At 39.0% G+C, this 139177-nt stretch overlaps 1 protein-coding gene across 1 annotated transcript; it reads right to left on the bottom strand.

The window, feature by feature from the left end:
- Positions 1–17642: 17642 nt before the first annotated feature.
- gli2a (GLI family zinc finger 2a) lies at positions 17643–127924 on the bottom strand. The gene is made up of 14 exons (XM_052142561.1): positions 127498–127924; positions 100791–100912; positions 68709–68811; positions 57580–57782; positions 52617–52793; positions 40846–41047; positions 40511–40712; positions 32098–32208; positions 30442–30570; positions 27214–27363; positions 26312–26476; positions 25904–26185; positions 24313–24649; positions 17643–22986 (listed from the first exon to the last, which is right to left on the bottom strand). Exons 2-14 carry the CDS (start codon positions 100903–100905, stop codon positions 20819–20821), a joined length of 4344 nt encoding a protein of 1447 aa, XP_051998521.1. The 5' UTR covers positions 100906–100912; positions 127498–127924; the 3' UTR covers positions 17643–20818.
- Positions 127925–139177: the final 11253 nt, after the last annotated feature.

The raw sequence follows: 139177 nt of genomic DNA, 5'->3' as shown, positions 1-139177 counted from the left end.
GGTCAGGTGGGGTTTATTCGGGCCATAGCTCTTCAGATAGCAGTAGACGTTTCATCAATATCATGTGGTCAGTATCGAATGATCAGTCTCCGGTCGCTGCCATCTCACTTGACGCTGATAAGGTGTTTGATATGGTAGAATGGGATTATCTTTTTAAGATTTTGAAAATATATGGGTTCAGTAGTAGATTTATTGGTTGGATTGGTTACTTTATAGAAACCCTTTATCAGCAGAAACTATTTGATTAATTTCAGATTATTTTACTCTGAAAAGGGGCACTAGGCAGGGTTGCCCTCTTTCCCCATGATGGTTCTATCTTGCCCTGGAACCATTAGCAGACGCAATAAGAAAGGAGGATGATTTTCCAGGGGTGTGGCGCATAAGCTTCTGCTTTACGCAGATGATGTCTTATTATTTTTCTCTGACCCTACTTGAGGGTCTTGCCTTGCCTCCACAGAATTATTAATTCCTGTTCCAAGTTCTCAGGATACAAAGTCAATTTGTCTAAATCCGAAGCTTTGGCTCTGACAGCGTACTGCCTAGTAATGGCTTTTCAGCTGGGTGTCTTCCAGTGGCCCAAACAGGGCATTTGGGTATTTTATTCCCAGCAAATTTGTCTGATTTAGTTAGAGTTAATTTTGACCCTTTAATAAAAAGGTTTTCGAGCGATGTGGACAGGTGGGCTTCATAACATTTATCGCTGATGGGGAAGGTTAATATTATTAAACTGTATTCCAAAATTCAACTACCTGCTACAGTTACTCCCTATAGATGTCCCCCTCTCTTATTTCAAGCGATTTGATTGCACAGCGAAGTCCTTCATTTGGAATGGTAAACATCCCAGACTACAAATTACATAGGCCGATTGCCAAAGGTGTGCAAGGCCTTCCTAAGGTTTTGTTTTATTATTATGTATTTGGTCACAGGTATTTGGCTCATTGGTCGCTTCCACCTGAAAAAGCCCCTCCCTGGTTTTCTATTGAAAAGGAAGTCCTTGCCCTATTTCACCATTGCAAAGCCTTTCTATCAAACCAGAGAAGTTAAGTCACACCCCGTTATTTCACATTTGCACATGATTTGGAAAAGAGTGGCTAGAGTATTTAATTCGGACCTTTATTTAAATGTTGCCTCAAGCATATGGCTGAACCCCAAATTATGTATCAACAAGTCCCCTTTCTGTTGGTCAGAATGGATTGGGAGGTGGGTTACTGCACTCTGCGACCTGTATGAGAGTGAAGTGTTGAGATCTTTCGAGAATCTGAGATCTGAGAATTTTGAGATCCCAGATCTCAGTTTTATTGGTATTTACAGCTGCACCACATGGTCTGTACTGTTTTTGGGAGTAGCGCACACCCCCCTAAGGCAGCAGGCGCATTGGGATAGTTGATTGCTACTTTTGGAAAAGTTCATAAGGCATCAGTGTATTACTCTCTGCTAACTCAGAGTCTGGGGGTTGGAGCTTTAACGTCTATCAAGGGATTATGGGAGACAGATTTGAATTTGGTATTGGAAGAAGGTGTGTGGACTAGAATTCTAAAAAAAATGTCAAGTCTGCATCTAGAGATGCAAGAGTTGGCCTCATGCAATTTAAGATTTTACATTGATTTTAATGGACCCCCTCTAAATTATATAGGCTTGGTTTAAAGACACACCCACCTACTGACGATGCCAATCAGAAGTTGGAGACACAATCCATGTCTTTTTGGGGTGTGTTGAGATCCAAGATTTTTGGTCCCAGACTCTGTAATTTGGGTGATAGGGTGGTCATAATTTTGGGGGATAATCACATACAAATTTGGGTTCTGACCAGTCTCATGATCGGCAAGCAAATATTTTTAAGGGTTTGTAAATCGAATGGAGCACCCTCTTTTTTGGAGTGGTGTGTGGAAATGGGGAGGGTAGATGCATTTGAGCAAGTGGTAAGTAGAAGGCTGGGGTTTAGTGATTTATTTGTAAAAAAATTGGGTAATTATTTAGTCTTTTAGGGGGACTCCCGGGGAGGACATTTGGAGAGTGTAGCTTGGTTCAGTGATGTATATATATAAAATGTATTGATTTTTGGGGTTGTGTGTGTTATTATGTGGGACCACAAGGGTGTTTGTTGGGGGACAGGGTGGGATTGTATTAGTGGGGTTTGAATGTTAAATGTTGATCCCTGGTATATGTGTTTGGTTTTTCTTTGTCATGTACATATGAATATCAATAAAAAAATATATAAAAAAATTAAAAAAAGGAGTTTGTGTTTGTTTATTTGAATTCTCAGGCTGTCAAATGCACAATATATGCATGTAAAGTGTAGTAAATAGGTGTCTTGTCATCGTCTCTTGACTCTCATCGTCAAATAAGGATGCAAATTAAGTTTGTTTCTACCCTAACGCGAGTGGGTGCTTGAGTTTAGATGTCATCGGTATTAGATTTGGAAAAACAAGTGAATTTCATGCTTTTAGCAGCCAGACAAACAAAATAGATCAACTAAAAATTATGTAGTACAATGTAATGATATTTTTGTGATTAAAATGTTTAATCAGAATACGTGGTTGTTTTTGAATGGCCGTCAATTGGGAGCACCGGAGGGTGTACTTCCTCCATCTACCAATAGGTGCTAACAGGGATCTGCTGACAGCTAATTCCCTAAACCCTTGTTTAATCCATATATAGATTAAACCTTATGATTACTTTTATGCTGCCTTTATGTGCTTTTTTATAGCTTGTATAGACATACAGAGCTGAGATATAAAAAAAATCTTTGTTTGTGTTCCGATGAATAAAGTCATACACATCTAGGATGGCATGAGGGTGAGTAAATGATGAGAGGATTTAAATTTTTTGTTGAACTATTCCTTGAATGTGGCCCTGTTCATTTTACTCCAATCAGATAACCAAAGTTGCCAACCCGAACCCTGAATGAGTTAATTGTCGTTACGGTGTTCAAGCTCAAGGTTAAAAATAAAATCATAACATTTGTCCATAAAACTCAGTCTATATTTCAAGTCTTCTAAAGCCATATAATATAATTGTGTGGGGAACAGAAATCTTCAGTCATTGATTTATAATCTTTGCTTCCACCAAAGCTCTAACATAGGCTAGAAATGAATTTTTGCAAGGAATATCTCTATATAATTATTTTTAGAAGTCACCATCCAGTAATTATGAACAACTCAATGAAGAAGCAATTATTGGGTCAAAATGTCTGGGAACCCTAAACTTTCTGTACATTAAGCTGGTATAGGAGATAGAATTTAAACATTGAAAAAAAAAATCTACAGGACAGGTCTGGTGTGTTTTTTCCATTCCACCACTAGAGAGCGTCCTGAGTATTTTCATTAAACTGGGCTCTCTGACAGAGCTCTAAAGTACTAGTTTAACTACAGTTTTGAAAGAGACAAAAGCAACTTTCCATGGTTTTGTGTTTTACTGATGTCACATTTAATGTTTTCAATATAAAAGCCTTGAAGGTAAGGTAGACTGATATTTACTTTTAAATGTTTTGAATCAATAATTTGCAACAGTACTAGAAACTTCAAAAAGCTGTGAAATTTATGTCAAATTAAAATTTTCTCCTAAAGAAAAATTACTTTAGTTTATTAATTTAAACATTACCTCCTTTCAACATTAATCCTGTTGAATTGTATTTATGTATTCTGATCAGGCCACTGAAAGTGACAAAAAAATGCCCAAATAAGTGTATATAACACATATATATATATATATATATATATATATATATATATATATATATATATATATATATATATTCCGTTTAAACTGTCATCAAACATTTGATATACTTTAAAATATTCTATTAGGCCTATCAAGTTATGGGTTTAGTGTCTGTCAGACACTGACAGCAATAGACTGCTGGGACTTATAGCTGTCAGATATCAGTATTTGCTGTGTCAAAAGTGGGTGGTGTTGAATGTAAATTTATATAAATTGTTTTTTCATAAAACAATAATAATTAAAAACAAAAATACTAAAAAACAAATCAGCTCTGAAAACACTCACTGTGAGGAAAACACTCAAAATGTGAAACAGCAATAACATCAAACAAAAGACAGTTTAAAATAGAGTGCTGTATAACCTAACAGTGCCCAGAACATTATTTTACAATATATTCTGGCATTTTGTTCAGGATTTTATACTATCATGACTACATTTGAAATTGAAATATATTGTATAAATAATAATTTTTATGATTAATAATATTAATAATTTCCATTAATTGAAATTAATTTGAAGTTTTTGTCACAAATTGATGACATACTGTGCCCTTATAAATAAATTAACAAATATATATAAAAATAATATTTTAAATATTTATACTATATATATATTTTTTTTAAATAACATTTAATATATATATATATATATATATACACCAGTATTTCTTGTCTTTTTCTCTTTAAAAACTGACATGGTGTAGAGGGAGTGTAATGTGGTACCTAGTCATTACATTTTCATTAGTAAATCAGAACTTGTTGCCTCCTCTTCCTTTTCATTAACATACTCTTGAATGCAATCTTTCATCACTGGCATACAATGTGCTTATTGTGATTGTTTTAATTCAAAAGATGAGTTCTGTGACCAAAGCAGATTTATTGAGCTTGTTCTGGCTGCTTGCCTCATGCTTGCTCTGATCTGCTTTTATATCTTCTCAGCCGTTGACCTCCGGTGTCAATAAAGACCTCAAAATGGCCACGCTGACCAGCAGCCCATCTCCTACTGTTTATTTGTCAATTAAATGACTGTATTTAACGAGATCAGGATCCTGACAAATTTGAAAAGTAAAATTCCAATTCTGTCTCCAATTCCAATTGTTACAACACAAAATGCAATTTAAAGGGATGGATCCACCCAAAAATGAACATTCTTGTAATTTATCCAACCTCATTTTGCAAATAATAACCTTCCTGATTCACATACCATTTAATATATAGATAAAACACCAGGGTCATAAAGATTTTCTTTGATCTGGGCATTCCTCAGATTTCAAAATTTCTGTTGGATCACATTTGAAGAGTGAGCCTCATTTCTTCTGACCCCCATTCCTTGTTTTACAAAGCTCTTTGCTGGCTCTACACTAGAGAATATCGTGTCCCCCAGAGATCATGTTCAAACACCAAAAAATAAAAAAAATACATAAATGTTTTCCATGATTCCAGCACACTAATGAATATTTTCCCTCCTCAGCCCGTGGATTGAGTCAAGGGTGAATAGTGAGGAATGAGTTGGCTTTGGAATGATGGATATCAGATGGAATAGGTTAATAGCATCTGGAACTTTAACCCTAAAACAGGCAAGATACAAACACAACAAGATACATACTCTTTATTTTCTTATGGGGGTATGAGAAAGAGCTGCTCACGCACTGTTTTCATTTATCATGGTTGCGTCCGTTCAGTGTATGTGGGTCACATGACTTGGTTCAAATGTTTTCGTTAAGTCAGCCTGACCTAAAACCACCATGGTGCAGGACATGCTGACTTTGTGATAATGAATTATATATTAATCTTACTTTTCTTCAGACAAAACCAAACAAAACAAAAAAACAATAAAACTGCTAATATGAATTGTGAACATTGCCTTAAGATGTGGAAGAAGAAAATTAAGTCATATGTGGTTCATGCTGTTATTTAACACATTTTGAAGTGTGCGTATCCCCTGAGATATGTTGCCGGATGAAGTGAAGAAAAATGGTTAATCCAAAATATTACACATTTATTACACTATATATTATAAACAAGTTACATGCAATTACACACACACACTCTCTCTCTCACACGCAAAAACACATTCTCTCTCTCTCTCCCTCTCTCTCTCTCACTCTCTCACTCTCTCTCACACACACACACAAACACACAAACACTCTCACTCACAATCTCACACAAACTCTCTCTCTCTCACACACACACGCACACACACACACAAACACTCACTCACAATCTCACACAAAGTCTCTCTCTCTCTCTCTCCCTCTCTCACACACACACACACATACACACACACACACTATCTCTCTCTATCTATCTCTCTCTCTCTCACACACACACACACACACACACACAGTTTGATCAGAATCAGAATCAGCTTTATTGCCAAGTATGCTTACACATACAAGGAATTTGTCTAGGTGACAGGAGCTTCCAGTCTACAACAATACAAACAATACCAAAAACAGCAGCAAGACATAGGTAATTAAAAACAAAAAAGAACACAAAATAAATAATTATACATATACGTACATACACTCACCTTCATACATACCCACATACACACACGTAGTGCAAATCTAATACAATAAAGAACAAAAAACAATATATTATGTACAGAGCAATGTAAGTAATGGCAGAAGTGGATATGTTGGATAATATAAATTCAAATTCAAATTAAACTGTGTATTGCACATCATTATTGCTCAATGGGGCAATTTAAATGTTCATTAGATGGCCTGAGGGAAAAAACTGTTCCTGTGTCTGACGGTTCTGGTGTTCAGAGCTCTGAAGCGCCGGCCAGAAGGCAACAGTTCAAAAAGGTAGTGGGCTGGGTGAGTGGTGTCCAGAGTGATTTACCAGCCTTTTTCCTCACTCTGGAAGTGTATAGTTCTTGAAGGGGGGGGCAGGGGGCAACCAATAATCCTCTCAGCAGACCGAACTGTCCTTTGTAGTCTTCTGATGTCTGATTTCGTAGCTGCACCAAACCAGACAGTTATTGAAGTGCAGAGGACAGACTCAATGACTGCTGAGTAGAACTGTTTCAGCAGCACTGGTGGCAGGTTGAACTTCCACAACTGGCGAAGGAAGTACAACCTCTGCTGGGCCTTTTTCACAATGGAGTCGATGTGTATCTCCCACTTCAGGTCCTGTGAGATGGTAGTGCCCAGGAACCTGAATGACTCCACTGCTGCCACAGTGCTGTTTAGAATGGTGAGGTGTGTTCCTCCTAAAGTCCACAATCATCTCCACCGTTCTGAGCGTGTTCAGCTCCAGGTTGTTTTGACTGCACCAGACAGCCAGCCGTTCAACCTCCTTTCTATATGCAGACTCATCATCATCTCGGATAACGCCGATGACAGTGGTGTCATCTGCAAACTTCAGGAGCTTGACAGAGGGGTCCTTGGTGGTGCAGTCATTGGTGTACAGGGAGAAGAGTAGTGGGGAGAGCACACATCCCTGGGGGGCACCAGTGCTGATGGTACAGGTGGTGGAAGTTAATTTTCCCTGCCTCACAAGCTGCTGCCTGTCCGTCAGAAAGCTGGTAATCCACTGACAGGTAGAGGTGGGAACAGGGAGTTGGTTTAACTTAGTCCGGAGTATATCTAGTATGATTGTGTTGAAAGCCGAGCTGAAGTCCACAAAAAGGATCCTTACGTATGTCCCCGGTCTGTCCAGATGTTGCAGGACGTGGTGCAAACCCATGTTGACTGCATCATCCACAGACCTGTTTGCTCGATAAGCAAATTGAAGGGGGTCCAGAAAGGGTCCAGTGATGTCCTTCAGGTGGGCCAACACCAGTCTCTCAAATGACTTCATGACCACAGATGTCAGGGCGACAGGTCTGTAGTCATTAAGTCCTGTGATTTTAGGTTTCTTAGGGATGGGGATAATAACGGAGAGTTTGAAGCAGCATGGGACTTCACACTGCTCCAGTGATCTATGATTGCATCAAATAAAGCAGAAATATTGATGACTGACTGATTGTTTTCACAATAGGGCAACGTATCTTGGGAGATACAACTTAGATTTGATAAAATCCCAAATATATCAAACATATTACAAATACCTTTGAAGATGTTTTACTTAAGTTATAAAAAATTATATAAAAAGTGACATGAAACAATATTTGCTAATCATTTTCCATTCTTGCCTGTTTAAGGGTTAAGAGTGCGCTTCCTGATGATCAGAAAATGAAATGATCTAATTTTACAGTGAATTTTCACATTTCAAATGAAAAAGTTGAGTTCATTAATTGTGACCTTTATATGATTTGGGCATATTCTGGACATAACAACAGGGTAGCTACACTATCCTAATCACTTGCAAGTCTGTACAGCCTGTTACACAAAGACACAAAAGGAGATGTTAGGCAGAATGTTGGCATCAGTCCTCATTCACTTTTTTTTCATTCAATGAAAGTGAATGGTGACAGACTAAATTGCTAAACACATTTCTTCACCCATTTTCTCACAACTCTAACCAAATCTTCAAACTACTTTCAAAAAACCCATGACTCTTCTGGCAAAATCAAACAATTGCTTTAAAACTATTTAATCTGTGCTCAAAATGTGTACAGCCAGTAAATATATAAACACTACAAAGCATTCATTAGACACTACATCAGAAAATGGAGAACACAGTGTCCAGGGCATCTAGTTAGACTTACAGTGACACCTAGTGGCCTGGATGCAGCATCATTCAAAGGCAATAGTTATCGGTTAAAGATGCCAATGCAAAAATTCACAATTCACAGCCAGCCATTATTAATTTAATCCATGAGTGAAAGCGTCTAATAACAGGGTGGTTACTGAGATTAAGCGAGTAGTATTCTGCTGGTCATGTGATTCTAACATGGCAAGCCCCATGAAGGAACCCTCTCCATGTAGACTAAAACAGCTTTTTATTAGGTTACTGATGTGCCTGGAGTCTTCATCTCATGTGAGCGGTCATGATTTTATACAGGTTTCAAAATTACAATTAATTTCTTATGGAGTTCAGCTTTTTTTAATGAGGAAAAAAAAAAAAGAGTGCCCCTTTAAAGGTATAGTCATCATGTACTCACTCTCATGTGTATGACTTTCTACTTCATCAAAAATCTGAAGAAAAACATTCATATATCTTAGCTCAGTAGATCCTTAAAATGCAAGTGTATGGTGATACAACTTTGAATCTCCAAAAAGAAAAGACAGTCAGCATAAACATCATCCATATGACTCCACTGGTTAAACTAATGTCTTCTAAAGCGAAACTAGATTAATATTAATATTTAAGATTAATATTTAAGTACTTTATAACTCTAAATCATTGCTTAAGTTCAGCAGCACTATGTGCGTGACGCAATCGCATTGGCATGTTCACGCCAGTACAGACGCACATGCGACACACCCGGAAGAGCAGCACTGTTTACAACTGAGAAACGCTGTTCAGAAGCTTCATTGGTTTTATCTGTTTGTTTATTCACAACGGGGCATTTGTGTGCTCGTTCTGGATGTCTCAACTGATAGAAAAACGTGAGATAAGATCCTTAACATGCCAATGTGAATGCATCACATGAGACCGTGTGAACTCAGCCCTCTCGTGAATGCACATACGCTGCTGAACAGAAGCGATGGTTTATAGATTAGAAAGTACTTAAATATGGATCTTTTTCGCAGCAAAAGCAATCGTTTCACTTTAGAAGACATTAATATAACCAGTGTAGTTGTATAGATTATGTTTATGCTGACTGTCTGTACTTTTTGGAGCTTCAAAGGTCGTATCACCATACACTTGCATATTAAGGACCTACTGAGCTAAGCCATTTTTTTTAAAAATGTTCCTCAAATGTGTTCTTAAAAGTCATAAGGTAATTAAATGAGAGAGAAAAAATGTGCTATAGGAATGATCCTAATTCCCACTTCTGAACTGGTATTACGAGTATGTTGTGTTCAAATGCTTTGTTATCCGAAAGAACAGGAAACATGGATGACGCCAGATACAGTCATACATATTTCTTGAGGAACTTTTATTTTGACATCACAATACATATTATTCATCTTGCTGACAAGAACTGAATTTTGGTCAAATATAAGCTATTTTCACAGTGTAAAAATGTACAAAATGCATCAAATGGTTGTTGATATACATCAATGAATATGACCGAAAAGGGAAGTGCTAACAATATAAAAATTTATAAAATCAGTAATTTACTACAGAAACCGTACTCTTTTCTGCCATGTTGAAACCACTCCTCCCAACTTAGAAACTCTGGAATTAAAATCATCTCAGAGTTTCAGTTTTCTAGTTGTAATTATGACTTGAGAGGTCGTTCATGTGCAACTTGAAAAACTCATATTTACGCTAATTCTGATAGCACGTAAAGACAGCATAACACACAATTAAATCCAGTGAAATGATTAGGCCTACGCCTGAATCAAATCTTCAAATATGCCTTCTCTCTGAACTAGTACAAAAGACAATACGTCTAGCCCTCACACCAACTATTATTTAGTATTTCAGAAAACGGATGTTTTGTTCCTTCTTTTTTTATTTGTTTCCGAGCTGCTTTTTTATTTCTGTCTCAGAGGCTCTCTGAATACATGATGACTGTGAGATGCACGATGACCTTTACTCAACAATGTGAATAACTTTTTTAAATTCGTGATAAATGAAGGGATTTTTTGTTTAATTTGCTGTTGTTTTCTTTCACTGTGAAATAGCTTATTTTAAATAAGTTAATTAGTTAGTAATAAGTTACTAGTGGGCCTAAAATGGACAACAAATCTCTCTTGCCTGGTGTATTGCTGGGTGCTTAAAGTCACAGATCAAAGTGAGGGCTCTCATTGTTCATCACACACTATGACCACAATGTCACCATTCATGCATGGCTGTCTTTTAAGCCAAAAGCCTCTCATAACCCAAAGCATATCCGCATAAGGAGAGGAGGTTGTGCCTGCGACTCAAACCCTGACCTTAGTCAGATCACTTTGATCTAGAGCCTGTGTTATTTGCCAGCATCCTTTGATGGAAAGTCTTAACTTGCTCAAAGGAGAGTCTGTAGTATAGTGATATAATCTAATGTGATGACCTGCTTCTGTAAGTCATAGGTCAAAATTTGAAACACATTTTAATACACTTAAATAACATTTAAAGCCTTTGATTGTTAAGATGTGACACAATGTCATATAGACATATCATAAAGAGCATTTCTCAGTGATGAGTAATATACACTGATGAGCCAAAACATTATGAACACCTGCCTAAACTGCTGTTGGTGCTCTGCGTGCTGTCAAAACAGCGCCGACCTGCCAAGACATGGACTCTACAATACCCCTGAAGGTGTCCTGTGGTATCTGGCACCAATACATTAGCAGCAGATCCTTCAAGTCCTGTAAGTTGAGAGGTGCAGCCACCAGGGATCGGACTTGTTGGTCCAAACCCATTTGAATTTTACATGAGAATTTGCTATTTTAATGTACCATGGAGCAGTTCAACCATCATGTGAAACTTCTTGACAACGCCGACATTCTGAACAGCACTAATAAGGGAAAGAGAAATCCCCTCCTGCCCAGCTCCAGCATCAGTTATATGACTTTACACATCTACATCAACACCCTTAATAATATTTATCATAGTTAACTGTAACAGAATTTTCATTACAACTGTGGAAGTTGATAGCATGGATAGTTGGAAACAAGTCATGGGTAGCCTATATAAGAACTTTGAATTGGATTAAACTGAAAAATTATCTGTAATCAAATGATTGATGATCACTTGTGTGTTATGTTATTTTTTATATTAACCTGTATATATTTTTATTTCAACATCTGAAGTACCTTATTTTGTTGTGGATGTCCCAATATGGATACAAATTTTCACATTTCAGAGAGCTCAATAAAATATACAAAGTATATTTTGGTTGCATTTGAGGGAAACATTTTTTTTAATTGATTGTGAAAAATGTGCACATCATATCAGAATATCGAGCGCAGGCCCTGAATCTAATCAAATCGAAATCGTATCACGGCACACTTTGAAGTATCGCAAATATCAGATCGCAGACCAAGAGAATCGATATATGATCATATCGTGATGAAACGTCCAATTTACACCCATACATTATGGTAAGAGTGTGTAAGGACTGATTTCAAAATAAAAGCCACCTTCCGGTGAACGTGATTTCACATTCATTCAGCCAGTCTGTCAATAACGAATGAACGAATGAATAAATAAATAAATAAAAATACATAAATAACTACATAAAACAGAATTAATAAATATAATATTTTTATAATAATAAAAAAATGCCTGCAAACTTAACTTAATTAAAAAATAATACATTTCCAAAGACCATCTGACTTTTAAGCACCAAAATGACTGTCATTGAGAAACCTCCTGTTTCCACAGACCAATTTCCCTTCAGAATGATGATACACCACCTCAGAGTGTCACAATATCACACAATATCAGAACATTCTCATGTTGAATTTCAAAATTAAAGACCTATAAAATCTGTAATGCATTGTCATTTACAGTTAGATTATTTTCATACCTAGCCCCATATTGTTTGTTATACTCTAACAATGTTCTTTATTATTACAGGGACACAGATAGGAGGCGGAGTATGTCAATGTGATGCGTTACATGTGTCATATGTTGGAGTGATAGAAATCACTATAGAGTAGGAAAAATTAGGAAACCAGCAATGTCCAATTGGCAATAAAGAGTGATTATTTTTGGACTGCTGTCTTGCACTCTTGAAATTTCCGGATTCATTAGCAGTGTTTTCAGCAGTCCCTATTGAATCACACTGAACTAGGTGCTGAGTGCATTTTTATTAAGTTATATTTATAATAAATAATAACCAATTTCTATTTACATAGCTATTTTCAAAAGAGATGTTACAATAAGTTTTACAAGACAATTAAAACAAGATAAATAATTTTTTTTAATAACTATTAAAACTGAGCATCCCCAAAAAATTATATAAATCAATGGCAATATGGTAGTAAAATAGTAAAAAATAAAGGTAGGTGATAAAATCAAATACATACAGGTGAAACTCGAAAAATTAGAATATCGTGCAAAAGTTCATTAATTTCAGTAATTCAACTTAAAAGGTGAAACTAATATTTTATATAGACTCATTACAAGCAAAGTAAGATATTTCAAGCCTTTATTTGATATAATTTTGATGATTATGGCTTACAGCTTATGAAAACCCCAAATTCAGAATCTCAGAAAATTAGAATATTGTGAAAAGGTTCAGTATTGTAGGCTCAAAGTGTCACACTCTAATCAGCTAAACACCTGCAAAGGGTTCCTGAGCCTTTAAATTGTCTCTCAGTCTGGTTCAGTTGAATTCACAATCATGGGGAAGACTGCTGACCTGACAGTTGTGCAGAAAACCATCATTGACACCCTCCACAAGGAGGGAAAGCCTCAAAAGGTAATTGCAAAAGAAGTTGGATGTTCTCAAAGTGCTGTATCAAAGCACATTAATAGAAAGTTAAGTGGAAGGGAAAAGTGTGGAAGAAAAAGGTGCACAAGCAGCAGGGATGACCGTAGCCTGGAGAGGATTGTCAGGAAAAGGCCATTCAAATGTGTGGGGAGCGTCACAAGGAGTGGACTGAGGCTGGAGTTACTGCATCAAGAGCCACCACACACAGACGGGTCCTGGACATGGGCTTCAAATGTCAAACGTCTTACCTGGGCTAAAGAAAAAAAAGAACTGGTCTGTTGCTCAGTGGTCCAAAGTCCTCTTTTCTGATGAGAGCAAATTTTGCATCTCATTTGGAAACCAAGGTCCCAGAGTCTGGAGGAAGAATGGAGAGGCACACAATCCAAGATGCTTGAAGTCCAGTGTGAAGTTTCCACAGTCTGTGTTGGTTTGGGGAGCCATGTCATCGGCTGGTGTTGGTCCACTATGCTTTATTAAGTCCAGAGTCAACGCAGCCGTCTACCGGGACATTTTAGAGCACTTCATGCTTCCTTCAGCAGACAAGCTTTATGGAGATGCTGACTTCATTTTCCAGCAGGACTTGGCACCTGCCCACACTGCCAAAAGTACCAAAAGGTTCAATGACCATGGTATTACTGTGCTTGATTGGCCAGCAAACTCGCCTGACCTGAACCACATAGAGAATCTATGGGGCATTGCCAAGAGAAAGATGAGAGACATGAGACCAAACAATGCAGAAGAGCCGAAGGCCGCTATTGAAGCATCTTGGTCTTCCATAACACCTCAGCAGTGCAACAGGCTGATAGCATCCATGCCACGCCGCATTGAGGCAGTAATTAATGCAAAAGGGGCCCAAACCAAGTACTGAGTACATATGCATGATTATACTTTTCAGAGGGCCGACATTTCTGTATTTAAAATCCTTTTTTTTATTGATTTCATGTAATATTCTAATTTTCTGAGATTCTGAATTTGGGATTTTCATAAGCTGTAAGCCATAATCATCAAAATTATATCAAATAAAGGCTTGAAATATCTTACTTTGCTTGTAATGAGTCTATATAATATATTAGTTTCACCTTTAAGTTGAATTACTGAAATTAATGAACTTTTGCACGATATTCTAATTTTTCGAGTTTCACCTGTATGTATATACATAAAGGCACATAAATATATATATAACCATGCTTCAACACAGAGGGATTTAAGGGCACAAGCTACAATCCCAGCTGTCTGCCCTGGCCTGTTCCAGGTCCTCGGCGTACGTGCCCAGGCACTGTTCAAGGAACCACATCTTATGTCATACTGGACCTATAAAATTAAAAGGTATCAGGGTACTCTCACAAATTTAGACCTGTCAGTATTTTTTAACAAATGTTGCCCACTATGTAACTACATTACCTGTCTTTATATACATTTGAATGACTATTAACAATGAAGAAAATTGGTTTACTGTCAATATGTTGGTGTATCTAAATACTCAGCGTCACAGTTAAATTTTTTTTACTGGTTTTCATCACCAAATTCTGCTTCACAACACCAGCATAATCTACAACAAATGCTACTATCTCATTGCCCCCATCCCCGTCAGATGATATAACATTCGAGCACAACTTCCAGTCGGACGGAATTTTGGTGCCACACAGAATGATCACGGTACCCTGCCTGCCCCCCGAGAAAAAAATCCTGTCACAGCCCCTGTGAGGGGCATAAGAATAACAGTCTCTTATGGGACTACTTAACAACGGAGTCGATATAAGTCTCCCACTTCAGGTCATGAGAGATAGTTCTTCCAGGTACGTACTCTGTCATCTCCACTGTCTTCAGCGTGTTCAGCTCCAAGTTATTGTGACAGCACAAGACTACTAGCTGCTTAGCCTCTATATCATTTTGAAGTTAAATTGGTCAGTGGAAACAGGGGATTTCCTTTTAATATCCATCAGAATTTAATATCCATCAGAATATCCATCAGAGTTCCCAGAGGGAACACAAGATATATATGACATTTTAGAGGACTTTAATTTAGAAATTCAACATCAGCGAAATTGTGTGACACTCTGAGGTGGTGTACTATCATTCTGAAGTGAAATAATTCTGTGGAAACAGAGAGAGTTTCCTTTTAATATCTATCTGAATTTATAGAGAGAAAAAACAAAGTGTATATTTGACATTTTAGAGGGCTTTAATTTTGAAATTCAACAGGAGACTATCCTGATATTGTGTGATTGACACACTGAGGTGGTGCACGATCATTCTGAAGTGAAATTGGTCTGTGGAAGTTTCTCAATGACAGTCATTTTGGTGCTTAAAAGTCAGCTGGCCTTTGGAAATGTATTCTTTATTAGTAAGTTTGCAGGCATTATTTGTTTAGTATTTTGTTTTATGTAGTTATTTATGTATATTTTTTTTTCCATTCATTCATTATTGACAGATTGACTGACTGACTGAATGAATGAATGAATGAATGTGAAATCATGTTCAACAGAAGGTCGCTTTTATTTATAAATCAGTTCTCACACACTCGTACCATAATGCAAATAATGCACCATGTTTGTCTAAGTGGAGTCTGGCTTGACCGCAGTTGAGAACGGCTACTGCCACCAGTAAATTGCACGTGTCAAATTGACGTCCACATCAATGGCCAGACCTAGGGTTTCTCCAGTAGGACACATACACAGCCGGCCACGTGATGTAAAAGAAAACAGGACTCATCGGACCAGGTGACCTTCTTCCACTGCTCCAAAGTCCAGTTCCGACGCTTGCGAGCCCATTGTTGTGACGCAATCCTCCCGTAACCAAAAATGGTCTGTGACTTGTACCACAGTAGATCTTCTCTCAGTTCGCGCATCGACGAGCCTTGGGGCGGCAAACACCCTGTCGCCGGTTTGTGGTTTGTCCCTCCTTGGACCAATGTCGTTAATTACTCACCACTGCTGACCGGGAGCACCACAAGCCTTGCCGTTTCAGAGAAGTTCTGACCATAACAGTTTTGGCCCTCGTCAAAGTCCCTCAGGTCTTTGCTCCAACCCATTTCTCCTAGACTATGATAACTGATTGTTTGCTTGACATGTGGCCTTGTTAGGAGATGATCAACGTTATTCGATTCACCTGTGAGTGGTCATAATGTTTTGGCGCGTCGGTGTATGTTAACTTGACACTAAAACAGGATAGCCTACGTATGTGAATAACTTAGATAGTCAGAAAGGTGTATCCATCTTCTAGTTTGTGTAAAATCTGCATGTGCAATGCCACAATTATTCGGCCTTATTGTCATACTGTCTAACAAAATAATTTCTGTATGGACCCAGAATCTCGTGGTTTATATTCTTATTACCAGCAACATTTCTAGACTCGTCAAGAGTGGTGCCTCATCAGCTGCTCGTCAAATCCACTTTCATGCTGTCCTCTTGTTCTTTGCACTTCTGAAATTTGCCCCGGGGCTATTTTTACTCCATTTCTCTGAGAGAATAAAGAATTACTCAAGCAAGAGAAATAATTTGGATGTGGATCAAATAAATCTTCAACAAGATGTGCTGTAAGGCTGGCATCGTTTGCTCCCTTTGCAAATCAGCCAGTCCCCTGAATCTCTTCTTTAAACTGAGAGTATTACGATGTTCCTGCTGAAATTCTCAAAGGGCAATTCTGTAGTTGTTAACTATAAGAGAACTTGCTCAGAAAGTATATGCATTTTTGTGGGTTTAAATGCCACACTTTCTTTTCTCTATAGAACAGCTTTTGAATAAATATTTAGAAATAATTAATGCAATCACAAAATTTGGGTAGTTAACCGATTATGTCCTCTCATATAATGCACATTATCTGCTTTTGATCCAAAATTTGGTAACACTTTGTGATAAGGTTGTAAACATTAACAATAGTTCATATTAACTATTGCAATTAACGATGAACATTACATTTACAGCATTTATTATTCTAGGTCAATTTCAATTTCTACATATAATATGCATATAATATTAATATTGTCAAACATATACAAATATGTATCATTGAAAGTTAAATATGCTACAATTAATAACTAGCCTACATTATAAACTAACAATGAACAGTTTTTAATACTAGTTAGTTTTTATAAATTAAAATATTGCAAAATATTGTTCATATATAATGTTTAATTTATTTGTTAGTTTATAACTAATTAATTAACTAATGCGATACAACCTTATTGTAACTTCTCGATAAGCCTATGTAAAATAATAAAGTGTCTAGCTGTATTATCACTGTGCTCATGCTGATATGTATTATTATAATTATTTATTTTTTAACTTGAATCAATGAAAGCGTTTATGCTATATATGAGAAATCCAATTTTTTATGAATATGCTTACATTTGCACTTTTTAAATTCTAAAATTCAAAAGGGTGCGCTAGAGAGCTTTCGTGCTAATACCTGTTTTAATGTGCTCTACAGGGAGCAGATCATGTGATTTCCACAAGACAACATAAACCCAGTGTTAAAACAGAGAAAAAGGAAGATACTGTATTTAAAAATGTACAAAAGCTATACATACGTCAAGTTCAGAAAATGGCATCATGAAACACCAACCCTTTCTTCCCCTTGTATAATTCAGACCTTAAGAAAACTGTTATCGCTCTGTCATTGGTAGGAATTTCTTGTTATGTTTCCGAATCAAAGGCAGAAGTCATTTTAGCAGTGTTGGGTAACGCTACTTTTAAAAGTAACTCATTAGAATATCATGTTACTCCTTAAAAAAGTAACTTAATTAAAAAGTTATTTTTATGGAAAGTAAAGCTTTACTTTTTTCTCACAGCCACTTTCTCTTCTGCAATGCCATGCATTCCATACAAGAGACATTACAGGTCATGCTAGCTACTTTACAACACTCATGTCAAAACAACATAGTAAACAAACTATAAAAGATAAATAAAAGATATTTAGAATGTAGGTCTTCACGTCATATTTATAACAAAGAATCAGTAACATGAATATGCATGATTTGTTTTTCCATCAACATGGCAGCCAATATGATGAATGAAGAATGACCACTGTCTTCCTAAAGCAGCAAAGTCCAACACTTGAACCTGCATCATATATGTATGTCATTATGTGCTGTGCCCATCGACAATACCAGAAACTTGAGATTTTCTTCAGAAGTCAGGATAAAATTCAGTGGGGGATGCCAGTCTAACACATTCAAGGAATAAGTCTAATGACTCTAACTTGTCATCTCAGTGCACGCTTGTTTTGAGTTGATCACCGGTGCGTACAGACGCAACACCTTCAAAAGCGCATGTTAATACAACTTGAATGGAATCGTTTTTATTTCTACCAAAATGTCATAAAAACAGTTTGTTTCAAGAATCAAACTTCTTATTTATTATAAAACAAAAATGTAGAATATTTTTAGAAACTAAGACATTTCCTTTGCACACACAAACCATGTAGAACGTTGCTCGCAGACGCTGATCCAGAGTCAGCTTTTCTCATTCCATTCCCGCATTTAAAGGAGCTCTAACACGGAGCAGTTCAGCTGCATAAGTTAGTGAATTTAGCGGATTTCACCCAGTGTTGTGGCCAGTGGAAGACTAGTCTTATAATATCTCTGTCTAAAAGCGTTTACTGATTTTTTCAAACAGTGTGTATCAACACATGAATAAACCGCATTTCACTCAACGAATGTTGTTGACACAAAATGTGCAAGTGTGTTAGCGAGTTCATTGATGGGCACTGTCTGTATCTAAAAGGCGACTGGCTCTTTTACCTGCACGGCGGGACTTCCAGTCTACAGCCATGATTGTTGGGTGCTAGAGCTTCTTGGTTGGGCGTTCCAATTTCTCCCATACATTTAAATAGAAGTGAATCATCACTCTCTGCTAAATGGTCTCTGGCCTCACACTCTATAGAAATACAATGCCATTCATGTCTCCTCCACGAAGTTTCACAATTTTACTCCTGATTTCTCACAATACAGGGAGAGTAGAGTTGTACAAAAGCAACGTGTTACTTTAAAAAAAAGTAACAGATACTATGGTCTTGTATATGTTTTGAATACTATTCTGATGCAAGTGAAACTTTGTAGTATGGCACTTTTGTACCACTGTCTTCTTAAGATGATTCACTTATGTTTTCCTTTTTGTAAGTCGCTTTGGATAAAAGCATCTGCCAAATGAATAAATGCAAATGGTCTAAAATAAAAAATATTGTTACTTTACTCGTTAATTGAAAAAGTAATCTGATAACGTAACACACATTACTTTTATTGCATTACCCCCAACACTGCATTTTAGTATGCACCTGTGGTTTATCACAAGCTCGAGAGGGTGATGAACCTGTAAATTGGGATGCAATCTCAGCTGAGAGCATACATAGTACTTGCATATTCCTTTAAAGATATCTCAAAAGAACGTCAGGGATGACAAGCCTCTGCAGACTGAAGTGTAGTGATGAAATGCTGTCCTTCACCCATACATAAGAATATGAGATGACAGATGTGGAACAGATGTGTATGGGGCTTTGTGTATGAGGGAATCTGACAATATAGATGAAACTGACCATCTCCTTGGAACTGGGCGAATATTTTTTCCCACAATTGTCTATAAAATTTTTTTTATAATTTACTCACCCTCATGTTGTTTCAAACCTGTATGACTTTCTTATTTGAAAAAAAAAAAAAAAAACAGTATATATATATATACTGTATCTATTTCGCTCCACCTTATTAATACAATGGCAGTTGATAGGGGCTCACTTTAAAGCTTTAAAAAGGATTCAAAAGTATCATAAAAGTAGTTCATGCTTCATATTCGAAATCTTCTAAATAATCTAAAGGCATACGATTTAAATTAAGAAATTTTTCAGTGAAAAACTACCGTTGCACATTCATGAGAGAAGCTTGTTCACAGTGGCTCGTGTGTTATGTGTGAACACTGAACACACAAGGCACAGTAAAATTTTCTAGTTTTTCTTTTTGTGTTCCGTATAGAAAAGAAAGTCATATGAGTTTGCAACGACACAAGGGTGACTACAATATGATTTTCGAATGAACTATTCCTTAAATTTGCCTTATATGTTACAAGGGGGTATCTGAGCATTGTACATTATGAACAAATTAAGCTTGTGCAGTTCATATGAATTACACATAATTTAAAGCATGAAGGTAATGAATAACTATAAACAAAATGGAGCAAAATGCAACACAAATACCCATAACTATCAGTATAGCTACATACCAGATTACAAAGCATTATATGAGTTTAAAAGCTTACTTGTATTCTTTCAAGTGAGGCACTTAGTGCATTTTAGTGCACTGCTGAGAAAGGGAGACTCAGACTTACAGTAGCCCAATAATAATTACCCTGATGTACACTTATTTGCATTAACAAACAAACTTGCGTACAACATATGGCTTCGTGATACAGATACGTCATCTTGAGGTCTTTGCCAATTATACTGTAGGTACAATCTAGTTGCATACAACAGCAAATGTCTGATTATGCATTTTCATGCAAACCTTTGACACCTGAAATGCTGCACCTGAAAAGATTCTAATATAATATATTGTATATCAGTGCCTTTGCTCATGACATAATGCATAAACAAGTTTTTTCTCCCTTTAGAGTACAATTTAGTGTTCTTTGACATTTTATTAGTCATAGCTTTATTCAATATCTCTTTTTTTCTATAATACTCAAGCCATCATGTTTAAGAATTTGCTTTCCTCTGCAAGGGCAGTTAGCATTGAGCTCATGTCACCAATGGCCATGTTGCCAATACCTGCTGGTACTGAGGCCAGTGTAACAGAGTTACGTGGGGTGGTAAGTCGTGAGGAATTCTGCGAAAGACTCTGCAGAATTCCAGGGCTTAATGTGCCAGACATTAGGCTTGAATGGTCTCCATCATCTAAAATGGCATCAAAGTCTATTTGAGTGTGCTCGAGTGTTTGAGAAGAGTCCACTGTGCTGGTGACCTGGTTAACCCCAGGAGATGCTATCATAGTAGGCACTGAAGCAACAGGGGCTTGATTTGTGCATGGAGACAAAGGAGAACTGTAATCCATTCTGGTGTCCAACATATGGATCTCACCCGAATAGTACATAGCACTGCCGTTCCCATTTTTGTGTTGACCAATGTCACCTTGTCTCTTTGGGCACGCTTCTGAAGTGTCTAACCCCGACAAAGAACATCCATTTTGCTGGACTATAACTGGCCCTGAGTGTTGCCTATTCAGAGTTTTGGGTCCAGATGGAGGTCTGGGCTGTATCAGTCCTCTGCCTACATTTTGAATGCCAGTCTGAGAGAATGGGACATAATGCTGCTGATTAACATTATTGATGTGTGCAAAGTTTGATCGGTAATTTTGCACGTCTTGATTTTGCAATGTTACCGTTCTCCCATTGGGCATACCCATGCCAGTACATGTTATGCGGTGACTGGCGTTTACTGATGAAGAGTTGTAATTGAGGTCCTGTCTGTATCCCTGTTGAGGATTAATTTGTTCACTGAGATTTTGACATGGATTGGGAACTGCTTGCTGATACTGCTGGACAGAGTTCATTCTTTGGGCAGTTCTCTGTGGATAACCTTGTTGCAGACTCGCCAGATTCTGGCTCATTGGTACAATTTGCTGATTAGGACCAACACCTTGGTAAGCTGCAAAGTTCTGCTTCTGCTGTACCACTGCCAGGTTCCCTCGGACTTGTTGTTGCTTTGGAAGCCTTGTAGTTGTATCCACAGAACCAGAACTGACCTCGTTCCATTGTACAGGCATGCTGTTCTTGTTCATGCCACCTTGCGGGTCTGCCATTTTATCTGGGCTTGAGCAAAGAGGCACTCTGTACATAGGCTGTACATGGCTTAGATTGTTGCTTACCATAGCCATTCGCCGTTGTCCATAGAACTGGTTTTGTATAGAGGACATATTACCATGGAAGTCTTGTGTATGACCACCGTTGTCCTGATTTGAGCTACCATTCTGGGACTTGAGGTACTGTACCATATCATCTGGAAGTACCATATCATCCTCGGGCTGATCACCTCCATCAGTGGCCATATTTTCCATTAAAACATTCTCTGAAATACTGGGTGGTCTTTGAATGAAGGGATGATTGTGCAAGCTTCCATCAGACCAAGTGTTGTTCTGCATGTTGAGAACACGGCAATCCATTACAGGCAGATGTGATAGATTCATATTGCTGATGCTGTTGAACCGTTGAACCCTCTGCACGGAGAATTGGTCGAGAGTTGTTCGACGAACAGGATCACTGGCACGTCGTGGAATATTGGCTGGGACTTCATGAGGCATCATGCCAGGGGCGCCATAGCTGGTGTCACTACAGCGTCTTGAGTTGCCTACAGCTGGGGCATGGTGCAAATGAGAACTTTCCTGTGAGTCATTGTACAATGCCATTCTAGTTCTAAGACTCATGCGTTCCATGTTGGGCAAAGGTGTGGGTGGAGCGCCCCCTGTGGCAGCAGCATATTTTGCCTTAAGACGGTAGTGTTGAGCCGGGGTGAGATTTAGTAAACTTGGAAGTCCACCTGCACCACCACACTGGCTGGCTTCGCTGGAACGGCGAGACAGATCAGTTGAGATGGGGTCGTAAGAGTCAGCTGAGCTGACATTGTAGTTGCGGACTCCGAATTGTGAAGCCTCACTAGAACGACGACTGGAGTAGCAGTGCGAGATACCGGAGGACCTACGGCTGAGCGTATATGCTGAGCTCATCGTGCTTGTCGAACTGTCTCTGCGCTCATGAAGCTGACTTAGCATTGTCATCTCACACGAGGACAGGTCCCCTAAACAGGTAGGTGGCCCAAGCATTTGAGTGCCCATATTTGGAGTCTCCAGCAATGAGTCTACAACAACAGATAAAAGAATGTTACTGAAGGGAAGTTTCTTTACTTCTGTGTTATCATTATGAATTAAAGCTTAAAGGGATAATTCACCCAAAAATGAATATTATCTTATCATTTACTCATCCTCATGCTATCCCAGATGTATATGACTTCCTTTCTATACATTTGAAGAAAAATCCTTATAAATGAAGTGGATGGTAACACAATGAAGATAATCAGCATTAATGACATCCATATGACTCCAGTGGTTAAATGGATGTCTTATAAAGCGATATGATCGCTTTTGGTGTGAAAAAGATAAATATTTAAGTACTATTTATACATCATTGCATCCAGTAAGCAGCCGTATGCATGTTCACGAGAGGGCTGAGGTCACGAGGTCTTTGCAGTGATGGCATGGCAATGTTCCATTAGCAGATGCACTCTACCTCTGTTGGCATTGCCTACATGTGAACCACCACATCTCCTGAGCTCTCTGTCTCTATGAGGCTTGTTGGTCCAGTCTCATCCATCTCCCTGTGCTCCTGGTCAGAGTACTCTTTGTTTAAATTGGCTACAATTTGTTACAATTTCTGTACAGCATTCCTCTAACTCAGTTGTAAAAAGCACTGCACTTCCAGGTGTGTCAGGCATGCGTCAGGCAACATTTCAACTTCTCATGCCAATACACCAATACGTCACACGAGAGACCACGTGACCACAATCGTCTCGTGTATGCGCATACCGCTGCCTAACTGAAACGATTATTTATAGTTAAAATGTACTTAAATATTGACTGTATTTATTGCTTTATAAGACATTCATTTAACCACTGGAGTTGTATGGATGAATTTAAAGCTGATTGTCTGTGTTTTTTGTAGCATCAAAAATTGTGTTACTATCCACATCCATTATAAGGACCTACTGAGTTTAGATATTTTTCTTCAAATGTGTTCTTTGGAAGAAAGGATGTCATATACATCTGGGATGGCATGAGGGTGAGTAAATTATGAAAGAATTTTCCTTTTTGGGTGAACTATCCCATTAAGTATACTTTGGTTTTCTGTGTGCTGCTATATTTCATCGTTTGCAAAATCCTTGTGAACTGTTGTGTACAGTCCAATTTTTCTGGCCTCAGATACCTGAACGCTTCATCAGCACATATGCCTATAGTTCACCGTACTAAAGAGCATCACAAAGCAGTCATAGTGCCTATGCATCAAATGCATCCATAAGGGGCTCATGGTCAAAAGAGTACAATTTAAAAAGCTAGAATGCCAGATCGTGCACAAGATGAAAAGGCACGCCCTAGCCTGTACTGTTCTTTTTTGCTGTTGTAGTACTCACCGATGGACTGTATTGGAGGCAGCTTGGTACTTCGGACTTGAGGCATTGTATTCGCCCAGGGGCAGGCATCTCTTACAGTTTTCAGCTTTTCTTTCTTAATGTGCTCAAACTGTAGGAGACCTCCCCTGTTTTTACGCAGCTGGAGACCCACTCCTGCAGAAGTATTCGGAGAACCGGTAGAATCAACAACAGGGATGTCATCTAAAGCACTCAGGTCCCCCAAACTGCCTCCACTGTGCATGGCCATCTCTACTCCACTGTCATTGTTGGCAGCTCTACCAAGTGGTGATGGCTCACTGCTACATGACGACTGACCACCAGGGCTGGACTGATACATCTACAGAGGAACAGTAATGAACAAAGAAGCTCAATTTCACTGACAATTTATCATAGAATTTCAGTCATTCTTGTGCAATTAAGAAAAAAGGATCATGCGAAACTTGAAATATGAATAAATGAAAAACAACACAAGAAGTATCCATCCATCCATCCATCCATAAGTTGTGTGTGTATATACACTCACCTAAAGGATTATTAGGAACACCTGTTCAATTTCTCATTAATGCAATTATCTAATCAACCAATCTCGATTTGAGTCTCGATTTCTGTTGAGACATTCAGATGGTAGAGTCAGAATTTGGCGTAAACAGAATGAGAACATGGATCCATCATGCCTTGTTACCACTGTGCAGGCTGGTGGTGGTGGTGTAATAGTGTGGGGGATGTTTTCTTGGCACACTTTAGGCCCCTTAGTGCCAATTGGGCATCGTTTAAATGCCACGGCCTACCTGAGCATTGTTTCTGACCATGTCCATCCCTTTATGGCCACCATGTACCCATCCTCTGATGGCTACTTCCAGCAGGATAATGCACCATGTCACAAAGCTTGAATCATTTCAAATTGGTTTCTTGAACATGACAATGATTTCACTGTACTAAAATGGCCCCCACAGTCACCAGATCTCAACCCAATAGAGCATCTTTGGGATGTGGTGGAACGGGAGCTTCGTGCCCTGGATGTGTATCCCACAAATCTCCATCAACTGCAAGATGCTATCCTATCAATATGGGCCAACATTTCTAAAGAATGCTTTCAGCACCTTGTTGAATCAATGCCACGTAGAATTAAGGCAGTTCTGAAGGCGAAAGGGGGTCAAACACAGTATTAGTATGGTGTTCCTAATAATCCTTTAGGTGAGTGTATATATTCATATTGCTATGTATCTCCTAAGAATTGTTATTCTGCTAGTCAGCACTTTTTCTGTTCTTCATTACAGCTTTTATTTAGTTGAGGCTAAAAGATGGGTTTTGAAAAAGTTCTGACATTGCCATGCATACAAAGACAACATTACTGCAGTGCTCACCTCAGTACAGACTGTCCATTATTTTCAAAGAGAAGCATTAAAAGGTCAACCAGAAAAATAGTAAGTTTGCAAGTTAGTAAAGGGGAAAGGAAATGGTTAGTACCATAGTTGAGGCAATGGTTCGAACATTAGTTTGAAATTCTGCATTTGTCAAAAACTTTGACAGAACCTTTCATCGTCTATGTAATTTGTCAAGAAAAAAATGAACACTGAACTCGTATTCTTACCACTGTGTTTTCCGTCTTGATAGATTTGACATGCTGGCAGTTATCCACTCCATGGGTGGTGCTGTTGGCCTCAACGGATCCCTCTGTTCTTCCCCTAGCATGTTTTGTGCTGGCTTCATTTTCCCCATTCCCTTTAGGGGGGTGCGGTTTAGGTGGCGCATCACCACGCTGCTTCTTAGTGACATGTGCTTCTGGCCCATGAACTGTCTTCACATGTTTCCTGAGAGAGCTGGGGTCTGTGTAGCGTTTTGTGCAGCCTGGGATCTTACACACATATGGTTTCTGCAGAAAAGTGACAGATAGCTTTTAGTGTGCAATAAATCTGATTTAAATCCAACTTCATATTCTTAGTCTCCGTGAGTTGAGATGAAAAACCACCATAATGAAACAGATGTTGAAAGCGCAAACCTCATTTGAGTGTGTGCGGTTCTGGTGCTTGGCCCGGTCCGAAGCATTGGAAAAGGCCTTGTTGCAGCCCTCATGCTCACACACGTAAGGTTTTTCCCCTGTGTGGGACCTCAAGTGAGTTTTGAGGTTTTCCAGGCGAGAGTAAGCTTTTGAGCAACCCTCAAACTAGGCAGAGAAATTGAAAAAGAAAAGAAAGATATTACAGCAGCTCACACCCAAAATCAATCAACATTATAGATGCTTTTTATCCTTTTATAGCTTACAAAATGTTGTTTATTCAGACCATGTCATCATCTATTATTATAATCCATCCCAGTGTTTTTGAGTCCTGCGAATTCTTATTCATAATAATTTGGAATTCTCCCTGTGAAGGCTCTGCAAGAATAATTAGCCATCGATGTAAGAAGAGATCACATTAGATTAGCTCAAAAAGACCATTATAAAGTCACAGGTGCCTCTTTGGTTTATACTAGGATTTGTATATATACTGAAGGTGATGTGTGTGGAAACTCTGGCTCTACAATATTTAATAAAGACCCATGGCGCCGTCCTCTCTCTTAGACTTTAATTATGTCTCCATCCTGTCAATCAGCACTCTAAAGTCTTTTTTGAAGTTCAGTTTTTAATAAGATCTCAAGCCACTGGGACTTTGAGGTTGGCATCTAAGACAGCAGATCAGCATGTCTTCGTAAGGCTTTAGGAAAATGAACATAACGTAGCTGAGGTGAAAAATGTGTCCTGTTTGGAATAAGATGTACTGTTGAAATAAGAAGCATGCTTATCCTTGTAAAGCAACAGCTTGCTCCTCTTGTGGGGCCAGAAATAGATGTGTGCAAGTGTATTGAGAAAATTTACTAGCCATAAATATTTTTTACTGGGCATGAATATATTTTGCCACTTACTGTGCACTTATGGGGCTTTTCCCCAGTGTGACGGCGCATGTGCACCACAAGCATGTACTGGGCCTTGAATGGTTTCTGTTCCCGAGAGCACTCCTGCCAGCGACACACAAACTCCTTCTTCTCTCCATGGATGTGGTCATTATTGATATGCTGAAGGTAGAGAAAAGTGAAAAAAATCAAACTAATTGCCTCTAGATCTTTAACCAGTCATAAGGTGAAAGGCAAGTCAGGAAAGATTTTTGTTTGTTCGGAAGGTTCCAGTTTTAGTCCAATGTGATGACAATATGAGCTTCTGGTTTGACATGATAAAGCATCATCCATCAAGTTTTCAATTTATTACATTTGAACAATTTTGCTGCTTTTAAGCCTTGCGTCAGAGAAGTGGAGATGAGTCACACTCTGTAGCACCTGAGGCAATTAAAATATCTTCTCTTTTATTACATAATTTGTCTGCATAAAAAATTTAAACTGCAAGTTCCAGCTTATATAGATTTTTACCTCCATGATGCACAGTATCTACGTAGATATAAATAATTCCCAGGAACATGTGAAGAGAAACTTCTGAAGAGAGTACCATTAGGTAATATGGTTTTACCAATGTGTTTGAACATGTATCATGCTAATTCTATGGCATTCTTTGAAGTACCATATAAATACCATGGTAAATAAGTATATGTAAATTATTCAATATCACGGTATATATAAATTCAAATGGAATACTAGTGTACTGCATACTGCACAGTGTAAACTGTACTTTACACTACCAACTCAAGTATGTGTGACAGTATGCAACATGCAATTATTAACATTTCAAACAGTACTATCATGCATTGATTTAACATGATGGAATCAGAAATAAAAAATAACTTTCAATTTTTTTTTTTAAATCAATCTTGTATAAAATGTCTTAACTCTTGGCAGTCCAATCCTGCACATTTTCAAAAGTGCACCTACTTATTCATGCGATTATCTAATCAGCCAATGCATAAAATCATGCAGATACTGGTCAGGAGCTTCAGTTAATGTTCACATCATCCATCAGAATAGGGCTGGTTTGACATATTTCTGTAACAGCTGATCTCCTGGGATTTTCACGCACAACATTCTTTAGATTTGACTCAGAATGGTAAAAGTAAAAAACAAAACTAAAAAATCTACTGAGCGGCAGTTCTACCAATGGAAATGCCATGTTGAAGAGAGAGGTCAACGGAGAATGGCAAGAATGGTTTGATCTGACAGAAAGGCTACGATAACTCAGATAACCTCTCTTTAAACTGTATTGAGCAGAATAGCATCTCAGAATGCACAACATGTTGAACCTTGAGGCGGATGGGCTACAACAGCAGAAGACCACGTCGGACAGTTTATTAGAACCATAGTGTTCCTAATAAAGTGCCCAGTGCATGTATATTTACATCAGAAATAGTATGAGAAGTATGGTGGTATACTACATAGCCGATTTCTTTTTCTTTTTTTTACATAGGACTCGATTTGTTGCGGCTTGAAATGAACTTCAAATTCTAGCTTTGTACCCCTCCAACAGCATCTAATGTAATACTAAATGAAAGATCAGAATCAGAATCAGAATAAGCTTTATTGCCAAGTATGCTTACACATACATGGAATTTGTCTTAGTGACAGAAGCTTCCAGTGCACAAACAAAACAACAAGACAGAGATGATAATAAAAAATAGAATAAAAATAAAAAGTGAATAGAATATATAGAAATACACACACACACACACACACACACACACAGTGGATGGCTGGATGGATGGCAAGAAATAAAATCAAATACCATGCCATTATTTTGTTTTTCGAGGTATGTAATTTAGTCTGCGTGGAGAAAGCACTGACTATAGCCTTAGGACTAAACAGGGTGTGTAGGGAGGAAGTCCAGGCCCTCAGTGCTGCTCTGGTCTCTAAAAGTTACTTTGTTTCCACAACTTTCTTTCTTCTCTATGAATTCAGGCTGCAATTATACCTTTCCCACTTGATCTCGCTTTCCAAAAACATTTTATCCTATTTATCATAGTTCAAATTAATAATGGACTCCAATCTTGTAATCCCCAACAACAGTTTATCCAGTCAAAAGTTTGGGCACATCCATGCATTCTTAATTACTATTACGATTACTATAAACTTTTAAATGGTTGTGGATGATATGTTTGTTTGGGTCTTCATGTCAGTCTAGTGTGTGTTCTTGAAAATATCTCCTAGTTGAAGCACCAGAGCTTGGACTGGTTTGGCCTTGTTGTGGAATTGCAGAATGGTGGTGGCTCACTGATCCATAACCCCAGATGATTCCTCAGCTCCATGTCCAAATCTCTTGAGGAGCCATACTGGCTCAGCTTGTTCCAGTCAGGGCAGTGAGTCTGACTCAAGGCCCAAGAGTATCTGTCACACTGTGCTTCTCAGATTGTTAATAACGCCTAGCAGAGGGCCTGAGGTGTCAGAGGTGGATAGGGCCACTCCAGAGCGGCTGGCATGACGACGGATTTACTACATGGCCTCTGGGAAGGTCAAAGGCCAGAGGGCATACAGAGACAGGGCCTCACATATGTGAGTGTGTGTGTGTGTACATGTGTATAATTAAAGGCATTCTGTGAGATTGGCTGGAGCTCTGCGGGTATCAACATGCTCATTAACCCTGCACATGTCAGTGACAGGAAAGGATCAGTTACTCTGCCTAAACCTAATGGTGAGAAACTGCACTTTTAGTAGAACTTCAACATTTAAAAACATGTCTCGAGACATTTGCGTTCTTTTCTATTCTTTGTGCTGCATCTAGCTTTTGTTTAGCGCAACAACGTATTTGGTCTAAACAGCCCCTAAGACATCTTCTTTTGACCAAAATCTATGCCAGATTTGCAAGAACACATTGTAGAGAAGGAATGCATTGATCAAAGGCAACCTAAAATGCCGGACAAGGTGAAAGAAATTTCAATTTTAAATATACTTAGATTTAATTTGACACTGAAAAAATATTACATCTAAATCTAATTACCACTTGACTGTTTTAACCAATATATATGGATGGAGTTGCTGCCTATGGAGAGAGTTCCAACCAGAAGGTAGCTGTCTATGTAGGCAGGAGACAGCAAGGGAGCTCACTAGGTTTTAGCACAGAGCATTTGTTGTTTCTTTTTTTTTTAATTTAGAGGACATTAAAAATAAAAGAAAATGGGTTAGGACCAAATAGGTTTTCATTAGAAGAGTGCGACTTACGTGAACTAATTGGTCCTGGGTGTCATACTCTTTGGAACATCCTTCCCAGTGGCAGTTGGTCTCATATACGGCCTCAGGCTCTTGCTTGCATTCATCTTTATCAAGTTCCTCCCTTAACTCCATGTGATCCTGTAGAGGAAATAGCATCATTAAACTTTACTTCAGCAGTATGATACATTTGCATATCATATTACATATAACGAACCAATAAGATTTGATGTTATCAATGTAGTCTCTATATATAATTTCAGTGTTTTATTAATGATTTGATTTGTGAGTAACAACTTAAATTTTGGTCTGTTCAGAATTACTCATTATGTGATCCACAGAAAATTGTATGGGTTTGGAGCGACATTAGGCTGAGAAAATAACGGCAGAATGTAATTCATTTGGAGAAATATCCCTTTCACAGAGTTATGTTTCAAGAATCCAAGTTGTCTCATACATTTTCTTAGAAGATATTCAAATGGAAACAAGTGAGAAAAATGTTTACATACAGTAATGATGACAAATGTTTGAGTTCATATTTAAATATCTGACTTTTTGTTTACATACTATGCTATCTTGGCAAATCTGAGCAGAATTCTTGGTATATTAAAGAGACATCATTTGCGATTTTTCTTTCCTATGTGAACTGATCCTGGTCTAGTTTAGTCAACTATAACTGGGAACTATTGTTGGTGCTCAAGTTTCCAACACAATATTGTAACACATGTTTCTCTTAGGGTCTGGGAATGTTCAAATGCTTTTGAGCTCTAATAAACTTCAAACTTAAATGGTTTAAAACTCTAATGTGGCAGGGGAATGGAATGCTTTATGGCCACATCTAATGTCACCTCCCACACGCTAATTTGTGTGATATCCAGTCAAAGGGAATGAGGTTAAAGCATTTAAGCAACAACTGATAACAGTTCCTTTGAAATTTAATTATGATGGAATCATGAAAAGTGGAAAATCTACCTTAACGTTTGTAACTTTTGTATAGAAAAAGTCAATCCTTAAAATGGCTGTACTTTCACATTCACATTCCGCTTTTAAACCAATTCCCTTTTTTTGTAGCATTTTTGTACTCTAGAACAGTGTTTCCCAAACTTATTTGCCGTAAGAACACCCACAGCAACATAAGTAAGGCTGAAGTACCCCTTCATCGACACAAAACCAAAGATGTGTACCAAAGATTATATCTTTTAACATTATTGTTAATATTCATTATTATTAATGATAATAATCAATCATATTTAAGGTATATTTTAGGTATAATTTCGCTTTCATATGAAAGATTATGAATTCTGAATTATGTTATTAAAACATAATCTTGACCAACACGTTATGGAAATTTGGCCTTTCCCCATTCAAGTAGATGGGCTGCACTTATAAAATAGCTGCTTACCAAGATATAATATTATAATTAGGCAACAAAAAGGCCTGATTTTGACCAAATAAATGAATAGTTTCTCATTTGTCTCTATTTTATTGTCTATTTGTTTGTGTTTGAGTAACAGCAGACATTTCAATGCACAGCCCTGTTCCTCACAGTAAAAGTTTATGCACTGAAAACTTTATTATTATTGTGCTATCTGTACAGTGCACCAGTACGAAAACAACCAAACTGATATGATATAATGTGTAAATGAACATGAAACTGACTCCACAAACCTGAGAACCAGGTGAGATGGGGTGGGGTCCGTCTGCTTCTGTCTTCACCTTTGACCTCTTGATTATCATAGGGTTGACTGTGCTGCTGACGGCCGAGTCTCCGGCAGTATTCTGAAAGAGAGCAACCCAATAGGTAAGAGAGAGAACAAGAAAAATAGAGTCATAGAAGGCACCATGTCGACAGTTTGGCTGCTGGCAAGAGTGGTGATTTCACGCCTACAAAGGCACCACACTCCAGATGCCATATTTTATAAAGCAACTCGCCGCAGAGACTAAACAGTTTAGACTGCACTATGAGCATATGTCAGATGGAAATATGAAAAGGAAGAAATTATTATGCCCAGAGTGCAGCTACATACTTTGATCCTCAGATGGATTCAAAATTCAACAGCAAAGGCTCTCGGAACATACAGGCTCTCTATAGAGGAACACAGTAAAGACAAGTCTGTGCCTTTTTTCCCAGCCAATACAGTATGGCAGAGGCCCATGTTTTCCATAACTCAATAACTCTGACATGGTTTGCTGAAAAGTGCAGGAAATGTGTTTCTCATAACTGTGTGTGTATGCGCTTTGGAGATCAGAATTAAAACTGCAATGAAAACTGATTTGGTGAGTGTCCGGACAGAGTGAGAGTAGGTAAGAGCGGCACAGGAAGTTTATATCCTGGATGGCCACATTGTTTTCATTGCAGTGACAGAAGCTCTTGGATCTTTGGTCGATGAATATTACACAGCATAGGGGGAAAGACTTGTATAGAAGAGAGAGTTGGGGAAAAATTGGTTAGCAACAGAGTTGAAAATACCATCTTAGACCAGCAGGAATTTTCAGGCTGGGTTTGTAGGGATGGTTAACTCTGTCAACAGGGTTTCCATACCTTTCGACCAATGAATTTCCTTGACTTTTCCAGTTTATTGTGATAACTAGATATGCATTTTTAAGAATCATTTAAATTTAGACTGATTCTCTAATTAATCATTCAGACCAAATCAATGAAAAATCACCCACAAATCAGGAATCACTATGGCCTGCAAGTCTTACAATATTACAATATACCAGTGAAACTCTTTTGAGCAGAGTATAACTAGAATAAAATATATTCATTCTAGAAATGTACATGACTTTCATGACATTTCAAGGCATTTCAAGGCCCATAACACCATTTTTAAATACCTTGGAACTTTCAGATTTTACATGACTGTGGGATCCTTGTTTAATATAGATTGCTGGTATCAGGTACCAATCCTTGGAGAAATAAAATAATATGATTGAATTGTAAAATTATTAGAGCTGTCAAAATTAACGCATTAATGCATGCGATTATTATTATTTTTTTTTATCACATTTACCATTAATAAAGCATAAACCAGCATAAACACTGGTGGGACTTAGGTGGAAATGTCTCGGGTTACATGTATAACCCTTGTTCCCTGAAAAAAGCGGAATGAGATGCTGCGCTTTGCTAAGTGCTTTTGGGAACAATCCTACATTGTGACCAGCTGTGAATATGTGTGTAACATGTCAATGAACATTGACCGGAATTTATAGCCTCGGCTGGTAAGATCATTAGATGCACCTGTGGCCAGGCTATAAATAGACGCGTCACCAGCGTGTCGGCAGATATCTTTTTCTGAAGAGCAGTCCTGGGACGTCCCAGTGCGGCAAAGAAGCGCAGCATCTCGTTCTGCTTTTTTCAGGGAACAAGGGTTACACATGTAACCCGAGACGTTCCGTTTACAAAAAGCTTCACTATGATGCTGCGCTTTGCTAATCGCTTTTGGAATGCAATACCCACGCCGCCGCACTGGGGCTGTCTGGACCCCTACGGTTGTGAAGTGTGCTCACAAGAATTCGAGAGGTCTCAGACATGAGCTTGAGATGTCTACTCAAGGACGTAAGAGCCCGGAGAAGCATAAACATCTAAACCATAAAATTTGACGAATGTGTGCGGAGAGGACCAGCCTGTCGCATCACAAATTGTTCAGACGTGAGCTTGAGATGTCGACTCAAGGACGTAAGAGTCCGGAGTAGCAAAAACATCTAACCCATAAAGTGCGATGAACGTGTGCGAAGAGGACCAGCCTGCCGCATCATGAACTTGTTAGGGCATGAGCCTGCCATAAAAACTGATGAATGTGCGTGGAGAGGACCAGCCTGCCACGTCACAAACTTGTTCAGGCATGAGCTTGAGATGTCGACTCAAGGATGTAAGAGCCCGGAGTAGCATGAACATCCAAACTATACAATCTGATGAATGTGTGCTGAGAGGACCAGCCTGCCGCATCACAAACCTGCTGCAGAGGGACCCCTCTAGCCAAGGCTTTAGAGGAGACGACCCCTCTGGTGGAGTGAGCCCTGACACCTACTGGCGAAGCTTGACCACGCGCCTCATAGGCCAGGGCAATAGCATGCCTCAGCCAATGTGACATAGTCTGCTTGGTAGTGGCCGCCCCCCTGTTGCGGCCCCCATAGCAGACAAATAATTGCCCTGACTTACGCCACTGGCAAGTGCGGTGGACATAAGTCTGAAGGGCACGGAGTGGGCAGAGTCCGTGAAGTCTTTACTGCTCCGGCGTTAAAAACGGCAGGAGCAGAAGGCTTCCAGAGTGACAGGATGTAGTGTCGCGAAAGGCACCTTAGGTAGGTAGTCAGGATGAGGATGCAGAATAGCTTTGGCCATACCTGGGGCAAATTCTAAACAGGCCGGCAAAACAGACAGAGCCTGTAGATCCCCAATCCTCTTAAGAGAGGTAATCGTCATAAGAATGACCATCTTGAGAGTCAGAAGTCTGTCAGACGCTGACTCTAGAGGTTCAAAGGGGGGTCTCAACCAGACCCTCCAGGACTATTGCTAAGTCCCATGAAGAAGTTCTGGTCCTAACAGGAGGCCTCAGTCGCATGGCTCCACGAATGAAGTGAGCGAGTAGAGGATGCCTCCCCAAAGGTACCCTGTCCATCAAGGCGTGGCAAGCCAAAATGGCGGCCACATAAACCCTGAGAGTAGCGGGGCATATGCCTGCTGACAGTTTTTCCTGCAGAAAGTCCAGAACTGAAACAATTTGGCAGTTAACTGGATCTGCACCATGTGAACTGCACCACTTTTCGAAGACACCCCATTTATTGGTGTAGATTCTTCTGGTAGAGGGAGCCCTAGCACTAAGAATGGTCTCGATAACCTCAGGTGACAGCCCTGTGTCCCTCAGTTGGTACCCTTCAGGGGCCAAACATGAAGTTTCGACAATTCGGGCCGGGGATGAATTATCGTCCCCTGCGCCTGAGACAGAAGGTCCATCCTGTCCGGAATCGCACAAGGCGAGCCGTCGAGGACAGATATTAACTCCGAGAACCATACCCTGTTCGGCCAGCGCGGCGCTATCAGTAAGAGGCAAGAGCCTTGCTGGCGAACTCTGGCCAAGACTCCCAGGAGCAGAGAAACCGGGGAAAAACGCATACAGACGCATTCAGGGCCATGTATGCGCCATCACGTCCAGACCCAGGGGGGGCTGGGTGACTCAGGGAGAAGTAGAGGAGACATTGCGCTGTTCATAGTGGTGAAGAGGTCCTCTTCTACCCTGTAAAATCTCACCCAGATTTGTTCCACTACCTAGGGGTGGAGTTTCCATTTAGCGTGAACGTGGACCTCTCCTTGATGGTTTATGTAAGAGACTACCACTGTATTGCCCACCCATACCAAGACATGGTAGCCTCTGGAGGAAGTATTTCAGGGCCAGAATACCACCATCAACTCGAGACAGTTACTGTGACAAACGAGCTGACGACCCTCCCATCCCCTTGAGCTGGACGACCACTTAAGACCGCTACCCAGCCCGTCAGGGAGGCGTCTGTCGTTAGCAGCCAACGACGAGACGCACCTAGAGTGGGACCCAAGGTAAGAAACCGGGGTCTGAACCACATAGCAAGGGAACGAAGCCCGCGGTGCGTGACCCTTATTAGCCCTAGGGGACTGACCCTAGGATGAAATCCCCTGGCTTTTAGCCACAGCTGAAACGGTCTCATATGGAGCAGGCCCAAAGGGATCACTGTGGACGCAGATGCCATGAGACTTAGTATTTGTTGATACTGGTGAACAGTGCAACCTTGACCTAGCCTGAGTTTGCTCAGGGTGTTCTGAATGGACGTGATACGTGCGGGAGACAACTGTGCCCGCATTGTGATCGATATAACCCCCAGATAGGTGATTCCCCGGGTGGGAGAGAGAACGCTCTTTGACGTTGAGTCTCAGACCTGGAGAAACCAGATGAGCTAAGACAATATCCCTGTGCTGAACAGCCAGTTCTTGGAGCTGAGCTAAGATCAGCCAGTCGTCTATGTAATTCAGAATGCGGATGCCCCGGATTCGCGAAGGAGCCAGTGCTGCTGAGGTTCGCTTTCGGGGATGAAGCCTTCCAGTATCAGGTTCTTCCATTCGGCCTAGCCCTATCACCCCGCACATTCACGAAATGCATGGATGCAGCACTGGCTCCTTCGCGACTCCGGGGCAACCACATTCTGAGTGGTGGTGGTGTAGTGGTCTAAAGCACATAACTGGTAATCTGGTAATCAGAATGTCACTGGTTCGATCCCCACAGCCACCACCATTGTGTCCTTGAGCAAGGCACTTAACTTCAGGTTGCTCCGGGGAGATTGTCCCTGTAATAAGGGCTCTGTAAGTCGCTTTGGATAAAAGTGTCTGCCAAATGCATAAATGTAAATGTAAATGGATCTGAGACATGACCGTCTTGACAGTGAGCATCTTGAACTTGAACACCCTGACCAAGCGGTTCAAGCCTCAAAGATCTAAAATCGGATGCAATCCCCCCCCCCTTCTTGGGGACCAGGAAGTATCTGCTGTAATAGCCTGCCTCTTTCTCTGGAAGGGGAACACGTTCATGGCCCCTTTGACCAAGAGATAAAGAAGAGCTCTTTCCACAGTAGACGTGTCTGCTCCGGTTTCACGGTAGTGGGAACCACGCCGTTGAAACGCAGAGGGCGGCGAGCGAAGTGAATTCTGTAGCCTCTTTCTACTGTGTTCAGAACCCACATAGAAATGCCTGGCAGAAGTTTCCACGCTGCCAGGTTCTCTGAGATGGGTATCAATTTAGACACTTCCTGTTGAGGGGATGTCGAGTGTTCCGCGTCCTGGATAAAGGCAGGAAGCAACGGTACACCAAACTCTTTGTTGGAAGCCTCTGTAACCTGAAACACCAAAGGTGGCGGGAGTGAAGAGGTTTCGTGAGGGTATCGGGAGGGCCAAAGTGGATGGTACACGTGGCCCATCCCGAGAGGAACTACCCCCACAAGGCTGGGTACAAGACAGTTAGGGTTTCTTTCTTTTAGAAATCACGACCCTGAGGTCCTGCTTCGGGGGCTGCTGAGGGCGACGAGCCTGTCCCCAGTCTTAACGAGGGGGAGCACGACTTGCCACGCTCTGCCTAGCAGAGTCGGGGCGGGACTGGGTGGCTGACGGCCCCACCCCCCTGAGTGCGGCGAGGAAAAAACAGCCCGAAGGCTTCCTCGTGGCGTTTCACCTCCTGGAATCTGGAGATAACCGTATTCATGGCATCGAGTGGGAAAACTCTGTCCTTATCCTTGATGCCCGAAAGGTTAAGCCATAAATGCCTCTCCGTGCTGACTAAAGCGGACATAGACCGACCAATGGCACGGGCTGTCTGCTTGGTCGCGGAAAGATAAATCTGTGGCCCGACGAAGTTCAGAAAAAATTATGCCGAACCCGGTGAGAGATAGCCCGCAAGCATCTCTTCGACCGGCTGCATCATTGAATACCCCCATGTCTCAGCACCCATGATAGTCGAGTATAAAGACATCGAGGGTACGTGAACATGGGAAGTATATGGGTTCCTCCATGAGTGAGAAAGCTCGTCATGGAGGTCATCAAAGAAAGAAGGGACTAATATAGCGTTCCCTTTTTCTTTTTTTTCTTCTTTTTTTATTATTATATTATTTATTTATATATATATATTTTTTGGCCAACAGACAGAAATCTGTCATATAGTTTGGAGCATTTGGGGGGTCTCTTGTTCGCGTGGCCAGTCTAGCTGTAGTCTGGCCACAGCCCGAGTAACCACCTCGAGTTATTTCTCAGCCGCTTTATTATTATGCGTGAAATGTACAGAGGTTCAGCGCCCCCCCCTCGTGAAACAAAGAGGCGCCGAGGCGCACTTCAGATTACGAGAAGGATAAGCCAAATATATGTGAGAGCCCCAAGATGAAAGAGTGGGCGCTGACTCCCGGAAGTAAGCGAGGCGAGCGCGAAGCATTTCACCCAAAAGTAGGTCGCAATGCGCGCACTTGCCCTGCCCCAACGCGAAAGCAGCATGCTCTTTCCCCAAACAAAAAACTAAATTGATGCGTGTCCCTGACAGTCATAGAACGTTGACAGGGAAACACGCATCGTTTGCTTTGCTTCTCCGACATTTTTCCACCTTTTTCTTTTCTATTTTATATATATATATAGAAAGAGGGAAAGGAGAAAAGGTTCACTGCGCACTGCCTAACAAATTCTAAATCCTAGCAGAGAAAAGAAAGTTTCTGACAGGCTTGTGAGACACACAGCACAGTTTGCTCTGAAGAAAACGGATCTGACAACACGCTGGTGACGCGTCTATTTATAGCCTGGCCACAGGTGCATCTAATGATCTCACCAGCCGAGGCTATAAATTCTGGTCAATGTTCATTGACTTAGCAAAGCGCAGCATCATAGTGAAGCTTTTTCTAAAGGGAACTTTGCATTGTGTCTGCCCGGAGTCATTACAGTGACGCAAAAACCACAACACACACACAACATTGATGGGAAAATAGACATCTTAATGCTATTTGTATGTACAAAACAAGCCCAGATGGGAACTGTGACAGAAAGCAAGTACTTTGCAGCCTCTGTAAGGTGCCATTTATTTACCACATAAGCAAGTCAAGTCTTAACTATCACAAATACGCAGAATGAGACGACTGTCGCGCCTTTTGCTTGAAGAGTTCAAAGCGGTGCTTGATCCCTTCACGGACTTCCTAGGTTGCCTATTAAAGCCTGTAGACTGCGAAGGGAGCGGGTCACTTTTGCATGGAATATCCAAAGGATGTGATGTTTATGCGCACTCCCGAGGGTCTTGCCTCAGTAATAGCTTCTCTTCCGCGTCAACAGACAGTCTGCAACACTATGTAATTTTATCTTAGAGATGGAATCCAGCACAACACCGACTACTGAATCCAGTCTGGCTAAGCAGGAACGTGATCGTGGTTGAGGGAAAACTAGAGTGAACATCAGCAGGGCATTTGATTCCTGGAGGGAACTTTGTTTGGTTTTGGGGATCAAAACCGACCCTGAATTGGCATTCTTCTTATTGGACAGATAAGTTTACATAAAAGTGATCTGTGTAATTTTAGCTGAACTACAATAAAAAATAAATTAATGCTAGACAATGTTCAAGATAATGCAAAATGACCCATTCATTAGTGTAACATAACTTGGTTATACAGAAAATATATACATTCTATTATTATAAAACAATAGCACATCGATATATAAAAATGACAGTTGTGAAGGAATCACATCAATACTGAATTGTGTCAACATATTTATAATGTACAGTCTATTTTATAAACAGCTACTGTCATCATCCACCAAATTTAGCTAACAGCTATTGATAAAGCTATTGATATAGGCTATCATATAAATGCAGTCAATGTATCATGCAAAGAAAAGTGATTACTTCAAACTACAGTCTCGCATAGTCAGACCTATATCCACGCTTTGTTTTGGCTCTGTTCCAGCACTGGAGAATATAATATACAGTCTCAAAGTTTGTAGTAAAACAATAATAAATGTATAATTTTAATTATGATACCTCATCTGTCAGCATGATGCCGGTGAATCACGTTGTCTCTTTGTATGTTACGTCATTGTTTTGGTCGATAATTGCTTGCTCATGTCCCTATGGAGTATGTGCATGAGTATGAGCTCGAGCAACAGGTAGCTGGCTGCAGTTAACTAAACGGCCACAGGTGTCATTAATAACAAAGATTTCTGAATCTTACATACTGCACCTTTAATAAAGCATTATATTGTTACATATTATATTGCTTTCTTTCCTAAAAAGGAAATAAATGCATTTTGACAAGAAAAGAAGTATATACGGTCAAATTTAATTTTAATCGACTGACAGCACTAAAAATGATACTTTTTAGTGTACAAACATCTAAAAAAAAATCACAGTGAGATTTGAATGCACCAATATCTTAAAATATTTTAGAGTATAACTAGAGTAGAACATTTCCATGATATTTAAAGGCCTGGAAACAACAATCTTAACATTCCCTGATATTTTTAAGTTGACTGTGGGAACCCTGAGTCTAGAACACATATAGAAACATATGTCGAAACCATAAATCTCTGTAAAATCACCTGGTTGAACTCTGTGCTGGTGTCGGTGCTGTTGTTGTTGGTCAAGACCGCAGCTGCCACCAGTGTCTGCTGCCTGCTGCTAATTGAGGAGGGAGGCTGTAGGAGTGGGGGAGTGTGGCCAAAAGCATTCAGACCCCTCTGTTGGGACAGCAGCTGGTGGTATGCTACCGGCGTGATAGGATGTGGGAAGGTAAAGGATGGACTGAGAAATTAAAGACAGAAAAAGTCTGATTTTTAGTTTGTTCAAACAATGGGCAAACTGCAATAACATTTACAAACACAAAGTCAAAGATATGTACAAGAACATTACACAGACTGGCAAATAGGAATGGTACCTGATAGCCCCGACGGAGAGGTGGCCGTAAGAGCTGCTAGCAGCCGAGCTTGAGCGGGAGTTATTGATGTAGGCGACCAGAGAGTTGGGTGAGGTGCGGATCATGGTCTGTAGGTCGATGCTGGCATCCGAAACTGGAGAGATGGACAGCGCTCGCTTCCTGTTCAACCTCGGCGTCAGTCTGGGACTTGGGAAACGGGTCACTGCAGAGAAAAGACACTATTTTTTACTCTCACCTTACACAGAACTAGACAAGGGAAATGGAAGGCTCTTCTCACTTTATCACCAGCATTACTTCTACACTGCCTGTATACAGCTCTCACAATGAATAATTTATCAGCCTAATCATACCAATCTCACCTAACGTGTGAATCTGCAGCATGTCAAATAGAGAATATTAAGCAACATTGATAAACTAAGGTTTAGAATGCCAAACAGTTTACATTTAACTGAGAGAAGATTTGAATTAGATGCTGTTAGAATGTTTTTTTTATAAGTAATTATTTCCTCAAAACCTTTTTTCTTAAAGGCCCAGGGTAATGCAAAGAGTTCAATGTACTATGTGGACATTTTAAAAGGCAATTTATTGAAATGGGACGTTCGACCCGAATAGTTTGTTCAGCACAGATTATATTTTATTACAATTAAATTTAATGGAGGCTTTAAAAAGAGGCTGTTATTGAAGGATGGGGAAGTGCCAACTATATTGGACCTCACAGCCAAACCACAACCTATATGTAAGTGGGCTTTTATACTGTATATGTCTAAAAGTTACAGTAGCAATAAAACAACCTGTTACTTTAAGGGTGAGAAAGAGGGTGGATAATTACAAAATGACTCAAAAATGACTAAATTACAACTTTTTGGTGCAAGAGTTTAACTTTACTCTTACATACCAATTGCTGAGTGTTGGACCTCTATTTACAGAGCCTTAGCCATGTTTCTAAGTGTGTGTGCATGAATGTCCAGCTGCTCTGTACGCAACAGGTGCTGTGCATTAGCTTTGGTGTAAGAGGACAGAGAACATCAGCCAGGCAGGAGGCTTTCATGCCCTCCAGGGGAGCATCACCAAAGGTGCTAGAAACAGGAAACATGTAATGGGTCCATTAAACTACACACAAACACAAGCACCTCACAAAAAAAAAAAAAAACTCCAATGCCATTTCAAACAGAGGCCTGTCAAAGCTAACCTCCGACCATTTAATTATAACTCCATTCTCTATGCAAATGCCATTCTTTAGACCACAGTTTTAAACCAGGCTTTCCATGAACTAATATGCAAAACAGATATCTAGAATTTCTTAAAAATATAAAAACATATACATATATATATATATATATATATATATATATATATATATATATATATATATATATATATATATATACACACACACAAATAAACAAATAAAAATAAAATATATATATATTCATAATATTACATTCATATTCAATTATATCATATCAACAACATTTCAACACTTTATATTGTTTATTTATTAAATTATTAAATAAATCAATGCAATAGTAATAATACGCTTTATATAATAGTGCCGTAGTAATAATATTTGTTAATGTTATTAATTGTACATATTATTAAGTGTTACTGGGAAAATGTAGTTGTTTGGGTAGGGTGTCCCAGGGTCTGTCAAGTTTGAAACCCCTGATTTAGACAATTGTTTGATGTGCATTGTGAACAGCATATACTTCTCTCTTTTTGCAGGCTTTTCTATCTTATGTATGATCCAAAAGACTGTATGCACATTTAGTGCTTCATTAAACCTCTAAAGAAGCCCTGAATAGAGTTTAGGAATAAGTTGTTCCCTTAGCAAAAATAATAAATAAATCTCACATTCCATTTAGTGTTTAAAGAAACAGGAGGATGGCTTTGCTTGGAGAGAAGCAGCAATAACTTGCCAGCCTGGAATCAGACCATGAACCACAAGAAAACAAAGCCGTGAACGAATGCTGAAATGTGTTTCTTAATTTTGTTTTATTAGAAAACAAAGAATTTCTCTCAACAGAACTGAATTAAATCTCAATGGGCAGGAAGGAAGGGTTCAATACGGTACACCTAAAAACCTCAATAGATTCTATCTAAGAAAATGTACATCAGGGGTGATTCTTGGATTTCAGTCTTAGGAGGGCTCAGCCCCTTAACTGAGTATGAGTCAATGGGGCTCAGAGGAATATTTTTTTGGTTTAAAGGTATATTTCATGTAAAAATATAAATTCTGTCATGATTTTGTCACCCTCATGTTGTTCTAACCCCGTATGACTTTCTTTCTTCCGTGGAACACAAAATGAGTTTGGCAGAATGTTTGGTCTCAGTCCCTAACATCCTGATAAGCATTTGTTATTGTGTTCTACAAAAGACAGCAAGTCATATGGGGTTGAAACAACATGAGGGTGAGTAAATGCATTTTCAGTTTTGGGTGATCTATCCATTTAAGTGCGAGATGTTGCGGGTTCGAATCTTGCTCGACTGCTATTTTTTAAAAACAAATAAAAATCTGTAAAATCTGTTTTTCTATACCTAGAATGAGCCAAAACATTATGACCACCTGCCTAATATATTGTTGGTACTCCACATGCGTGGACTCTACAAGACCCCTGAAGGTGTTCTGTGGTATCTGGCATGAAGACATTAGCAGCAGATCCTTCAAGTCCTATAAGTTTCGAGGTGGAGCTGCTGTGGATCAGACTTGTTAGTGCAGCACATCCCACATATGCTCAATGGGATTTAGTTCTGGGAAATTTAGAGGCCATGGCAACACATGGAACTTTTCATTATGTTCCTCAAACCATTCCCCAACAATGTGTACAGTGTGGCAGGGTGCATTGTCCTGCTGAAAAAGGCTACTGCCATCAGGGAATACCATTGCCATTAAGGCATGTACCTGGTCTGCAACAATGTTTATGTAGGTGGCATGTGTCAAATTGATGTCCACATGAATGGCCGGACCCAGGGTTTCCAAGCAGGACATTGCCCAGAGCATCACACTCCCTCCACCGGTTTGTCATCTTCCCACAGTGCATCTTGGTGCCATCCCTTCCCCAGGTAAACAGTGCACAATTACACAGCCTTCCACGTGATGTAAAAGAAAACGGGACTCATCTGACCAGGTGACCTTCTTCCACTGTTCCAATGTCCACGACACTTACATGCCCATTGTAGGTGCTTTCGAAGGTGGACAGAGTTCATCATGGGCACTCTGAATGGTCTGCGGCTACGCAGCCCCATACACAGCAGGGTGCGATACACTATGTTGTGACACATTTCTCTCGTAACCATCATTCAAATGTTGTGACTTGTTCCACAGTAGACCTTCTGTCGGTCCGCACCAGACAGCATAGCCTTCGTTGCCCTCATGCATCGATGAGACTTGGGCACCCAACACTCCATCACCGGTTTGTGGTTTTTCCCTCCTCGGACTACTGTTGGTAGGTACTCACCACTGCTGACCGGGAGTACCCCACAAGCCTTGACATTTCAGAAATGCTCTAACACAGTTGTCTGGCCATAACAATTTGGCCCTTGTCAAAGTCCCTCAGGACTTTACTCCTGCCCATTTCCCCTATATTGAACACATTGACTACGATAACTGATTGTTTGCTTACCATCTTATCTACCCAGACCTTGACATGTGGCCTTGTTAGGAGATGATCAACGTTATCCTCTTTGCCTGTGAGTGGTCATAACGTTTTGGATCATCAGTGTATAGTTTGCTGTGAAACTGCCACGTTGATGGGCTGCTGCCCACAGAGTGAACAGAACACCAGGGGGTAGCAATGTTTGGCTTTCCCCCAGCTGCTGAGTCCCACACACTCTGTGATGGTCTGTTTTCATAGGAAGTATCTCTAATTTAGGGGTGCACAGGTTCCTGGGAGAGTGCTAAACCAGATGTGCAGGGCTGTGGTGGCTGAGACTGGATCAGGCAACCCTGCCTACCCTGTGGGATGGAGAATGGTGGGTAGGAGGAGGTGCGTCTAATTGAGGATCTGGCCTGATATACGGTTTTATAATTACAGACACTCTTCGGCATGTTTACAAAAGAGACAGTTATTTTAGGCATCTGCTCTGATGTTTTTATTAGGATGTCTTTGTGGATTACAAAAAAAAATTGGAAATTGGAAAAATTATTTGGAAGGTGTTAATCCTCTGTTCCCTCTCTCCTTTAATTTGAATGAATTTGATTTAATTTGAGAGATCAATGAATATTTTAATCTAACCATCCATTTATTTGTGTTCAGCTCTTGATGCCACGACATACCACGTCCATATCCTTTTTTTGTGATGACATGTAATAAATGAGAATTCTGAGGCCTTAAAAGCTTTCCGTAAGTTTATATGTTAGAATCAATATGTTATAATAATATATCTCAATTAGGGTCAAAAGGGCTTGTGATCGTATGACTGTGAGAAAATGCAGTTACAGATATAAACAATTACAATTCTTACTAGTTGAAATGTCATTTTTGTTTTAAAAAATGTGTATTTCTGCAGTTATGTAATTTTTGATACCAAGAATTAAAGTTTTTACTAGTGAAAATGTAATGATATCAAATGTGAACACTTTCACTCATTAAAAACCTGATATCAATCAGCATTTTAACCAGTGGAAACTGAAAGGTTGATATCTAGAATTTATAACATGCAGAAAAATGTGGCTTGCCATACCAGTAAGGGACAAAAGGCAAGTCAAAATCTTTCAGAATGGGAAAAGAGTTTATGTTGACTGGTAAATCCGACTAATGACATCAAGTTTTTCTATGAGAACATTTTGTACCAAATACCCTTAGGGCTCCAGAATCCTATCCTACTTTGCATGCACATGTGAATGAGTGTATATGAAGGGTTGTGTATTGGACCAAGCTGTAGCAGTGACAAGAGCCCCCTCCTGAAGCATTGTAAAACCTCAAAAACCAGAGTCCTGCCTGTAGCCAGACAGCAGACGTTTGCCTTGGCAGCTGCAATTATCACGGGACCCTGAACTGTTCCCCGCTGGCTATGCCACACAAATGAGTTCAACATTTGTTTTTGTCTCTTTCCATTCAAATTCTTAAAACTTGCCTGTGTAAGCAACTCAATTAGGGACTGTAATAGGCTGCAAGCCCCTTTACATCCTTAGTGCAGAGTGAAGCAGCAGATAATAGAGCCATTGCAAAAAGAGAGGTCTGTTCAATGCATTATCCTGCTCATTCAGGCTGTCTGGCTTAAAAAAAAAACAAATAATAATAAAAAAAAAAACTATATATATATATATCTATATAACACTATATATAAAATTATATATATATAGTATTAGTGCTGTCAGTCGATTACATTTGTAATCATGATTAATCGCTAAATTTTTTGTAGTTAATTGCGATTAATCACACATTTTGAAAGTGCTGAAATTTTACATCATATATACTTATTTTCATGTCAAAACACATTTATTTCCATCTTAGGAAAGAAAAAAAAACATATGTAACAATATAATGCTTTATTAAATTTTTCCAAACAAAGCCTTCCACATTTTAAAGAAAGAAATGCACACAAATAGGACAAATTCTAGTAACATAAAACATTCCCCAAAGTCTAAGTGGGAGTTTGACTAATTGAAAGAACTAGTTTCCGCATTGGTTGCATATTCATTGCAATGGGCTTTAAATCGCTTAAACTGTCATCCTCCACAATATTAATCTGCCGGTAGACTGTAGCTATCCACGTTCCTACAGCAATCGTGAAGCTGCGTTCATGATTTGCATCAGAGCACTGCTTTAAACTTTCCATGAGCAGCACTTGCAGACCAAAACATCTAATTCCGTGTTTTGAGGATTACGATTTGGCGTGCTTCTGTAGTAATTAAAATGCGCCAATGTACAAAAAGTGTTTTGTACATTAAATAGTGCTAAGAGCTCCTTTCTCCATCATTTTATCACTGAGAGAGAAGTGCTGTCAGAGATTCTTTTATTTACAGAGATAACATCCTCCGAGGCTCCATCATAGGTGAGTTTTACGACAATACCGCCTATAGAATGTCTATGAGGCCACTGCGTTATGCCATATACTGTAATGCTTTACTTGTAGGCTTATCTTGGTAGAAGGGCTCTGGCACTGTCTGTTTGTGGTGTGTACGTCAGTGTAATGAATCCGGGCGGACACATTACAAAGGTCCCCCCCTTACACCAGTTTTTATGCTGAATTAACGCTAAATGCTTTAATCGTGATTAAGAAAATGTTATGTGTTAAACTTTTTTAATTAATCGCATGCATTAACGCATTAATTCTGACAGCTATAATATATATATAAGTGGTGTTGTGACCTATGATGGAGCATCTATTATTTAATAACTCCTATTTATTTGTTCTGTATTTATTAGTGTTCCTTTTGGAAGGCGGTTCTTACCTCAGTGCATAAGAACATTTCCAAATAATTGTAAAACTGATAAATAAATACAATTCTCAGACTTTGACATCCCTTGTGGTAAGTGACAGCCTCTGATTTATTTATTTATTCATGCATTCATCCATCCAGGGGCCGAAAGGCCTGTATTTCCCATCGCACCCATTGAGAAGCATTTCAGTGACACTACTCATAACACTGAATGCACAAAAGATTCACTGATGCCCTTTATCCAACAATAAGGTGCTGGAGCCCAATCTAGAACCATTCCCCATGTTTCCACAGCAGAAAAGGTTGTTTCTAGGCCAAAACTTTGGCTCTACACAGGCCCTTTAAAACCACTGAACCAGGAACCAATAACATCAGAGGGAAGGGATGATATAATGTCCATGAAGTTATCAGAATAACAACAACTCAATCTGGAGAGACTGACGCAAAACAAAACAAGATCGAACCAAAATTATTTCAGTGGAATAGGGGTATGAGAATGCACAGAATGGTCTTAAAGATACAGTTCATCCAAAAAGGAAAATTCTGTTACAAACTCATGTTTGTTTTTCTTATTCTGTGGTACACAAAAGGAAATATAGGCAGAATGTTAGTCTAAGTCACTATTCACTTTCATTGCATCTTTTTTTCCATACAATGAAAGACAAAGTTAACTTAGGCTAACATTCTGCCTAACATCTATTTTGAGTTCCACAGAAGAAAGGAAGTCATAATATTTTGTAACAACATAAGGGTGAGGGGGGCCTGGGTAGCTCAGCGAGTACTGATGCTGACTACCACCACTGGAGTCGCGAGCTTGAATCCAAAAGTCGTCCTCTGCCACCTTGATTGAGGTGAGTCTCTGGGAGTGCATTGGGAATTGAGCATTCCGAATTGGGGAGAAAAGGGGAGAGAAAAAAAACAAAAAAAAAAAAACATAAGTGTGAGTAAATGATGACAGAATTTTCATTTTTGGGTGACCTAACCTTTTGAGGAACATGCTACATTCAGTAGAAATCCATATGTCTGTGATGGGGAATTGCTGCTGTGTTGTTTTTGGTGGAGACTGTGCTTTCACTCGGCATGTCGCCGTCAGACACAGACCATAATTAACATGTTAAGTGCACGACATTGGTATGCACATGCACTTGGCACAGCACTGGAGTGTTTCAGCAAGACATGTACTCATAGCTGACGCCGACTCCTTACATTGTTTGCTGCCATTTGTTACTTTGGGGCCTGTTGGGGCAAATGCACTTGCCGTTCACATCATTGGCAAGAGAAGTAGTGAAAGGAGAGTACTTATGTATCCACAGGGATGAGCAAAAGTACATGCATTCAAAGCTTTTGGGGTTTAAATTCAAGACAGAGGTGATAATCCATCATTCTTATGTCTTAAGCATTGGCTCAAATAAGTCATGAATGACTGATGTGGGGGTATATACTAAGCATATTTAATTACAAGAGATTTGTTTTAAATACTCTTAAGTACTGTTATTATACTGTTACCAAAGCTACCGCATGTGTGTACTGTATATTTTTGGAATATTTACTTAACTTGGTATGTATTCATTATACAATAAATGCATTATTTGGACACTTGTCCAATATATGAATTTTATTGCATGAAAATGTATGAATTTCATTGCATTAAAGAAGAAAATATATAACCTAGTGTCGTCTGCACTAACTTGACTTTTCTTAGCCATTTTTGCAATGACTTTAAAAGGAAGAGTTCACCCAAAAATGAAAATTCTCTCAACATTTACCCACATGCCATTCCAGATGTATGTGACTTTCTTTCTTCTCCAGAACACAAACAAAGGTTTTTAGGAGAAAATCTCAGCTATGTATGTCCACACAATCCAAGTGGTTACCAAAACTTATGCAAAAAGGCAGCATAAAAGCGATCCATAAGACTCCAGTGGTTTAATCCATGTCTTCTGAAGCGATCTAATCAGTTTTGGGTGAAAACAAACCTAAATGTAACTCATTTTTCACTGTACATCTTGCCATTGCAGTCTCTAGGCACGATCATGGTTTCAGACTCGATTACACTTCCTAGTGCTTGACGCATAAACAGAACGTTAGATGGCGCTAAGAAGTGCAATTTAGCCTGAACTCATAATCACCAAGGAGGCAGTTGATTTCAAGATTTAAAGTGAAAAAGGAGTTATATTTTAGTCTGTTCCCATCCAAAAAGGAATGGATCGCTTCAGAAGACATTCATTAAACCACCGGAGTTGTCTGGATTACTTTATGCTGTCTTTATGTGCTTTTTGGAGCTTCAAATTTTGGTCACCATTCACTTGCGTTATATGGATCTACAGAACTGAGATATTCGTAATTTCTTTGGTGAACTATCCCTGAAAAAGTCATTGTGTGTTTGTGCTGTATTTCTTGACAATAAATGTCACTTGGGTTGATATTTTGTTATATAATTACAACATTTACATTTATGCACTTGGCAGACACTTTTATCCAAAGTGACTTACAGTGCACTTATTACAGGGACAATCCCCCCAGAGCAACCTGGAGTTAAGTGCCTTGCTCAAGGACACAACAGTGGCATCTTGGCGGTGCAGGGGCTTGAACCCCCAACCTTCTGGTCAGTAACCCTGAGCCTCAGCCAGTGAGCCACCACTATTTAGTATATTTTCATACATTTTTAAGTGTGCCTAAAGTGTTCAAATACTTTTTGGGGTCAATGTATATTATAGTATATAAGTATATAAATAGTTTGGTCTTTTAGGAAAGTTATGCCAAGTAAAACTGGAGAAAGTACAGTTTTACAGTAAGGTTTACAGCTATATGAAATTCTAAAATGCATACACTCGTTATTTTGGCTTACAGTGAAGTCAATTACAATCTAGTGAATATTGCACGGCTCCAGTTAACATCTCGTTTGACCAATTTGTGCTTTTAAAATCACAGGCTGTCTGAAAAAATGTACAGTGCTACACTTGGCTCTAGTGACAAGTCAGACAGATTTTCCATGTGCACATTTTGCATTTTTACCACAAAGATCACCATTTACAGGAAAACCTCAACTTTTTCTTCCAGTCAGCTAATAGGCAAATGGGAATCGTCAAGGAAAAAAACAAGAGGGCCACTTTGTGCCCGCTGAACGCTCACTCTTGTGGTAGGTCTGCTGAATTTATTAGAACATAAATTGACTTTTAAATACGCATATGAATTTTATCGGTGCACCATTCCAAGACAAACCCTAGGCTCTGCAATGCATATTTATCAACCCCGTGCTCTGCTCAAGGAGGGCTTTATTCATGGGCGCTGCCACTGTGCCATGAGCTGGCATTCACCTTCAATGCAAGCCCTGTGTTTGTGGGATGGTGTGGAGAGCCCTGGACACCTGAGTGCCCAGAGTGAGACCACATCAATCTGGGTAGAGGAGACGGCCAAAGACATAAACCGCAGAGGAAAAAGCCCAGCGCTGTGCTGCTGTTTGTAGGTGTTTAAGCTAACAAGCCTCACTACACAAACTGTGGGCAATCAGCACCGCGGCGGCCAGTCTTTGTGGTCAGAGATTCTGGAACTCTCATGATCGACTCTCATGTTTACGGTTATAAAAATGCAAAGGTCCATGTTTGATTAGTGATTGGAGGAGTAATTGAAATATGCAATGTGAGAAGATGCATGGATTTGTGCACAAACGGCACTGAGAGTTACTGTGGGTGGCAGGACTGGATCAAAGTAGCACGGCATACTGCATATACAAGTGTTTATGCCAGCTTATGCGCTTGATTATTTACAATCACAAATTTCCTGAGTAGACATCCAACACTGACTTCAAAATTTTCCCCCTCAACCCTTCTCACAGTATTACTCATTCACATTTCTTTGGAGCTTTTCCTTTGAAAACTGCAAATAAATACTGGAGCGTGGTGGTGGCAGATTGGTGGTGGTGGCGTAGTGGGCTAAAGCACATAACTGTTAATCAGAAGGTCGCTGGTTCGATCCCCACAGCCACCACCACTTGTCCTTGAGCAAGGCAGGTTGCTCCAGGGGGATTGTCCCTGTAATAAGTGCACTGTAAGTCGCTTTGGATAAAAGTGTCTGCCAAATGCATAAATGTAAAATGTAAATAAACTGCTAGATGTGAGTGGACAGTAGTCAAATTGTTAACCAGTCCTCCAACAACAACCAACTAGTCCAAGTGTGCCCAACCTGTTTTGCCAACTGTTGGTCAATGACAACACCCCCTAATAATTGCATCCGAAATGGGAGAAGTAAACCTCGAAACCAGCCTTATTATAAAGAGCTTCCTTAAAACTAATTAGTCAGCTAGTCGTTCAGGCAACCCGCTGACTAGTAGATTTTGAAAATATGTACCTTCTTGGCACCATACTAGTGTGAGATCTAAAATACAACCTGCTCGCCCTGGTTAAACCCTAGATACAGTATTACATGATGACAGAGGAAATACAATTGTAAACCTCTGGGTATCTTTTAACAATGGCACTTCACAGAGCCAAGGAGTAATCTGTACCTTACAAGATCAAGAATGTACACCAGTACATTACATGTACAGATCACATTACAAAAAAGCAGGAGGGGGTATATGGCTGCCATAACACTGCTTGGAAAACAAAGAACAGAGATGAAAGACCTGGCATAGCCTACACTACAGCCACAGCAAAAATATGTCTCCCTCCTTTAGACTGTATCTCCCTTTTAAGGTGAGGTTGAAGGGAAGTGTAGAATGATACTTCTAATGACACATCACACCTGCAGCCCAATCTGAATTAGAGAAAGTTAGAGAAATGCCTAATATATTGCTGAGATCTCTTGTGTTTACAGACACTTTCGATGTTAGTCATGTTTTATATGTGGGTGAAGAAAGAAAACCTTGTCCTTTGATATGTAAATCTTGTAAACCATACATTTACACAATCAATGTGTTTTAATAGATTTTGTTAAGCGAAGCAAATATGCAATTTATTTGTTGCATCTAGTTTAGGTCCTTCCAGTTAGCCACTGTCTTTCTTTGAAAAGGTGAAGTGTGTATTATTTGTGGCACCAAATGTAATTGCAAGAATAATCACTGTTTCCAAACAGGTTTCCCAAACAATTCACCAGTCTACCACTGCTTAAACACAATCAGGCCTTGCCCAAAACTCACATCATTGGTTGCGCCAGAAGTTGAAATTTCAAGCCACATAAGCAGTACAATGTTTTGAAAGTGCCAAAGAGACGTTGTTTACACCCTTTGTTGAGTTCAACCTGCAAACAGCTTCCTTCTAATTGACTTTGCACATTTAATTGGGACAGGCAGAATTATTTCTACATCGAGAAAATTACACATTTAATTTCATTGTCACAGTGTGGATATATATTGTGTTGGTTAGTGCAGTACTAGAGGTGGGTAACTTACTGTCCACTGGGCTCATGTAGTCAGAGAGATGAGCCACGGCTCCTGTCTGCATGAGCAGGTCTCCATAAGGGCTGCGGTGACTGGCAATGAGGTGGTAGTAATCAGAGGGGTTCGCACCAGGCGGAGGGGGAGGCAGGCCAAACAAACTTCGGTCCTTCAGGTGTTCATGGGTCACTGCTAAGAGAAGGAAGAGAAAGGTCTAATTAAATCTTGACTAGTACAGTTTTATTTCCTCTGTTGATGTATATACTATTGAAACAAGAAGTTTGGGTGGGTGAGATATTGGAAGGCCTGCCCACTTCTTAAAATAGCCAAGAGGCTTTAGTTACATCACAGCCATCAGTCAGTCTTCCTACTCTCTCAAACTACTAAACTATTTGTATATATCTAAATACGATTGCCAGAAGACCAAAATTTCAGTATTCGGTCCTGAAACCTGATGTCAAATAAAGTGCTGCAAAACAGAGCATCATAGTTTAAATAAACAATTGATGAAAACATTTATTTAGGGATTGTAGTTCACTACCTCATGAAAGACGTTAAGTACACAGTCTTGTATCTTTGTCTTTTTGTCGATTTTTAAATACTTTTTTGCTTCAAATCAAAGCTTTTAATCTTGTGATTTATCTCAGAGCTGGTTGGTTTGGTTCATGGCTTAGAAAGCTTTAATGAAGACTTTTATGACATCCCTATGGAAAAAATACATGGGAAAAACAATTCCAGTCTAATATCTCGAGAAAAAGGCATTCACACACAAAAAAAAGACATTTAATATAATTACAGGACACAGTTGTCCAGCATCTCCAAAGAGCATAAAAAAACTAGCATGAGTGCAATAACATGCAGTATTTTCACAAAGTTTAATTGCATAAGTTAAATTTAAGTATGTGTGTATAATATATTTGTATTATTTATGTTTATCAGGGAAATACATTTACAGTGCAAATTATGGTCACTCTAGGGATGCTTGTGCATCAGCATTAGATGCTGGAAATGTCCCGCCCCTTACTGAAACTGAACATATGATTGGTTAGCAAATATCCAATCGCATCTGAAATTAACATTCTGATTGATGGATAAGCTTTGTCAGACTGTATGTCTTGTCTGTGCGATTAGTTGTGCTCCCACTGCTCCGTGCGCATTTAGAGAGAATACACTTTTGAAAATAATAATAATAATAATAAAAAAAAAACACACACACACACGCAATTTACTCAACGGAGCTTGCATCGCGTTATTAGACTGAAAAGGTTCCGGGGTAAAAAGCCTACTCGTTGTACTGGTGGCCATACATACAATTACTTATTTTAGGTGGGCATACGCAAAATCCTAAAATATGTGGGCATACAGTAAATACCTGCATATGCTGTAGACTACACCACTGGGTACACCTTATGGTCCTTGGCTAAACCGATGTAAATTTGTTAACACCTGCACCTAGTAAACCACAATCTAAAGGTGTCAATGGCAATACACGGAAGCAATATCTATATTTTTTTTCTTTCTGGCTAGCTCAGATAACCATTAGTGTCCCTACCCCTATTTCCGTAACACTTGTCTACAACGTTGAAATAACAACAGTTCACTTCCATGTTGTTTAGGATATGGTACACTCAAGATGATGGGAAGTTTCACCTCATTTGCTTGCCTGCTTGGCTATTCATGCCATAACAGATCTATCAAGAACAATTAGGCCCGAGCGATGTTAAAACAGAACAGGCATGTGCTTATGCTGGATTCATGGCAGAACAAGGCCGTTTATTTTCTCCACGCTCGCCGGATCATATAACTGTGTCTCTAGAGGGGCTCTGACACAGTGCACGGGGTAGTGCGGTGGAGGCTGGGACTGATAAAGCCCTGAGGCAGTAGACCAATTGTAATGTTTAATGTGTTTGCTCATGTCATGTGGTCCCCTGGTCATGTGATTTCATGTTTCCCTCCATGTCGATGTGTCTTGCTTTCATTGGTTATCATTGTAATTTTTCTCCATGTATTTAAGCCTCATGTTTGCCATTGTCAGGTATTGTTAATGTTACATTGTTGGTGTAACGTCGTTTCAAGTCAAGTCAAATGAAGTCCAGTCCATGTTTTGTTCACATTTGAATTTACTGTTTTTTGGATTTCACATTTGTATTAAACTGCACGTGGGTACTTCACATCATCTCCTCTTTGTCTACCTCTCATTGCCAGCATCGTTACACCAATGAAAGCAGATCAGCAGGCCTAGGGATGTCTCCACTGATCTTAATCAGCAATCCTTAACAGACCTTCTTGTTGAACAAAAGCTGTTAAAAGGAGAACATGATTGAATTCTGGAAACCTGAAAGATCCCATGAAATCAAATAATTTTGTCTTTTAATCCATGTCTTTTAGCTTTGAAACATTTGTCAAAATTACCTTTAAGCAGATATATTTAGTTTAAAATGTACTTTTTTTTCTTGAAAAACAGGCAAAAATGTTGATGACTCATCTTGCAATACACATCAATAAAATGCTCTCTAGAATGAGAATGTCCCTTACCTAATACCACCTGCAAACAACTAGCAAGTAGAAAATCAGGGTGACATAACTAAAGCACATTGGCTATTTGAAAAACAAAGACACATGCTCTTCACAAAGCCCCACCCCCAACTTCCTTTTTCAATAGGAAATACATCAACACAGGACAGAAAGCTGAGCTCATCAAGCAATATCATGGGGCTTTAAAGCTCAGTCAAGAAGCTGACAGAATTTTTCACTGTTAGTTGACCGTATGATGTCTGGACTCGGTGCTGTTTTTGATTTAAAAAGCTCAAATTGCAAAAAGGATTACAGAGGCATTTCACATGCATTCATTAAACAAATAGCTTCTGAGACCTTTTAAAGTGTATGTGAACTGTTGGGAACAAGGTGAGAGGGGCTTTAATTTTTATTTGCACTCATTCAACATAATTCCTTCCATTTTCTCTGCCATTTAATCACTAACGCAATCTTTTCCACATTGCTTATTTAACTGTGAAAGCACAGAGCCATTACTGCCAACCAATTGTGCTAGGTGATTTATCTCTGATTTGGGCTACTCGTCCCAACCTGTTATAGTAACAATGCTGAGAGGGTCAGGCTTTTGGAAAGGGAGATAAACTTTGGGAAATTCTCCACTGTTTTCTTTTCCACTCTTATACATGGAATCCTATACTGGCCTGCATGCCAAGAAAGAGCAAGGCTAAACAAATGTTTTAAGCATGCTTGACCACAACAAAGGAGATAAACAGTGTTTTTCTAACGTAAAATAAAACAGCCTTTTTAACAGGCTTTCTATGTCCCAAAAGGTATTTTGACACGAAGTCACACTTAAATATGTCTGAATGTCATTACATTAGATATAACACATCTGCAAATAAATGATACATGTGATTAATTTAGTGATAAAATAAATGATTCACTTTTCTCAGGCATTTTTCCCAGATAATTTTAACCAACTTGTCCCAAGGTTATTTTTAGTGGATGTATGAAGCCAGTTTCCATCAAGTTCACACAGCTGCCTTAGCAGAGAAACCACAGGTATGTGTAGCTCATCACATTAACTATTGACATGTTCCACAAAATTTGACAACCAAAAATTTTACAAATACTTACATTTTAACTTATATCTACACTGGCAGAGAAAAGTTTGAAATAATGTACAGATTTTGCAGTTTTGGAAGGAAATTGTACTTGAATTCACCAAAGTGGCATTCAACTGATCACAAAGTATAGTCAGGACATTACTGATGCAAAAAAAAACAGCACCATCACTTTAAAATAAGTAATGTTTGACCAAACCTAGACTGGCCCCATTTCCAGCAGCCATCACTCCAACACCTTATCCTTAATTAATCATGTTAAATTGCTAATTTGGTACTAGAAAATCACTTTCCATTATATATATCACAGCTGAAAGCTATTTGGTTTGTTAAACATTATCTTTGTTTAAACATTGTCTTTGTGTTTGTTTTTGAGTTGCCACATTATACAATAGACTGGCATGTCTTAAGGTCAATATTAGTTCAAAAATGGCAAAAAAGAAAAGACTGTAGTGTACACCTTTGTATTTTATACAAAGGTGTACACTACAGTCTTCAAAGTCAAAGGACATCTGGCACTAACAAGGACAGAAAGAGATGCAGAAGGGCAGATGTACAACTAAACAAGAGGATAAGTACATCAGAGATTCAAGTTTGAGAAATAGACACCTCACATGTCCTCAGCTGACAGCTTCATTGAATTCTACCTGCTCAACACATGTAGTTTCATGTACAACAGTAAAGAGAAGACTCAGGTGTGCAGGCCTTATGGGAAGAATTGCAAAGAAAAAGCCACTTTTGAAACAGAAAAACAAAAAAAAAAAGGTTAAAGTGGGCAAAGAAACACAGTCATGGGACAACAGATAATTGGAAAAGAGTGTTATGGATATTAAGCCCATTGCCTGACAAGACAGCCACATCTATGGGAAGTGCTACAGGAAGTGTGGGGTAAAATGTCACCGGAGTATCTGGACAAACTGACAGCTAGAATGACAAGGATCTGCAAAGCTGTCATTGTTGCACATGGAGGATTTTTTGATGATAAGTAGTTTAAGAAGTTCTGAACATTTTTTTCAAATTGTAATAGTATTTTTCACATTTTTAATGTCCCGACTATACATTGATCAGTTGAATGCAAGTTTGGTGAATAAAAGTACCAATTTCTTTCCATAAGAGCAAAAGTTGTACATTATTCCAAACTTTTGGCCGCCAGTGTATATATATCATGTGAAACCTTATAAACTTCTCTTTGGGAAATATATTGATAAAAAAGTGAGTTTTGTATGTACTTAAAATAAATGGCTGGATAAGTGTCCAAATATTTTTTGTGGCCATTGTAAACTTTTAAAATGGAATTTGTTTTATAATTGTCCAGTTTTTGTAAACTCAAATAGGTACATGGGTAGCTATAAGCAACTCACCATCAGGAGGGCTCAGTCCTCGTGCAGCAGAGATCATGGAAAGAGTGGGGCTGCTGTGGACGGATCGTAGGTAGTGTTCCATGTGAGGGTTGACATATGGGTGTGGGGGATTAAAGGGAGACTCTCCTGTAGCTGCAGCATGAGGTGACAGTCGGATCAGAGAGATATCAGAGATAACAGGACTGCCAGCCAATCCATGAGACCTAGCAAAAGACAATAAGAGTGGAAAATGATTGCATTAGTTTAACACAAAGAAAAGCTTCCACATAGTTTAAGAGCTTAAGTGTTGAATAACAAGGGATTCGTTATGTAAATCCATGTCTTGAGGCCACATAAAAAGGCTTGATTGCTGTCACCAATGTTCTGAATGGGTCTTGTTTTTGGGCTGGGTTCAAGCTTAAACCTACCTTTGCAGACCTCTAATATGAAACCGGTCACATTCTTTTTTACATGACTCCAAAACCTAGACAAGTTTCTCCACCCTTTATGCCTGAGGTTCTGAACAAGTCGAGACTGAGAACACTGTAGTACATAGTTAGTTGTAATGTCTAAGTGGGATGGATGTGTCTCAAACAGACACACAAGCCTCCAGTGTTGTGAAGAGACTGCTTAAATACTTCCTACCCATTTTTCTGTCACTGTTTGAAGAAACTTAAGTGTAGAAGAAGATATTGGGGCAGAAGTTCACAGAAAGCCCACAGGTCATGGCGAGGATATAAACGTGTCATGTATTGGCACGTATCTATGTGCCAGTGTGCCAGTCCAAAGAACACCAGCCAGGAGACAGTTGTAACTCTAACAGTTTCTGAAAGTTGAGCATAAAGCCTGATCTTCTCTGGCAGAGGCCTTTGAAGAGATACCTGCGTGTGGTTCCAAAAACTACCTCCCTCAACGACCTGTTAGTTTATGCGAGCCTCTTAAACATATAGATGAGAGGAAGATCAGAACCTGGGGCAGTATTACAGAAACATCCTAACTCTAGAATGCTATCTTGTCTGTTCCAAGCCTGTGTGACTTTCTTTCTTCCATTCAACACAACAGGAGATGTTAGGTAGTATGTTAGTCTCAGTCATTTTCATTGCATTGTTTTTCCATACAGTGACAGTGAATGGCGATTGAGGCTGTCATTATGCTTAAACTCATTTTGATGCTAATCTCATTTTGTGTTCACTGGAAAAAAATGGAAAAACACAAAGTTTAAAAGACAAGATTTATAAATTACAGAAATGTCAATTTTGGGTGAATTATCCCTTTAAGATAGAATATAGATTTTCTGTAATAAGGACACTGATGTCCTGAAAGATCAGGCATGAAATCTTTTATTGCAGGTATAGTAAGTCCTCAAGAGTCCCTACATGGAGCGTTTCTGAACAGAGAGGAGATGTCAGACATTGTTAAATAAAGCAGACTTGTCTATGTACCCACACTCCTTTCAGTTTCCACAGGGAGAGGAAATGACCATTCATATGAATCAGAGCCTGCGTTCCACAAGGGTGTGTTTGCACTCAGCCTGCAAATTGTACTGGGGATGGTACTGTAGGGTTCTTCTGAGGTTTTGATGGCATTCGGGCTGCAACCTTAACTGCACATTATCATCCATCAGGCTGCAACCTTAACTGCACATTATCATCCATCAGGCTGCAACCTTAACTGCACATTATCATCCATCCATCCATCCATCCATGCATGCATAAATACTTATTTTAATTTTCCAAGCGAGCACAGTTATTCAAAATGGCCAAATATCTGCCAATTAATTGGCCTAGCCGTTTTATTGGTATCAATTATGCCTGCTTGACAAAGTAAACATATACTGTTATTCTAAAACGTTGGTTTTGGGTTTTTTCAAAATCTGCAAAAAGACAAAAATGTCTCACACTAACTCTTCCTAGAACTTTCAAGTTACATCCACCAAACTCAGCACAGACCTTTAGACTGTTCTCGGATAGTATGCTATGCACTTTCTAACTGATCAGAATTACGGCTTTCGCATAGCAGACAATCAAATATCTAAAAAAATAAAATGAAGGAATATCCAACCAAATACTTGCTAATTCAAACTCCAACTGTCAAAAATGTAATTGTAAACAAACCTGTGAAAGGCCTTTAATCTGCTTTGAGTTGTCTACCTCTCTCTCTCTCTCTCTCTTTTTATCTGGCTTTCTATGTGACAATCTGTCTATCTATCTAGCAAGCTGGCTGTTTAATGTCTCCCCATCAAATAAAAATAAAAAAATAAATGTTGAGCCAGCATAAAATCTTGTCTTGACAAACTTTACCTATCTAGTTTCTTTTATAAAAATGGCATGTTATTTTCAGATTTGTTTGATATCTGAATGAGGAGGATTAAAATTGCTTCAAGTTGACCCATCAATTTATGTCTTTTGTTATGTAACAAATCCTTAATATGCATTTTTCTAAATTGGAAAAACAGCTTTTTGTAACTGCTTGACAAGATATGAGCAAGGCCTAGAGTGGATATCTGAGCACTGGGTAACAAATGGATTATGCTTGGCACAGTCTGGCTTCATCTCAGTCTCTCATTTATACCCTCTCTGTTCGGAGGCCAACCTGCACCCAGCCCGAGTCGTGCTCAGTTTCCAGTAAACGCCTGTAGACTACCAGGCTTGTCCAGTTGCCAACTTTCTGCCATCAGCCCCCTTGAAAGGATAGCCATAAAGACGTCTCTGTTCTTGAGGAGCTGAGAGAAAACAGACACGCCATACACAAAACACCAACCTCCCCCCCATTCAGAGAAAATGCTCAAAATGTACATTCGTCTCCAATAGTGCTTAATTTGCTTAAAAGTGGTAGCATAGATGTGTTATCTGTAATCGCGGCCAAAATCATGTCCTTTTGGTTGTAACATTGACAACAGTCTTTTTTCATAGTTTTTTCCCTCTCCCCTTTTCTCCCCAATTTGGAATGCCCAATTCCCTATACTTCGTGGCATCCATGCACAACTTACCACGCGCCCCATCGAGAGCGAGAACCACACATTATAGTGACCATGAGGAGGTTACCCCATGTGACTCTACCCTCCCTAGCATGAAATGCCATTCATAACCATTTTACTCCAGAAATTAAATGTATTTCTGGATGATACACCATCCATCTCCATCCGCTTATCCGAAGTCGGGTCGCAGGGGCAGCAACTCCAGCAGGGGACCCCAAAATTTCCTATCCCGAGCCACATTAACCAGCTCTTACTGGGGGACCCCGAGGCGTTCCCAGGCCAGTGTGGAGATGTAATCTCTCCACCTAGTCCTGGGTCTTCACCGAGGCCTCCTCCCAGCTGGACGTGCCTGAAAAACCTCCCTAGGGAGGCGCCCCGGGGGCATCCTTACCAGATGCCCAAACCACCTCAACTGGCTCCTTTCGACGGAAAGGAGCAGCGGCTCTACTCCAAGCTCCTCACGGATGACTGAGCTCCTCACCCTATCTCTAAGGGAGAAGCACGCACACCTTCTGAGGAAACCCATTTCGGCTGCTTCTACTCGCGACCTCGTCATTTCATAATACATGTGTAAAGTAGTCAATGGAAAGGAGGAGGCGAGAACCGGCTTGACAATGTAAATCATATTTTAATAATAAACTGAAACAGACAAACACACACATGATGGACATGTCTGTAAACGATCTCTCTCTCTCCCGCACGATCCTCTGCAGTCGACCTTTATCCCTCTCGGAGGCTTAATTAGCCTAATACGAGACCGGGTGTGTAGGATCACGACCCGGCCCTGCCCTCCGCCCTGCCACATCATGATACACCATGTTCAGTGTAAAAAAGTGCGGGACTTAATTTCATCCAACGGTAATGGGAATGAAGAATGGAACCAGTGGTTGTAGGGATGGGGTTGAAAAGTAAAAGGGATGTGTGACATCAGCCAAAAGGAAAGTTGCTTCAGAGTCATAGCAAGTTATTGTATTTTGAGGAAAGATTATGATTATTACTTGAAATAGCAAACAACATTAAATCATGCACAGTAAGTCCAGCAAAGTGAATAAAAAAAAAGAAGTAAATATGGATATTATATTGACTTTACGGATAAGGTCATATGAATTCTCAGCTATATCTGCACATATTCCAATAATTTAGAATAATATTTACAGTGTTTTTGACCACCATATGGCACTACTATAGGAAGTAAGCAAACAAAAGTTAGAGACAACTCTTAAACGTACATAAACGCATATTAACCTTGTTTTGGTTACATTTCCACATTGCCCAATGTTTGCCAGACAGTCTGAAATGACAAGACAACATGTCAGCGCATAAATAAATCAGGAAAACTGCTGAGGGTGTTTGAACCCTCAATAATAAGCCATCATTTACAACTTTACCTGTCAGGGGATAAGACAAAGGGGGCCCCTACTGACACGAATGATAACCAAGGTCTTGTTGTTACACCCTCTCTCTGACAAGTTGGTACATGAACGTTAAGAGTCCTTAGTCATATACAGGGTATGTCATGGTGCATTTAGAGAGCTTCTTCTTAATTGCTACCTGTCATTTTAGCAGGCTTCCATTGTAGCACCATGGGTGGTACCTGTCTCCATTTTTCATTCTTTTTAGTGTCTATATTACTAAAGGAATTGTCAGAGACAGCTCTGTTATATTGACAATATCAGAGAACAGTTAGCATTAATTTTTCTGGTATTGTTACTACTTTCTAACAGCAGTCATTAGACATTTTCCTGGTTTATGTGCATATGTTGTGACCTAACTCTTGTTTAAAGGCTACACAGTGCAGAATTTGTACACAAAAAATAAATGAATAAATTAGAGAACATTTGTGAGTAAACCTTTGATATTTACATTTATGCATTTGGTAGACGCTTTTGTCCAAAGCAACTTACAGTGCACTTAATACAGGGACAATCCCCCCGGAGCAACCTGGAGTTAAGTGCCTTGCTCAAGGACACAATGGTGGTGGCCATGGGGATTGAACCAGCGACCTTCTGATTAACAGTTATGTGCTTTAGCCCACTACGCCGCCACCATATATTTTGTGATCTATGTCACCTGAAGCTGTTTGGAAAGTTTAGAGGGGATCTGGACATGTTTTTTCTTCCTCTCCTCAGTCAGACGCAAGCTGCTGTGCTCCTCTCTCGTGTCATCATTAAAGTTTCATATGATCTTATGTTACGTTAAATGAGATCAAACAACGTTTCGACAATGTACATTTTTGTCGTCAATTTTGTATTGTTGACGTTGTCGATAAGGTTGACTAATCATTTCAGCCCTAATTGGCACCATGGTGTTTTTTCACATGACTCAGTGCTGTTACTGACAGCCCAGAGTCTTCTGAACTGAGATCAGTTGGTTTAAATTAAATTAATTTACGCTTCGCGTATAGCGAAGAAATACAACATCCACGCATGTGTACGTGGGGTCGCACAAGGTTAAAATTAAGCTTTATCAACAGCATCTGGGCATTCTATTCATTCTATCAGAAAACTATATTGAACATATGAACAAAGCATGAGTTAAGCGTAGAAATCTAATTTCATCACATTGTACAATCATCACATTACCCCAGGACACATTCTTCTTCACTGTAGAGAGTATAGAGAGAATATTGGGTTGGACAACTTGAAAAACTATTGGGTGTATCTCAGATCCATACTGCAATGTGTAACTGTTTTGCAAAAATAAAAATACTAGTGATTTTGGTAGGGTGTTTCCTCATTCATTCGCTGCCACTGAGGTTTTGGGAGTGAAAAGCTATATTTTGGATGCCAATCACTCTGTTTATATGTTAACATACTCTACAAACATACAGACCTTCAAGTTTTGTGAGCTTTTCCAATTTATGCGTGGGAGTGTTATTGCTTTGGAAGGTTTTGATTATTTTCTTCACAAATGTATTGCAGCACATTGGAATATTTGGAAACCACTATTTTAATTTGTATATCACAAGTTAAACTTAATTTTAGTTGTTTGTTTGTTTTACAAATGTTGACAACACAAACCTCTAATAAGTAGTCCTAAATGTGGCAGAGAGTGCTGTCCTTAGCAAAGCGTCAAGGTTAGGCCGATTAGCTTCAACAGTAGCTGTTTATTCTGATGAAATAAAACATGGTAACAAATGGTTCTCTCCAGGTAAAGTAAACCTCCTTGGTTCTTTGTGACAATATAAATCTTATGTCAAATAAATTCTCCATACAGGGGCCAAATCCTAACTTGCCAAAACCAGATCCTTATGGAATAATATTAATCTCATTATTATTAATGAATGCACACACAATTATTCATGTACTAGATACATTTTGTGAATGTATTTTACTAACCACAAACAAATGCCATTTGATTTGAATCTGTGGAATTCGGGATTGAATGATTGTGCAGCGATTTGTACAAATACAGACATGTTTGCAAATAAACATGTTCTATTCTACATTAATAAATCAAAAATTGCTCATGCAAAAATGAATCCGTGCATTTGTGGATCAGAAGACACGCGTGCATTTATTGACATCTTGTTCGAATCGATTGTGTTCGGTTCATTTGGATTTTGAGACTTCCTTTTCGCAGTTTACAGCATTCCACCCACACATACACACACACAACTAACGAACAAGCCAGTGCTCTTCATTAACGTGAACACGATTCGTAAATGTGTGTCACTATACAATGAAACAAATGCTTTTCAACCGGTGTCTGTAGAATTAACAATTACATAAATGTGCAGCAATTTGTACAAATAAAGTCATGTTTGTGAGTATAAATGTTCTGCTTTGTATTAAAGTGTGACAGTTTCCGCGTGCAAAAAGGAATCCGTGCATTTCTGGATCAGGCGACACGCGTGCATTAATTGAGTCCTTGTTCGAGTCGATCCTTTTCGGTTCATTTGGATTTTGAGGCTTTCTTTCCGCACTTTCAGCATTGAGGATCCACACGCAACTGAAAGGCAAGGCAGGCAGCTACCACTAGATGGCAGTCGCAGAGAATTACCGAGTTGGCCTGCCCTGGTTTGAGAACAGGTGATAATGGACATTTTGGCATTCTCCCGAAGAACCTTTAAAACATGGATAATACCATTTTAAACCAACAAGCTGGTTGGGTAAGTAACACTAATCTTTTTTTCTTTTTTTCTTTTATTGCATACTGAAAAGAAGAAAAAAAGTAACTTCCTATAGACTAGCAAGTTAAAAACAATGTACATTTGATATATTTGACATATTAATTACATTTTATAAATATTCATTTGATGAGATATTAACAAAAAAATGTTGGCTCTTCATTATGTATGTTAGATTATTGTTTAGAGTGCGAGCTGATCAGGGAGGAGAGAATGTTGGCGTGGCTCGTCTGATGTTTTCTGTACGTGGAGAAACTGCAAGAAAAACAAAACTAAGGACACTTGTGACAAATGTCAAAAGGTACTGTGTGGGATCTACACATGGAAGGTAGAGAGTACATGTGTTGAGGAATCGATCCACAAGCGTCAGTGAATGATGTGCGGGGTTTGCCCCCAAAACAGCCAGATGCCTTGTTCAAGTGAGCCCACTTTTAGGAGAATTCGTTCATAATGATTTTACAGCATACTATTTTCATTATAGTTTTACAGCATGATATTTTTGCTCACAGTAAAACAAATATTGCTTTCTAAATCAGTTCTTTTCCCACAGTTTAGCGAATGTTCATATTCTTTATTAACTGTTTTGGCCATTTTGGGTTTGGATTTTACTATGCATTGAAATACACATTGGTGATGTTTTTATAAGCTATTGTATTGATTTGTTTTTATTTTACAAAGAAAATAATTTAATATAAATAATCAAAGTTGCATCTGTAATCAGCTACAATAGCAAGTTCTGTGATTTTCGATGAACTAATACATTTTCACATTCATTAGAATTTAAATTTCGTGTCCTGGTGTTTATTATTAATATAACAGATTCATTTATTCATGGATTTCGATTCCAGTGGTGGCTGCATAGGATTGTTTCCAATTCGTGTTGTCCAAACATTTCCAATAACTCCAGAGCGTTGTAAAGTCCAAAAGTCAACATGTTTTGAAAAAATATAGATTTAATAATTTCCCAAATTCACAACATGTTTTTATCTAACGAAATATTCCGCCTCAATCCATGTTTGTTGGCGTTTAGACTTTCAAAACATTTTCACTGTGGTGAAAAAACTTGCTGGACACAAAGCGAGGCACGCACCTTCCGGGGCAGTCTAGCAGCTAATATATATATATTTTTTGTATAGTCTAGCGCTATTATATATTACAAAAAAGATTGTATTATATTGGACTATCTACGTTAAGCTTGGCTCCGTGCTCCATTTAATCCATATTATTCTATTTTATTCTAATTGAGGATTTTGTTCGAGGATTTTGACATTTTTTAGGGTGATGACGTCATAAAATATGACGACAGACATTAGAAGCTTCATTCTAAAACCTCAATAGAAGTGTCGAATGTAAATATGACATGACATTTGGTACAGTCTAGAATGAACGGTCAGAATGACCGCTATGGCCATTCTAGTAGGCTAGTTATAGAATTTGACGTCATCACCCTAAAAAATGTCAAAATCCTCGAACAAAATCCTCAATCAATCCTATGCAGCCACCACTGGAATCGAAATCCATGAATAAATGAATCTGTTATATTAATAATAAACACCAGGACACGAAATTTAAATTCTAATGAATGTGAAAATGTATTAGTTCATCGAAAATCACAGAACTTGCTATTGTAGCTGATTACAGATGCAACTTTGATTATTTATATTAAATTATTTTCTTTGTAAAATAAAAACAAATCAATACAATAGCTTATAAAAACATCACCAATGTGTATTTCAATGCATAGTAAAATCCAAACCCAAAATGGCCAAAACAGTTAATAAAGAATATGAACATTCAGCTAAACTGTGGGAAAAGCGAACTGATTTAGAAAGCAATATTTGTTTTACTGTGAGCAAAGATATCATGCTGTAAAACTATAATGAAAATAGTATGCTGTAAAATCATTATGAACGAATTCTCCTAAAAGTGGGCTCACTTGAACAAGGCATCTGGCTGTTTTGGGGGCAAACCCGCACATCATTCACTGACGCTTGTGGATCGATTCCTCAACACATGTACTCTCTACCTTCCATGTGTAGATCCCACACAGTACCTTTTGACATTTGTCACAAGTGTCCTTAGTTTTGTTTTTCTTGCAGTTTCTCCACGTACAGAAAACATCAGACGAGCCACGCCAACATTCTCTCCTCCCTGATCAGCTCGCACTCTAAACAATAATCTAACATACATAATGAAGAGCCAACATTTTTTGTTAATATCTCATCAAATGAATATTTATAAAATGTAATTAATATGTCAAATATATCAAATGTACATTGTTTTTAACTTGCTAGTCTATAGGAAGTTACTTTTTTTCTTCTTTTCAGTATGCAATAAAAGAAAAAAAAGAAAAAGATTAGTGTTACTTACCCAACCAGCTTGTTGGTTTAAAATGGTATTATCCATGTTTTAAAGGTTCTTCGGGAGAATGCCAAAATGTCCATTATCACCTGTTCTCAAACCAGGGCAGGCCAACTCGGTAATTCTCTGCGACTGCCATCTAGTGGTAGCTGCCTGCCTTGCCTTTCAGTTGCGTGTGGATCCTCAATGCTGAAAGTGCGGAAAGAAAGTCTCAAAATCCAAATGAACCGAACAGGATCGACTCGAACAAGGACTCAATAAATGCACGCGTGTCGCCTGATCCAGAAATGCACGGATTCCTTTTTGCACGCGGAAATTGTCACACTTTAATACAAAGCAGAACATTTATACTCACAAACATGACTTTATTTGTACAAATTGCTGCACATTTATGTAATTGTTAATTCTACAGACACCGGTTGAAAAGCATTTGTTTCATTGTATAGTGACACACATTTACGAATAGTGTTCACGTTAATGAAGAGCACTGGCTTGTTCGTTAGTTGTGTGTGTGTATGTGTGGGTGGAATGCTGTAAACTGCGAAAAGGAAGTCTCAAAATCCAAATGAACCGAATACGATCGATTCGAACAAGATGTCAATAAATGCACGCGTGTCTTCTGATCCACAAATGCACAGATTCATTTTTGCATGAGCAATTTTTGATTTATTAATGTAGAATAGAACATGTTTATTTGCAAACATGTCTGTATTTGTACAAATCGCTGCACAATCATTCAATCCCGAATTCCACAGATTCAATGGCAAATCTCAAAATGGCATTTGTTTGTGGTTAGTAAAATACATTCACAAAATGTATCTAGTACATGAATAATTGTGTGTGCATTCATTAATAATAATGAGATTAATATCATTACATAATCCTTGACACTACACCTCCATTGGATAGCAAAGCACAAGGCCTGTCAACAAATGAAACCACGATTTGCTGTGCAACATACATGTAATTAGGTGAATTGGGCACACGCAGTGGAAATGACAGCCTGATCAAGGTCTTGATGAATTAGTGGGCCTCTGTCAAGGCTGAGTCACATTGAGCCAGTGTACAGAGAGAGAAGGTAGGAATTGTCTTTCTCTACCAGTTCCAGATTATGTTATAAATTGTTCTCCTGTCACAGCCACTGGGCACACTATATGTTTCATATTCCTTGCATATTTAAGAAAAACAGAAATGTCATTGTGTCACCTGCAGCATCATATACAAGATCATCCAGTCTTTTGCACCTGTCATACAAACGTGAAGGCACTTTGTGATTAATAATAATAATAAAAAAATCCTTTGAGATAATCATGAAGTTTAGTAGGCGGTTTTAATTATTTGAACTGCTCACGTCAATTAGCAAGGGTTCTAAATCCTTCTAATGTTTAGGATTAAACCATGTATTATGTTGCAATTCATAATAGAGCAACAGATTACATTTTACTGGCTTTATTTTACTGAGTTTACTGAGAACTCTTAAAGTCCATGTGCTGCTTGCAGCAGATTGCAGTTGAACGATCTACCAGGCAGAAGACAAACGGCTGTGCAGGACCATGACCTGGCCATGGCAAGCATTGAAGCTGCATACTTAACTGAAGATGACTGAACATGTTCTATCTCTTAATGGTGATTCCATCTGTGCAGACACAGGACAATGGATGTTGAAGCTCTTAACAAACATACCCATGTATGGGGTGAAGAGGGTGTGGCTCGTAATGGTACCTTCCCTCATGGTGGCGCATGTCGATTGGAATTGGTGTGTGGAAGGTTGAGAATAAATGAGGAGCTGTGAAGTAAAGGACAGAAGAGAAAAAGAAACGAAATTAGTTAGATCCAGAATATTAATTGGGGGGGGGTCTATAAAAGTACTGCAGGACTAGTGGACTGATAAAACATATAGAAATTTATTTAAACTATTCTGCATTTCTAAATGTGGTTACAGAGGAAACAACATATTATATCATCTAATTCAGTTGATTTTATACAGCATAAAATCACCATTAAAGGGATATTTCAATAAAAAATGTAATTCTGTCATCATTTACGCATCATCGTGTTGTTTTAAATGCATATAACATTCTTTGTTCCATGGAACACAAAAGGTTACAGCTTTAGTCACTACTCACTTTCATTGTATGGACTAAAAAATGCGATTAATGCAAATGGTGAATAGGTCTAACATATCTTTGTGTTATACAGAAGGAAAGACATACAGGTTCGGAACAAATGTGCGAGTAAATGATGACAGAACATTTATTCTCTCAGTCAGACAAAACATTGGTGCAATTAACCCAAAAAATGTTTATTAATGTTTGTTAATGGAAGACATTATACAGTGTTAATGAGAATTTCAATAATTTTTAAATTAACAGATCTTTGGGCTGGCAAAGGGTTTGGGTGTGTGACTCTGGGTCAGAAAATGTTGGCGACCTGACATAGATCAGCTAAACTGAGCTAAATTGCCACTTACAATCAATTCAGAAATGAAAGTTTTGTGTAAAATATTGGCAAAATTACATAGTAGAAGGAGAACAAATCATTAATGAAACTGTAGAATCTTAAATCTTGAATATAACAGAGACTGATTTGAGCTTCTCACACAGCTCACTACAGAGAGGGTCTCAATTTGAAATTAGGAGAAGACACAGCAAATGAAGGAGAAGAACTGCTAAAACGCAATCGGACATGACAGCCAAAGTAGTTCAAAAAGAAAGTCCTATCTACACATCCAGGCCATGTACTGTACTGTACTGTAGCAGTACACTTACGTTTTTCAAACTGTTCTGCCCCATCAGAAAGAAATGCACATATCATGTAGGCCTATTCATCTCCGGGATAATTGAAAATGTACAGACGCTCCAGCAACCCTCCTCAATATTAATGGTCTTACATGTGTGATGAGTGGATTACAGTATTTAATTATGAGATTTTATTTGTCTGGGCTAAAAAAGGGAGCCAAAACATGCTCTTCCTGTCATAAAATGGTTCATTGCTCTAAAGGGTTCTTGTTAAAAACCAACATGCTTTCATTAATGACTGAAACTTACTTGAGGTGGTGATTATAGAGCTTTGAGTGAGCACTAAATAGAGTTCACTGTCTGCATCTTAAATTTGCATTTATAAGATCCTAAGGCTATTTTTGGAAATATGCCATCTCCTGCTTATTTCACAGTGTGAGTGTCTAGAAGAGTGGGGCCAGGTCTTTGGGTCCATTCCTTGCTTGTATTAAAATTCTTGTGGCGTCATAGGCATCAGTGAATCAGGCTTGACCTGAGAACAGAGACTCTGGGGGTAAAGTACTCAGATCATTATCTCTACCTGAGAGGAGCTCAGGGTAGAGCTGGGTGGGGATGGGCCATAGGGGCCATCAAGGGGCCCATCAGGAGGAGACCTGTGTGAGTCAGCATTCCACACCAGCCACATTCGCCCCAGTCATCACAGTGACTCTCGAGCATGCATTCTTCTTCTTTAAGTTTTAAGAACATTAAAGAAGAAGAGATTTACTCTGCTACTTCCAATAAACCATGATGGTTACTGATTAATTGAGAAAAAGATGATCAGGTTATATTCAGAATGTAATACTACTACTTACTAAATTCAGGGCAGTTTACATTATATGGCACTCTCTATATGCAGTATACACTCTCCGATAAGCAAAACAGCTGGCATTATGCAACAATAAAATTTTCAAGTATTCGTGTAGTGTAGTAAATAGTAGTAATGTGCTATATTGTTTGTTACATGACCTCCTCAAGAGAGTGGCATCCAGTTATCACCTTGATAAAATTACTGTACAATAAATAAAATGTAGCATTTTTTTTTTCAATATTGTGTAAACATGTTGTAACTTTTGGCAGTCCAATCTAATAATGAAACAAAGCAAGGATGTTTAAAATTGTGGCAGTAATTACTTACAGTGGATTCATCACTATGAAAATGAAATGTTAAATTGAACACTTTGTTTTGTGTAACAGTATCCAAGCAGTGTACTGAACATTTTAGCAAATATGTCATCCAGGTATATGCATACTATAAACCAAATTCTTATTATATACTGGAGAAATAGTAACACCCTGTCTATACAGGGCGCATCCATTGAAGAGACACAACACAAAGGCTTGAGGCTGTGTACACTGGATGCATTGACGGGAACATTCTAAACCAATTATATTTGTGTTGTTGGCAGTAGTAGTGCCAGCGTGTGCAGCGCAAAATAGAACAGGACATCAGATTACTGTCGGCATGATGTGCCGCAACGGCCACTTCTAGTGTAGACAGCATCACTGGTTATAATAGGTTCTATTGCTTTTGATGCGACACTCACGTCCAGTTTAGACAGGGTGTATGGGTAGTATGTTATTGTGCTATTCTGAACATAGAGTCCTTCTGCAGAGTGTTTTCCCCATAAGACCCATGCATGATTTATATAATCTATTGATTTTGAAATACAGTCATACTATAGTTTGTAAACTTGCAGTTTAAATTTAAATGTTGGTATTTCCAGAGGAATTTGTCCTGGAGAAATGATCAACGCTTCAATCCCTTCATCACTGTCATGGGGGAAAGCACAACTGACAGGTAAGCATAACTTCACAACAGCAACTATATTGAATTCTTGACATGCAATGGCTTAAAATCCCTCTCGCAAAGCTAGAGACCTGAAGGAAAAAGTGACTGCATACTTTCAAGCTGTGGTAGTGTGTTTTCCCTGCCAATTAGGTGGACTCCCTTTCCTTGGTGATTTGGATATTAAGAGGCATTTTTTAAATCTGGGTGTAGAGGCCAGCATAATGAGGGCTTGCGTGAGGATATGTAGGAGAATAAGAATGCATATGTTATATATAATATATTTATTGATGCTCCGGCCAAGCATGCAGTATGACAACACTTAAGTAAAGCTTTGGAAACTCAAGGGATGCCTGTCTTTAAGAATGATGGAAACCACAGTCGAAAAGCGTGTAGGATCATATATGTGCTAAAACGCTGGGACTATCTCAAAGAAAGTCATTCTTTCTAAGCTAGTGAAATGTTCTACAAGAAATGTCACATAAATATCATACTGCACCAGACCAAATGTCACAGAAAGAACATTCTGTCATTTAATCACCCTCATGTTGTTCCAAACCTATTTGACTTTCTTTCTTCCGTAGAACACAAGAGGAGATGTTAGGCAGTATGTTAGTCTAATTCACCATTCATACAATGAAAGTGAATGGTGACTGAGGATGTCATTCTAAATAACATCTATTTATGTGCTCCACGGAAAAACGTGTGAGGCTTAGTAATTGATGACAGAAGTTTCATTATTGAGTGAACTATCCCTTTAATCTGGAGTGCGATACATTGAACTTTGACCAGAAGAGAGGACTCATTCCATCACCTAGACAGCTCCATTGTTCTTGGGCCAAAGTCCAGCGCTCTGGAGGGTACACAGGTGTGCTTGTATGGTTTGTACCACTCTGTTACCCTAGAGCGTATAACACTGGCATCCTCCTACCAACCATATTTGGATATGTACTGTAACGTGAAATACTTTTGTAATGCTGACACGTCCTGCATAGTGATGTGCTAAATTCTATCTAAAATTATTTTAAACAACATTTTCCTAACACTTTTATAATTTTTGTGCATGCAGCATTAACGACCTCATATTATATGAGATAATACATTGAATATTTGTACTTTAAAAATGTATATGTCACACCAACAAAGGCAAAAAGGTTATTGAAATTGGTGACCAGTAACAGGAACTTAGACATACACTTTCTCTTAAAGGGATAGTTCACAGAAAAATGAAATGTTTTGACTTTCCTTCCATCTTCAGAATGTCCCTCAGTCACCATTCACAAAGTGCTTTGATCAACAACTTAACAGAAAGGGTATTAAAATAGACTTAAGTTGCATAGCACAAAATTTAGTAGCTAATTCAAGTGATTTCCTCTCATTATAGTGAAGGGTTGGGCCAGGACTTTGGTTGTGCGTAGAGTAAAATATCGATCTTGGGCTTTAAGAATCGATTGTACAAATGAAGATCGCAAAGCATCAGAAAATATATATTTTTACCCACCCCAATAATTTATATGTATGTATTTAGTAGAAACTTTTATTCAAAGTGACAGTGTTTACAAGATATACATTTTACCAGTATGTGAGTTCCCTGGAAATCGAACCCATAACCTTGGTGTTGCTAGCACCATTCTCTACCAGTTGAGATACAGGAATGTAACTCATGTTTCATGATGATCTTCCTTGTGGAAACATACTGGCTTTTAATACGCACATGCTCGGAGGGTGTTTAGGCTATTTTCAATATTATTTCTTCAGTCCCCCATAATGATCTCTAACATGTGGAAAACATCCTGTCAGGACTTGGTGAGAATCAGCCATCCACGTTCTGTTGCAGAATTAGGTTGGGGTTTGATGTCCTTTTAAAGACAATAGCAGGTGGTAGACATTATCAACGGGTACTCAAAGTAGAGGAGGAAAACATTCACTTTTCATGTCCAAACGGAGCCGATAGACGGGCGGCTTTGTGCTGTGAGCGACTCATCTTTAGAGGAAGCACTCAAGAACAATAATAATATCCTGAGAGGCCAGCAGCAGCAGTGTAATTAAAAAAGCTTTTCTGTCTCACTCCAGGAACAAGGAGTGAGGGAGCAGGAGGGAGTCGATTCAGACAGGAAATTCCAACTGAATAGGCTGGCAAGGGGCCTAACTACACAGCACCATGCAAACTGGTCCACATTAGATCCCTAAGCAGCCTTGAACCCTAGGAAGCCGCAGGCCAAGTGGTAGCCACCAGTGGATTCAGCCGATCCTGGTAACATGCAATTTATTCCCATTTTGGACAACTTGGTTAGGCCTTTTTTTACTAACTGTCACACATCAATGTGCATGAGTGTGCATGAGTATGCAACAGTTAAACGCTTGGAGGAAAAAAGAGGGTTGCCTTCTCTATCCATTCTGCACCTGGGAAATGTCACACCATATAACATCCCTATTTCGTCTGTGTTGATGGTTCTTTCCCAAGGCATTAGTTGTGGCGACAGCAGGATTAGGGGTTTAGGGGAGAGCAAGAAAACTGCTTCCAGCACTGAAAGGAAGTATTAAGTGAATGACTTTTCTTTTAACACCCAGGGGCTTTGTAAAATGATACATTCTTATTAATAGGGGATTTCTGGCAAAGGCCAAGTAGATTAAGTTATGGCACCAATACAACAAGCATAACTGGCTTACCAATTGTTATATATGAGTAGTGTATGACTGTTAACATGCACTTACTAATGTCTGTTTTTAAAATGTATCTTGTTAACTGTATATGTTTTAGTCATTTTGTCTTGCTTTCCTATGAAATTATCTAAACGTCCTTAAACACAATATAGAAGTGGCTTCGTTTTCTAGTCCGTTCTGCATAATGCGGCAGCTCATTTTAGATTATCGCGGCCTATTCAGGCCATTTCGCGGTCGACCCACAGGCCTGCTCAGTTCTCCAGAAAGCCAGTCCGCCACGATCGGCCCCAAAGTGCATCGGCCCACCGGGAAAATGCACGGTATGCCAGATTACCAGTCCAGCTTGTCCACTGCGTCTTCAGTGGCTCTGATGATGTAAAAGATTATTCTTTTCACTTTATCTGCTCCAGCATGAAAAAAAAAATGGCGGACTGTGTGTAGATCACTCACGGGAGGAGGGTGGAGTCCGTCACCAGTCGTGGGCAAGGCCTGCACTAAAGTGACGTCACTTTAGAGCAGGAACGAAAACCATTCATTTTGACACACTGTTTTTGATTAATAGAAATATAAGAAAGAGGAGTGGGTGGACTTTTAACATTGTAGGGTGGTTGTGTACACACACTGCCGACTCACATTTATGTACAAATACCATGTAAAAGTGAATTTAGCATAATAGGTCCCCTTTAATATCTTATGTCATTATGCTTCTTAAGTAAATGTATCTTATTGATCTATAAAGATATTTTGTACTAGAAAACCAGACAAAAATACGGATAAAGAACTTTTTTTATTTTTGAGTGAAAATAAATGTCATTTATAATTCATGCAATTTTTACTTATTCATAGTAAATTAGTTTCCATTAGTAACAAAACAATGCCTTGTTTAATGTTTAACAGATCCGTAGGTTATGTACATTTAAATACTAATAAATTTAGTTTAACTTTGATTAATATATTATCATTTCAAAGTACACCAGTTATGCACATGTTAGCCAATCTATAATATGTGTTGGTGAATTATTAATAAGAGTTATTATAAAGTGCTAGAAAAATAAGTAAGATGCAAGGTACTGTACATTATGAATGTATGACAAGATCCTCCAGTTGCCATTAACAACATAGAGGTTTAGTTCATGGTAGGACCTTTGTTTACAAGACCCTGTCATAAATACAGTAGCCCCGGATCCTCAACAGACCTTATGTGCCTTTCCTGTTAATGTTTACAAAGCAGGGCCATGCTGGCTTCTCTCCGGCAATCTAAAGCCATGTCAAACAACAGGCCAAATCCATCCAATCATTCACATAATTTCCAGCAAGCTGTTGGCCCTTATAAGCCAAGCAGTGAGTTCAATGTGATTTATTAAACCTCTCTGAGGCACTGGACTAGTTACCTTAATTGTCTCGATACTTCCACAGAGTCTCAGTCTTGGGACAAAAGCTATCGGGGCAGTTGTGGCCCAGGGTCACCAGGAAATAACCCCAATGCATCACAGCACAAGAAAAGTCTATACAAGACTCAACGAGTGAAAGCTGGGAAACACGGCAACTCTGGTTTAAGTGTGATACTGCTATGTGATTTGCTGCACATTAGCATGCTTTTGGTGTAATGATGGCACTTAAGATCTCACCAAGACTAATTAAAAATAAAGCTAATACCTTACCTGGCCAAACCCAGATTTATCATTCTGTATTTTAAAGTCTGTAATAGTACTACAATGCACATGGTTCTTGTCTGGATTAAGTACTTTTTCACAAAAACTTACATTATACAAAGGGCTGTAAATGTTATGAGGTTCCATGCTGAAAAAACTCCTTAAACCAGCCTTAGATGATTTGCTGGTCTGAACTGGTTTCCCGGTCTGGTCAGATTGGTATGTTGGCTGGCTTTTGGGCACTTCAGCTGGCCTCTCAGTTAAACCAGCTGAACGCCAGCTTGGCCAGGCTGGGAGATATGCTAGACCAGCTTAAACCAGCTAAATCCAGGACAGACCACTGAACCATCTTAGGCTGGTTTAAAGTTTTTTCAGCAGGGTTTTGGAGTGGCAAAGCCCTAAAACTTTAAAATGGGTGGATTAAAACAATCTTACTAAAGATCAGACATCCATAAAGCACACCTCGAAATCTCATTGGATGACTGGTTGCTGGGTCACAACACCCATGATATTTGTGGTTTTCAAAATGGTACTTAGACATCATCTTAAAAGCTACATTGTGCTTTTGGTGCTTGCTTGAATTAGTGATTTACTGCTCCCAAGAGTACAAACTATCCTTCCTTATCCATGAAACTGGTGAGCAAACCAAACAAAAAGCATGAGCTTAGTGTGATTGAGGGTTTCCAATACAGGCTTTTGGTTGTGCTCTCCTTTAAGCTCTTGCTAATCTAAAAACAGAAAAGGGAGTTCATTTTTACATCTTCTCATGGGAACGCTGGCCTCTCTGGTCTTCCATTCCGCCCTTTGGCCTCTGTACTGGAGCTGATACAAAGGACATTAACACAATGGATGCACTAACAGCCTTGCAGTAGACTGGCCAGTGCTGCTTCAGCAATACCGGTACACCAAAAGGTGTTTTACAACAGGAATGATGGCAGTGGGAGGAAGTGTTCTCACATCGGGACAAAGCAGAGGCTCAAGGGCTGCAGTGATTCCTTTAAAGGGAATCCCTGCTGGGGGTCACATAGAGGTGAGACCATGCTATCTGAGATGTTTGGGGGAAAAACAACAGTGGAAATAATCTACACTCAAAATTAAGAGAAAATTATCCCCCAGTGTAGCATAAAGGATGCCAGTTTCACCCAAAATGTTGAAGTTTGGAAAACAAAATGAGCACAATGAGAGTAAATGATGAGAGAATTTTCATGTGAACTATCCCTTTAATACATGCAACTCAACCCAAGCCCATTGGGGGATTGTTATCTCATTTGAATCTTGCTTGTTTAGATTCTCAAAATGTTACAATACATGACTGTTAAACTCTGTTAGAGGTGTTTCCATGTGTGATAAGATACAGTTAAGGTAATAGTCAATTTACATAAAACAGGACCCCGATAATAAAGCCAAACTCTGGCTCTGACTTCAACATGCTCTGAGGGAATTATCTTAAGGAATTTGTTGTAAACCATCAAACTCAAAACAGCTGTGGAGGCACAAAGTTATTGGCCTTGTGAGAGCCTTGGTTGGGGGTCAGACAGGCTGGTTGAGGTACCTCTCCTTTGCCCTCTGTAGGGGGCCCTCCATTTTTTGTTTGCATTGCTGCTTATAATGCCTTGGGCAACAAACACTAAGCAATTTTGTCCTTTTCATAAACCAAACAAGCTTTGGTCCATTCTCTGTTCCTTCCCTCTTTGTTGTTCTTCTACATCCAGCTGTGGTCTTCCTGGCTGCCTGGAATGAAGTAAGAAATCGTAGAAAAACACTAATTCCTGTTACTCAGCATTTAACATCTTTTTTTTGTGGCGTTCCAGGTCAAAAATGCTTTGCCTCAATGCCACTTACAATAAGACCCCTCATTAAAATTCTTCTCCATTGTGAACGCATCATTTCCCATAGATGAAACTTCCCCTCTCACTGCCATATCCCTGTGGCTCATGCCTTTCAGTGCTGTCCATTGCTTTTTACTCTGTCGTTTGGACCCTACATGGTTCAAAGAAACCATTTTTACCACCAGTGCAGAAATTGGCATCATTATACTCTTTAACCAGGACCGTCTTGGATAGAGATATCCTTCTAATGCAGCCATACTGCGAAAGTGAGATGATTTATAGAGGGTTGCAATTTTTACAGCATTTACAACCTGGAGTGGTACTGCCAGCATCAGCGCCATTGGACACATAGATAATGAACTGCAAGGAAACATTTCCCGTCAGCCACCCTCTTTTTCTGCAGATGAGAGGATTAGGCTCTTAATTAGTGCCTCCAAAAGGAAAGCTCAATTTACGGGAGAGCAACAGAGTGGTGGGGGGGAAGGGCGAAGGAAAATGTCTAACAGGCTGGAATGGAGGCCTCCTATTACAATGGGGGAAGGGAGCGTAAGAGGTTATTTCTCCCAAACAAAAGGGGTGCATTCCGCCTGTGCCATGATTCACGAAGTTGAAGGCTCAGTCTTAAAACATCGACAACCCATGAGTATGAGGGTCATGGAGGTAATGGCTACATCAAATGATCATACCCTCAGATTATTGTTTCTACCCTTTTTAAAGGCCAGTTTAGACCACCATTAATTTCCATGATGGTCTTTGCTGGCTTGCGTTGGTTTGGTGTTTGTCTAGCTATTCATGCTGCTCATCAAAACAGCTGGTTACGCTAGATGACCAAGTATTATTGTGTTTAAAGCTAGTTAAAGGAATGTTCTGGGTTTAGTACAAGTGAATCTTAATTGGCAGCATTCGTAAAATAATGTTTATTTCTACAAAAAATTATTGACTCGCCCCTCGCTTATTTAAAATAAAGGCAAAAAGTGCCTTACTGGTTACAGTAAATTACAGTTTCAATGAAAGTAATTACTTTTAAGTAAATTACTTGCACTAAAGTAATTTGTATAATACATTTATATATACGTCTGTTAGCGTTTCTATGACAGCTGAAAAGTGTGCAACAATGAATGAGAAAATATAGACATTTTGAATTTGTGCGGAAAACCAAAAACTTTTCTCAAAGTTATTTAGAAAGAAATTTAAAAATAAAATAATTAAAAATGTATAAAATTACTAATTATTTTATTTTTAAGTTTCTATCTAAATAACTTTTTCGAGAAACGTTTTTGGTTTTCCACCTCCTCCTTTCCATTGAACCCGGTTACATATAATTACATATATAGAGAATTAATTAGTAATTTGTAGTGGATGACTTATTTTGTGTAACTTACTCAACACTGCTTATAGGGTTTACCAGGGTTACAGCCTAGTGGCAATGAAGTTATGATAATGGATACAACTTTACACAGATAAGGTTAGTAAGCGATTTTATCACACGTTTATCATGTTAACATGTATAACGTAATGAGTCTTGTATTTTAACGTTTATGGACTGCCCACATTCACTTCCATTGTAAGTAATTTACTGTAACCGGCATTTTTTTATTTTTTATAAATGAGGAACAAGTTGATATTAAGTCCTTCCGGTGAGGAGTAAGGCTTAAGGAACTTGCATTTCTTTGTGCAGAGCTGCCTGAGAGTCATAAATCATTATGGTTGCTTTGTGTTATGCAGTGAGTACCCTTTCTTGTGGGAAACGTTTTTAGTCTAGTCAGGCTTTTCCCACCATTGTTCCTAATTTAGGGGTCCACCTGTTTACCACTTTTAGAGTTCTAAATGTTTACACAGGACCTTATCCTGCAAAAGTTTTTCCAGTTGGCTTTGCCTAACCTTACCAAGATGTTTTGGATGCTGAACATATAATTTAAGTGGTTGAAGAGGGGGCAGTATGGGTTTTATCTTAATACCCACGTACAGGATGAATAAGGATTCAGTCTAAATTTTAATTAATGTTTAAACGTGTCAGCTTTAAATCCTGTTCGTTTACAGCCAAAAATCTTACAGTAAATAAACTACAGCTATGTTGTGGTTGTTGCTGAGGTGAACCCAGGTAAAGAGGCACAAGAGACATGGTCTAAAGTAAGGGTCTTATTAATGTGGCAAATAGAAAAACCTACTATCCACCCATAACCCTAAAATCACAGTCCACTAAGAAGATTTTCAAACACACTGCAACTGAAATGTTTACTTGGTGGCATTGCATGCATAAAACTAAATAAACAAGAAGCCACAAGTAACACATGTAGCTTTTTTCCTACCCACACTGGTTGAGGTCAGAGAGAGAAATGTTAGTCTATATGTCTCTCTTCAAGTGTAAATAAGATAAAGCCAACAATTCAAATAAATGTGTGTACTTCCTCAATGTGAATGACTGAGTAATATATTTGCTACATGTTGCTACTGTGTGTGGAAGCCCTTCTTAAAAGATCAATAAGAAATGTGTTTGGTCTTAGTTTTCATACAGGGTTTTAAATTTGATGTAAATTCAAAGCTATTTTATTCATACTTTATAATATAACACAGTCTGCTAAATTTTTCTGTGCATTGCAATTAAAAGTTAAATATAATGAAATATTCTTGGTGTTTCTTCAACTTTGGGAACTTTTGACCCAGTGGACTTTAAAAAACACTGACAATGCCGTCTCCTAATTTGAACTTAAAAAGTTAGTGTACTAATAAAAAATGTATTAGGGTCAAAGTTGTTCGCTGTAGTGGAAAGGATGCCACAACTGTAAGGTAGTCCTATTTAAAAAATTGTATGCAATAAATATTGAAGTGCTTTGTTTATTTCACTCTTTGTGATGAAAAAAAAAATAAACTAAAAAAAAATCTATAACTTCACAAAAATTGCTTTTTTTTAAAAAAAAAATTTTTTTATATGTGCTAATTTCCACTAAACTTTTAATGTAACCTTCATATACTGTAACAAAAAGAAAAACTTGAAATTAATTAGTTATAATAATAATAAAACAACAACAACAATGCCTGGGACATAAAAGTGCCCTAAGTTGTATAGTGTCAGATCAAAAGTCAACTCCGAGTCCACTATGTTTTGTTCACACACTCGTTTAAATCCTCTTAGAGCTATTGTAAATATTGTCAGACGAGCAGAAGCTTGCCTCTGTCTGCCTCTCAGAGTGCTCTCTGCACAGGGCAATATTTATCTTAGTGCTGGCCACAGGAAGGGCTAAAACAGAGGAGAGGGGTCTAGGATAACACTTGAGAGGGGTCTGAGACAGCCCTCCAACACTTCGCTGAAAAGTGTCAGTGACTGACCTCACAACTCAATGGCATGGTGCTAACTAGGACAGAGATAAAGCTGGCAAACAGGCAATTGTTTGAAGATAGAGCCTGTGGTGCTAAATAGGGGACTCAAGAATGGGGGAAGGGGGAAATGCCAAAACCATTGCTGTAATTTATAGCATCAAAGGGATAGTTCATCCAAAAATTGAAATTCTGTCATCATTTACTTATTTAGCTTATGTTGTTCCAAATCCATATAACAATATGATTTACTTTCTTCTGTGGAACACAAAAGGAGATGTTAAGAACGTTAGCCTCAGTCACCATTAACTTAGCATCTTTTTTTTCTTCCATTAAATGAAAGGACAGTAAATGGCGAGACTTTCTGTTAGCTCGAACCAGTCTGGCCATTCTCCGTTGACCTCTCTCATCAACACGGCGTTTCCATCCACAGAACTGATGCTCACTGGGTGTTTATTGCTTTGGCATCATTCGGGGTAAACTCTAGAGACTGTTGTGTGTGTGAACATCCCAGGAGATCAGCAGTTACAAAAATACTCAAACCAGCCATCTGGCACTAACAATCATGCCACGGCTGAAATCAGTGAGATCACATTTTTCCCTTATTTGTTGGTTAATGTGAACAGGAACTGAAGCTCCTGACCCATATCCGCATGATTTTATGCATTGCACTGCTGCTACACAATTGGCTGATTAGATAATCGCATGAATCTGTAGGTGTACAGGTGTTCCTTATAAAGTTCTCAGTGAGTGTATAACACTTATGTGTTGAAAAAGATTCAAAACAGTAAAACGAACCTCTTAAAACAGATATTTCTTACTCCAAATTCTGATTGGCTGCACCATTTTTTAAGTTGTTGTAAAATAGTTGATATATGCACACTTGTGATCGCACATCAGATGAATTTTACATTAGTGCAGCAAGTTTCTATATTTCTTGTCGACCATAAACAACGTAAATACCCCAATGCATTGCTTCAACCTTGTACGGCTTGTTTGGGACATGTCACGATCTGAATGCTTGCATTCCTCTATGTTCTTTCCTGCTCTCATGTACAAATAATGTAAAGCAGTCCTGCTTATAGCCACAAAGATATATCTAGTGTGGTATAAGCGGTACAGAATACACATTTCTTTCATTGCACAGTATATACTGTCATACCACCTAGCCTTACTGTCTAGGGCATCTATGGACTGAGGAAAGCTTTGAATTACATATAGCTAACCCAATATTCTATATGCAGTCAAACTTATTGTCTAAAGAAAAATTACCACCATCAAAACCTCTTACACTTATGTCTTTGTGCTAAAGTTTCTTTTAACTGTAAAATCTGGAGCCACTCAAGAGTATCTTACCTGTCAGAATAAGTCAGATTTCATTACTTTTGGTCATAAAAACGACAATGGAGCAAAATTAGGACTGATAATTGTGAGCAATTAGGGAAGGTTAAAGAAAGAGAAGATGAGAGTCCTCAAGATATGTATTGTGAACACTTAAAACAAGTGGAGACTAAGAACCACTGGCGGACTGGTCACAGCCTGACAGCGAGGAAGAGCAATACAATACACTCTCTCTCAGTAAGAGTCAGGTCATTAACACATAATAGAGAGGAGTGTCACTTTAGACACCTTAATTTGATAATTACTGACAGGTAAAATTACCCTCTTGAAGGATGACACAATAAGAGACAGAAAAGTTAGCCAGCAAAATACATTGAATTAGTTTGACCTGCTCTTTCTACAGTATCTAAACAACAAAATTCAATACCAGGTGATTTACCTGAATTAAATGACTCATATTGAGACTTTTAAATGAAAAATAAGCCAAAGACTTACATGAAAAATAACCAAATGAAGATTCTTCAAACATTCTCTTTCTCAGAAAAATTAAGAAATACAAATAAAAAATAAAAGTAAATATTCATGACTCATGATGCCTTTGATGAACCTTTGTTTTAAGTCAGTTTTTGTCATTAGGCCAAAAATCTAAATGACTCCCAGAAGTTCTCTGTTACAAAGATATTTAGACAGTAATCAAAGCACCAAAGTGTTCATGTTTCTCATTTAGAGTTTGTGCGTGTCAACTGAAGTCATCTTTTTATTTTGTATCTTTTGTACAATTTTTGTCTCAGATTTGATTCTGTGCCTGTTTAATGTTATAAGAGCTATACTGTAACACTGAATTAAATCCAAACCTGTGCTTACCAATGTAAACGAAGATGTCAATTAGAGGAGCCTACATCCACACACAAAGGAATAAACATCTGGTCTTCAAACCTCTGTTGCAATAGAAACAGTGGCGTAAAACAGAACCATGCTTTACCAAGAAACTGATTAAAAAGCAGATGTCCTCTCTCACACAGTAATCTCAAAGTGCAATAAAGTTTAACAGTTGCCACCTTGATGAAAATATGCCACAGATGTATTCATATCCAAAAGCTGATTCTTCAGTGGGTATCAGATTGAGAACCTGCATTAGCATTTTTTGTTCTTTGTAAGACATAGTTTGACTGGACATGTATTGTTGAACGTCTAGACACAGTATAGTTGGATTTTTGACATGGGTGTAGAGATTTCATGTTTTCGTAAACAAATTGCAGTTCAGATGGATGGATGTTAAATGTATAAGCCATGCTCTGAGTCTCAAAGTTTGTGGACTGAACATGAAAGTGTCACACTGAGCGTTCTTCTATTGGAGACCATTAACATTGGCAGTTACATGCCAATTACACTGTCTCAGACCATTTGACAAGCTGCCAGCTCAAGGTCTCTCGAGGTGTCAAAATTGGGCTACACAAACAGAACAGAGAACATAAGGTCTTTTTAAGAGGGATATGTGGGCTCCTTTTCCACAGTTAGCATGAACCCACCTGCAACAACATATTTCAGACATGTCTTGTTCTGACACACATACCAAATATATATTTGGTTCCTGTTTCCATAGGGTACCAAATACACAGCAACCTCTGATAACAGGTAGCTGTTATTATAGCTTTGGGAAGCCTAAACGAACAGACAAGCACCTTTTAAAGGAATATTTTACCACGTAATTAAAAATCTGTAATTATATGCTCACCCTCGTTTCGTTCAAAACCTGCATGACTTTCTTTCATGGAACACAAAAATATGCTCTACTACTTTCTATGCAAGCATACAGTGACAATGGGTTGCAAAGCCTTGAAAGAAAGGGACAAGTAGCACCATAAACATACTGTAAAAGTAAAAAGCAGTCCATATGACTCATGTGAAGCGTAAACATTCATCAAAATATTATTCTACTGAAGAAAGAAATATATATGGCTTTGGAACGACATGAGAGTGAGTAGAATTGACAGAAATATCATTTTGGATGAACTATTTAGATTGTACAGGAGTGTCTGTGGTTAAAAATAAAAACAACAAATATCATTTATTTTTCACAGTAAATAAAATATTAAATCCTCTGAACTTAATTTCCATACACTAAATTAAATAAAATTAGTGTGTGTATATGATAATATTTCCTTGGGGAGTAAAGTTGACATTAATTCTGGGTAATGTAGTTTGCCTTTTCAAATCATTTCCCACAGAAATTTATCAGCAGAATAGAAGACAAAATCAAAACATTAGTGAATTATATCTGTGTGATGACACAGTGGAGGTTTGTGCGCATGCAGTATAAACTGACTTCTTCAATCAGATAAGGAAGAGAATATTTTCACACTGGTTTAAAATCCCTATTTAGTCTGTCAGTGACAAGGTCTTAGTCGACATTGCTCTCAATCCATTTAGCAATTCGGTGGCTGTGCAAACAAGATTGTAAGATGGATTGAGGCACAGTAATCACTGGAACTATATCAGGAGACTGCAGTCTTGTAAAGGCAATGATGTTTATGCTCTAAAGTGGCAGGTTTAGAGAGAGAAAATAAGTTCTTCTCTCCCTCCTGCTATTGGCAGGGAAGGGACAGCTCCCTCTGGCTTCAGATGCCACGATGTCGCTACCAGCAGGGCGAGACTGCCTTGACAGAAGAAAAAAAATTTTACCTGGAGCAGACTGCTAATTGGCTATATCCCAAACATCAATGTAGAACAAATAAATACACACAACAAATTAACCGAACAGTACTGAACGAGGAGGGAGGGAACAAAAAGCTAGATTAGGCTGACTTTATTAAACTCTCTAGGTCAGATTATTGGACTGGCAGCTAAAGTTTTTAAAAGTAAACTTTTTTCTCATCATTCCCAGACTGACATCCAAAAGTCTGTACCTGAAGTATAAAAAAAGTGTTCACTCTGGCAATGCTGGAGGATGGCAAGTTTTTGTACCATTAGGTGCTAGCAGGCATTCCTACTCGACTACATTATCCAACTTCATAACAATCACGTGAGATTCACTGTTTACACGTCTATTGGTAGCCGCCCGCACCAGGGGCCGGTTGCACTGGCTATATGTAAGTTATATAGACTAGTTGTGGCGTAAATGGGCACTAAGTAAAAGTTTACACACTACTAAATATTTGAGCATTGCACCATTAAACTTAGATAGAATGTAATCCTACATATAAACTAAATATTTACAGAAGACTCCAACCAGGATTAACGGTTGGAATAAAAAAGCAGACTGATATTTTATGACATCAATGAGCTGATGTTTTGTGAGACAGGCATCAATCCTTTCAACATACAGTATGATGTTGACATTCACACTCGTTTACATTTACGAGAGAGAAAAAAATCATACTTTTACATTTACATTTATGCATTTGGCAGACACTTATATCCAAAGCGACTTACAGTGCACTTATTACAGGGACAATTCTCCCGGAGCAACCTGGAGTTAAGTGCCTTGCTCAAGGACACAATGGTGGTGGCTGTGGGAATCAAACCAGCAACCTTCTGATTACCAGTTATGTGCTTTAGCCCACTACGCCACCACCACTCCACTTTTAAGTGGCTCTTCAGCATGAAACTGTTCTAACATTGCATTTTTAAGGGTGTGTCACCCGGTGTCAATTTTCAACACATTAAATATATATATATAGGATAATAAAATGAATAATTGTCTATTTTTCCAGCCTGTTGTATAAGTCTTTATTTATCACCCCTTATTTATTTTAGATACAGTTCCTATATATTGTTATTTACACAAGGCAAATGTACTAAATCAAATCTACTTTTATTACGTATTGTATTTTAATGGGAATATAATTTATTACAGCTGACAGTTACGTGAGCAAACAAGGATTGAACATCAACCGTAACAAGATCAAACTGAAATTGATGGCTTTTTAACACTTTTATATACAAATATGAAGGCTGCTTATTGGACCAATACAGGTAAACGTCTTAATATGCAACTACGCATTACTTTATGTAGAGCTTACGACCAACAAGTTAAGTCTTGCCTTAAGAACAGGTGGTGCAACCAAATTAAGCACTGACTTAGTTACAAACTAACTAGAAGTTACTAAGCCCTTAGTGTGAACTTCACATGAGACCTTACGCACAGCTGATGCAACCCTACCCTGATCACAGCTCGCTTGCATAAACTCTCTGGTCATTTTGAAAGGTGATTGGCTTATTTACCTGTACGGCGGGACTTCCTATCAAAATCCGTTGACCGTTGTCTGCTGTTGGGCGTTCCAATTTCTCTCATTCATTTTAATAGAACAGGGTCTCTGATAAATAGTCTCTGAATCTAATCTAACTTTTAAAGTACATGTAAACATACTGACTGTTTGTGTAGCCTTCCTATTCTCTTCTTCCTCGTACCATCCTAGTATTCTGTCTGCTTCTAATTTTGCTGGTGTTTAAGGTCTGGGTTTCTGTGATTCTCCACATCTTACCATGCAGAAACACTTTTGGGCCAGCAGCTCTGTTTTTAACAACAATACGACGTACAGTATTAGCTGGTTATTACAGAGTGTGTCTGATAAGCTGCCCCTTATGAATATGTTCTGTAAAATAAGCCTCTAAAACATATGTGAATGATGTAGTTTCTATGTAACTGTCGTAAAAAGAAAATGCTAAGTCTCATTCAAAAATTCACTAATAAATATTAATTCAAGTGATACGAATTTATCAATAAAGATGTCTACAATATATGTACACATGTACACAAAATAGCTGCTTGGGGAACATCTTCACTGATCTTTAATGATACACTCGATTACTCTGTAATTACATTTTTTTATTCTAACCTCATCAAATCCCATAATTCATTTAATGTTATATGAACATTTCTATTAAGCACAAATATAATTGAAATGCTTATGACTTCATAAAAAAATAGATTTTACATCGCTTCCTGTTATATTTGGTTCTTGCCTACCTGCATATGACTACATGGCTCCATGCCACAACATGTCAAGTGCATTGGTTTTATGCCGTCTGAGTCACAGATAACATACTATCTGTCTGGATTCATGTTCAACCGCTCAGCTCCAGAAGGAGGAGGGGGGCTAAAGGAACGTTGGGGCCAGGAACAAGTTTGTATCTGCTGATACCATGCAATGACCTTTTTTTTTCTCTTTGAAGCCCATGCCAAGAATGCAAGGTTTACATTGTGGGAAATTACTGAAGCCACAAGTTTTACATTCTCACCTATTTATACCTTGAGATTTAGGCCGACCTTGCACTCGGACTTAAACATCCTTTGCATGGTCAAAAACGCTTTCTGAAGCGACTGGGTGTGTAGGCGGTGGTTCCAGCTGAAGAAGTATTCCAATGGCATGGATTTCCTTGGAAATCATGTCTATTTTCCTAAAAGCTATGCTTTTTTACTTCTTCTCTTAACATTAGCCAGACTTATTTTGGGAAAATTGCTTTGAAAATTGAGACTGTATGCTGCAGCCAGCAGTCTGAGTTGGCTTTTACAAGAAGCAAATGAGTAAGGAAACATTTTGATTCCATTTCCCATGTACAAGCTTTCAAAATTCCAAAAGATTTTGGTCTCTGGCAGCCTTCCCTACTGCCCACAGGCCACACAGAAGACATAAGTGAGCAATGCATATGATACTGTATATCCTGAGGTTTACTCCAGAGGCCAATATTTCAGCAAATTTGATTAAACAGCTATTCGTGTATTCATTTCTTGACACTATTTTCTGACATTTTGACCAACAGGTTTACGAGCACTCGTTCTAATCAATCCAATTTACAAAACTCAAAAAAGCCAGTTAGCTAAAATGGCAAGCCTCACGGAAAGCTTCAAATTTCTGCTTGGAAATCAAGAAAAGTGCATAGTGTGGATAAAACAGAGACCTTTCAGCTTCAGGTAAGGTCTCTTAGCTAGACCAAAACCATCTCTCAAAGGGATAGTTCACTCAAAAATATATATATTCCATCATCATTTACTCACCTTCATTTTGTTCTTTGGAAAAAAATACAAAGAACAGGAAAAAGATGCAATGAAAGTTAATACTGAGACTGACATGTCAAACGTCTTTCATACAAGTTTGAAACAACATGATGGTGAGTAATTGAAGGCTGAACTTTCCCTTTAAGACAGAGGTATTGTAGTACCGGTCACTTACAGTTATACTTGAATGAATGGCCAAGGGAAATACCACATGTTTCTGTGTCACTGTATGTCCACCAGCAGTCGGAGGATTCCTTTGTTTGTTTTCAGTTGGCTGACTGCATTTACACGGTCAACCCCTGCTGCTTATTTTGCTGGTTGCACAGTTTACTATAGCGCGTCTAGGCCTTGTCCTTGGAGCGTTTCCAATAATGACTAGTGTTGTCGGGCCCCCCTTCCTCTGTCTTTAATGCAGGACAACCTGCTGATACACCAACTGCCAATCTGTGGTAAAAATGCTCCTGGAAAATTGCAAATTCTAGAGGCCTTCCAGCTGTGCTTTTAACTGCATTTGTAATGTTGCATCTTACTATATTTTTCACACATTTCTGTGCATTTTCTGTACACAATTTGAAGTTGTTGAATGCCGCTAAATGCTAGAAGAGTCCTAATTGCTAAAAAACTTCACCAAATGGTGCATAAATACTAGAGAAAGCTCCTACGAGTGCCTGATGGATAGGAATAGGTATGGTTCATTTTGAGGGTGTGGGAACAGGCTGTGTATGAACATGGAAAACATGTTAGGCTGAATGTTAGGGACTGACAATGTCAGGGAACATTCACTTTCACTGTATGGAAAAAAGATTCAATGAAAGTGCATGGTTAATGAGGTTGTCAGTCCCTAACATTCTACCAAACATCATCTTATGTATTCCACAGAAGAAAGTTATATGGGTTTGCAATGACACATTTGGGTGATTTTTGTGAAAGCTGTCAAAAGAAATGTCCTGGTTATATTTAACCTCATATATATGCATACATATATAGTATACAGTATATGTGTGTGTATTAAATTGTATTTAGCAAAAAGAGTAATAATAATATTTTGCTTTGTCCTATTATATTTTTTAAACTGGAGCATATTTTACCCCCGTAAAGTCTTTCGGCATAGCCCAGAAAATGAATAGACAATTTGACTATTAGATGTTTGAATGTTTGAGAATAAATGAACAAAACAAATACTTATAAAAAGTGTTTTTGTATTATTAGGCAACTAAAACAATTGTTAAGACTGTAGGTTCTGTTTTTATTGGGAATGATGAGACAGTGTTTTTAAGTGAATATTGTCTTTGTTTATCCACTGTAGATGTCTGGAAGAAGTCAAACATTTTCTTCCTGTCATGCTTCACTGGTCTGGTGGCCTGGATCAAGACTTCGAGTAGGTAGAGTTCACACCGTTTTCATTAACGAGAGTACAGATGCGTCTGTTCACTGGACACACTACATCTCACTCTGTGCTACCTGAACCCAAGCCAGCAAAAGTAGCAATGTTGACACAAGTTCATGTTTGCAGCTCTCACACATTTCTAACACTGCCTAACTCTTCTGCTGTGTGTTCAATAAAATCACACTTGAAGTCGACATGTTGTTTCCGAGAGTTCCAGTGCCATAGGATTGGCGACATTATGCCGACTCACGACATTTTTGCATTGACTCAAGTGTGTTTACCTCCCTTTGTAGTGCGACTGGAAGCATGTTGCGTCAGCAGTGTGGGAGAACTGGGATCGGATACCATGTTGAAACCAAGAAGTATTAGCATTTGCTTAATTAGTGAAAAGCGTGATTTGGAGGTAGCATTTCTCCCTCTAACATTACATTCTTATTACCTTGTTGCAAGAGTTAATGGCAATGGCTTGGACTAGGAACTGAATTGCCACATTTCATATTCTAGGTGATGTATTTGTTTGAATGAGATATGACTGCCTTCATGGAGTGAATCAGGGAGCGATTTTCATTCAAGGGATAGTTCACCAAAACAATTTAGATGTGTATGACTTTCTTTCCTCTGCAGAATACAAAGATATTTAGAAGACCACTGAAGCACCAAAAATCACATAAAGGCCACATTAAAGTAATCTATAAAACTTCAGTGGTTTAATACATATCATCAGAAGCAATATGATTGGTGTGAGTGAGAAACAGATACATATTTAAGTAATTTTTAACCATAAATCTCCACCTTCACTTTCAAAATTTGAAAGAATGTAAAAGTGGAGATTTATGGTAAAAAATAACTTAAATATTGATCTTTTTGTCACCCACATCTATCATATCGCTTCTGAGGATATGGACTAAACCACCAGAGTCTTGTGTATTCATTTTATGTGGCTTTTGAGTGATTTTGAGAGCTCAAAGTTCTGGTCATCATTCACTTGCATTGTAAGGACCAACAGAGCTGAGATATTCTTCTAAATATCTTTGTTTGTGTTCTGCAGAAGAAAGAAAGTCATGCACATCTAGAATGGCATGAGGGTGACTAAATGATGAGAAAACTTTAAATTTTGGGTGAACTATCACTTTAACAACTTACATTCCATTCTTTACGTCTCACACAATGCTATTGTATGCTGTCAGATAGGACACATTGAATGATGCACATCGTCATTTGGACTACCTTTGTACTGTTGTTTTTAGCTGAAATGATATCACGTGAGCCATCAGGACACCTGTAGAGTAAGTCTCCATAACCAATGAATCGACATCAGGAACCAAAAACAGGAAGGAACCATTTCTTGAATTTGAAGACAGGACTAAATGGTGCATGAATGGCACACCGTTAAAAAGTTGAAGAAAGGAGGGAGAGATGAAGAGGGAACGAGAGGGGGAGTGGGCTAATCCCCTGAAGCATCCATATATTGCTCCTTACTCCTCTCCTACTGCTTGTAAACGGCTTGGAATGTAACATGTGGTCTTTGGACTCTGTGTGTGTGTGGATGTCTCTCGTATGGAGAGATTTATGTGTGTAGACGTTGCCTAAAGCTCCCTCTTTTTGACTTTTAACAAGGGTCTTTGAAGCAAGGGTAGAGCCTTCCAGCATTAAAGTAATATCAGAAGCACAGTCTTTCATTTCTTAGTCAGTTATGCATTGTATCTATGTGTGGCGGCTGTATCTCCTTCAATGGGTTGTGTCTGACTGATACAACATCTAAGAACTGGGTCAAAATGAGTTTGTCTTCCCTCTTGTAATCAAGAATCTCTTTCTCTCACACAAAGTTTGTGATGTGTAAAAGCACTTTTAAAAAGAAGTATTTCCAGAATGTTTTAAAATATTCTTCAGAACTCTTCAGATGTTAACAGTATACATATATTATTCTTTACTTTCAAGAACACTAATGTTTGAAATACACCAGACATTTTAAAGACCAGACATCAAAATGTTGCGTAGAAAAAAAGACTAAAACCCATGTGACTGAATTCAAGCAAACTCTGAGGAGAAGTGCACTGAACTTCATCTTTCCAATCTCATTCTGTATGTAAGGCACAACTTCTCTGACTTTTATTTTATTTAATGACTGTGGAAGGAAGCATGAGCTAGTTCTCCAACTTCTTGTTCCGAATCTCTTGTTTTTTAAGTAGACTTTACACCACAATCAAATACCTTCAAAAAGCAAAATCAATCCATCCCCCTGCTTTCACTTACCATCTAATCTTTAAATCCTCTTTTGGGGCTGGTCAGTCCCGCATGTGAAATTTAAGATGAAGAGAGAAGTGGGATCTTGAAAAGCCATTTGGTTAACTGTTTATAAAAGCTACATGAAGGAAACATTGCACAAATCCCTTTAACTGGTGAAAGAGGTTAGTTTCCAAACAGATAGAACTGATCTTTGATAAAAATGTGCAGCGAGTGAAGAACATGCGTACAACTAAAGCACTAAAGCCCTGGAACACACAAGATTCTAGAAAGAAAATAGTATTTCAGTTTGTTTCGCCAAACTAGATCTCTTAAATTTGGTTTTACACGGTCACCTTTTAGGCGACTGGGAAAAGAATGCCATTGAATAAAAAAGTATTCCCCACTCTAAAATTATATCAATCTTCAGCAAAAGACAGCAGTCTGTTCCAGATAGTGGGCGGTCGTACTTCTGACAGGAAGAGAAAATTAGACTTATTCAATAGGCCTTCCTGTAAGCTGCCTGCAGGACTTCTCGGGCGTAAACCACTCTTGTAAGATGTATGAGGTATGGTTTCAAAGCCAATACAAAGATGAGACACTTATTATGTTTTTTACACTTAATTTGTAGTGTTATAGCAGGTGTTTCCACCATTGCACTTATTTCATTCACTGGCTTAATAAAACAGTTCACCCAAAAATGAATATTTTCCAAATTTAATAAACATCAAGTCACTCCAAACCCCTATAACTTACTTCTTTTTTGCAGGAATGTTGCTTTCAAGCTCCTAAAGCACCATAAAAGTTGTCCATATGAATCATGTTCTATTTCCAAGTCTTCTGAAGCCATATAATAGCTTTTTTGTGAGAAACCTAAAGTTATGTTGTTATTCACGCATAATGTTGCCCTCTGCTGTAGCTCTGATATAAATAATAGCGCCTTTTGATATGTGACAGCACCACTTTCATAATATGAAAAACAAAAAAACATTGCGTTCAACAGAAGAATGAAAGTCATATGAGTTCAGACCGAATGCGTTGTTGTGCTAACAAAATTAGCACAAAGAATATACTAGAGTGCAGGTGTTTTGAAATGCACTTTTAAACTTTGCTGTTATTTTATACCCCACAATGCATCTAAAAATTATGTGACAATAAAAACAAACAAACAAACAAACAAAAAAAAAAACTGTGAGATGTCCATCTAGTGCATGTTTACATAAACAGGGCAGATGGATACAAAAATTAATTCAGTATAAACAGCCCCTAAATGATGACAGAATTTTACTGTGATTTAACTGAAGTTAGGGGTAATAAGGATGTACCATCTGTTTCGTTCAAATGCACTACAACCTGCAGTACTTTTATGTTTATGTCAAAACACTGAACACAAGACCAAAGAAACAACCTCAATATGAAAATGGCTAACCTGACAGAGATCTCCATTAGGACTGGTTAAAAATTCAGATTTTCTGATGTATCACAATCTTCGTTTGAACAATTTCTATATCGATTCTTAAAGCTCAAGATCAATCCTTTACACTATGTGCAACTCTCTACAATCCGAGTAAATCATTTGCATATGCATATTTCGCACTATGGGACTAAAAATGTCTGTGAGTAATAATTTATTATATATAATAATTATATATTAATAATAATTTATTGCGATATAATAATTTAAAACCTAGTCACCATTGGCGACAGTCGGGTTGTGTGCGTTCATATGTGCTTTTTATCAGATATCATCTTGTGAATTATTGAACACATTTGAAGAGCACCAGCGTGTCTCGTGCCGCTTTTCACTCTGTTGTGATGACGAGCTTGCTGCTCCGCATGCCACAACAACAAATCCAGCACGAGACAGTCATGACCAAATGACTCTTTTGAACCGGAAGTTTTTCATGAATCACCCGAAAAGAAATGAGGGTTTGAACTCAGGATCTCAGGAAAGCGGTTTTAATCAGATTCACTTTCTCAGCAAATCAGCCATCAGTGTCCTCATATCTGGGAGTGCAGACATTTCAAAATAACAGTCCCATGTGTATTTTGGGATTTTATAATTAAAAGTCCCATATTGTGTACCACTTTTTTTTCTCCTGGTAATAATTGATTGGGATAGGAGTAGCACAATAAAATGTATATCGGATTTCATTCAATTTGCACTCTTGTAGTCTTTGTGTCTGTGCCATCTGGTAACCGTAAAAGACTAAGGCAATTTACTAAAACAATTTATATACTGTATATATATATATATATATATATATATATATACAGGTGAAACTCGAAAAATTAGAATATCGTGCAAAAGTTCATTAATTTCAGTAATTAAACTTAAAAGGTGAAACTAATATATTATATAGACTCATTACAAGCAAAGTAAGATATTTCAAGCCTTTATTTGATATAATTTTTATGATTATGGCTTACAGCTTATGAAAACCCCAAATTCAGAATCCCAGAAAATTAGAATATTGTGAAAAGGTTCAGTATTGTAGGCTCAAAGTGTCACACTCTAATCAGCTAAACACCTGCAAAGGGTTCCTGAGCCTTTAAATGGTCTCTTAGTCTGGTTCAGTTGAATTCACAATCATGGGGAAGACTGCTGACCTGACAGTTGTGCAGAAAACCATCATTGACACCCTCCACAAGGAGGGAAAGCCTCAAAAGGTAATTGCAAAGAAGTTGGATGTTCTCAAAGTGCTGTATCAAAGCACATTAATAGAAAGTTAAGTGGAAGGGAAAAGTGTGGAAGAAAAAGGTGCACAAGCAGCAGGGATGACCATAGCCTGGAGAGGATTGTCAGGAAAAGGCCATTCAAATGTGTGGGGGAGCTTCACAAGGAGTGGACAGAGGCTTCAAATGTCGTATTCCTCTTGTCAAGCCGCTCCTGAACAACAAACAACATCAGAAGCGTCTTACCTGGGCTAAAGAAAAAAGAACTGGTCTGTTGCTCAGTGGTCCAAAGTCCTCTTTTCTGATGAGAGCAAATTTTGCATCTCATTTGGAAACCAAGGTCCCAGAGTCTGGAGGAAGAATGGAGAGGCACACAATCCAAGATGCTTGAAGTCCAGTGTGAAGTTCCACAGTCTGTGTTGGTTTGGGGAGCCATGTCATCGGCTGGTGTTGGTCCACTGTGCTTTATTAAGTCCAGAGTCAACGCAGCCGTCTACCGGGACATTTTAGAGCACTTCATGCTTCCTTCAGCAGACAAGCTTTATGGAGATGCTGACTTCATTTTCCAGCAGGACTTGGCACCTGCCCACACTGCCAAAAGTACCAAAACCCGGTTCAATGACCATGGTATTACTGTGCTTGATTGGCCAGCAAACTCGCCTGACCTGAACCCCACAGAGAATCTATGGGGCATTGCCAAGAGAAAGATGAGAGACATGAGACCAAACAATGCAGAAGAGCCGAAGGCCGCTATTGAAGCATCTTGGTCTTCCATAACACCTCAGCAGTGCCACAGGCTGATAGCATCCATGCCACGCCGCATTGAGGCAGTAATTAATGCAAAAGGGGCCCAAACCAAGTACTGAGTACATATGCATGATTATACTTTTCAGAGGGCCGACATTTCTGTATTTAAAATCCTTTTTTTTATTGATTTCATGTAATATTCTAATTTTCTGAGATTCTGAATTTGGGGTTTTCATGAGCTGTAAGCCATAATCATAAAAATTATATCAAATAAAGGCTTGAAATATCTTACTTTGCTTGTAATGAGTCTATATAATATATTAGTTTCACCTTTTAAGTTGAATTACTGAAATTAATGAACTTTTGCACGATATTCTAATTTTTCGAGTTTCACCTGTATATATATATATATATATATATGAGATATGAGATCTAGCTTTTGACACTTAGGACAAATAAGGGACTTGTTCACAACTATTGCACAAGGTGCAAATATTCATTGATGCTCAAGAAGACAAACTTATCTTCTCAACTTTATACTGTATACTGTTTATTAAACCTTTGATGAATGGGTTATCAGCTGTCTTCCTTTTCTTCTGCTTTCTGAACAGCATCTAAATCAAGCAATTCTGTGATTTGCCGACTAAAAACAGTTATTTGGCTCCTTAATGTTTCAGTTTATTAGCCAATGGCTCCTTAGTCATTTTTTTTTTGTCCGGAGCCCTGGAATTTGAACATTTTGCCAAAACGCGACCAATATGATGAAAAACGAATGAAAATTTAATTTGTAAGATGTATATTTTCTAATTGTACCTAGAAGGGTTAGAATATCCTTTTATAATTAACAGCATTAGCTAAGAGATAATGTCTTTCAAATGTAACCAAAATTGACACTGTAACAGAAACATCCCCATAAGAATTAATATTGAATCAGGAAATCTTTATCAATCCGCAGCCCTAATCCCCATTCTCTGACTACTTTTCTCTGGGCCAGAAAAACCACTGCAGTGGAAGGGCCTCATTTAAAGAAACAGAAAGGCAAGGCGGAGAAAAAAGCAAAGAGTATATATCCCTTTCTCAGGAAGATTAGTGGCTGTCCCTTCAGAGTGGGCTGTGGATGGGGCAGCTTTTTAAGACACATTTTTCTCTGCCAGTGACTTGACCCTGGTGCATTCCCTCTTTTCCTCGGGCTGCCTGCTGTACTGCTCTCTGCCCCTCCCACCCAACCTCCTTACCCATTCTTCACCGTCTCTACGGAGACTTAGGAAGAATAGTGTCTTCACTATTGAAAGTACTTGTAGAGCACAACCCACCACCAGTCAAAACATATGTGATGTACATTGCTAACTATGAACTATGAACTGCAGAGCATTACTCTGCCAAACTTAATGTGTTAACATTTCTAAGCCAGTCAGTCAGTCAGTCACATTTTCAGCATTTGAGCAGGACATAAAGTGCAATCACATGAACACCAATATGCTGATAACTACCAAAAATCAGCCTCTTCAAAAACATCTGACAACGAATATAAACTGCGTTTACATTAGATTTGAAATAATCCAGTTATTCATTACTTTTGACATCAAAACATTAACAGTCATGCACACAACACTTGCACTCATTTGATAAGTCAGAAAGAACCCCGGTAAAGGTGTTTACATGCTATGTGAAATCGGGGTAATGGACAAAAATCTGTATGTGCCTAGGGCTGGATATTGATACAGATTTCCTGATTTAATTTGATTCTGATTCACAGACTCTTATGGCTGCCCCCTTATAATCGACCAAAGGTTAGTTGATGAGAAGAGTATTGGTCGACCAAGTTTTGATTGGTCGGTTGGTCGCAGAAAAAAATGCCAGTATTACCGCTGGTTGGACACTAGTGGTACTATGGGGTTATTTTCATTAAGCAGGGTTAGGGTTAAGCCTACACAATAAAGCAAGACACTTGGATTTCAAACTTAGAACTGAATTTTTTATTATATTACAAGACATATTTTTAAATTAATATCATAAACGTGGGACTAGTCGACTAATGGCTTAAATTAACTCCTACTAGTCGACTAAGAAAATCTTTTTGATCAACAACTTACTGTAAAGAACAGAGAGGATAGTAAATGAGACAAATCGATTGGGTGGATCTCATATTTCAAAACACGGAACAAGTCAAACCAAACTTTTACTCTAAACATGCAGTGAAAGTTCATGCTGAGCTGAACAACTTCAGTAATTTTCTACTTAACCACTGGTGAGTTTAAAAAACAGCTAGTGGCTAATCACAGACATTATTAGTCACATAGCACAAAATTGGGTCGCATTGTAGATCCCAGTACTCTCATTGTACAGGGTAAAAGATCGATCTTGGGACATGTGCTGATCGGTTTTAGCTTGAACCATTTATGATCTTACTCCAATAAATTAAAGCTGTTTAATGTGTTAACATGGCCACATTGGTTGTCGGCTTATTAAGCATAATCGTTGTAAGATCATGCAAGTAAACATGCTCAGTATAAGGAGGAAACAGGTCACTTGTTTATAAATGAACAAGACAAATTGCACTGCTTGACATGGCAGTTGTAGGAAATTAAGTCACGCCTTTTAATTAAAGAGCAAATCACCTAATTGGCAAACTCTGCAGGGTCTTTACGACAGTCCTTTTTCTAGAATGCACATTAGCTAGACCAATCTGAAATGTTTTATTTTTTTGCTATATCTGAGCAAAAGAAGATTTTATTGGTGATTTGACATATGCCATTGAATCTTAAGGAAGTAACTGCTCAAGGGCATTACCAAGATGGCAGCCATGTCGACTGACTTGCTTAAAAAGGACTTTGGTTAGGATCATGTAAAAAGATTTTGGCTTGAATTGATAGAGAAAAAATGGTTGTGGCAGGAGGAATTTCAGATGTTTCTGCTCTGTATCATGTACCTACATCGAATACATGTTGTCTCAGAACGGGTACTGAACAAAAGTTGGCCCGAACAGCTAATAAATCATCCTGATCCCCTTTAACCACTATACTGACCTCAATAAAACAAATTCTTCACCATAAAGTCTGCCGTAAATACACATAAAAGTGAGATGAAACAAAAGGTGTTGAATGGCTCCAAAGTGAATTAAATAAGTTCACCAGACCATGCTCAACCCAGTCTCCTGGAAGTCTACCTTCCAGCAGAGTTAAGATTAAACTCTTATCAAACGCACTTGAACCAGCAGATCAAGGTCTTCAGGTTCATTGACAATCACATGCAGGGGAGCAGGTCCCAAGAAACAAGAACTGTGCACCCCATGCTGTACTCTTTCTATATAGAGGGAAAGTATGGGTACCTGTTGAAACATTTTTATAGCAGTCCAAGAATTTGTTCATATATACAGGGTTCTGGCACCTTTTGGCCAATGAATTTCCAAGACTTTTCCTGCCCTTCATGAGTACATACTGAATAAGTATTTTATACATTCTGCACTCACAAACAGCAATTTCTGGCCAGTGAAATATATTAGAGCTGAGCATAACTAAAAAATACACTCACTGAGCACTTTATTAGGAAAGCTATGGTCCTAATAAAGTGCCCGACGTGGTCTTCTGCTGTAATAGCCCATTCGTCTCAAGGTTCGATGTGTTGTGCATTCTGATATGCTATTCTGCTCATTACAATTGTACAGGGTGGTTATTTTAGTTATCGTAGCCTTTCTTTCAGGTTGAACCAGTATGGCCATTATCCGTTGACCTCTCTGATCAACAAAATGTTTCCATCCACAGAATTGCCACTCACGTTATTTTTTGTTTTTGGCACCATGCTGAGTAAACTCTAGAGACTTTTGTGAGTGAAAATCCCAGAAGATCAGCAGTAAATACTCAACCAGCTTGACCGGCACCAACAATCATGCTACGGTGGAATTTTCTTCGCCATTCTGAAAGTATAGGTCTCTGCAAAACAGTAATGGGTGTTTCCCAATCTGTGGGCGTTTTCAAACAGGGATGGGCATTTATAAACTAACAAATGAAAGTAAGGAATCTTAATGTAGTAGGCAAATTGTGTAAAGAGGTTGAAAAATTTCCATACCGCTTTAAAAACGACCACTGATTTGGAAATAATTTTTGTTCTGCAAAGACAAAAGTCTCTATGCTGATGAGAACCTCCTGACCTGTATCTGCATGATTTTATGCATTGCACTGTTGCCACATGATTAGCGAATTCTGATTTATTCATGTTTAGAGGATACGATCATACGCAGAATGGCAGTGCCCACAATGACCAGAATGTATTATCAGACAAGAGTAATTGTATGTGGCTATAATGTACTACTTTCGAAGACTCAAACAAAGAAACAAATCCTGATCTTTACATTAAGTCTATCTGGCAGGCCAACAAACTCTATTGGTTTTACTGAACTCTATTATGCCTTATATTGGTAAACTAAATTACCATATCAGTCGAGGCACTGATAGCAAAAGACTGCCATGTTTAGTAATACGTTATGTATAGCCTACAGTGCAGAGAAGGTCTTTCAGCATCATTGAGGTTTGCATTCAAAATCCTTTGCAGCCAATGACTGATTGTAATCAGCACAACATCGTGAATCAATACTCCAAACTTTTTACCAAGTTTCTATATATGCAAATCATTTTTGTTTAATCAACATAATGCAAATACAAAGACAAAATGGAAAACTTTTTAAGAGACAGTGAACCAAGATGCCCCAATTTTTGCTTTTTCCTTAAACAATTCATGATGGTTGTTTTCTTATGGCAGGCCACCAAACCCCTCATTAAACAGTAAAATGCCATAATATGAGAGGGTCATTAGCATTTCAAAGGTCTTTTACCATCTTCAAGTTTGTCGGAGGACTCAGATGGACAGCGTGGTCCACTGCTCTCCCCAAAGCTTTAAGAAATTTATAACATTTATACCCTGGAGGTAAGAACAAGGTCTTTCAACCTAGTTAAAGAAGGGTTTTCATCACACATTCACTGGCATCTTTTAAACATGGGCAGCTTCGCTTCCATTCTTTTCCCTCGTTCTTTTGCATCTTTGAGAGAGAACCTGACTTTATTTTTTATACACTATAGACTAAATGTGTTTACATAGCTCAACCAATATTTTAACATATTCTATCACATAATATCATGTAATCTATATCGTTAAAAATGTAATTATCTGGTTACTTGTGCATTTAAAAACTGTTTAGTACAACATTGTTTAGTGTACTATGGAGCTGAAACTTCTATAAGTAATATTGTGTGAACAATGTCTGAAGAAAGTGATAAGAAAACACACTTCACCTTTAAGTTAATGTTGCTGGATAGGAGGGGTAGATTTAAAATATTTAAAGTAGTTATATTCTGTTGAGAAGTGTCTTCTTACCTCGAGTTGCTGTAGTCGGTGAAGGCTTTTTGGGGAGGTCTGGGAAACTATTGCCATCCAAGCTGGATCCCTTGGACTCATTCTTCTCTGTGGTGATTGGACTCGTGGTCTCCATGATCAGTCTATATGAGCCATTGAAAGAGAGTATAACAACAATTGATTTGTGCAAGGTCACAAAATTTACTTTGGTTAAGAATATTAATCGAACTGGTCACACAACAGGTGACAAGAAACATGCTGCACAGTAAATTTGCAGTCAAAAAGAGGCATCATGAAAAAAGTAATAACCTTGTGTCACAAACTGATATTGACAGGTTTTCAAAAATATTGCACTGACTTTAATACTTACAACACTATGATTAAATTAATTTCATACTATTGTTGCGTCCCTCAAATATCCTTGATGTAAATGCATTAAATCTTCCAACTGGCAATTGTGACGAGTGGTTGAAATGTTTACATTATATAAACTTCAATTCTAAATAAAATCTTTCACTTCCCTCTACCCTGTTTCATGACTTTATTTTGAGAGCTTAGAAGAGCAGTTGTAGAAATGCCATGTTACCAGAAGAGACAAAGCAGAGAGCATGCAAAGTACCTCCTCTACAATAGCTCTGTCAGAGCACTTAAGAGCCTGCGCCGAAGGCAGATAACTTGGCAGCACGCCGCTTGTTTAACTTTGTGTAACCTACAAGATTATCCATGGTTCAGAGCAAACAGTGCCTGGTTTAGGATTGAAAGGAGGTCCAAACTGAGGCCTTTCAGTCTCTGATTGTTGCTGCCTATATTGTTTGTTCTTTAGCAAATGAGCCCGTTTAATACATACTTAAAACTATTATGGTCCTTATTTAAACCCAACATAATTGGTCAGTTCTGCTTTGTATGCAGTCAAATAACAAGTATGCACCAAGTATGCACTCAGGTTTCAGTTTAATCTTGATGCAAAACACAATTTTTTTTAAAACATGGGGCAACTATACTTTTCAGCTCGATACACTACAAAGTGGCTTATGTGATAAGTGTAGCAAAAGATAAATAGAAACCAACGGTATTTGATTGGATGGTGGTATTTGGTATACAGAGCAAACCGATCCTACTGTGGCTGATTTTATAGAGCGCAACAGTGCTCACCCACTAATTTAGCCATTTGGGTTCCGAAAGTATTTTTTCCCATAGACTTTTCATAAAATCCTTCATAAGAGAGTTTTAAGCCATGAACCAAACCAACCAGCTCTGAGGTAAATCACAACATCACATTCGACATATGTGACGACACGGATATAAAGACGAAAGACTGTGTCCTTACCGTCTTTAATGAGGCCACGTATTACAATTTGATGAAGCATTGTAAATTATGTAATTGAACAAAAAAATAAAACTATAGATTTTAGGTTCCCCTTATGTCCCTCACTCGACGTTGTGTCGATGTAGTGAAACAAGGCGTCACTCTTAAGAGCCCCAAAATGACCAAAGCCCTCTGATCTTTGAGAAAATGCTAATGAGAATTGGCGAGAGGAATTTGCATGCCACTCATTTACATTTACATTTATGCATTTGGCAGACGCTTTATCCAAAGCGACTTACAGTGCACTTATTACAGGGACAATCCCCCCGGAGCAACCTGGAGTTAAGTGCCTTGCTCAAGGACACAATGGTGGTGGCTGTGGGGATCGAACCAGTGACCTTCTGATTAACAGTTATGCGCTTTAGCCCACTACACCACCACCACTCCCCTAGACATACAGGTATAAAAGGAGCTGGAATGCATCCACTCATTCAGTTTTGTGCTGAGGAGCCGAGACAAGGTACCAGACATTTCAGCAGGTAGTACAGCTTTGTGGCAAGAGGGACACGACATCGAGGTTACGACAGTAACCGAGATATTCCCCTTCTGTCAAACACTCAACATGGTGTCAATATAGTGACACTAGGGGTCCCTATACAAAATGCCACAACAGCTAAACTGTGTTACATGAACTGCCGATGCAGGTGCAAGCAGGCTACTGCGTGCGTAAAAGCAGATGCACTCGGACTAAGGAATGAGGTTACAACAGTAACTGAGAACTTTTTGATAATAAATATAAAAATCATTTATTTTATATTTATTGCTAAATATTCAGATAATTACAAATAGATAAGTAGTTTCAGGGTGAAGAGATACTGACTTGATTAAGCCATTTACAGTAAGTCATGGGAGTGGGTGGTCGCTCCGAGACATGTTTTGTGGGCTTAGTTGGCCATGGTTCTCTGATTGGTGAAGTAGTGGTTTACCATGAATTCCGCTAACAAACACATTTTTTTAACAATTAAGTTAAGATATACCATCGATGAACAACCTCGGAGCTCAAGGTAGGTCAGTATTTAAAGCTTAATAAGTTATCGTTTACGATCAATTAGTCTAAGGAAAAAAATGTATGGGATTTTCACATCCAAAACCAGACTGTTGTGTTATAAAGAGAGAACAGAAAAGAAAGGTTTCAATGTTTGGCTTGAGCAGAAATCTGACTGCCAATACTGGAAGTGAATGGCAAAAGAGAAAAGCTCCTTTATAATCTCTTGTATACAAAGTATTAGTGAGTTTTAAGATAAACCCCTTAATGATAAGCCCCTTGAATGTCCAAATGATGGGAAAAAGTGCATTTTTCATTTTGCAATACAAAACGTGGATAAACATTTCATAAATGAATATTTGTTTGAATACTAGACTTTAATATCTTTATTCAATAATTCCATATTTGATATTCTGCACTGCTTGTAAGCTGTGAGTGAACTATGTTGTAATGTATTTTGCAGATTACTTTCATAAAAGTTAGGCTAATGTGTTCCTGCAATAAGATTACAACAAAACACACTTTCAATAACACTGCATACATATATTTATTGTAGCCAGTGAACCAATTAGGGAAAATAACTTGCATATTACTGTGCAACATAAGACAATACTGCATGGAAACTAAATGATGTTTCACTTTTAACCTTTTGAATGTTGTTTCAACATAATAGTCCAAAATATCATTTTTCTTATATTCAGCATCCGGTAAGACTACCTGTGGCCACAATCATCACCATTTGGTTGTGCCAGTCAAACGTCCCTATGCCAAGGTAAGCCGATTAGAGGTGGACTGTTGGAGTTGGCCAGAGTCTAAGTGCTTGTTAGCCAAAAAAGTAAATGTGCCACTCAGTCTCACTCTCACATCTTTAGAGTTTTCTTTGGAGATGTAAATGTCAAAGGATTCATTTATAAGTTAAAAGTGAGGCCTCCTATTGTGGTTTGTGACCCTAGTGCTGTCATCAAATGTACACTGGCCAATTAAAACACTTGGGGCATTTCTATACCTCTCCTTTGGAAACCACCTTCCATGTCTCAAGCCATCCAAGGTTTTTCTTGTTCCATATCATTACCACAATTGTTAAAATGAAATTAATCCCTGTTTGAGGAAATTAGTCACACTCACACATGCTATTACTGGCATTGGCCATCTTAATTTGCCAGTAACACTTATTACTCCAGCCAAATCTCTCTTGGAATAAACACATAGCATCAATGAGTCATAAATACCTGTCAAACATGATCAATGTTTGCCGTTTTAATAATATCCATAAGTGGTCGAACAATATGGGTTTCTCAATGGCCGATGCCAGACAATTTCTCGATATTGATAAATAAAGAGCGGGATGGCTGATATAACTCAAATATCTATGTGATATAGGCTATCAAAATGTAATAATAGCAACTGAGATTAAATTAGAACAGGTTTTTAATGCAATATTTACTCAAAGTTCACAAAAAACAAATCCAATAACAAACTGTTGGGAGATTTTGTAACAGGCACAAGAAAATACAGCTGGGGAAAAACATTTATTCTGTTACAAATCACGATTCTTGAGCCAAATGATTTAAAATCTTCTCCCTGATGAAAAATATTTTTTTTATATAATATCAATTTAAACCAAAGGTTTATCTTAATGCTACAATGAGTAATAGATAAATATAGGAAGCTATATTTGTGCAGAGTTCCACACTAACAGGTTTTCCCTCTGAGAAGTTTTGTCTCTTTAATTCTTTATGTTTTGTCGTTTAATGCACCACTGCTACATCAAAGCACTATTTGTTCACTGTCGGACATCAAAATCCTCTGCTGTGATCAATGTTCCTGTTATTATGCATAATCCAAAAATGTATTTGAGAGGTGTTGTGGAGAATATTGGTAAGAAGTCTTTCTGCAGATTCTGTCTGACACTGCTTTAATAAATAGTTTAGCTGTAAAAAGGCTCATCAAACTGTTGGATGACGTAAACTACATGTCGCGCCCCAACAATATTTTTAATCTAACAACCAGGGTATTAATGCGCAGTGTCAGACACATATTTATCCACCATTGTCGAATAGAAATGCCGCTAGACACAAAGACGCGTGCTAGAGGAAATACATCTGATTACAGGTGTTCTTCACCTTGAAGAACAGATGAAAGAAATGGCATCGACTCGTGTGTCTAATTTGCTTTTTTGTTCAAAGTTAATTTGCGCTTTGGCGCCAACGCTTGCGGCGCGAACGTGTCTCGCAGAACACGCGCAAATTGTGAGTTCTCACTTTTTTTCTCTGCAAGTCACCTGGGAGAACTTTGTAAGAATAGCGTTGTCTATGAAAACGCTGCATAGGATCTCAGACTATCTCAGGATACATAAACACACGGCATCTGCATGTGGCTCTCTCTCTCGAACTGCAGCATCTAGCTCGTCTTTATCCCTCTCCTCAGCAGGATGGTCGCGGCTGCTCCTTTGGGCGGACGGCAGTGGTGAGGACTCCACGACAGAGCATTCCCTCCTCCTTCCTGAGTTTCGGCACCAATGTAACGAGGATTAAAATGGGAAAGGAGGAGGAGGGAACCAGATGAACCATCAAAGTAATATTTTTATGAAAACTTAAACAAAAGACACAAACATAAACACACAAACACGGTTGCTGCGTGTGGCTCTCTCTCTCTCTCGAACTACCTTATCCAGCTCATCTTTACAGTCACGGCCCAGTCCCACCCTCCTCCTTGTCACAATTATATATTGAACTTATTTATTTGTTGAGTACAAGTGGACAAAATGCAGCCTTATACATGGGCTACTTTCCACTAACTAGTTGCCTAGCTCAGACAATGCACTGACTGGTCGTTTGGTAGTTTTAAATTGGTCGTTTTGCATATCCCTATCTTAAACCTGCAAATGATATACTACAGAGTGAAAACAATTGTCATTTCAGACACAACTACTCTTCGATAAACATTTCTTTAAGTCCTTTTTCCCAGAAAGTTTTTTAATCTTTTTATGAAGTTATTATATCAAAACATCAAATAGCAATACTGGCAGAATCGTAATATCGCACTTCATATTTAATCGGCTAGGAAATATCATTGTAATATCGAATTGGGAAGTCTGTGGCAATTCCTAGCCCTAGTAGATAATGTTCCTGTTAATTGGTCAAGCGTGAACAGTTCTCAGCTGCTGATAATCACAAAATGTCCAAATATCAGAGAATTTATTTGCCTTGCCGATATATCAATCAATCATTATCGATTTTGCTCGGCATGCCCTTTTCTTGCCAAGATCTGTAGACCAAGCCTTACTCTGATCTTCTTTGACAAGAAGATCTGATAGGACTGTACAGGTGTAAGGAACCAAATGGACAGGTGGCGGTGAGGGTGAAAAACTACAAGAAAGCAACTGTTCTTCTGCGTGGCTGCTTTGACAAGTGCAGCGTGTGAAAAGGATCAGAATCTTGGGTCCACATGACAGAGGGGTGTGGGACCATGCAGGGCTTGTGGGCTAATCCTCCATAACCACCCCCTACTGCATTAGTCCATCTAAGGCTGGGACAGAAAGTTCAGCCATGACTGCTCACAATATCCCCCCTCTGAACGCTCCAGCTCAAAGATTTACCATGTAGACCAACTCCTTTACAAAGATAACGAATGGGCCTGACCATTTCTACCAAGGTGGGAATGCAAGAGCTGACTAGAGGAAGGGCATTTCATTCCCTTTATCCTTCCTCTAAATGTAGTTTCCCTTGCAGCCAATAGTTTGACAAATGCCAGGGAATTCAAGCAATAAACCTGGACACAATCCACTTCATCTGGTTATTCTAAGTAACTTTCCTTTTATTGTAATAATGAAAATAATGTTATTATTCAGACTACTTAACAACAGCAATAATGTGAACTCCCAAAGTGTCAAATGTTTTTTATTCAAGGAAACTTCATGAAATTCTTCCATTAATACATGACAGTATTGATTTCCTTTTGTGCCTGTACTCACTTTAAAAAGGATGCAACAGGTGTGAAAATGACCATGCACCCCAAAAGACTGGGAGGCTGAACAAATAGACAGATTAACAAAAGCGAGAGATGAAACAAAATGCTAAATTAACAAATTAACACTTTCTAGAGTGTTAATGGCATGAACACATGTAATACATAAGAAATTGCCACTTTTCATATATTGGGAAATATATGACAATATTGTGGATAAAGGCTGACTGGAGGCTGCAGTGCGAGAGAGAGAGAGAGAGAGAGAGAGAGAGAGAGATTTATGGGCAGCTGTCCGTCACCTTTGTGTGTTTCTTTTTGTTTAAGTTGTTCATTAAAATATTATTTATATTATCAAGCTGGTTCTCGCCTCCTCCTTTCCATTAATACCTTTACACTGGTGCCGAAATCTGGAAAGGAGGAGGGATGCGCCGTAGTGGAGTTCTTGCCACTACCATCCACCCCAACGGAGCAGCCGTGGCCATTCTCCGGAGCCCGGCTGCCTGAGAGCGGACGAACGGCTGCTGATGATGAAAGGAGAAGGGGCTCCTATCCGACCACCTGGATTGGTCAGGGCCGCTGCCAGGGGCGGAGGAGACCCCTACCAGCCGCAGAAACTAGGCGGGGTATGAGACCGCAAGCGGCGAAGGACTCCTGGCTGTCCACCTCGAGCTGGAGAACCACTGCCAGGGGCGGGGGAGACCCCTTCTGTTTCCTGAGAAAGGGGCGGGGTGTTCCGTCCACCAGGGTGGCCTTATGTATTAGATTGTAATGTATGTAATTTTATATTCAATAATACACTTCATAATATTTAGATGTGCATGTGATGAAAAATGGTAGTGTGTGCTTAAATATGTTTTAAAATATATGTTGTACATATAGTCACATTTATATGGGAATATGTATGAGCAATATATGTAGACAATTCAGAGGAAATATATACTGTAATATACAGTATATCCATATATGTGAATATTTATATAATTATATATTTGTAAATATATACATATTGAGTATAAACACATTTGAACATATATGCGCTACATTTTCACATATGGGATCATGTATGTGATATATATATATATATATATATATGTGTGTGTGTGTGTGTGTGTGTGTGTGTGCGCAAATCTGACAGAAATATATTTATTTACATTTATTCATTTGGCAGATGCTTTTATCCAAAGTGACTTACAAAAGAGGAAAACACAAACAAATCTTCTTAAGGAGACAGTGGTACAAAAAGTGCCATACTACAAAGTTTCACTAGAATCAGAATAGTATTTAAAACAGATTAAAGTGCAACAAGCATTTTTTTGTGTGCACATATACACTCACCTAAAGGATTATTAGGAACACCATACTAATACTGTGTTTGACCCCCTTTCGCCTTCAGAACTGCCTTAATTCTACGTGGCATTGATTCAACAAGGTGCTGAAAGCATTCTTTAGAAATGTTGGCCCATATTGATAGGATAGCATCTTGCAGTTGATGGAGATTTGTGGGATGCACATCCAGGGCACGAAGCTCCCGTTCCACCACATCCCAAAGATGCTCTATTGGGTTGAGATCTGGTGACTGTGGGGGCCATTTTAGTACAGTCAACTCATTGTCATGTTCAAGAAACCAATTTGAAGTGATTCGAGCTTTGTGACATAGTGCATTATCCTGCTGGAAGTAGCCATCAGAGGATGGGTACATGGTGGCCATAATGCTGCGTTCACACCGGACGCAAATAGCGCGTCAGGCGCGAGTGATTTCAATGTTAAGTCAATGCAAAGAAGCGTTACGCGCGTAAAAAATTCATGCGGCGCGAATGAGGCGTAGAGCGCGGCGCGGTAGATGCGAATACGCCTCATTCGCGCGTCAAGTTCGCACGAATGGCGCGAATTGAGCGTCTGGCGCGTTACGCGCGTTACGCCGAATGGTGCATTTTGTGCATTCACGCAGCGTTCTCCGCCCGAGTTGAAAAATCTGAACTTTGCCGTCAATTCGCCGCGTTAACCAATCAGGAGCCTAGCTGCCTGCTGTCACTCAGGAGGTAAAGTGACGTAAACTCCCGCTCGGAATCTTTCATTATTATTGTAATGTAAAGACAACCAACATTAGTGTCTGGACAGTGTAAAATAAGGAAAAAAACACAGGACAGGTTAATTACTTTTGGAGGTTGGCTCCATTTATCATCAAAACAAAAATAAATAAATAATTTAACCTGATATACTACCATGGATAACCTGACATTTTTAAAAAGTCTCAACTTAATAAATGTGCATGTTGTGGACCTGACATCCTGGAACTGGGGCTGACAACCTGGGAAAAAAAATACAAAATATAATAATAATGGACTATTTTTAGATAGTTTAGCTCTTTATAGGTTTGTGGGTGGCTCTTAAAAGAGCCGTTGTGGGGAAGTCATGAGGAGGACTTCAAACACTACTCCGTCGGCTGCCATGGTACTGCTCCCTCCGCCGAGAAGTGTGCCATGAAGACATCCCTCACCCGGAGTGCCTCTCTGGAGGAGTTGTTGGCCGCAACCCGACCCAGACCTGGCAGTGGCTCCTCTCCAGCATGTCCCGCGCCCCTCGCTGGTGGACCCAAGTACGGCGACGACGACCCATACGCCGCTGTTCTGCTCTCCAGAGCAAATACAGAGCGGTGACTCTCTCCACGAATGCTCGATCAACATCAGGCATCTTGTAAAAAGATGGCCGTCAACGGGTTTCGCCTCCGGAGTTTCATCGGATTTCGCCTCCGACCCGCGTCACGCGCGTAAATTTCGCTTCAAACTTTTGTTTTTTACGCGAGTCAATTTCGCTCTTGACGCTCGAATGGATTCAAAGTGGTCAAGCGTATAACTAGACGCGGTAGGCGCGAATTTGACACGCTATTCGCGTCCGGTGTGAACGTAGCATAAAGGGATGGACATGGTCAGAAACAATGCTCAGGTAGGCCGTGGCATTTAAACGATGCCCAATTGGCACTAAGGGGCCTAAAATGTGCCAAGAAAACATCCCCCACACCATTACACCACCACCACCAGCCTGCACAGTGGTAACAAGGCATGATGGATCCATGTTCTCATTCTGTTTATGCCAAATTCTGACTCTACCATCTGAATGTCTCAACAGAAATCGAGACTCATCAGACCAGACAACATTTTTCCAGTCTTCAACTGTCCAATTTTGGTGAGCTCTTGCAAATTGTAGCCTCTTTTTCCTATTTGTAGTGGAGATGAGTGGTACCCGGTGGGGTCTTCTGCTGTTGTAGCCCATCCGCCTCAAGGTTGTGCGTGTTGTGGCTTCACAAATGCTTTGCTGCATACCTCGGTTGTAACGAGTGGTTATTTCAGGCAAAGTTGCTCTTCTATCAGCTTGAATCAGTCGGCCCATTCTCCTCTGACCTCTAGCATCAACAAGGCATTTTCAGCCCACAGGACTGCCGCATACTGGATGTTTTTCCTTTTCACACCATTCTTTGTAAACCCTAGAAATGGCTGTGCGTGAAAATCCCAGTAACTGAGCAGACTGTGAAATACTCAGACCGGCCCGTCTGGCACCAACAACCATGCCACGCTCAAAATTGCTTAAATCACCTTTCTTTCCCATTCTGACATTCAGTTTGGAGTTCAGGAGATTGTCTTGACCAGGACCACACCCCTAAATGCATTGAAGCAACTGCCATGTGATTGGTTGATTAGATAATTGCATTAATGAGAAATTGAACAGGTGTTCCTAATAATCCTTTAGGTGAGTGTATATCCACATATGTATGTATATATATATATATATATATATATATAGTTACAAATATATATATATATTGAGTATACATAAATTTGAACATATATGCACTATATTTCAAAATATATATATGGGAACATGTTTGTTAAATATATATACACAAATATATGAAATATATTAATGTAATATAAATGATCCTGTAATATATATCTGTGTTGTGTGTGTGTGTGTGTGTGTGTGTGTGTGTGTGTGTGTGTGTGTGTGTGTGTGTGTGTGAGACAAATGTAAAAACAAAATTGGTTGTAGATTTTGTCCAAAAGTTTGAAATAGTATGTGGAATGCAAATATGTCACTGAATTTACATTTATGTCATAATTTGCCTGAATCTGTAAAGAATTGGGGACCTTTGTAGGCATATTGGGAACATATTTTGAGACTTTAATGCTGTATGTAAACCCATGCATAAACTAATGAAAGAGAAATTATTTGAGTGTTTCAATAAAGCTATTGCATGTAAAAAATATAGTATAGTTTTTGTCTTGTTATTGCTATAGATATATTTTTTTATGTGTATCAATATATAGCCATACATGGTTCATGCATATATTTCAGAATATTGAAAAATATAAGCACTAGATTCCCATATAGGAAAATGTATTATTTAATATATAACATTATATTTTCTAATATATTCACATACATTTTTGTTTTGAAAGGATTTGCCTTGGAGCCTCATCCATTTCAAGTGATCCTACTGTGTTGCGGCTTGCCTTGGAATGCAAACTTCCTCTAATTTGAAGACGTCTGATCTGTCTAGTCTTTTGTGGTCCTATCTCTTGCATAGTACCATAGTGAAGACATAAATTACCTCTGTCTTCTTCACACTGTAGTGTCCAATTTAACTTAATCTGCTTTTCAGAAGTTTCTAGGACAATACTGTGTGTTCATGTGTTCATTCATACAGCATAAAAATGCTTTGTCAGGTAACATAAAAAATGGAACATCTAGGTAAATTATCTAGCTTGGTTCAAAAATATTCTGCAATATTAATAAATCAACTTGACCACATTAGGTTAATTTTAAGGGTCAGATGAGGCAGAAATACCCAACAATGTTTAACTTTTTACAAAGAGCAAAGTGAAAACACTTTAGATTGTTGTATCTTTTGTTTTATCTCTTTACACTTAATCTTAATCTTGTATTAAGTGTCAGTTTGCATGTGGTGTGCTGTCTTGTTGTAATCTCGGAACATTACAAACATAGTGTCCAAAAATGGTAATGAATAATACATTACAAAAAGCTTTTTCCACATTATAATGGAATAGTATTACACCATTACACCAAGTTAGCAATAATTACATTACTCATTACATCACTTTGAATATATTTAGTTGCATAACTGCAACTCTATAGACAATTTATTACCACTTTTTGAAACCTGCATGCCATCTTCTTGAAACTTTTACATTTAATTTAAAATCAAAATCTTCTCTCATGTTAAGCTTTATCGTTTCCCAAACTGTTCAAGCGTGTACATTATATCTCGCATTAATTTGTTACAAGGAGAAAATAATCAGAATGTACAGTAATAATATTTTTAAAGTTCACAATGCATAACTGCTAATACTGGAGGTCAGGTTAGGAAAACCCTGCCTTGATCTTGGTACTTTAAAGTCAAAACGGCATTTAAAAACACAATTTTATAGCGTTTGAAAACAATATATTATGGCGTTCTAAAATGCTCTACAAAACTTATCCTTGAGTAAATTTGTAATTTTTTTGTCGACTTGTACTCTGCCAGTGTTTTCCTATCTGACAAAATATTAAAGTTTATTTTATTAAATTTTCTTTTAGTTTTTCCTTTTTAGAACACTGAAAAAAAAATGACTAGTAAGATTTACATCATTTTTATTTCGCAAGAGCTTGCACAAAGTTTTTCAAAGTAAACATGACATAATATTGATTAACCCTTTTGCAAGTATGATCAAACAGGTGTGATTAATCTAGGCTGGCCTCAGATTCGTCTGATCAAACAGGTGTGATCTGCGTTCATGCTGCTGTTTACCAGCAAAAGAGGGATTGAAGCAATTGTCATAATGAACCAGCTGCTCAAATAGTCTTTTCAACATCACAAGATCTTTATTTTTATATGTTAGAAACATTCAAACAATCACTAAATAAAAGTTTAAAGCCATTACCGTTGGTGCACACTTTTTTGATGCAGCAATGCTGCCATGTTTTCAGTTACCACATCCCATGTAAAACCACTTTTACATGCTACTAATGACCCTACTCGATTTAGACATGCATGCATAAGAAATATTTCATTCATAATTGTTGGTGTAATAAATGTTAAAGTTACATGATATGAAAATCAAATCCACGGTTACATACAATTAGTGTGTGTGTGTGTGTGTGTGTGTGTGTGTGAAGGTGGGGTATTGTCGAGCACTGACTTGTGAATGGAGAGAAAGACCAGGAGATGAGAGCGTTAAGGAGTTACAACTGTCGGCAATTTTCCCTAACAGTTGTTCTATGTTGCAGTGAGAGACAGAGAGATAAAGGGGAGCTACCACCTCAAACGTACCAAATCACGGTGGTGGCCAAGTTGCAAAGAGAACTCTCCGATGTGTTCTTGTATCTGCCTTGTCGCATGGTATGTGGAGGCATTTGACTGGGAGATGAGAGCAGTAAGGAGTTACACCTGTGAGCAATTTTCCATAACAGATGTTCTGTTGCAGTGAGAGGTAACAGAGAGATAAAGGGGAGTTGAGAGCCCCAGTGAGAGAGAGAGAGAGAGAGAGAGAGAGAGAGAGAGAGAGAGAGAGAGAGAGAGAGAGAGAGAGAGAGAGGAGACACCCACCTTTCTGAGTGTGTGTTTTTCTGTCTGCACTGAAAAGTGTAAAACAAAATACGGTAGAATGTGGACTATTAATCTGGTTTCCTCTTCCTCATTTATTGATCAAACAAAGAACCTGTTACAGTGTGTTTGCATCAAATCATTATGGTGCATCAGACATTGTTATCCTTTATTCATATTGGATATCTATAGTGGATGTAACATATCTATTTGTACCATATCATGTCTATAACATATCATTCACATCTATAATGCATGTAACAATATTTTTCTGTTATATATGCAGGCACACATATAAGCCGAAGCTCCTTGTTCCTGAATGCAATTGTGACTCTAAATGAAGAATGTTTAGTAAAAAAATTAAATAATTGTTTGCGTATTTTTTTAAAATAATTATGAATCATTCCAGAATAATGGAATCAAATCGAATCGTGACCAAATTTCAGATTTCAATATGCATTGTAATCACTAGGTAAAGAATTGTAATCAAATTGAATCGTTGTCAGAGCAAATATGTATACCCCTAATCAAAACTAATGGAGCTTGTATTTATTTATTTTCTGGAAGATGATTTTGCTACACTGACTTAATGCCAGAGTCATAATATCTCACTTGTTAATTCCATGATGACAACCTGAAGCTCAGATAACTATGAATGACCATAGAGGTCAGATGTTTCAGTAGTAACAGTACAACGCCCTCATCTCTTCACTGATAAACCTAATGAGTACAGTGGTGGCGTAGTGGCTAAAGCACAGGGCTGTTAATCAGAAGGTCGCAGGTTCTAACCCCACGGCCACCACCATTGTGTCCTTGAGCAAGGCACTTAACTCCAGGTTGCTCTGGGGGGATTGTCCCTGTAATAATTGCACTGTAAGTTGCTTTGGATAAAAGCGTCTGCCAAATGCATAAATGTAAATGTAAAATGAGTACAGGCATAGCTATGCCACATTGACCAGCAGGGAAAATGTCTTACAGACCAAAGCCTGACCTTCCCTTCCCCCCTATCCCAAACCCCACGCATATCTGCAATATCCTGTAGTTGATCTCTTTGTCCTCCTCAAAATCTGAAACAGATGTTGACATTAAAACCTACACAGAACCATTTGAAGAATCCTTCTCAGTCTATCGTTTAAAGAACTCTCTCAGCGAGGGTCAAAGCGAAGCTCCGTTGAATGCACAGAATGTAGTTGTATATGCTTGTGTCCCTAATTAAATCATTATGAGAGCTGTGTGTATACTACAAGTGTTTATAAATAACGTGAGGCTTACTGAGAGGATACTTTAACAGAGCGTGGCACAGCTGTTGCCTGTCACATCACAGAGCTCATGAAAGAATTTGCTCTCTCTGCACACCATTTGCTTGGGTCACTAAACCAAAAGGTTGTTAGCGCTCTCTCACTACAGACCCAGCTGTCATGCCTCTGTCTGTCCTCCCAGAGAGAAACAGACATAAATGTTAATTATACGCCTCTGAAGGCAATTATAGTTGTGGTGTAATGTAGTTTCAACGTAATTAGCAGCTAACTTACTGAATAGGATGTATTTTATTGTACAGTTTGTCTCAGTAGCTCAGGGGTGTGGTGTAAATATAATTTAGGCTAAGGAAACATTATGAATGCCAACCACAAAATATGCACATTGCCTAGATTTTGTGGCTTCCAACTTAATTGAACAATGGTTTATATTTTTACAAAGGCCACTTCCACATTAATACATTTTCGTTTAAAAGCGCATTTATTACTCTACATTTATGCCTTTCATTCCCAGTATAACGTGTTGTCCACCACCAAAAACATTAGTTTTCGAATAAAAATGCATTAGTGTGGACATGGCCTAAGTGAACAAACATAATTTTAAACAAAAGTCAAATTTTTCACATTAGAACTACAAATTAAAGTTTCTAATTGTATAAACTAAAGCAACATTCGTGTCTTTATCATATTGTTGTTGCTGTCATTTTATGAAAGTAGTAAGCCACTAGAGGCTATGTTACAGTGATTTTACCACAGGTAAGGGGTGTACAAGTGGAGGGCCTAAATCCTGTGGTAAAATCACTGTAATGCACATGCCTCTCTTATAAAATGACAGTGACTATGTAAATATCATACAATACAGTAATGGTCAATAAATAGTTATATTTATTGGAATAGACCATTCTTTCAGCAAGTAATATAGTTTAATAGCGTAGTGTTTACAGTTGGCAAGCAATGTAGCAACTTGGCATATTAATATAGAATGTTTATGGGAATTTTGCTTGGCTCAGCATTTGTAGTGCAATCTATCAGTTTTATAATACCAATTATTTGATTGGTTTATGCACTACATGCACATTCCAAACTCTATCAGTACAGTACAGATCAGTACTCAGAGAGCAAGTCATCCATGATCCCTTAGGTACATACATCAATCTCTTAAATTCAAAGTGTAAGGCTCTGTTTTCTTACCCATCTTAGTCTCTGTCATGTTTTCTTCATGATGTCAGTATGTGTGATCTTATTGTAATTTTTTTTTTGTTGCTTTTTTGCAGCCATCTGTCAGCTGTCTAGTGGTCTGAAGGACAGAGACAAACTGATATTTGCAACTTGCGGCTGTGTTTGTGTAGATTCCTGACGTTACCAACTGCTTATCACCCTGACACTTACTCTGCCTGTAAGTGATAAACAACGGGCCAATTAGATATATTAATTTTATCAATCAGCACTAATATGACTAGTTGATAGTTACAAAATCTTAATGAAAATACTGTAATCATTTACCAATGGTCATGTCATTCCAAACCTGTATGACATTCTTTCTTCTGTGGGACACAAAAGGAGGAGAATTTAAGAGTAAGAAATAATAATTGCTAATGCATCATGCCTTCAACTCACTAATAATCTGGTCACAGTAGTTTGTACCAGGTTACTTGAGGGGAAGATTATCAGAGAAAAAGATTGACATTTCAGTCCATTCTTAACACAAACCTACTCGTTGAGCAGAGGTGGAAAGTAACAATTTTCAGCTACTCTCGTTACAGTACTTGAGTACATTTTTCGACTTTAAATATAAATAAATAATAGTAAATTTTTACTTGAGTTGATTAAAAACTAAGTATTAAACTTCACTACATAATACATCATATTTCAGAATTTTTGGGAAGAAGAAAATCTGTATATAAACTAAAACGCACTGTGCGCGGCACGACGGAAGCCCGCAGGGCACAGCATCATGAGCACAGCAGCTCTCATAAACTGCTGCCGGTGTTCTCTCTTCTCTAGATTCTCCAAGACTTTCTGCCCTATCACTATACAAGAAATGTAAGCGCAGCGTAGTTCTAGAGGAGAGACTATCAGCTGTACATCATCGCACCATTAGCTGGGTAATTCCTAGCCAATCACATGTAAGCCATTGCTTTATAAGTCTGCTCACAATCTAACACATTGCTGTTTCAGTGTGCTAACACAGCAACCTCCACCACCCCACCACCACCAGTTGAGTCCCGTCCTGCACGGGGGTAGGCTCCTCGCCCCTGCCTCCTATCTCCGACAGGGTATGACGGTTCCGAGTACAACTTCTTCGGACCCCCAGACAGGGCCTACGCCAAAGAGAGACATTACTTTTCGGTTTTATATTAATCAGATAAATGTCATCTTAAATTTCACTCACGTCTGCGAGTCTTCCTGATCTATAATACTGTGATTTTCAGCATATTTAATTTTATTCTGGAAAGGACCCATTCATTTAGGTACGAGGGAACCGTCTGAAAACGTTTAACCACTGATCAAAGTTGTTTGACATTTTTTTAAGGTAGGCAATGTTTTAACTGTCAAACATTATCACAATGTAGTTTTACATATATGTGGGGATATCTTGTTTACTTGCTATATGTCTAAAACAAACATTTTAAATACCTTATATACAATACAAAAAGTGTCAGAAATGAACGGGTATTCTGAGCAAAAATGCCACTGAAATTGACCAAAAATATCTCAGAAATTCAAAATATGGAGGAAAAAAAATGCCCACACAATGAGTTCCCGTGTTTTATTAATAATATCTGATATAGTTATAATTACATACATTGCTCTCCCTTCGATCATTCCGCATGTTTGATATTGTACTCCCGTGTTAAATTCCGTAACCTTGTTCAAAATGAACTGTCCTAGCAAGTAACACTCTCGCTCACGGTGCTGTATTGTACTTACATGCCCTGTCTCACCCGCTAGAGGCCAAAAGTGCTCAAGGGATGTGCAGAGCAGAGGAGGGCGAGGCCAATCAACCTGATGGGGGTGCGCGAGGGATAACGAGAGAGAGAGAGAAAACGACATGGAGCTGCTATGTGTTTATGTTTGTGTTTTTCGTTCAGTTTATTATTAAAAATATTATTTATATTGCCAAGCCGGTTCTCGCCTCGTTCTCTTTCCCTTAACCTGCTTTACATTGGTGCAGAATCCTGGGTGGGAGGAGGGATGCAGAGTCCTCGACACTGTTGTCCACCCAGAGGAGTGCTGCTGCCATCTGCCAGGGAACGGAGTAGCCCGACCGCGGGGAACGGCCACTGTCCGCAAGGCGAGTGGGGAGCGATGGAGCTGCCGCCAGGGGCAGAGGAGTGCCTTGCAGTCCCCCAGAAACGCGGAGGGGTCGAGAGGACCGGTATCCGCGAGGGGAGGAGGGAAGCGACTCCCTGACCGCCTGGAGCAGTAGGGCCGCTGCCAGGGGCGGAGGAGTGTCCCCATGAGTCGCTGGGAACGCGGAGAGTCGTTCTGTCCGCCGGGGGTCATAGGTCTGACTCCGGTCCGCCCGTGGAGGAGCGGATGCCGTCCGTCTGAGAGGGTGGGGGAGTGATCGAGGACCACGCGAACCGGTGAGTGAGTTTTTTTTTCCTCTCTCTGTCTCTGTCACTCCGTGTTGGCCTTTGTTCTTCGCCTATTTTGTTTGTTGTTGTTTTTACCCTCCTGCCTCCTCACAGGTCGAGAAAGGCGGGAATGACCCTTCGGCATGCGTTGTTCCAGCCTGGCCCCGCCCTCCACTTTACAATGCTTTTGTAAAGAACAGTTGACACTGTATATGTTTGCCATCACAGGTAAATAAATAATTTTATAAATATTACTTAAACCATAATAATATTGGCAATTAATAATTTTGCCAGTATTTTTTATTTTAAATGAATGCATCTTTGGTGAAAGGAAGCATAAGTTTCTTTCAAGTACAAAAATGACTTTGTATTCTAAAAATGGAAGCATTTACAGTTGAAGTCAGAAGTTTACATACACTTAGGTTGAAGTCATTAAAACTATTTTTTTTTTTTAACACTCCACAGATTTTATATTAACAAACTATAGTTTTGGCAAGTCATTCAGGACATCTACTTAGTGCATGACACAAATAATTGTTCCAACAATTGTTTACAGACAGATTTGAATTGACTTTATCACAATTCCAGTGGGTCATAAGTTTACATACAAGTTAACTGTGCCTTTAAGCAGCTTGGAATATTCCAGAAAATGATGTCAAGCCTTTAGACAGTTAACTTCTGATAGGAGTTGTACTGAATTGGAGGTGTACCTGTAGATGTATTAAGGCCTAACTTCAAATTACCTACAATTGTGGACCTTTACGAGTCTGGTTCATCCTTGGGAGCAATTTCCAAAGGCCTGAAGGTACCACATACATCTGTACAAACAATAGCATGCAAGTATAAACACCATGGGACCATGCAGCCATCATACCGCTCAGAAAGGAGACATATTCTGTCTCCTAGAGATGAAAGTATTTTGGTGCAAATTATTTGCAAAAGTGCAAATCAATCCCAGAACAACAGCAAAGGTCCTTGTGAAGATGCTGGAGGGAACAAGTATCTATATCCATATTAAAACGAGTCATATATCAACATAACCACAAAGACTGCTCAGCAAGGTAGAAGCCAATACTCCAAAATCACCATAAAATAGCCAGACTACAGTTTGCAAGTGCACATGGAGACAAAGATCTTTTGGATCTTTTTGGAGGAATGTCCTCTGGTCTGATGAAACACAAATATACTGTTTGGCCATAATGACCATCGATATGTATGGAGGGAAAAGGGTAAGGCTTGCAAGCCGAAGAACACCATCCCAACTGTGAAGCATGGGGGTGGAAGTATCAGGTTGTGGGGGTGCTTTGCTGCAGGAGGGTCTGGTGCACTTCACAAAATAGATGGCATCATGAGGAAGGAAAATTATATGGATATATTGAAGCAACATCAAGACATCAGCCAGGAAGTTAAAGCTCAGTCGCAAATGGAAAATGACCCCAAGCATACCTCCAAAGTTGTGGAAAATGGCTTAAAGACAACTCAGTCAAGGTATTAGAGTGGCCATCACAAAGTCCTGACCTCAATCCGATAGAAAATGTGTGGGCAGAACTTTGTAAAGCATGTGTGAGCAAGGAGGCTTTCAAACCTGACTCAGTTACACCAGTTCTTTCTGGAGAAATGGGCCAGAATCCAGCAACTTATTGTAAGAAGTTTGTGGAAGGCTACCCAAAATATTTGACCCACGTTAAATGATTTAAAGGCAATGTTACCAAATACTAAAAAGTGTATGTAAACTTCTGACCCACTGGGAATGTGATGAAAGAAATAAAAGCTGAAATAATTAATTCTCTCAGCTATTATTCTGATATTTCACATTCTTAAAATAAAGTAGTGATCCTAACTGACCTTAGACAGGGAATGTTTTCTACGATTAAATGTCAGGAATTGTGAAAAACTGAATTTAAATGTATTTTGCTATGATGTTTGTAAACTTCTGACTTCAACTGTATACTACATATAATATCCTTTTCATAAATTAACTTGTAACGTAATTAATTGTGTAGTTTTTCTGCAAATTACTTTATTTACTCTTACTTGAGTCAATATATTTCTTAGTATTTCTACTTTTACTCAAGTGAATTATTTCTTCAGTAGCAGTACTCTTACTTTTACTAAAAATCAGTACTCTTTCCACCACTGCATATGGACTTCTGTTTTTTAGACTTTTATGGTGCTTTTGTGTCCTTTTTGCAGATTAAAATCTCCTGCCTCTATTATTGTAATGGTATGGAAAAGAGAGACCTATACATTCTTGAAAGTCTCTCCTTCTGTGTTCCATGGAAGAAAGAAAGACATATGGATTAGAAATGAAATGAGGGTGAGTAAATAGACAGAATTTTTATTTGTTGGTGAATAACTCCTTATTCAGGGCAGCAATCAATGTGTGGAACAGAGCATGTGAGCGAAGCGGAGCGGTGTGACAGTCCGCTCAATAACCCGCTCCATGCACGTGCGCTCCGCTCAAGTAATGCTCACGCTCACCGGTAAAAAAGCGTTTGCTCAAATCCTGCTCCGCCATGAAATTTCTCTGTAGTATACTTGGTTCCAAACATGCACACAGGGTGTACCTTCAGTGGCCCAAGCAACTGCCCCTTTGCCCACACATTCTGGGTTGAGCGAGCGGCACTGAGCGTCCTAAGAGAGCGGCGCAGAATCTACAAAAAGGCGCTCTCCGCTCAGGTGGAATTATCACTACTCTGCTTACAAGCTCTGGTGTGGAACAATAAAAGACCTTATGCTGTCCATGCTCATTACTGTTTTCCTCTTTGAGACACTTGCTGTTCTACAGATCATAATCTGGGGAGTCATATATTTAAGCTAGGGTTAGGAATTGCGAGATGATGACAGGAACACACGTGATTCTTATCCAGTACAGCGTAGTGAGAGAATTCCACAGTGAGCTCAGTTCAGCCTGGCCAAGGGCCAGCACGGCGTTCAGGGAGAGGCCGCGGGCGGGAGTGGACGTGTGTGTCAGAGAACGGAGCAGGCTGATTGCTAAAGATTACCACATGGCTTCTCCTTGTTTAGCACATCCAGCTCGTCTTCCAGTCTGTTGGAGGCGAGTCTGTGGCTTGGCAGGGATTCAGTGTTCCTCTTTGGATCTTCCTGCTCATCCTATGGAAAGCAATGAAACAAGCTATCTGCCCACTCCATTCCTGGCAAGCCCAGTCAGGAGCTGGGAGCACGCCTGAGAAGTCACAACTCCTTAGCATCGACTTCTTAGTTTCCAATAACCCCGTCTTACAAACCAAAACAGAAGACTATGCCGGCGACTATGCCGAACTGCCTTTGGCCTCTTCAACCTCTGTTTCTGCATCCGATTAGCTCTGACAACAAACAATTGGGACACTGTGCTATTGTTTGAGTCTGACAGGGAGAGGGTAAACAGTGAGGCGACTCGCAGGCTGTGAAGATGATAGATTAATAATGAGTGAAGAGGTTCCCCTAATGTACCATCCGACAGCCTGTCATGAGCCCTTCAGGAATTAATTAGCTAGCACATCAAAGCTAACCCTCAGAGTGCACAGTTTGTCACGTGGAACTTTGATTTAATGGTGACTGTTGAATTATGATTTGTTTTAGCTGATAGTAAGCTGCACAGAAGGCCAATCCAGGCACAGATGGGTTTACATTCTCTCTCTCATTGAGAAGGATGCGAAGTGAAACGCCTATTCAAACTTCTCAAACATTTTAGGCCACATTTGATCACAACAATGTTCCCTATTGTAGCAGTGAGCAAGTTGGCGTCATTTGAGTGCAAGTTTAGGAATATTCTGGGTTCAATACAAGGTAAGCTCTATCGACAGCATTTGAGGTATAACGTTGATTACTACAAAAAATTATTTTGACTCTTCCCTTTTTCTTAAAAAATAAAAAAAGAGCAAAGTTCAAGTTACAGTACAATGGAAGTGAAATGGGGCCCATTTTTGGAGTGTGTAAAGGTAGAAATGTGAAGCTTATAATTTTGTAAAATCCCATTAATTCTTCTGTTAAAACTCATGAATTATTTGAGCTGTAAAATTGTTTAAATCATAATTTTTACAGTCATTTTAGGGTTTATTGACATTACATTGTCATGGCAATGAAGACTGGTTAAACTTTACACAGAAATGGTATTAAGAGATTTTATCACACTGAAATCATGTTAACACTCATATTGTACACACTTATTAATACAATATTGTTTATGTCTTGTGGCTATACTTTTGAAACAGTTTGGCCCCATTCATTTCCATTGTAAGTGCCTCACTGGAACCCAGATTTTTGCTTTTTAGCAAGAAAGGGAATCAATTACTTTGTGGTAATCAATATAATAACACAAATGCTGTCAATTGAGCATAACTTGTATTTAACCCGGAATATTACTTTAAGGACTGTCTGTGAGTGACGTATTTTGCTATAATTTGATTAATAACAATTAGTCATGTTGATTAAATTAATCATGATTAATTGCATAATTGTTTTGTAGTTAATCGCAATTAATCGCAGACTTTGAAAGAGCTGAAATTTGACTCTAAATATACTTATTTTTCTTTCAAAATGCATTTACTTCCTTCTCAGAAAAGAAAACAATATAATGCTTTATAAACATTCTCCAAACAAAGCCTTCCATAGCATAAAGATAGAAATGCACTAAAATAGCATCAATTCAATTAACGTAATCTCCCAGTCTATGCATTAATCACAATTAAGAAAAATTAACACGTTAAACCTTTTAAATTAATTGCATGCGTTAACACGTTAATTTTGCCAGCTCTAATATCAATATTACATCTGTATAAAAGCATGTGGAACACCTCAAACTGTCAGACTGGTTGCAATCACCATAAATGCTTACTTTTAGGGCAAACAGGCTAATATATATATTGCCTTTTTTGTCTGTTGCCTTAATGTTTTTGCCACACTTTTATCAGCGCACAGAAGAAAATTGTGGTATGCGCACTTTGATCAACACGATCATGTCAGCGCAAGGCTTGAGAACATTCAACACCTTACAAGTTACTTGTCTACCTGTGCTTGTACGGTGTACACCTTACACACAGTGTGCGTGATGCAAATTCCATCATTAGCACAGAACGTGCACACTGTCCGCATGCAGCCTATATTTTCTAGACACACAAACAGTCCGCGTCTTTGCACGTCGCTAGTACATGCATCTGGTTCAATTCAAAGGCAAACGTATCATTTTGGTTGAGCGCAATGTTTATTCTTGGTTAGCTAATAAAATAAATGTAGGTCCAATCTCCACCAATCTGTCTGGTGGTTTGCATGAATCAAAGGTGGACGTGTGGTTTGGGAAATGTTAGGAATACTCTGTGTATAAAGTCCCTGCACAGTTATGACAAGTCAAATATAACTTAATGTAAACAAAAGAGATTTCAACTGTTCATTTTCCAGCTGTCTTTACATGGTGGAGAAAGTGTGCGTGTGTGTGAGAGAGAAAGAAAAAATAACAGACAGAGCACAAAGTTAAAGGCTTACAAGAAGCTGAACAATAGGGCTTGGCGATACATTGAAAATGAATAGTCTATTTGTGATTTTGCTGATGATATAAACTTAAGCAACAATGTGAATAGCACAATCATATTAACATGCTTTTCTTTTGACAATAAGTTCCCTTAAAGTCTCATCAGATCGTAAGACAAGTTTTGTGATGTTTCCTTGTCTTAGAACACTCAAAAATGAGTGTTTTAATAGCGTCTCTGATTCTAAGAAGTTAAGAAGTTTATGAACTTAAGAAGCAAAAATGGCAGAGTTAGTATGTTATATTAATTTCTGTAAATCAGTTCAAAACTGTCAATGAGCCTATTTACATGCACACCAATATGCTGATTCATCTCTAAAATCAGCTTATTTAAAAGAAAATCTGACAAGGAAGAAATCCGCGTTTACATGACATTTGAAATAATCACGTTATTGTCTATTTTTGACATCAAACCGTGAAGAGGCATGTGCTCAACATGTGCGCACATTGGATGAGCCGGTACGAACACAAGGTGAAGTGTTTACAAGGCATGCCAAATTGGCGTAATGGGCAGAAATCTACCTGTCTCGATCGGGATATTCATAAGCCGTTTATGGCCTTTACGCCAATAAAGGAACACAGTTTATTGCGTTTACATGACCGCAGGCATTGTCTGTCTATTAAGCATAAACGGTGTGAGAACGTGCATGTAAATGCGCTCAATTATTCATTTGCATCATCACTATAATGTGATCTTGAAGTACAAACATATGTAGATAATATTGTTGTTTAATACTATGCATTGTTATAGTGGTGCATATAAATTAAAATTATTAAATACCACACTAAAGGCGCACATAATTGCAGTGTCATGAGTATGCATTAAACCGATATACAGCTCTCTCTCTTTATCTTAAATCCATTGGGATCTGGAATTCATATAAAATCACTCAAGCATTTCTTCATTATTAAAAATATCATTGTGAGTCTCAAGAATATGTTATTTCTTCTAAGGCACTAGAACCCTTTGTAATATGCAATATTTCCTCTTGGTATAGCAACTGTTGCCAATGCCTAATGAGGTTAATCAATCAAATGTTGGCCTTTCACAGATTTGCCATACATTTTGTAATGGCTTATTAAATACTTATTAAGGTCTTTTTTACATAGATGAGTGTGTGGTTTCGTGGTTTTCTTTGGTGACATCGGTAGAGACTTTAACAATGTCCTCCATAGCTGCATGAGGAGGAAAAAAAGAAAACTTTGAACCAGATGTGATGTGATCCTAATTAACCCCAGACACTTGTGAAAGAATGAGGCGGATGTCTGGAGGGGTGTCCGACACCAGCTACTAAAATGCAGGGATTGCCCCGCGTCCTATAGGCCAAATCTGAGGAGATGAAATTCAAAGAACAGCCTTTGAGAGGGCCAAATGAATGTAAGCAGCTAACACTTTTCACATTCTCACTGTTTTCTCACCACTTTGCCCTAATCTCACTCTAGAAACTCCACACACAATCTTGAAACACAGCTGTCTTTCACAGCACTTTTAACGACCATTAAAGTCTCATCAGTTCACTTTGAGGCACAAGTGTACTTCAGACACTCCTCACAGCTCTTCCTTGGTTAAGAGATTCAAGGCCTGACACACCACGTTGTCCTAGAAACAAAGTAGAGTGTAGTTCTAGTTCAGAGGCTGAGAAACTTCCTTCTTTAAATCTTAATGTGATAGATCACCCAAAAATGAGAATTCTATAATCATTTAATCACCCTCACATTGTTTCAAGCCCATATTCTGTCCTCCCTAGGACCCAAAAATAAATGTTAAGCAAAAGGTTAAGGACTGACAGCCTCAGTTATCATTCACTTTCACTGTGTGTGTGTGTGTGTGTGTGTGTGTGTGTGTGTGTGTATGTATATATATATATATATATATATATATATATATATATATATAATATATAAATAAATGCAATTAAGTGAATGGTGACTGAGGCTGTCAGTACCTTTTGTCTTCCATGGAAGAAAGAAAAATCATACAGGTTTGGAACAAAATGAAGGTGAGTAAATGTCAGCTCTTAACTTCACTTTCCATAAATGAAGATTCTGTCAAGTTCATCATGACTTTGTTCACTTTAAAAAGCAACATCCATATACACAACCACATTGCATTAGTACTAATCAGTCCATCTGGGGTTATCTTGAAAATCTGCTTTAAAACATGTATTTTCGCCTTGCTAGGTTCAATGTAATTACACAACTGTACTGTAACTGTACTCTCATTACAACTTTTCCCCTGATTGTCACTTGGGTTTTCAACTCAACACCAGCCAATCTTCAATGTCATTCAAGGTGTCCATTTAAGAGGGTTTGTTAAAATCTACAGCAAAATTCCAAGACTGAACATCCCTGATTTAGGGAGTGGGATAAGAGGGAAATGTGTGAAAATGGTGCTGAGCAGCAGGACAGGAAGATGAAAGTGACACGGTCGAACCATGTTTCAGAAGCTGATGTCCCAAACCAGGCTTTAAAATCTGAATAGCTGTCTTTTTTTTTTTTTTTACCCTTTCACTTGCTTTGCCTCTGACTGCTGGCGCTTCTCATTGCACACAATGGTAAACTCACGAAGACCTTTTATTCTTATGCTAATGCCCTCGACTGGGCAACACATTAAATGAAACACACTCACACACTTTTCTGTTTTTTGGGGGGAAAACAAGGCATACTCTTGCCGCACTTTTTGCCAATCCTTTAAATACACAAAACATCATTAACACAAAACATTAAATTCCTTGCAATGTTTGTTTAAAAAGTTACTGATTTTGTTTTTCAAAGGACAAAGTTAGAATATATAGATTTTTGTAAAAAAAAAAAAAAAAACTGGTGACAAACTATTACAAAAAGCACAGACTAAACGTTTCCTGTATGCTTTAAGGACATCTCAAAAACTTGAAGTAGCCTTATTAGTAGGCTAGTCGGGAGTACTTGGGGCTGTGAAGAAAGTTAAAAACTAAAAAATCCATAATATATGGATTATGGTTGACTGTAATTGATGATGTTGCATTTTGTAAACCAAAGAGCTGTGTAAAAACAACAACAACAACTGCGCATCATGTCTCTCTCACTTACTCGGTTTTATAGCAGTAAACTCGTTTATATGTCGTAGCATATCACAAAGTCACAAAATAGTCACAATTGCTCATAGTTGCAACGCAGCCAGTTTACTGAAGATGACATGATTTATTATTTATTACCTGGGACACTTGACAAAAGTTTCAGACGAAATATCGGAGTGTCACGAAATATACAACCAACTCAAAAAGAGTGACATGCCAAAACCTCATGTCAGCATGTCATATATTTTAGCGAATATGAGTTTCTGGCGACATTTAAACGTCGCCAGAAACAACAGAAAAATGTCTTCCTTCATAATATGTATCTCTGATTATCTATCACACAAACTAGTTAACCGTTACAGTGAACTTTACAGTAAACCATAACGGAACACTTACCTTTTAGATGATGTTGTAAAGTTCGTTTAGTGTCTCAGTCGTCCAACAACGTGCATCCGAAAAACAACGTAATTTTAATTAAAATAAAAACGCTAAAATTGGCTTGCATTCTGTCAAGGAACTCCATCAGCGTTTCTCAAAAGCAGCTGTTTGCATTACAAGAGGACCTTGGTGCAAACTGCATCAGTCACTGATATGAAGCGCTACAGTTGTATCTCGCGAACTTTTAAGCGATCCATCACGCGCGCACCGACTTGCAACAACTTTAGTTATTCGAACATTAAAACGTAATTTAAGCGTCTATAAGGCAGACTGAACGTCAGAAATGTACCCCACGAAAGTTTCTTCAGTCGTCAGTTGTGATGTGAGGGGGAGATCTGTTGAGCTGATTTGATTTGTTTTCAATACGGGATCTGCCCTCCCCTGTATCTCCACTTCTCCCCCTAAGTTACTTTGAGTTTTGGGCCACTCTTTTTACCAAATGGGCCGGGTTAAATGAAAGCAAAGGTATAGGCTCAAGATGAGTTTGATTTCAAGTTTCACTGAAAAAATCGCGTTATACGGGTTTCGTTTAATCATGAACATTTTGTCAAGTGTCCAAGTGAGTTTGTTAAGCTTAAACATGTTAACGGCAACTTACAGTACCTCATTGGAAATTTGAATCATTATTGATATTAATGCAGTGCAAAACTCCAACGAGAAACTACACTTAAACAAACTCTAACCCTAATATTGTCTCGTAGTCATATAATTTGTTTCTTAAGACAAAAAATAAATAAATAAATAATCAGAGTTACAAATGTTACGTATCCCTATTCACACTTTTTTTTATTATTAAATTAAATAATTATAATTTGTACAATTGTATAATTGTCTATTTTTGTTCTATTTTTTCTTTCATTTTAAATTTGGAACCACGTTTTTGAAAAGGCTTTTATTTTGATAACTACTTCATTTTTATATATATTTCTAAATATAAAATTAAAACTATTTTTTAATTATGTATGTATTTATTTGTCGTTTAGGATTAATATTTCGTTGCAGAATTGATGCACTGGCAACCGCATAGCTCATGCTATTCTGCTAAAACAAACTCTGGAGATAAACGCTATACAACGACACCTGGTGTACAGGGAAAGGATTATGTCTCCAACTTTGGTAAAACAGTACAAATGTGAGACACACACACACACACACACACACAACAGGTTTAATCTGTGACACTTTTATGTCCAGTGTAAGTTTTTTTCCATACATTTAAACATTTACCATGTTTATTGTGTAAAGTCTATTGTCTTAAAATTAAAATGCCAAAGCAAAAACTGACAAAAAAACATAAATAGATTAAAAAAGTAGGCCTACTTGCAGCTATTCAGGATGATTACACTTTCCAAGTGATTCCAAAGATTTTGTAATTTACAGATTACAAACGTTTCTGTTTTATTTAATCAACGTCTAAACTTTTTTTTTTTTTTTTAAACCTCTTGTCATTTGGTTTAAATCCACAGTGGCGAACTGGAAAACAATTGACAAAATGCAGTGATCAGCAGGCCTGATCAGCATGACTATTTCTGAGCAAACAAGGACCATAAGCAAATTCCTACTTGAGGGCATCTTTCCGGATCCAGGCCCACCCAAGAATGACAGCACAATACAGTCTTCAACCAATTGTAATATATCATTTAAAATTGGAATATATTAATAACACAAAATGCAAAATGACCAATATATATATATATATATATATATATATATATATATATATATATATATATATATATATATATATATATATATAGAGAGAGAGAGAGAGAGAGCGAGAGAGAGAGAGAGAGAAGTTTATATTAATATATTTATATTTATATATATATTAATTTTATTGTTAATTTGTAAAGTTCTTTATTGGTCTTTTTTTTTGCATTTTATATATATAATAAATGTATAATAAAAATTACCTTGATTTGGGGGCCCCCTGGTGGCCCCTTCTAGCTAGAAACGGCCCTGCTGATTAGTCAGTAAGAAAGCAATCTTATTATACTATCTCTTTCACCATTACCTACAGCCAGACGAGATATATATTGTAGGCTGAGGTCAAAAAAGGCGAGCTATTGTCACTATTGTAGCCATGCTTGAGTGCTAGAGTTTAGCCAACTCACTGCTTTGCCTTTCCTGTACATAAAAATTTTAGCTCACAAGCTATTAGCCTTGTTCCTGTGCCAGCATTCCCAATGTTAATGAGCAAGTTGGATCTATCTGAACATCACTCTCACTGAGTAGACAAAAGGCCTTATAAGATATTGCTCACAAATAAATGAAATTGAAAACCTAACAATATAAAAGAGGTTCTTAAAATATCTTAAAGTACCCTTCCATTTTCCTAAAGTTTTCAGAGTTTTGTATAGTTTATAAAAACATTCACATATAACTCCTGTATTGAAATACTTTCAAGATGGAAAATGGATTCCAGGCCATCTTAAAATGTATTTAAGGCTTACATCAGCCCCAACTAGTGCCCTTCACAGCAGGGACTAAAAACAAAATGTTTTTCATTTCGGTTCATTCAGAGCAAAAACTTTTTTTGTTCCAGTTCAGATGTTCCAAAGCCTCCTTTGGTAACCGGTAAGGACAATATAAAAGAAGAGTTAATAACATTCTTTTTAAAATGCCAGTACTCTGTAATAATGTGTGGGTGAAATACCAAGTGCAGAGTTGCCAGATTTTGCAAGAGAATCAAGCAACCTGATCTGTAAAAAAAACTCAAAGCAATTTTCTTAAGTGGTAGATTTATCAGTGTGGCAGAGCGGAGGTTGGGGCCAGGTCGTGATCCTACACACCCGGTCCCGTAATTAGCCTAATACGGGACCGGGTGTGTAGGATCACGACCCGGCCCCGCCCTCCGCCCTGCCACATTCAGCATAGAAATAATAACAAGCATACAGTAAATAAACAATATAGTATACTTTTAATTACAGAGCTGCTTCTCAGTCAAAACCCGGCAGCATCAAATCTGCATTAATGCATCATATCTAACAATAATTCAGTGAAGACTTGGAAATGTACTTTTAACCTCTAATAATGCTTTCCTTGTAACTGGATTAGTCATGCATGAGTATGTAGTAATTATACATAGCAGTTAAAAATGTCTAAAAATGAAAAAATGTGTGATGCAGCAGTTTTCTTCATATTTTTCGGGTTTTGTTTGCATTCCTGGAAACATTTTTAGTCACTGCTTCAAAGACACGCCACAATAACCATGCCAACCAGGCCCGGCTCCACAGGGGCACCTGGTCCACCCAATCATGAGCTTGGCCCACCATGGCAACCACCTACCCACCCCTCCAACTGTTTGGCCCACCCGGACGGTTCTATGGCCAACCTTACATCTTAAAGCCTGATGCTAACACTGATAAAAATGGCTTTAGTTTTTTAACTGTCCAACCAAATGTAGATTCTAAAATAGTCTGATTCTGTTTTCTCTGAATGTAAGCAAGCAGCCAAACCCTTCAGTCACAGATTAGTCACTTAGACATAGATTAGACATTAAACATTTAAGTAACAGGTATTTCCTTTCGATTACGATTCATTCACATTGCGGAAAACGCTTTAGGGGATTTCCTTCTCCGACGACCTAATTGAAGCCCTTGTATAATAATGCCAATCCTATGACTGGCAATGGTGTTTGACCCCCACCCCTTTAGTGTGCAGTTGGCCTAAATAAGCGGGCACTCAATCACCATTTCTTCAGATATTTTTTCATTCAAGACTGACACGTCTTGTTTTGACTACAACTACAGTAAATCTCGTCTTGAAAAGCCCTCTTTGCCGTCGACATACACCCTTCAGTGGATGGGACTTCCCTGCAGACCCAACAGGATGATTAATTGCCTAACTCTCTGCACCTGCAGCGAAAGATGCACCCACCCCCTTAAGTGTTCCGGCAAAGATTCTCTCCACCTCGCCACCGGTAACAGGTTCTTCTCTTCAGAGAGTCGTCGCTTTGACAACAGCACCTCTGCAAGTCTCCTACCCACTTCCCATAGGGTTCTGACAGGAGCTGTATCCTTTATATATAAAATCCATACACGGGAGGATAAAAGTTCTAAAAAGAGCTGCTTGCTTGTAAGTGTCTTTCTCATTATGTTATTCCATAAGTGTCCTGCATGCGAGCGACACATATTTCTAACAGATCAGGGAGGCAGACTGCACTCACTGTGAGAGCTTGAGTCTCCGTATGCTCCACTTGAAGGTTGCCCTCGTTCTGAGGGACGATTCCACCTCCCGCACCCTCCTATCTGCCTCTGTGTTAAGTTTTGAGGGACCACATGCAGAGGCACATGGGGCAGTGGGGTAGATATGGAAGAATCCGAGGAAGATTTCATACCAGCGCAAGCCCCGCAAGCCCCTCAATCTTCCCATGTAGCATCCTTGCCAGTGCAGTATGCACGTGATGAAATCCGGACTTGTATTGGAGAGCACAGTCTGGTCACATTCTGTGGTTCTGAAGGAGGAGATGATGCCATGGTCCTCGCAGCATTTGACATGGGTGAATGGTCCATGGGGATGTTGCTGCCCCTTCCCCCAGCGAGGGCGAGTAACGTGCACAGACCACTGACAGAGAGCTCCTTCGCATTCTCACATGGCGGTTGAGGAGCTCGGTATCGAGTGGTTCCCTCCAGAGGAGCCAATAAAGTCCCACCTGGGGACTTTACCCAACCTTTTTTGGAGGCCAACACAGAGCTCACGAAGACCTGGCACACGCCCTACTCTTCTCGAGTCCAGATCGAAGGAGCTGCAGTTCTAAAGAAAGTGGACAATGCAGAGGAGAAGGGATATTTGAAGCTTCCTCCTGTTGAAGAAGCAGTTGCAGCCCCTCTCTGCCCAACTACCACTATGGAATGGATGTCCCACCCTGCTCACCCCTCCAAGCCATATAGACTGTCGTCCACACTGGCTGGATGATCTTACATGGTGGCTGGCCAGGACAGCTCTGTACTCCATAGCATGGCAGTACAGTCTTGCAGGCCAAGCTTCTCAAAGATATAGATGAGCAAGGCCTGAAAGCTGAAGAGTTTAAGGAGCTCTGAGCCCCTACAGACTTGGCGCTTGTGCTACAAAAATCACAGAGCAGGCCATCGGAAAAGTGATGAGTAATCTAGTGGTTTTTGACCGGCATGTCTGGTTAACGCTTACAGAGATGCATAACATGGAAAAAGCTCCGGTGTCACCTGATGGCCTTCTCTGAACACTTCATCGCAGCACAAAAGCAGTCAAAAGCGATGAGGAACTTTTTGCTGAAAAGAAGAGATTCTCATCAGCCTTGCTCCCGCTCTGCTTCGAGCCAGCGCCTGGCAAAGAATCCAACTCCCGCAGCCTCAGCACTGTCACTGAGCCATCAGTAAGACCACGTATTCCAGCAGACATGTTCCTGACCGGCTCAATGCTGTGAAGAGAAATCTGGACCCCGTTGTTCTTCTCGGCCCAGATCTGAAGGAAGCCTGGTTTGACACACACGCTGTCCCACTCCCCCTCCCCAAAGAATTTTGTTGGGACCGGGATGTTATGCAAAATTTTGTGTCTGTGTGTTGTGTACAAATAAAAAATTCTTTAAAAAAAGAAAAGAGAAGGGCTCGTTGCAGTTGCACGATACGCACATACATTCTCAATGAAAGGGCTCAATTTCTCTTCAAGATTCTCACATCCCACACACTATGCACAGCCACTTTCTTATGGCGAGCAATGCTTTATCTCCCATAGTGAGCGAACTAATGTATCTGCTGTCTCATTACATGGATGTCTGGCAAGCTCTCACGTGTGTGCCAGATTGGGTGCAAAAAATTATCGAACACGGTTATATGATCCAGTCTGCATGGTGGCCACTTCGCTTCAATGACATTCTACCATCCATGGTACTGTCACGAGATGCGCCGCAGTTACGGGCAGAAACTCACAACCTCCTCCCAAAAAAATGCAATAGGGATTGTTCTAGAATGCCATACCTACAAAGGATTTTACAGCTGCTATTTTCTTGTTCCAAAAAATTACAAGGGGCTTCGACCCATTTTAGATCTGAGACACTTAAATCGTGCGCTTGCAAAATGTCTGTTCAAAATGTTAACTCAGAAATTCTTATTGCATCAACAAATCTAAAGGATGCGTACTTTAATGTTAGACTTTTACAGAATCACAGACTGCTCTTGAGATTTGCATTCAAAGGCACTGCAAATCCATTCGAAGTTCTCCCATTCTGCCTGTTTTTGTCTCCCCGCACATTAACAAAATGTGCCGATGCGACACTCACCCCATTGAAGATAAGCGGTATGCGCATTCTGATTTACCTCAACGATTGTCTATTAATGGCCTGATCAGAGGCTCTGTTATGCAAGGATAGATACTTAATAAATGAGCCTAGGTCTCAATGTCAACTGGTCAAAAAGCACACTTTCTCCCAGCCAACAAGTATAATTTTTGGGAATTTGACTCGATTCCATGAGCTTGCATGCACCTTTGAGCGTGTTCGTACCATTCATCAGTGTATGTCTCAGTTCAAATTGGGGAATACATTTCCACTGAAGTAATTTCAGACAAATAAAACAACAAAGATTTAGTTTGAAATGTAAGATTAATGACTAATGTCTTTGAAGTCCATCCTGGATTAACTACAAAAGTTCACAAAGATTCCAACCGTTGGAATCCGCTGAGTTACATGTGATTTCTCAATAGACCACTCTTCTGTTTGATCTGGCCTCATTAAAATAGGTGGGTGATATACCGGCACTGTCAACTGACAGTTCATGTCTGTAATTTGGACCGGGGCTTTCAAAGGCCAGCATCAAACACAAAAATGTGTCTATGGTGCTTTCCATGCCATTTAGGGCTCAGGTAGTTCACCTACAAGCTTTCTCTCCCCCACCATTTAATACGGATGAACAGTTAGAGCATTTATTATGCCCTGTGCAGGCATTACACACTTAACTTTAGGCTGTCAGATGTTTGTTTGTTATGGAGGACGCACAAAAGGCATGTCCGTATCTAAGGCTCTCCCACTGGATCGTTCACGTGATCATCCTGCCTATAATTCACAGGGCATGAAATACCCTATTGGTGTGAAAGCGCATTCAATTAGACATGGACATGGGCAAATGGTGTGTCCCTGCAGCACATATGCCTTGCAGCAGGAAGGTCTGCGCAAAACACGTTCGCGAGGTTTTATAATATAGACGTGGCATCAATATCTTTGCAAGACCTCTGTCTAGAGAGATTACTATCCTAACACCAAGCGTGAGCCCAAGCTCCTTTATTATTATTAAATTTATACTGTGTGTATTATATGACTCATCTATATCTCCAGCCTAAGATTACCTTCTCATCTGGTTGTCACCATATAGGGTTGTTCATTACATTTTACACTTGAAATACATTGTAACAAGTCACCGCCCGGTGGGCCTGTGACAACCATATACATACGGTTGTGTAGTTGTGCTCACAAGAGCGAGAGAGGTCTCAGACATGAGCTTGTGATGTTGACTCAAGGACATAAGAGCCCGGAGTGGCATGAACATCCAAACTATAAAATCTTATGAATGTGTGCTGAGAGGACCAGCCTGCCGCATCACAAACATGCTGCAGAGGGACACCTCTAGCCATGGCTTTAGAGGAGGTGACCCCCCTGGTAGAGTGAGCCCTTATACCTACTGGCGAAGCTTGACCGCGTGCCTCGTAGGCCAGGGCAATAGCGTCCCTCACCCAATGCAACATAGTCTGCTTGGTGGCTCCCCTGTGGTGGCCCCATACCAAACGAATAGTTGCCCTGATTTACGCCACTGGCTAGTGCGGTGGACATAAGTCTGAATGGCATGGACTGGACAAAGTTGGTGAAGTCTTTCCTGCTCCTGCATTGTAAACAGCGGGGAGAGTGACCTTAGGCAGGTGGTCAGGATGAGGGTGCAAAATTGCTTTAGCCATTCCTGGGGCAAAATCTAAGCAGGCTGGCAAGACAGATAGAGCCTGCAGATCCCCAAATCTTTTTAGAGAAGTAATTGCCATAAGAAAAAACATTTTGAGAGTCAGAAGTTTATCAGACGCTGACTCTAGAGGTTCGAAGGGAGTCTCAACCAGACCCTCAAGGACTATTGCTAAGTCCCATTAAGGGATCCTGGTCCTAGCAGGAGGTCTCAGTCGCATGGCTCCACGAACGAAGTGAGCGAGCAGAGGATGTCTTCCCAATGGCACCCCGTCAATCTAGGCGTGGCAAGCCGATAGAGCGGCCATGTAAACCCTGAGTGTGGCGGGGCATATGCCTGCTGACAATTTTTCCTGCAGAAAGTCCAGAACTGAGCAATCTGGCTGTTAACAGGATCTGCATTATGTGCACTGCACCATCTTTCAAAGACACCCCATTTATTGGCATAACTTCTTCTAGAAGAGGGAGCCCTAGCACTTAGAATGGTCTTGATAACTTCAGGCGAAAGCCCAGTGTCCCTCAGTTGGTACCCTTCAGGGGCCAAACATGAATGTTCCACAGCTCGGGCCAGGGATGAAATATTGTCCCCTGCACCTGAGACAGAAGGTCCCTCCTGTCCGGAATCGCACAATGTGAGCCGTCGAGGAGAGAAATTATCTCCAAGAACCATACCCGGTTCGGCCAGTGTGGCACTATCAGTAAGAGGGAAACGCATACAGGTGCATTCTGGGCCATGTATGTGCCATCGAGTCCAGACCCAGCGGGGCTGGGTGACTCAGGAAGAAGTAAAGGGGACATTGCGCTGTCTGTTGGGAGGCGAAGAGGTCCACTTCTACCTTGTAAAATCGTAACCAGATTTGTCTCACTAACTCAGGGTGGAGTTTTCACTCCCCTGTCTGTATTTTCTGTCTGGACAGTAAATCCACTCCCACATCCAGGCATCCAGGGATATAAACTGCTCTGATTGACAGGAGCTTGCCCTGGGCCCAAAGGAGAATCTGCCATGCCAGTCTGTTTAGCTGGCATGACCGTAGACCTCCTTGATGGTTTATGTAAGAGACTGCTGATGTGTTGTCCACCCGCACCAGGACATGGCAGCCTCTCAAATGCTGGAGGAATGCTTTTCTTGTCGTTGAGTCTCAAACCCAAAGAAACCAGATGAGCTAAGATGATAGTCCTGTGCTGTAATGCCAGTTCTTGTGACTGTGCTAGTATCAGGCAATCGTCTATTTAATTCAGAATGCGGATGCCCTGGAGTCGCAGAGGAGCCAGTGCTGCATCCATGCACTTCGTGAATGTGCGAGGTGATAAGGCTAGGCCGAATGGAAGAACCCGATATTGTAAAGCTTTGCCCCTGAAAGCGAACCTCAGGAACTTCTTGTGTTGTGGCAGAATTTCCATATGAAGATGCGTCCATGATATTGACCAACCAATCGTGATGTTGGATTTGAGACACGACTGTCTTGACAGTTAGCATCTTGAACTTGAGTGCCTTGACTGAGCGATTTAAGCCTTGAAGGTCTAAAATTGGACCCAATCCCCCATCCTCCTTGGGAACCAGGAAGTATCTGCTGTAGTAACCTGACTCTCCCTCTGGAAGGGCAACATGTTCTATGGCCCCTTTGACCAAGAGATTTTGCAGTTCTTTCAACAGTAGATGTGCTTGTTCCGGTTTCACGGAAGTGGGAACCACGGCGTTGTAACGCGGTGGACGGTGAACTAATTGAATTCTGTAGCTTTTTTCAACTGTCCTTAGGACCCACATAGAAACACCCGGCAGTAGCTTCCACGCTGAAGTGTAGAGGTGGTCCTGCATGGCTTTGTGGGGAGTAGGTCTTTTTAATGACAATGCCGAGCCAGGTGAGAGATAACCTACAAGTGTCTCTTCTACCTGCAGCATCATTGAATACCCCAGTGCCTCAGCACCCACGATGTTCGAATATGTCGACGTCGAAGGCACAAAGATACGGGAAGTATAAGGTTTCCCCCATGAACGAGAAAGCTCATCATGGAGGTCATAAAAGAAGGCAAGGGACTGATTTGGCGTTCCCTTCCCCTGGCCACCAGACAGAAATTTGTCCTCTAATTTAGAGCATTTTGGGGTATCTTGTTCGTGTGGCCAGTCTAACTGTAATCTGGCCACTGCACGAGTAACTACCTCGAGTAATTCCTCAACCACTTCACTATCATGTGCGGAACGCTCAGAGGTAGGTAGCTCAAAGTCCGTGGACTCAAGAGATTCAATATCCCCCTCATGAACTGAAGAGGTGCCAGGGCACGCTTCGAGATCATGAGAAGGACCGGATGGATCTGGGAAGAGAGCGAGCGATAGGGACGGACCTGTCTCTCACTCCTCAGCCAGATCCATACGAGAGCTCCATGATGGAAGGGTGGGTGCTGGCTCTCGGAAGTAAGCAAGAGGAGTGCGAAGCATTTTCACTGTAATCAGCTCGCTATGCTCACACCTGCCCCGCCCCAACGCAAGAGCAGCATCCTCTTACACACAAAACAAATCTGGTGTGTGTCCGTTTCAGCCATATGGCGTAATCACGGAAACACACACCGTTTGCCGTTAAGTTAGATTTGTTAGGCAGTGTGCAGAAAACCTTTTTTCTTCCTAAATATGAGCAATAAGCAAGTTATTGCTCATATTTAGGAAGAAAAACATTTTTCTGCACACTGCCTAACAAATCTAACTCCTATCAGAGGAAAGTAGAAAATTTGACAGGCTTGAGAAGCACAACACACACAGAATGGCCTGAAGATAAAAGACCTTTTGATAGGGAACACAAAGTATAGTCAGGATATTACTGATGTAAAAAACAGAACCATCACTACTTGAAAAAAGTCATGTTTGATCAAATCTAGACAGGCCCAATTTCCAGCAGCTGTCACTCCAACAGCTTATTCTTGAGTAATCATGCTAAATTGCAAATTTGGTACTACAAAAATTACTTGCCATTATATCAAACACAGTTGAAAGCTATTTGGTTTGTTAAATGAAGCTTAACATTGTCTTTGTGTTTGTTTTTGAGTTGCCACAGTATGCAATAGACTGGCATGTCTTAAAGTCAATATTAGATCAAAAATGCAAAAAAGAAACAGCTTTCTCTTGATACAAGTCAGTCAATCATTGTTTTGAGGAATGAATGCTTGAAATTGCCACAAAAAAAAAAAAAAACTAATTTCATACAAAGGTGTACACTACAGTCTTCAAAGACAAAGGACAACTGGCTCTAACAAGGACAAAATTAGATGCGGAAGGCCAGATTTACAACTAAACAAGAGGATAAGTACATCTAGTTTGAGAAATAGACGTCTCATATGTCCTCAGCTGACAGTTTCATTGAATTCTACCCACTCAACACCAGTTTCACACACTACAGTAAAGAGAATACACTGGGGTGCAAGCGTTATGGAAAGAATTGCAAAGAAAAAGCCATTTTTGAAACAGAAAAACAAAAAAGTTAGAGTGGGCAAAGAAACACAGTCATTGGACAACAGATCTGTGGCAGGGCGAAGGTGGGGCCGGGTAATGATTATACACACCCGGTCCCTTATCAGGCTAATTAAGCATCTGAGAAGGATAAAGGTCGATGGCAGATGGTGGTGCGACGAGAGAGAGAGATAGTTTATGGACATGTCCGTCGTGTGTTTGTGTCTTTTGTTTAAGTTAATAATTTAAATATTATTTATATTGTCAAGACGGTTCGCACCTCC

This window comes from Xyrauchen texanus, chromosome 14 (genome assembly GCF_025860055.1).
Source record: "Xyrauchen texanus isolate HMW12.3.18 chromosome 14, RBS_HiC_50CHRs, whole genome shotgun sequence".
Lineage (NCBI taxonomy): Eukaryota > Metazoa > Chordata > Actinopteri > Cypriniformes > Catostomidae > Xyrauchen > Xyrauchen texanus.
This window is presented reverse-complemented; position numbering and strand designations above follow the sequence as displayed.

Coding starts and splice junctions, on each gene's coding strand:
- gli2a (XM_052142561.1), bottom strand. CDS start 100,905: ATGGAGACCACGAGTCCAATCACCACAGAGAAGAATGAGTCCAAGGGA. Junction 57,783..68,708: donor CCTCTTCACCCCATACATGG/GTATGTTTGTTA, acceptor GTCTTTTGCTAG/GTCTCATGGATTGGCTGGCA. Junction 26,477..27,213: donor AAAAGCCCCATAAGTGCACA/GTAAGTGGCAAA, acceptor TTCTCTGCCTAG/TTTGAGGGTTGCTCAAAAGC.